Raw genomic sequence first — 137000 nt, forward strand, 5'->3', positions numbered from 1 at the left:
CCAGCAATGACAGCTGGGGTTGAGGAGTCCGTCCACCTCACTCCTTCACCCGGGTGGGACGGTTCCGGGGTGAGGGATCTACGCAAACACCAGGCGATTCCCCTGGGATGAAGCCCGTGGCCTGCAGGGGTGACTGGCTGGACGATGCCTTCTCTTTCCCGTGTCCCCTAGAGATGGCCCTTCGTGGCCTGAATGAGTCACTTGCTGTCCGATCCTCAGCTCAGGGGCTGCTTCTAGGGGAGCTCAAACCTGGCACCCTCGGTAGCCGGTCTGTGGTCGATCAACCAGCAGCCGTGGCAATGATAATGAGGACCTCAGTTGTCGCGGGAACCCTTGGGCAGGCTGCAGGCATCCGCACAGTAGACCAGACTTCCATCTGCGTCTGTGGTTTGATGTTCCCTGGGCTACTGAGTCCAGGAACACATTTCCAAGTGGTAGCTGAAGGGGATGTCTCCCCACCAAGGGAGCCCTGTCTCTGGCAGCGGCCGTGGGGAGGCAGGCCTGGGCCGAGAACCACAGGTGCTGGGCCAGAGTCTGGCTCCGCGTTGTAGCTGGGGCGGTGGAGGGGGTGGGGCGTGCGTGGCACCGAGGCTTAGAGCCTCGGTCTCCCGAGTTGGGTTTGGGGGCCTTCCTCCAGGCTGGCCCTGAGAGTCAGACAGGGGTAGAGTGCTCTGTTACCTGCAAAGCCCGGCCATCCTCCTAGACCCCTCGGAGCCCAGACGGTCCAGGAAAGGTGCGTCTACACAGGCATCGTGACCTCCGAGGAGGGTCGAAATGTGACAAAGATTGTGATCTCAGATGCCGTTAATTGGAAGGACCGATCCAAGGGTAAGGAGAGGGATTCTTAGGGAGGGGAGATGAGAGAGAAAGGGGGAAGAAGGGAGAGGCAGAGACAAGACAAAGAGAGACGCGGGGGCAGGGAGGGAGCCCCTCGGGGTGCGCGGGGAAGGTTCAGCAAGCAGCTCACCCACAAAACCGTGCGGCTGTATCTGGGCCTAAGTTTACTACCGGTTATACGCTCATGAAAGATACGTGGCGCACCAGTCACAGAGGAGAAGGAAATACACCGGACTCTCTGTGGGGCGTCCCACGCGGCCAGCAGACGCGTTTGCTCGCAGCCGAAGCGAGGCGCCCATTCTGCCTGGGCGGCTGACTGAGAGTTGTGTCCGTGTTGGAGAGGAAGAAGCACTTGCCTCCGCAGAGATGCCACCTGGGGGCTCCCGATCGCGGTTGTCAAACCCCCGGTCTTGGGCCACTCACAAGGCTGACGGCTACGATCGCTTCCGCGTGGGCAACGGTCTCTCTCATTTTCTGAAGTCCAAGCAATCGACAACACGATAAACCCAGACGCGACTCTGTCTCCTGCCAATTTCCGTCCGCCGAAGGGGTGCACAGCGAGCGGGGAAGGGGCGCACAGTAGCCCCGCCACGGCGCGTGTCTACCCTCGCCACTGGCTAGGAACAGCAGGCAGAGTGGGGAGAAGGGAAGAAAGGACGCGGAGAGAAAGCATTAAGTGGGAAAGTGAGGCCGGAGCAAAGGAAGGGAGAGGGGCTGTGCGGTGGGCTGGGCCCAGACCCAGAGCGGTCAGTGGAAAGGGCAGGCCGGGCAGGTGGCGCTGGGACCACACAGGGAGCCCAGGGCTGTTTGCACGCTGGGGCCCCCGACCAGAAGCCCCCCAAGCACATCACGGCTGCCGAGGCTGTAAATTAGAGAACATTTAAAATTCAGCTTCTCTGGGGCGCCTGGGTGGCTCAGTCGGTTAAGCGTCCGACTTCAGCTCAGGTCATGATCTCACAGTCCATGAGTTCGAGCCCCACGTCGGGCTCTGTGCTGACAGCTCAGAGACTGGAGCCTGCTTCGGATTCTGTGTCTCCCTCTCTCTCCCTGTCCCCCTGCTGCTCATGCTCTGTCTCTCTCTGTCTCAAAAATAAATAAAAAACATTAAAAAAGATAGTAAAATAAAATTCGGCTCCCTACCACACTCGCAGCCTCTTAAGCACTCAGCGGTCACCTAGGGTGAGGGACTGGTGGCATCTTAACCGGCCCCGCGTGGAGTGCAGTGCCCAGCAAAGTCTGAGCAGTGTGTCTTTGGATCACAAAAGTTTTCCTCGTCCCGTTTCCCCAACTCTACGCAAACCAACGTTATTTAGGTTATCTGGACTTCTCAGGGAAAGTGGTTCGTCTGCCTGACAACCAGACGTGTCTCATAAGTTCCACTTGTCTAAGTGGCCCCGTGGGGATGACCACAACCCCGTCTCTCTCCGTTTGCCATAGAGAAGAGCCCAGAGCCAGCCGTGAGGCTCTGACAGAGACAGGAGCCAGCACTGACCTGCCACAGAACGTTCTACCCGGTCCCGCCTGCTTTCTCTGCGCCTTCCGAAGCACTGCACGCACCTCCCGTGCACCTGATGAGACCAGGAGCTTCCCAGCAGGAGGGCACCGGAGCTGACCTAACCATGTCCTTTTTCTATAAAGTGTCCCGAAGAGAAGGGAGGTGTCTGACTTGGCTTTTACCCTTGTGGCAAGTTTGAAATACTCATTTGCCTGTGCTTTCATTTCCTTACCTGCAGGATGGGATGTGAGTCAGGGCTCCGTCGGTTAAGCGGCCGACTTCGGCTCGGGTCATGATTTCGCGGTCCGTGGGTTCGAGCCCGGCATCAGGCTCTGTGCCAACGGCTCGGAGCCTGGAGCCTGCTTCGGATCCCATGTCTCCCTCTCTCTCTGCCCCTCTCCCACTCCCACGCTGTCTCCCCCCCCCCTCAAAAATAAAAATAAACATTCAAAATAAAATTAAAAAAAAAAGATGGGGGCGTGAGTGAGGAATGAGAGCTCACCACATATCATTCTTTCCTTCGCTCATTCATTCATCATCATCATCACCTGCCACAGAGAAGCCGCTGCCTTCCCCCCCTCAGGGGTCCGCCGTAAGGGTTCCCCACAAAAAGCTCTGGGTTTTTCTGGATGGTGTGACAAAGCCTGTGCCGTTTGGGGGAGTATTATACACATGGAACGCTGTCGTATGAAAGGAGGCTTGACTTCTTCTCACTCAGCCTGATTCCCTCGGGTTTCGTTCAAGCTGTTGCCCGTGTCACTAGTTGGTCCCTTTGATTGCTGAGAAGTGTTCCACGGCGTGGACGGAGCACGGCCGGTGTCCGCGCTCGCCCACCCGAGGGCATCTAGGTTGTTTCCAGCCCTGACTGTTTTGTACGAGGCTGCAGGGGTGTTTGCACGGGCACATGTCTTCATCGCCGGGAGAAGCGCCCTCGAGCGACAGCTGGGCCATGCGGAGCTTGCGTGTTTGGCTTTAGAAGAAGCTGCCGGACCGTGTTCCTTTGTGACTGACCGCTCGACATCCTCGTCAGCCGCGTGTGGGCAGCCCGGTTTCTCTGCGTCCTCACCGGCATGTGGTGTGGTCTCTATTTTTTTATTGTGGCCTTTCTGACAGGTGACATCTCATTGTGACTAACGCTCAATTCGTATTTCCACTACGGACGGTGATGCTGAGCATCTTTTTTTTTTTTTAATGTTTATTCATTTTTGAGAGAGAGAGAGAGAAAGAGAGAGAGAGAGAGAGAGAGAGAGAGAGAGAGAGAGACAGCATGAGCGGGGGAGGGGCAGAGAGAGAGGGAGACACAGAATCCGAAGCAGGCTCCAGGCTCCGAGCTGTCGGCACAGTGCCCGATGCGGGGCTCGAACCCACAAGCCTTCGAGCCGTGAGATCATGACCTGAGCCAAAGTCGGACGCTCAACCAACTGAGCCACCCGGGCGCTCCCAGATGCCCCAGATGTTGAGCATCTCTGAATGCTTGTTGGTGAAGTGTCTGTTCGTGTGTTCTGGTCCATTTTCTAATTGCATTTTCGTCTTTCGAATGCAGAGTTTTGAGAGAGTTCTCTAGACTGTAGACGATACTTCTTTGTAGGATTCTGTGGCCTGCAGAGACGGCCTCCGCGTCTGTACATCTTCTCATCGTCTTCACAGCGTCTTCAGCAAAGCAAAACATTTTAATTGTGGGAAGTCCAATTTATCCATTGTTCCTGCCACGGGTTGTGCCATAGTGTCAGGCTGCGAGCACTTGGCCGGGGCCCTGGGTGGTATCTTCCCAAGTCTTTCTAATGTTTGTAGGATCAGTGGACATGCCATCGTTTTCATTCCCAATATGGACCGTGTGGGGCCGTGTGCTGACAGCTCGGAGCCTGGAGCCTGCCTCGGGTTCTGTGTCTCCCTCTGTCTCTGTCCCTCCCTTACTTGTGCACTCTCTCTCTCTCTCTCAAAAATAAATTAACATTAAAAACTTTTTTTAATTAAAAAAAAAAAGGAGGGCTTATTTGAGAATAGCAAAAAATTGCAACCCAGGACAAGCAAGCTAGGTCAAAAGCATTGGAAGGCTCTTTGATGGAGGAAAGGGGGAGCTGGAGAGGGGGGGCTCCCCAAAACAGAAGTCCATTGGACTAAACTGGATGCCTAGTGGCTGCTCATTGGCTGGGCCGTTCGTGAGGGAACTTTCTGTCTCGCCTGTCGGAGTGAAGCTATATCCGCCGGCAAGGTGTGGGTTCCTCTGCTGGAGAATCTGTAGTGGAGGAGGAGGGGGAGGTGGTGAGCGAGTACTCCAAGCTGGCCTCCCCCCCCACCCCCCTGCCCCCGCATTCTGAATAAAGTTTCCCTTTTTCCACTTTCACATAGTGTACACAATGAATTTAATATAAATATGTTCTAACTTCCATCGTGATTTCTTTCTTTCTTTCTTTCTTTCTTTCTTTCTTTCTTTCTTTTCTTTCTTTCTTTCTTTCTTTCTTTCATCTTAGGATATTTAGAAATTTACTGCTTCATTTCCAAAGACTTGGGGATATTTTGATTTTCGTTATTAGTTTTCTTTACTCAATTTCACTATGGTGGAAAACCCACTCAAGATGGTTTCAATCCACTGAAATTGTTGAGAATTGCTGAACACCCAACATAGGGGACAAAAACTTGGTAAACATTTCATGCCCACTTGAAAACCAAACTTTTCAGCTGTTGGATGCAGGGCTCTCTATGGCATTCCACTGAGATTGTTAATCCTGATGTTCAGAGGGTCTCTCTATTAATTTGCTGGCTTGTTTTATCATACACGGGGAGGAGCCCTGAAATCTACCACCGCATCTTTTCTTTCTGTTACTGTTCGCTTCAGAGATGTTGAGGCCATGTGAACAGATGCCTACAAATTTAGAGTTCTGGCGGAGTTGGGAAAAGCTCTCCATTATAGCAATGCTTCTTGGGTTGGCATCACCTCGGATACTAGAAGCTCTACCAGCCTTCCTTTGTTTACTGTTTGCACCGTGTGCCAATTACTAAAAACAGCTCAGCCCCACGAGCTCCCAAACGCGCCCCCCCCCCCCCCCCCCCCCCCGGCCCCCCGGCCCCCCGCACACCCGGCTTCCCCTCCCCGGTGCCGCCATGCGAGGCTCCGCCGCTAGGGGCGCCGGACGCGGCAGGCTCCTTCCGGTGCACTTCCGGCTTGCTCTTCGCGACTTCCGGTTCGGTGGCTTCCGGGTTGGGGGCGCTGTTTCGCTTGGTGGAGGCCTCTTCTCCACTGCCGTCCTGTTTTGCCGTTCTTCCGGCGTCGCGACTAGTGTAATCGCCCCCCCACCCCCACCCCCACCCCCGAGACCCCAGCCAGAGACACCCCTCACGGGGTGTGGGCCTGGCCCGGCCCCAGATTCCGCCCTTCTCCGGGAATCTTTGTAGGAGCTCCATAGGGCCACCCACTCCCTGGAGCTTTTAATTTGTATTCACCCCAACTTCACTGTAACTCCAGCGCTAGGAGTGGAAGCTCCCCCGCCTAATCGTGTTTCCCTCCTGCAGGGGTTGGCGGCCTGAAGGCCAATCTGGCAGCTTGTTTTAATAGGATCTTTTATATACTTAAACGTTGGCGGCGGGGGTCTTTTGTAAAAATTGTATGAACTTCGTCTAAATTCTATCGAGACCTCTGACCTGTTGGTAAATTATGCAAAAACCAAATTAAACACGTCAGCTTTTATCACTTCCCTCCCGCCGTTTATGCCATTTGTATCCAGTTGTCTCTGTCTTATTTTCTTTAACCTTCCAAAAAAGGAATTATTGCCGTGTCGTCTCATCAAAGGTTGCTCTGATTTATCCACGTGTTTTGGTCCTCTCTTGTTGCTGCAACAGAATGAAGACGGAGTGGCTCGAACAACAGAGATTTGTTTCTCACAGATCTGGAGGCTGGAGTCTGAAGTCACGGTGCCAGCAAATTCGAGTTCTGGTGGCAGGGAGACAGCGGTCTGCTGTCTTCTCTTCTAAGGATGCTAATGCTTTTGGCTCAGGGCCCCACCTCATGTAGCCTTAATTACTTCCTTAATCCAAGTAGAGTCACATTTGACATGAGGACGTCAATGTAGGAATTTTCCAGGCACGAACGTCAGTCCATAGCACCACATATTAATATCATTCTTTGTTGATGATTCTACCTTTGTGTCAGGTATTATTATCACACCACCACCACCCTGCCCCTTAAAGAATGTTTCTTGCTGGGGCGCCTGGGTGACTCAGTCGGTTGAGCGTCTGACTTCAGCTCAGGTCATGATCTCACAGTCTGTGAGTTCGAGCCCCATGTCAGGCTCTGTGCTGACAGATCAGAGCCTGGAGCCTGCTTCAGATTCTGTGTCTCCCTCTCTCTCTCTCTGCCCCTCCCCTGCTCACGCTCTGTCTCTCTCTGTCTCAAAAATAAATTAAAAAAAAAAAACATTAAAAAATTTTTAAAAAAAGAATGTTTCTTGGGAGTTCCTTTAGTAATGATTGATCAGTGGTGAACCATTTCAGGATTGTTGTTGTTGTCGTTGTTTTATCATAAAATATCTTTGGGGTGCCTGGATGGCTCAGTCGATTAAGCGTCCACCTTCGGCTCGGTCATGATCTCACAGTCAGTGAGTTCAAGCCCCGAGTCGGGCTCTGTGCTGATGGCTCAGAGCCTGGAGCCTGCTTCGGATTCTGTGTCTCCCTCACTCACTGCCCCTCCCTCAATCACGCTCTCTCTCTCTCTCTCAAAAAGGAATAAATGTTAAAAATTTTTTAAAAACCAGAAAATATCTTTAACTATTCAATTCCACACTAATTTCTAGTTATTTTCTTTCCTTCAAGGTAATAATGCCTCATCTTCCGTCTTCCATACTGAAGTTGGGGTTTACATAAGTGGAATTGCTCTTCTTTTTTGGGCCTATCTTTTCTCCCTGGCAGCTTTTAATACTTCACCTTGGCTTTGAAATCCTGAAATTTTACCCTGAATGTGTCTCAGTGCAGATCAGTTGGGATCGATTGCAGTATGTCTCTGTTACATCACTGTTGAAAACTCACCTGTTCCTCTTTCTTTGAATATTGCCGGCATCCCGTTCTCTATGACCCTCTCTTGAGATCTGCCTACTTCTGTATTAGACAGTCTCCTCTTTCCCACATCTTCTAGGCTTTTCTTTGTATCTTTGATCTCTTCATCTCTGGACTGCATTGTGATCATTTGTTAGCTGATTTCCACTGTTGATTCTGTCTTCATTATATGTGATCTGTTGTTGATCCCTCAAGGTTTTGTATTCTGTGGTTAGATTTCTCATTTCTAGAAGTTCTCTTTAGTTTCTTTCTTTCCTCCTTCCTTCTCTTTCTCATGTGTGTGTGAGGCCCACTGATGTTTTTTCCCTGTATCTTGTTCTTTCCTCATGTTTTTTAATGCTTTTATAGCTTTTTTTTAAATGCTCTTTTGTATCTTTAAGCAAATTTGTATTATAGTCTAGATTATACCCAGTGTTTGGTGGGCTACTTCTACCTATTGTTTCTTGTTTGTGTATGTTTTTGGTAACTTTTGATATTTTAGCAGATAATGCTAGGAGATTCTTTTTTTTTCTTTCATGTTTTATTATTTTTGAGAGAGAGAGAGAGAGTGTGTGTGTGTGTGTGAGCAGGGGAGGGGCAGAGAGAGATGGGGACAGAGGATCCAAAGCAGGCTCTGGACTGACAGCATTGAGCCAATGAGGGGCTTGAACTCACGAAATGCAACATCATGACCTGAGCCAAAGTCAGATGCTCAACCAATGCAGCCACCCAGGCACCCCCACCTAAGAGATTCTATGGCTCCTGAGTTGAGGGCTGTTGACCTTCAAAATAAAAGTTTAAAAATGGGCGTATTCGGAGTATTGCAACTCAAGATACAGCAAAACCACAGGCGAGTCCCATAAACGAAGGGGAAGGAATGTTATTTTATGGTGAAGAAGGAGGAAGTGGGTGGGTTGTTCTGAAGGAGGGTCCACTGGAGGACAGCAGGGATTCAGCATGACGGAGGATGCTCACGGGCTGAGTTGCAGGGATGGTGGGTTTCTTGTAGGAGCCGCAGTGGCCACCTTTCCCTGCCGGCCGGGAACTGATGATTCCCTCCCATCGAGGATGTTTCTGTCGGGACCGTAACTGAAACTTCTTCACCTGCAGTAGTGGGGCATAACTGCATATTAGCGAGGTTTCCTTGATTAATTCTCGGAGGGTATATGCCTTCGGGGAGCATCTTCCTTTGTTTTTCCAGCTCTCTACAGGGTAAAAACAATCTATTACTGCTGAACATTTCTTTCTTGTATTGGACTTTGCTGGAATAAACCAGTAGTGGAAATATAAACCCCAAAGTCGTAAGAGAGTCTCTAATTCTGAGGAGAAACTTCTCTTTATAGGTTTTTCTCCATGCAGACCCAATACTGACACACGCACGATTTCTTGTGCAGAGTGGATCTGTTTTCCTAGTTCTATAGTTCCTTTGGGGTATCTCTCTTCTGAAGCTCCTCCTTTGAGTCCTATCTTCCGGAGACCCAGTGCCTCGTCTCCTCCCTGACATGTGGCTCTAGGGTGACTCGAGAGAAGCGCGTAATCTGAAGGCAGCTGCCGGATTCAGGACTTGGTGATTATATATTTTCATGATCCAGATTCTTTTTCCTCTCCTCTTTCTTCCTTAATTTTGCCACTGAAATGTTCAGATTGGCAGGGCATACGCTTGAAAAGCATTTAAAATATTTCTGAGTCAACATTTTAAAGTGTCTTACAATGGGAGGGACAGGGGCATCTGGGTGGCACCGTCGGTTAAACGTACAACTTCAGCTCATGGTCTCAGGGCCTGTGGGTTCGAGCCCCGCCTCCAGCTCTGTGCTGGCAGCTCAGAACCTGGAGCCTGCTTCGAATTCTGTGTCTCCCTCTCTCTCTGCCCCTCCCCCAGTCATGCTCTGACTCTCTCTCTCTCTCTCAAACTAAAAAAAAACATTAAAATTTTTTTTATACTGGGAGAAATTTAACCTAAATACGGAGGCATAGTGCCAGGTAAAAACATTTCTATACTGCTTGTTTTTCTCCTTTTAGTACATGGCTAAGCCCTCTACTTCAACGTCTGATTCTGATCATGAGAGTGTAGTGTATGTGCTTACCGTGGATTTGAGTGTACATGGAAACACGTCCAATGTGCCACCATTAAGTATGATAATTGTATTAGGTTTGGGGGTAGGTTACTGTTATTAAATTTTTGAAATTTCATATTTTTTATGTTAAAAATACTAAGGGAGCGGTGATGACCATATGGCTATTACCGTTCATTCTCGAATTATAGCGATAGACATCTTTGCGTAAGATTGAACCATTCTTAATTTCTGGGGAAAACTGTACTTGCGCGGAACCTATCCTTACTTCATTCACTTGGGTTTAGCAGCTAGTGGTATTTTTTGTTCACCATTTGTTGGCCTCCAGCTTTCCCGGACCATTTTTGTCTCGTGGTCGTATCCATTCCGTAAAGGGAATGAGCTGGTAGGCGCTATCTAAGTGCTTGGGACAGAATGACATTTGAGACAGACGGACATGCTTGTTCAAACAGCAGAGGCCTCAGAGGCCCTGTGGGGTCAGGGATGTGCCAGCAGCTCCGTGGGCATCAGGGGAGGCGGCCCCGGCCGTGTCCGCAGCGCAAGTTCTGGAGTCCACACTCCCCAGCTCCTCCCGTGAGCCTCTGTGTGACCCGTGGCGTTCGGCCACCGGAGGACGCGGACTGGCAGCTTGTGGAGCTTCAGAGACTCGTTCCCCTTGGAAGAGCACTGCCTAGACTCCACGGGGATCCTCGACGTCGCCTTCGTGTGTGTTTGCAGAGCCTACGCACAGGTGCTGGATTTTCCACGCAGGCGCATCTGGGCGCGTATACATTTGCCAGCGGGACAGCGGGGGCATTGACGCACCGGCCCCCAGGCGCAGCCGCACTCAGCAGGGGGACCTGCGGGCCCAAGGGCTCTCGCAGAGCGCGCCTCCCTGTGACCACACAGTCTGGGCCGCGGACCTCTGCACGCCCTTCACGTGAACAAGAAACGACACCCGTCCCCCTCGTTGCAGCCACCGTGCTTGGGGGCTCCGTGTCGCCTACACCACACGCATTCTCGGGCCCGGCGGCCCCCGCAGCAGAGCCATTTGGTGAGCACCCGTCCCCTCCCCGTGATGTGAGCTGTCACCTCTTCCCCGTGCCCGTGGCCCCTTCCCCTCGTGCTCCGCCTCCGATCACGGCCAATACACGGCTCTGCGCCTGCACGGGGTCCCCACCGCCTGGCCCTGGGCCAGTCACTTTGCTTCGCCCTCCTCCTTTATACGGCGGGTGTCCACGGGGCATTACTCAGCCGCTCTCCCGAGACCACCCGCACTTCGCTCGGCCCGAGCCTTGGTGGATTAGCTCCCACCCAAGTGTCACCTGGCCACCCGCGCGCGGCCCTCCCTCCTCTAGGGGGAGGGCTCCCGGGGAAACCCACCAGCAGGCGCTTCCGGGTCTCAGCCACCACCCCGCGTGTTCCCGCCTCTTCAGGCCTCCCATCCGGGGCTCTGACGCCCTCATGTTTACCTTCTGACCCCGGCACCTGTGTTGACCCTCGACCTCTTTTTCTGAGCAACCTGTGCATCGCCTCCCTTCTGCACTTTCCCAGACGAGAATCTACCACACTGGTGACAATATATCCCCAACTCACCGTCCCCCCTCCCCCTCCCTCCTCCCCCTGTCCCCTCCTCTTCCTCTCCACTCCTCCCCCTCCTCCCCTCCCCCCCACCTCCTCCCCCTCCCCCCCACCTCCTCCTCCCCCTCCTCCTCCCCCACTTCCCTCTCCTCCCCCTCCTCCAAGAGCTTCATGCCTCACCCACCTGCACCATCAGGTCAGTGAAAGCTGTCCCCACCAGCTCACCAAACCCCCGCCAGTTGCAGAGGTAGGGCTTCTCCAGACGCCCACTTCTGGGCTCCCTGCTGTCTTACAAGGCATGTCCCTGGCCTGTCTCTGAAGACACTCCACCGTCAGGTGGCCGGGCCAGGTCCTGCGTGGGGGTGACATCCCGCCTCTCTTGCTCTTTGTGGGGAGGCGCCCACTTTTGCCTGCCCTTACAGAACAGGGGCCCCCCAGCTCCAGTCCCAGGCTGTGAGTTCGGGGCAGCTGGGGGACGCTGTTCCTGAGGACGAGTGTGAGCGGCAGGACGCGAGCACACAGCCTGTGCCGGGGAAAGGGACCTGCACACGGTAGGAGGTGACAGATGCTGTTTGAAATCCTCTCCACTCCTGGAGTTGCGGGTCAACCCTCGGGGGGCCCCCCTCTGCACCGGCCCCCAGGATGCATTTAGGCCTCTGCCGTGGAGGGTTCAGACGTGACAGAGACGGGCCTCGTCCGTGCCTCAGGGATGGCCCAGAAACCATCCACGGCCTGCACCATGCTGCCTCCTTCTGGGGCCACGGAGACTCATCCTGGAAGGTTCCCAGGGTGCCGCGCCCAGCCGTGTCCCTGGGTCAGCCCTGTCAGAGCAGGTGGGGAGGGGGCGAGGAGAGGAAGGTGCAGGAGGGAGGTGCTCAGTGCAGCCCCCACAGGGAGTCAACAGGGTCAGGAGAAGAAAGCCCTTGTCTTCTGCAGACGGGGAGTGTGACCCTCGCGCCTCTTGGCGGCTGCAGCTCAGCTGAGAAATGAAAGGAGGACCCTGCTCCCTCTCCCTGGCCGAGGCTCACGTGTTGGTCGAAGGCACGTGGGCGAACCTGTGAGCCCAGGCACCTGTGCCAGTCGCTGGGCGAAGTCCCGGTTCATCCACAGGATCCCTGATGTGGGAGGAGCTGAGGCAGAGCAGCCATGGTGCCGCCCCCGTCACAGGAGGGCCGTCCCTGGGACCACATCCCCGCACCCCGTGTCCTGCCCAGGAGCCCTTCCCTGCTGGCGTCTCCCGCCCACTGCATCCTGTCTTCCCACCGACCCTGATCCTGCAAAGGCCGGGAGCCTCCGAGCGCTTCCCTTGCCCGGTGACCCTCAGGCCCCCCAGCAGTGCTGAAACCCTCGGAGACGGACAGAAGGAGAGAGCGTCGGCCACGAAGTTACAAGGCTTGCGTTAAGAGACGAACACTAGTACTCGAGGCCTCCCCCCCCGCCAGGGCTGGACTTGCTCGAAAGGGAGCATCGGGCTGGGCCGACAGGATTTGGTCCCCCGCACCTGTTCTCCGGCCCCTCGAGAGGCAGACCACGCGTTAACCAGCGGAAAACAGGTTTAATGCTGAGGTTCCCAGCACCTGCGGCGAGTCCGGGTCATCGGTGCCGCGCTCCCAAGGCACCGCCCGAGGCCCCTCACACAGAGGACAGAGTCAGGAAGGCGGCCAGCCAGGCCCCGCTGCTCCTCAAGCGGCTTGCTCGTCCGCCTTCTCTGAATTCCGGCTCGCGGATGTTCGGCTCCTGCGTATTGCACAAGAACTCGGAACAGCAGTGCGCGTACAGGAAGGGCATAGGCTTGACGAGGACAAAGGACTTGAGTCCCGGAGCAAACGGAGCACTTACTGGACAATTCCTGGAGCACTGCTTCGAAACATAGAAGAAACGCGGATAGATTCCTGACAGGAAGTGAAGAAGAGAAAGGCACCACGTGAACTGAGAGCAGCGACACCAAAGCGCTTCGGGCCTGTGCCCGTCCCATCCCGACCTTCCGGTGCCCCTGCTCAGAGGCCACGGTTGAAGAGGCCCCTCGTCTACGGGGCGGTCGGGAGCCACCGGCCAGGACGGGGTCTGGCCTTTGTGTTCACGGCTGCCTCTGGGGGCGGGGGTGGCTTGCAAGCTGTGTGACCATGAGATGCTCCCCACCCCCCGCCCCGCCCCTCCCCGGCTGGCCTGTCCACATGCAGGGGGAGCCCGGGTCTGGGGCTCTCCGTCCGGGGATGTACAGGCTCCCAGGCCTCACCGCTCACCACCAGGTCGCTCTGGACTTTGTAACCACGGGACAGGCAGGGGAGCAAGGGGCTCTTGCCCATCCTGGCCGCTGCCCGGGGCTCAGCACCGGCCTCTCCTTGGGCCGGCACTGTCACCGCGAGCCTGCTGTACACGGCCCGGCTCCGCCCCGGCCGCGGGGTCACGCTTCTGGCTTCGTCTCATCTGTGGTTCACGGTGACAGTCGCTTTTCCCTACCAGGTGATGACGTTCACGCGGGGCTGGCGCGAGCCCCAAGCACCCCCTCGGCACCCCGCGTGTTTCCGGGAACGCGGACCCGCCGGAAGGGGCTGACACTCTGTCTCCCAGCGCTGGGCGCTGCTGGGCCTCCGCACTCCCCTTCGGGGGCTTCATGCGGCCTGGAGCTCCCAGGTGACATACGCGAGACAGAGAGGTGGTCTCCACCCGTCTTAAAGCACACGACACTCCTTCCAGAACATAGTGTAAGCCCCGCCCCTCATTACGTACACCTCTTGTAACAGCACTTCTGGTGGGGCGGCTGAAATGAAGGCTTTCGTCGTTCATTTAAAACGAATACAGATAACCCTAGTCTTTTCTTCCCGCACCCCAATATTCCATCGCGTCCAGTCCTGGCGCCCCGCCCTCCGTCGGCACCGCTCTCACACAAGCTGGCCTGTCACCTGCCTGTGTTCTGACGTCTCAGGACTTCCCTCCATTTCTCTTGAACGAACGTGATTACATTAGTTACTCTGTTGAGAAAACCCAGACAGACCCCAACTGCTGAAAGGATTGACCGACTTTCCTGTGAACCCGAGATGCACGGAGATACTCACTCACGGCAACGGAAGTACAAAAGTGAAAATCCCTAGGACAGTTGGATGGATTTGTGCAACCGAAACTATTCTCTATCTCGCAGACGTGACACTTCAGGGTTGCAGCTGCAAGGGGAAGAAAACCACAGTGAAATACCACCGCTCTCCAGGCCTATCGGATGAGCACCGCCCTTCCCCCATCTCTCCCTCCTCCAGGGAGCACAAAACCACGGGTCCGAGTCCTTGTTTTCTCCCCTGGGCTGCCCTCACCCTACCTCTCACACGCACACACTCACCCACACACACACGCATGCACGCACACACACGGGCGCACACACGGCACCTCAAGTTCAATGGCTCAAGAGATTTGCAATCTGCCTTCCAGGGCCCTTCCCACTCACCTTCCCCACTCCTCCCTCCCCCGCCCCAGGCCCTGCATCCCCTCCCCTGGGTGTGGCCCGCTGCCTGGTCTGCATTAGGGCAGGACTCGCTCCCCACTCCCTGGGGACAAGCCAGTCACCCTTCTGCGGCTGCTCCAGTTCTCTGACACAGCCCTGGATGGTCCTGTGAGGACCGGGCCACGTGTGGCGCCCAGCCTGATGTCTCCCAGGAAGGCAGGGACACTGAGGGGACAGCACGGTGCTGGAGAATAAGCCAGGGTTCCGGCCACTCTTGCCGGCCCTCGACAGGGGAGCCCCAAATCAAGAGGCTCCCCCGTCGGGTGTCCAAACACAGAGGCTGCCCTCCTGACGCTCTCTCGCTCCCTGACCCCTGTGCCTGCCACCGCCCTGGGGCCCCCGCGGGGTCCAGACATGGGTGGCCACCCCGTGTCTGCAGAGGCATTCTGGCCCGCTTCCTTCTCCCAGCCCAGGGGGTTGAGGGGCCCAGACTTACCTTGTTTTCCAGACACGGTGACGTTTGTCTCCACCCGCGACAGGCCCGTGACCAGGAGCAAAGCAAAGAGAATCATCGTTTCCGTGGTGCCTGGCCCTGGACACGGGGAGTGAGGCCACGCGGTCAGCTCTGTGGCTCCGGGATCAGACCTGGCCGCCTGGGAGGCCACCCCGTGGGCCCAGGGAAGGCAGGCCGCTCCCTTGAAGAGTGTGGACGCCTACTGGCCATTCCCTAGTCCTGTGACCCAGTTTAGGCCCAAGCATACACGCCCACCAGATCCCAGTTCTGGCACCGGCACCCTTTGCTCCCACCCCAGCCCTCCAGGACGGTCTCCAGAACCCACCCTGCGCGGGCCCCACCCCACCCTTGACAGCAAAACAGGCCAGGGGTGGCCCTCTAGGCCTTCCCAGCAGATGAGGAGTAACTGCAGCCATGGACGCTCACTGAAGGGACTGGTGTGTTTGGCTTCAACGCCCTCCGAGACGCTCTCTGCGCGACGATTATTAGGTATGTCGATCGTTATACACGCAGCTGGTCGTTTCTTTATGTGACGCGTCCGCGCTTCTTTTTAAGGTTTCTCTCGGTAGCCCCATTTTGTATGTTTGTTTGAGTTTTACCTTCATACTTACATCTCTCTCTTTCCCTTAACGTTTATTTATCTTTGATGGAGAGAGAGCGAGACAGGGCACGTGCGGGGAAGAGCAGAGAGAGAGGGAGACGCAGATTCCGAAGCAGGCTCCAGGCTCCGGGCTGTCAGCACAGAGTCTGACGTGGGGCCCGAACTCACAAACCGTGAGATCATGACCCGAGCCGAAGTCGGATGCTTAACCCACTGAGCCACCCTGGCGCCCCTATACTTACATCTCTTGAAACAACTTTCTTTCTCCAAGTTTTGTCGTGAATATTTGCTCCCCGGGTTGTCACTTTTCCACGGCACCCTATCCTTCCCACCCATCACCCTGCTTCACAACGGACCGCTTCCGACGCAGCGAGCCCGTGCCCCTGTCCTCTCCCTTCGTGGCCCGGTTTTAGTCGCATCATTTCTGCCTCATCAGATCAGACAGAGGAGAGCAGAAGTATTCAGTCCTATAGATAAAGAACCATCATTCCCCAAAGCAAACACCGGCCACGCCGACAATCGACAACACGTCTTGCGCCCGTCAGAGCACTGAGGTCACAGAACTGGCGCTTCCAAGTCTGGCGAGCAGGGGTGCCCCGCGAGGCAACCCTGAATATGCTCACCTGGAGCAGAAGCTGCGGGAACCACGAGCCGGTGGGAGCCCTTCACTGTGATTTTGACAGAGGGCTGGAGGCTGAGTGCCAGAGCGGGAAGAGCCGTCCCCGGGCGGGGGGGGGGGGGGGCGGGGCGCGGTCTCCCGAGCGCACAAGAGTCTCCGTCCAGCCCCCAGCACTCGTCTCCGAGCCCTTTCTTTCTCTGAGTGGGTAACAGCCGACAGTGCCACACAACACGCCCTCCCTCCAAGGAGCAACGCGTGAGAAAGATTCGAAGCTAAAGCGGGAGACGAGAACAAGGACACCGAGAGTGTACAACCTAAGGCGACGACAGCTACGGCAAACTGGGCACAGAGTCCAGGCCCCGGGGCCCGTCGCGTGAGTGCTCGCGCTCAGGGCCTACTTACCGCGCTTCCTCTCAACCCACAATACACGACCAACTGGCAGCCGGACACACAAGGCATGCCCGGAGCCAAGATAAACCGTCCCCAGAGGAAAAGCCAGCACGAGGATGTGATACAGGTGACGCACGCATCACCGTCCTCAGACAGGGGATGTGAAATGACAGCACCAGGACACTAAGAGCGCCGGTGGAGAAGGCAGACCACACGTGAGAACAGATACACAACGTGAGCTTAGGAAGGAAAACTCTGAGAGTCACATGGGAATGCCAGGAAGCAAAACCACGTGTTTTTAAAAAAAAAAAAATTTTTTTTTAACGTTTATTTATTTTTGAGACAGAGAGAGAGACAGAGCATGAAGGGGGAAGGGTCAGAGAGAGGGAGACACAGAATCCGAAACAGGCTCTGGGCTCTGAGGTGTCAGCACAGAGCCCGACGCAGGGCTCGAACTCAAAAAACACGTCTTTTTTGATGAAAATGAGGAATGTGTCGGGTGGGTCACCACTGCCCTCGACATAGCCGCAGAAAGACTCCGCGAACTGAAAGACGGGTCGGTAGAACTCTCCTTGCCTGAAACGCCAAGACAAACACGACGAGAAAACAGAACAGAACGTCCAAGAACCGTGGGACGAGCTTCTATTCGGTGACACCCAGCTCCCCGAAAGACCAAAAGGAGGAGGAGGGATGGCACGGAAGCATCCCTGAAACCATACTGGCTAAGGGCTTTCCAGCGGTCCCGACAGACATCGCTGTGGAGACTCGGGAAGCTTAGAGAACAGGACGGGCACAACCCCCGAAACAAACAAATACACACACACAAAACCACCCCTACCGAGGCGTGTTCAAAGCACAGAAAATCACAGAGAAAGCTTTCCGGAACCCGGAGGAAGAAACAACACACGTGATGTGCCAAGAAACAAGAAGAGGGCCTTCCGTGCCCTTCACATCGAACCACCCAAGCAAAAGCGCGTAAAAAGCATTTCAGGTGTCGGAAGACGACGTCTGCCAACCTAGAACCCGGCAGCGAGAGGAGCTCCCCTTCGAAGCACAGCAGACTGTGGTTTCTTAACGCCCGTGACACCCACCACACAGTGTGTCCACTGCTCCCTTCACTCTCTTCCGGTGTTGAGTCCACGATAAGATATAGCAATACGTTTGGAGTAGAAATCCCATCACCTTTCAAACATCGCAGTAAATGAAAACTAAAACACACACTAAAAAAAAAACCAAACTGTGAGGAAGCTCTCTTGACACATTTATCTTGACACATTTTCTGTACGTCCACACCTTTTCCGCCACATGCACTGAGCACAGAGGCTCGGTGCACATCAGCAGAGTGCAAGGCAGCTCCCGGAGGGTGGGCATCCAGCAGCCCCCTGCACAGGCCCCACCGCTCCCCTCCCCACCTGCACCTCCCCTCCAGGCTCCTATCCTGACTCTTCTACCCACCTAAGCCTCCCCTGCACCTCCCCTCCAGGCTCCTCTCCCCACCCACACCTCCCCTGCACCTCCCCTCCAGGCTCCTCTCCCCACCCGCTCCTCCCCTGCACCTCCCCTCCTGGCTCCTCTCCCCACCCACACCTCCCCTGCACCTCCCCTCCTGGCTCCTTTCCCCACCCGCTCCTCCCCTGCACCTCCCCTCCTAACTCCTCTACCCACCTAAGCCTCCCCTGCACCTCCCCTCCTGGCTCCTCTCCCCACCCGCACCTCCCCTGCATCTCCCCTCCTGGCTCCTCTCCCCACCCACCCCCCCCCCCCCACCCCGCACAGCAGCTACCAGGCTCCCCCACCAGGCACTGCCAGCAGCAGGCAGGCCTTTCCACACACCCCTCAGCCCTCCTCTTGCAGGAAGTCATCCACCTGGAGCTCAGCGGAGTTCCCCTGGTCGAACCCCCTCCACCCCCCCATCCCCCCACCCCCGCAGGACAATGCTTGTCCTGATGTACTCTCTGACCCCGACCTCAAGAGCAGCTTGGGAAAAGTGCTGGGACGTTTCCTGCTCCTACACGTGCGGGGCAAACGTGCCCCTCCGACACCCCCCCCCCCTCGGCGGCCCTGAACTCAGACCCTGGCCCTCTCCTCCAGGCTGGCCCCCCAGGCACCTGGCAGGGCCCGCTCCAGCTGCAGGGTCTGGCGGGGAGGCGGGGAGATTTCCGTCCCTGGAACTGGCAGGACCCAGCCAGAGACCTTTCCAGAGCACAGCGGCCCCAGCAGGGAGGCCCAGAAGGACAGGCAGGAAACGGTGGCCTTGCAGAGTCAGAAGGCTCTTCCAACCGGGACCCCGCCCCCACCGGTCCCCGCGGAAAAGACACGCGAGGGACAGCCACGCGAGGGACGAGGGACAAAACGAAGCCCGACGGGACCGGCCCCGGCGCCGGCAAGGAAGCGCACGCTCTGCGGGCGGAGGTCAGAGAAGGTTCCAGGAGGCTGAGGGTCGCGGTCAAGGACCCGCTTTTCCTTCTCGAAACTAAACACGCGACGTCAAACTGGGCCCCGCACAAAGGGCCTGGAAGAAGAAAGCGCAGAAACTGCGGGGAGAAGAGGTCCAGGCGGTGCGGGCGGGGCGGGGCCTCCAGGGGCCCAGGGACCCCCGGGCGGCGGCAGCGGCAGCGGCAGCGCCGTCGGTTGTGCCCGTGGGACTGAGGGGCGCCGGCAGGACCCCCGCCGTTGCAAGCACCCCCCACGCCAGCCCTGGGCCACGCCCCGAACCTCCTGGACCCTATGTCGCCCCCCCCTTCACCCTACTGAGACTAGCCAGGCCTTCTGGAACCTTCCAGGCCCCCCCAGGCGTCCAACCTTCTGCCAATTAACTTCCACGCTGCCCGCCTGTGAGGTGAGCCCCGAACCTTCCGGAACCTCTGGCGCCGCCGGACTCTCTGACAGTGGGGCCTTCAAGGCTCGTGGAACCTTGTGGAACCCGAGTGTGCGCGTGCGCATGCGTGGGCGCAGGGTCTGCCGGGAGTCGCGCGGGCGCGCGCAGCGACGGAGACCCCCTCCCTTGCGGACGCGCCCCGGCTGTGGGAAGCGCGGCTGCGGCCCGGAGAGTCTTCGCGCTCACCTGGCTGTGCCCGCCGCTTGGAGGCCTCGCCGTCCAGGGTTCCAGAAGGTTCTCTGCGGTCACCGTGGGGACGCGTGGGGACGCGTGGGGACGGAGGGCGCAGGGAGCCTGCGGGGCGGCGTTCGAAAGGGCGGTGGGGGGCGGAGGGCACCGTGGGCGCCTGTCCTGGGCCCTCAGCGGGGGGCTGCTGGGCTGCCCGGGTCCTCGCGGGGTGGGGACACGGTGGATGAGGCGGCACCGCCCACACGGGCGCCACCCCAAGCCCCAGTCAGGCGCTCCCCGAGACAGGCGTCCCCCCTCAGGCAGGTACTCCCCCAGAGAGGTGCTACCTCAGGCAGGTGTCCCCCCCCCCCCGCAGGCAGGTGCTCCCCCAGACAGGTGTCCTCTTCGGGCAGGTGCTCCCGCCCAGGTTGGGGGGGGGGGGCGGTGGGAAGCAGTTTTCCGTCAGGATCCCGGGCTCGCAGACTTGGGGGTACAGATGGGTCCCCGCGGGAACGCTGGGTGGAAGCAGGCACTGCCAGGTGCCGGGGGGATCCTGGAGCAGGGGCCAGGGTCAGGGCTCAGGTGTGGGGACCCCCGGGCCCTCCCCCGCCTGCGCTTCAGGGCCACCCGATTCTGCGGGAGGGGTGGGGTGCGGGGGTGGGGGGCAGCGGAACGTTCTGGCGCACACTGTGGCCACTGCGCACGGCAGGCTGCCGGCCTCCAAGGGAGCGGGGTGGTCACCGCGTGCCGCCCCGCATTTGTCCATCGCCTATAGGAGCGGGAAACATCTGCCTGGACAGTGTCCCAGCACTTTTCCCCAGCTGCTCTTGAGGTCGGGGTCAATGAGTACGTCAGGACAAGCATTGTTGGGGGGGGCATGGGGACCTCGGCTGAGCTCCCAGCGGAGGCAGCCCCAGGTGACTTCGTGCAAGAGGAGGCCTGAGGGGTGTGTGGAAAGGCCTGCCTGCTGCCTGTAGAGCCCGGTGGAGCGGGCAGAGCCCTGCCTGCTGAGCAGCGAGGTGCAGGTGGGGAGAAGAGCCAAGAGGGGAGGTGCAGGGGAGGTGTGGGTGGGGAGAGAAGCCAGGAGGGGAGGTGCAGGGGAGGCTTAGGTGGGTAGAAGAGTCAGGAGAGGAGGGCAGGGGAGGAGCGGGTGGGGAAAGGAGCCAGGAGGGGAGGGGAGGGGAAGTACGGGAGGGGAGAGGAGCCTGGAAGGGGGGATACAGGGGAGGTGTGGGTGGGGAGAGGAGCCAGGAGGGGAGGTGCAGGGGAGGTGCGGGTGGGGAGAGGAGCCAGGAGAGGAGGTGCAAGGGAGATGCGGGTGGGGAGAGAAGCCAGGAGGGGAGGTGCAGGGGAGGTGCGGGTGGGGAGAGGAGCCAGGAGGGGGGGTGCAGGGGAGGTGCGGGTGGGGAGAGGAGCCAGGAGGGGAGGTGCAGGGGAGGTGCGGGTGGAGAGAGGAGTCAGGAGGGGAGGGGAGGGGAAGTGCGGGTGGGGAGAGGAGCCAGGAGGGGAGGTGCAGGGGAGGTGCGGGTGGGGAGAGGAGCCAGGAGGGGAGGTGCAGGGGAGGTGCGGGTGGGGAGAGGAGCCAGGAGGGGAGGTGCAGGGGAGGTGCGGGTGGGGAGAGGAGCCAGGAGGGGAGGTGCAGGGGAGGTGCGGGTGGGGAGAGGAGCCAGGAGGGGAGGTGCAGGGGAGGTGCGGGTGGGGAGAGGAGCCAGGAGGGGAGGTGCAGGGGAGGTGCGGGTGGGGAGAGGAGCTGGGAGGGGCTGGTGGTCGCTGGTGGACCCCAAAGCCTCCCTCCGGGATCCCCGCACCCTGCTCACGTGGGTCCTGCAGAGACGCATCCTGTGAGGTGGCCTCTGTGACGTGCAGGCTGCTGACGTGTGTCCTGGTCTCCTCACCTATAGGTTCAAGTTCCTGTAGGAGATGATGCTTCTCTGGGCCTTTCTCCTTGTCATCTGGTTGCCTCAGGTCATGCTGGGAGGATATTGTAAGTATCGATTCCTCTCCCTGTCTTTCCGGTGATAAGACTTTACTGTTATCCAGGGTCAGAGAAAGGGTCTGGGTGGGATTCCGTCACCTTAGGCCGCCGGGACCCCTGATGTCAGTGCAGTTGGTGGGCACAGGGTGGGTTTGGAAGGGTCCCCGAGCTAGGTGAGGGTCGGGAGGGCGTTTCTAGCTCGGCCCTCCCTCACCTGGGAAGGGCAGCGTTGGAGAGTCCAGGGAAGTCTGGGAGGGCGCTGGCCTTTTCTGACTGCCAGGCTCTCTTGGGCACAGGGGCCGTCATCTGCGGGGCAGAGGGTCCCCTCAGCTGGCTCCCTGGCGGTGCTCGCCCGCGTCTGTCTCTGGGAACAGGAACAAGTCCCACGTGTACCCGGTCTCTGCCCGGAAGCTACCCTGGCCCGAGCGGAGCCTGTCGAGGGCCAGGCGGTGGAGGCCTCCAGAAGTCCTTCAAGGCAGGGGGAGGGCACAGCCAAGTGTAACGGTGGACGGTGCCCGGGGCACTGGAGCCAGATGCTGCTTACTGTTTCCTCAGGGACCTATAACCTGAAATGCTACGATTGTTGGACCATCAACAATTTTAAGTGTCCACAATTACGTTGTGTCCAACAGACCTCAGGCGCTGTATGACCATCTCTGTTCGTAAGTACCTGTTTGTCTTCCTTGCGCGTTGTGAATTAGGCACCCCACCTGAGCACTTTCAGGGAGCTGTCTGATCTGCTCTGTCTTGGACCCAGCCCCGTGGCCCTTGGCCTGCTCTGTCCCCATCCTGAGAGCCCACCCCAGCCTCTAGGCTCAGCCCCAGGAGAGGCCGGTGTGCACCATCCTGGAGAGCCAGGCACCCCGCAAGGTGGGGCTGTCAGGGTCCACGTGCACCATGGGGGGTTGCCAGACCCTAGGCCTCCGCTCCGTGTCAGTCCTTGGTGGCGGTGCTGGCGCCCCCGAGTCGCCCGGGCGGTCCCTCGTTGCCCATTTGATTCAGGCTGGTGGAGGGCTTCCAGCTAAGTAGGCCCGAAAAGCGGGCATCCTGCGGACTTCTCAGGACAAGGACTACTGCACACGGAGGGCAAGGCCAAGTGTGGGCTCAGGGCAGAGCGTGACCTTTCGGAGTGCTCTTGGCTCTTACTCAGAGGCTCAGGTGCCCTGAGAAAGGCGTCCCGCTCGCCAGGGCCCTAAGCTGAAGCACAGGGTCTGCCAGAGGCCAGTGACCATTCGATGAGCCTGGGAGGCTGCAGCCAGTGCACGGCCTGGCAGGGAGGCAGTGGCCCCGTGTGGGGCCCTGCCGGGGGCCTGTCCTCTGGCCCCTGGCCTTCCCCAGTGTCTCTTTGCACCTTAACGTGCCATTCTGTGTTCCAAGCCCCCTGCAACACAGTCTTCTTTCTGCCTCCTCTCGGTGGTACCAGCTGGCCTACCCTGTGGGCATCTGGGGCTTTGGAACTCAGGAAGGAGCTGGAATCTGTCCCGGGTTCCTGCAGCGGGCACCTGTTGTGTGCAGGTCTCGGCCTATCGACGTGCAACGATATGGCGGGACTGGCCCTCGTGGTTCTTGTGATGACTGAGGACGCCCTCGGCGCGGCCGTCAGGAACTGGGAACCCACAGAGCTGTGGCTCACGAGTCCTGGAGCTTCCAAGGCACACGGCCAAGTCGTGGTGGGACGAGAGATGCACGGGCTGGGAGTGTGCCTTTTCTGGGCTCAAGGGGGGCATCTGGGGTTTCCCGGGCCCGTCTTCATTGGTGAGTTTACAACACGAGGGCAGGACTCTAAAACGCGAGAAGAAGAGAAATCAGAGACCCGTGATCAGTTCTGGAGCCCCACCAAGAGCCCTGGAACGAAGGAGCCTCGGGCGGTAGCGGTGCGGCGGTGTGGGCTCTGTATCTAGTCCAGCGGCTGGTGGTGTTTCCCCCAGAGAGCCGTCCTTGAGGTGGGTGCCTTGGCAGCCAAAGCTCCTCAGGCACTTGCACCACAGGAGGAACAGAAGCCGCCATCAGAGCTCTGCTGCTGCCCCTCTGGGAGACCCTGGTGGGTGGCGGGTTGCCTTGCCGCGCTGGGAAGGCTGCTTCTGAAGGGGGCGTTGGGCTCTGTTTCCCAGCCTCTCGCCCTGTGTGGCTCTGCGCTATACTTGGCCCAGGGAGAGCCCTCGTGAGGTCTGCAGGGCTAAGGTGAAGCAGATGGTTGGTCTGGAAGGTCGTGATGGTTCTGCGGTGATGGACGCCAGGGGACCCCATCCAGCATCTCCACACTTCATCCTGCTTCACGTCCATCCCATCAGCCCCGTTGCCCACGAGCAGTTCCTAAGAAGGTAGCAGTTGCATGGCCGCTGGCCTGCACAGGTGACAGGTGTGTGGGTGAACACCTCAGACATCTTCACGAGAGTCTCCTGTGCGTGGGCCGAGACGGGGGGCGGGGGCAGAGAAGCATGGCATCCATATTTTCCTCCCAACTGGGCTCGTCCCCCCGGCCCCGCCCCGCCTCAGCATCAAATGGACCTGGTTTTGGACTGTCCCTCTGATCGCCAGCTCGCACCGATAAGCAGATAAGCCTCTAAGAGATGGTCGACATCTTTGGTCATTAGGGAAATTAAAATTGAAAACACGATTAGGTGTCTCTAATCAGAGTGACCAAGTCAAAAACAGTGGCCACACCAAAGGCTGGCCGGGACGGTAAAGAAACCAGATTTTCGTATGTGGCCAGTGACAGTGAAAAATGGGACCACAAATTATGGGGAACGCGGTCCAGTTTCTTAAAAACACAACATGCAGCTACCGTCGATCCCCGAATTGCATTTCTGGGGGATTTCCCAGAAGAGTTGAAACTTCGCCTGTGCGAAACCATGCGTGGATGTTTGTCCCAGAGTGGTTTGTAGCACCTCGATCCCCGAAGCAACCCAGACATCCTGGAGCACCTGAACGGTAAAGACACTGTGGTGAGTCCACCGTGGGCGTTACTCGGCAGTAAAGCAGGGCAGCTACTGCTCCGTTATCCTGAATGAGTGTGCTGGGAAACACGGGGAACGAGAAAGGGCCAGCTCCAGAGGTAACTGTCCATGTTTCCTCTTATAAAATGTTCTAGAAATGACCAACTTCTAGAAGCGGACCCCGGAATCGTTTTGTGGGAGTCAATGGCTGGGCATTTGGGTGTCAAAGAGGTGGGTGTGTCTATATGAGGGATGACTGTGGTGTAAGCCTGGTGTTCACCGTTACCACTTTGAGAGCCGGTGCCCTAGTCGCGCTGCCGCACTGAGGTCTGGCCACGTGGTACCGTTGGAAGTGACTGAGTCCAGGTGCACGGGAGCTTTCGTATTTCCTGAAAACGTTTTGAAGGTACAATTATCGGAAGCAAGACACTGAACATCAGAAAAGCAATTTAAGATCTAACGGATCGTTAATGACACTAATATTAAAATGGATACAAGTAGGAACCCATGACTTTCAGAACAAACTAAATGCATATGTTTTGCTTCATAGAGGCATGCTTTGAAATGAGAACATAAAAACTCTGAGAATAAAACACAGAACATGGTATACAACGTAAATACCGACCCCAAGCTCTTAAGCACGCACTGTGGCAAAGCTAACGTGAACTCAAGGGCGTTGCTTGTGTGAAGAGCAGAACAGCACTGGATGGAGATGAAAGGGTGAGACAACCGGGAAGACACCAGCATCGAAGTGCACACACGCCCGATGATGCAGGAGGAAGAGCCACACCGAAAAATGCTCCCCAGAGCTTAGGAACTGTAGGTGGGGGCATGGTCACAGTGTTGTCGTTAACATACCTCTGCCCATGGCTTCCAGGTGCTAGAGCAAGGGCCCCAAACTTACCAGAGCCATTCAGCTGGGGTGGACCAACTCTTTCTATAAAGGATCAGAAGCAACCCTGCTTACTAGTAGGCCACCTAGACTCGTAGCAAGTGCCCCGCACTGCCTGTGTGGGGGTAGGAGAAACCATGGAGCATGGGTAAACAGAGTGATCGTTCCTATGTCCCAACAGATCTTTACCCATAGACACAGCTGGTGGACTGGGGCTGCCCCGCAGGCTCTTGTTTGCCACCCTCTGCTACAGAAGGTCTGAAGGACGCTGGTTACGAAGGAGGAATACTCATGATGTGTGACAGCAGAGCTACCCATGACCCAATACACATTTTTTTACAAGGTCGCTAATGACGTTTGTGATACTGAGTTCATGCCAGGACCTAATGCAAGCATATACACGTGTCAAAGGAAGGCATTTCTGCAGAGTTCCTTCTCTGTTACAGTGGACTTAAGCTAGAAATCGTGACTCCAAAGAGAACTGGGAAAACCTCCACTCCTTATAATCACACAGAGCAGTTCTGAATAACCAAAGACCCAAAGAGAAGCCACATGGAAGTTAGGAAAGAAGAAGGACTCCATGATTCTAAAGCTAGGACGTGGGGAAAATGAGTGGAGTGCAGGGAAAGCAGAGTCGAGAGCGCAAATAGATACTCTCGGCCTCTCGTAGAAGAGAGAACGTGTGCCAAGGCCCCAACTTCCACTCAGGAAGACTGAAGAATAGGAAATCCACCCAAAGAAATGAGGTAGGGAATGTCATGAAGACAGCAGAAATCCTTGTAATGGGAATACGAAAACCCAGAAAGAATCCCCACAAAGCCAACAGTTGATTCTTTGGAGGGATTCATAGTATGGGTAAAATGGGGTAGGGGAGCTCAAAGGCAGAAACGTAAAATTCACACTTTTGTTATCAGAAATGCAAAGGGGGGGGGGCATCCATCAGAGGCCACTTTTTTCTTTCCCTTGTAAAGAAAACAAGAAGCCACTATGATAGCCTTCCTGTGACACATTGGAGAGTCGTGATGAAATGAATCACACCTTGAAAAACACAGTTGAATTGGCTCTGACCCACAATGAGATTGTAAAGCTGAAGTGCCCTGAATCTTTTCTGGAAAACCTAGAAATGGAAAACCTGGAAATCCTTTCTGGAAAACCAACTAGAGATAGCGTCTCTGGCAAAGTCCACTAGCTTCGTAGGAGAAATCACCCTACCATACACAAACTCTTCCAGATAATAAAGAGAATTGCTCCCCAACACATTCATGATGACAGTCTGACTCTAACACAAAGCCTAGGAAGGACGTTGGAAGGATGGAAACCACAGACGAACCTCTCCTGTGACTAGAGCTGCAGCGGTACTAGCCAGATCTGAACCAATAGAATCCTACTGTGGATAAGCTATACCGCACCCAACGGAATGTTGTATCCTGCATGGCATCCTGGAACAGGAAAAGAACATTAAGGGGAAAAGAATGAAATCTGAATAAAGTGTGGGAAAATGTGCCATAGGATGGCAAATGATGAGAGACAAGAGGAGCCTGGGTGTAGGTGTTTAGAACACACAGACACACACACACAGGCACATACACACACTGCAGTGTGGCTTACAATTGAAACCCACTAGTTCAGTTCACCATCTTAGCAAAGAAAATGGGAAACATCACAGCCATAGATGCTGAAAACTGATGAAATCCAGTATCCTTTCCAAATGAAACAAAAAAAACCTGAGGAAATGGAAGACAAGAGGTCATTTTCTGTCCCAAGGAAAATACTGGAACACTTTTCCCTTGAGGTGAAAGTGGGGTGAGATGCGTCTTGTCACGACCTCCACTCCCATGAAGCAGAATTATGGTTGGCACAGGAATTACTAGGTCACTGGAAGAAATGATACACACAGTGGCTGGGAAATAGGAAGCAAGCAGCTACTACTCACCAAAGATGATGAACTTTGGACATAAGCAGTACCTTGGGCAATGGCCCGAAATACAAGGTCAGTACTGAAAAATCAAATTAAAAAACCCATGGTGTATTTATACAACAACAATGAACACGTGGAAAATGAAATGTGCAAAAACACACATAGCGTTTGAAAACCACCACATACCTGGAAATAAACGCAAGCAGATTTCTGCAAGACTTCCATATCGAAGCTGTGAAACAGGTGAAATGGAAGGACTTAAACCAACGGGTGAGCCAGGCTTCTGGATGGAGCAACCCAGTAGAGGTAGGACAGCTGTTCTCCTCAAGTTCATCCTCAGATTCCATGAAATCCCAGTCAGAGTCTCACCAGGCTAGTGTGTGTGTGTGTGTGTGTGTGTGTGTGTGTGTGTGTGTTGGGGTGGGGGTGGGGGCAAGTTGATTCAAAATATTCAAATGTTTATGGAACTTTGGGGGCTAGGAATGTCCAAGGCAATCTCGTGGAAGAAGAGAGGAACAGAGAACCTGCACTCTTACGCAAGATTCTTTCGTCTCGTCAATGCACATGGTCTAGTGTTGGTGGTGGGATTGAAAAATAGACTGACAGTGGAGAAAAGAGGTCTCAGAAAAAGCCACATGCTTTCTGACAACGTTGACCCAGAAGGTTGTAGGGAAAGACACTCGTCGGCACTCACCAGTAGTGGATGCAGGAAATCTTGTACACATGATTTACACAACAGAAGCACTTTCAGATGCTTTCTAGATCTCCATGTAAATAGTAAAAGAACAAAACGTGGGCTTTATTTTTTTGGAAGGGAAATGTAGAAGAATGTATCCCTGGGATAATTAAGAATTTAAGACACCTGAACAATATAGTGCTGATCACAGATGAGGAAAAGCGGTAGTGGGATTACATAAAAATTCACAACTTCTGCCCCCGAGAGGATACTGGTAAGTGTAAAGATGCCACAGATGAAGAGAAGGCCCTTTAAAACACTGTCTGCCCAAGGGCTTATATTCCGTATATGGAATGAACTTCTTCTACGAATCACTACTTGAACAAGCAGATCATCCAATAGAAATTGGAGCCAAAGGCTTGGAGGCTGTTTACCAGAAAATGATATCCAAGTGGGTACTAAATATAAGAAAAGTCATCCAACGTGAACGTTTCTGGTGGAAATGAAACTCAGAACTATGGTATGGTAACACCAAAAGGAATGATTAAACATTCACAAACAGCTACTTGTGTGGTGGCAAGATGTTGAGGTGGACACGATCCTTTGGAGTATAAATAGGTTCACCCGCTCTGGAAACCTCTTCAGCAGCGTCTGCTAAAGCCATATGTATGCATCTTAAGGACTCAGCATTTACCACCATGTCAAGAACTCACACATGCTCACCTCAAGACGAGGATGAGAATACTCACTGCAGCACTCTTTGGGGGAGGTGACAGCCAGAAACAATGCTAATGCCCATCAGCAGTCAACCATGGAATGTTCATCAGTGGAAAAGTGTACAAAGGGGAGAGTAAACCATACACAGCACTGGGCCACATCAGGGATGGGTTTCCCAAACACAAAGCAGAGAAAAGAAGCCAGACCCCAAAACAGACAGTACAGGAGTTCATATTCACAAAGTGCAAAAACAGACAAAACTAACACATAGGCTTGGAAATCCAGACATTTCTTATCTTTAGCCTTGACTGCTTTTAGTGCCTGATGGAAGAACAGAGGCGGGAATTCGGTAGTTTTTATCCAGTTCTGTTTCTGGCGCTCGTGCGAGTTCCATGGTTATGAGCACTTCCTGAAATCCAGTCAGCTGTCGGCTGGCTTATGAGTGTGCACTCTTCCGTAGAACGTTGGACTTCCAGAAACCCTTCATGTGGCAAATAGAGACAAGCAAGTGACGGAAGCTTAGCTGGGTGTTCCTTCCTTTGATCTCAGAGCCATGAGTGGAAACGTCAACGGTGGCAAGTTACAGGGAGAAAGTATTGGGTAAACACTGAGGTCACAAGGGAGCAGAAGTGGTGAGTGAGCACCGAAGAATTTAACTCAGGGACTCTCTAAGGAGGCCTCAGATGGCTCCTTGCTCACATGGCCAAGATACACATGCTTGTGCATCTTAAGGACTCAGCCTTGGTGGTTGGCCAAAGCTGTTGGGCGAGCCCACCAGTGAAGGTAATCACAGTAGTTGTGGGACCCTGCTTGCGGTGGAGTACCCTGTCCGTGCTGGGGCGCAGGTTGGCATTAAGGGTGCATCGAGGTTTATATGTTGGGCCAGGAGCTGGGAATACCTGGCCGAGGGTCCCAGGTGGGAGCTCGTCCTAGAGGGGCCACACCGAGTCTCAGAAAATCAGGTGAGGGCCACATGGATGGGGCACTCCACTTCAGAGTCTATGTGATCCTGTGAGACCTGAGCGAAACATTTCTTTGGTCTCCGTTCTCTTTCTAGAGCCCTGAGATTCTTAGGACAAATAATGAACAGGACATTTCATCTGTGCAGCCATGTGCCAAGGCACCTTGATACTATTTAGAGACAGCCAGAGGCAGAGAAAAGATGGCCTTGTAGACAGAAAACCATCTCCAGGAGAAGTTGTCCAGGGAAGAAACAGACCCTCTGGTGGCCTTTCTTGAGCGTTCTTTATCTGTAAAAATTCTAGGCAACGTAGTCACATCTGGGGATGTATAACACTAGTTACTGGGTGAACTGTGCTTTGTTGTTTGCAAGCAGAAAACCTGAAATCAATGATTTTCATCTCTACTTTTTAAGGTTTGAACAGTCGGGAGCTACTTGTTTACAAGAACTGTACGAGCAACTGCACGTTTGTGTATCCAAGCGAAGTGCCTGATGAAGCCCCAAGAGTCTTAAGAACTAACAGCTTCTATTTCGTCCGTTGTTGTGGTGCAATGACTTGCAATGAAGGAGGGCCCACTAATATGGAGACGGAGATCACACAGGACCAGACTATTGAGGATGAGTTAGAAGGAACTGTATGCTTGGGGGAGTCAACACTTTCCCTGAGCATTGCCTCCATCCTGGTCAGCCATACACTGACATGAGAAGCCCTCTGGGAGGGTCTGATCTCTTCCCTCATTCCTCAGAGCAAGTTCACTCTCCTTTCCTCCCTTGTGAGCCAGGGATACTGACCCACAGGGCCCCAGGTGGACCAGTTACCCTTTCCCAGCTTATTTCAAGAGAGAAATAAAGAACATTATTGCTTGGGCACTGCTTACCTAGAGATTTGTTGGTGGTTTTAGCATTTGATCTGTTTCTTCCTCTTTAGACATCATCTTACAAATAGACCAAAACATCTTGTTGCTTTAGCATGCAGAGATGGAGTATTTTTTTAAGTTTATTTTTCAGAGAGAGAGAAACAGATAGAACATGCATAGGAACGTGAGCAGGAGAGGGGCAGAGAGAAGGAGACAGAGCCCCATGCTGGGCTCAAACTCAGGAACCATGAGATCACGACCTGAGCCTAAGTCAGACGCCCAACTGCTCAACCAACTGAGCCACTAGGATACCCCGAGAGACTAAGTATTTTAAATAAGGCAAAACAGTTACAGGGGAGAGTGTATGAGTTCGCTCAAAGAGAGGTCCCAGCTATGCTCGGACCACAGGCACCCGAGGCCACCTGAGACTCTGTGCTTTAGTTCTCAGGTGGGGATGATGGAAGCCGAGAGGGAGCTGGGCAAGAGGTGGCACGTGGATATCATGGCCTGATGTTAGAGACTGTGCCCGGTGCCCAGTGTGGGCCAATCAGACAAGTTGTGCACGAGCCACAGTCCTCCCTCAAAGTTGGGCCTATCCTCCCACCAGGGCTAGAAGGTCTCCCGGGTGCTGACATTTGAGCAGGGGGAGAGGCTGGGAGTCTGCTGGTGACCACCTTGAAATGGCATGGAGACTTCTGTGCTGAGGTTGTCATTCTTGCACATGTGGTGGTTTCAGAAAAGAGGTGTGAGGGGAACAGAAAAGGAAGATATTCTTAGCCCTCATCCTCTCCTCCTTTTTTAAATCAAACTTGAGTTTAAATTAGATGAAATTCATGTAACATAAAATGCATCATTTCAGAGGTATAATTCAGTGGGTTTAGTTTTTTTTTTTTTACTATATTCACAATCTTGTGCGGCCATCACCACTATTTAATTCCAGAATATTTCCCCCTCCCCCCAAAAGGAAACCTGCATCAGGTAAGTGGTTTGTCCTCATTCATCTGTAGGTCTTTGCAACCACTGATCTGCACTCAGTCTCTCTGGATTTGCCTCTGCTGGGTCTCTTGGACTTGGTTCAGGAGAGAAGCAGAATCAGTATGAGACATAAATATATGTGGCCAGAGAAGAAGGGAAGAAGAGAGGTATGGGAGAAAAGGGAGTGAGAAGAGAGACCTAACTTCCATCAGGAAAATTAAAAAGGGACTTCTACATACCCTTCATATAGTAGAGCCAAAGCCAAAGAACACAGAAGACCAAGAGTTGATCTTAAAAGAATCCAGAGATTAAATAAGGATCACAGTTAGGGATGTTAGTGCAACTCCTGGGCTACCTTTCGTTGTGAACAATACAAGCCAGATGATACTAGACCAGTGTGTTAGTTCATGTTTACCGCTGTGACAAAATACCAAATGGAGAGTATGGATCCAACACAGAAGAAACTTATTCCTTCCATAAAGTGTAAAATGAGAATTCCTAGAAGGCAAGTAGTTCTCCTGCTAGCAGTAAATTCAACGTGTACTGTCCAATGTTTCCAGGTCCAGCTGGTGGGAGAGGGCAAAACATGGAGAATTGTGTGGGACATTTCCATGGTCTAATGCCAGAGGAGGTGCACATGATATTTGTGGCAATTCCATTGACGAAAACTTAGACACATGACTACACCAACTGCAAGGTAAGCTGGGAAGTGTAGCCTGTGTATGTGTCTAGGAAGCAGAGGACGTGTGATTGATGGACAGTTAACATCATCTGCCCCCTTTAACATCTTCAGAAGGCTAAAATAAAAGCACTTCGTAACTGGAAAAAACACTCTACAAAATGATCATTGAAGACGGTGGCTAAAATAAACATTATCAGATCAACAATTTTGAGATTGACCTCTACCAGCAGAACCTTACTCAGAGAAATTTTAAAGAATGATCTTTAGGAAAAATGGAGTTTATCTACTAGGAACATTTTAAATACAGAAAAGAATGGTGAGCACAGAAAATAGTGAACATGTGAGTAAATGGAAACACAAACCCAATCACATCTTTATGGTGTTAAAGAAACAAAATAGAACTTTAGCTAAAAAGAGCTCTAGGGCACCAGGGTGGCTCGGCTGGTTGAACATCTGACTCTTGATTTCGACTCAGGTCATGATCGCACGGTTTGTGAGTCCGAGCCCCACATCAGGCTCTGCGCTGACAGTGTTGAGCCTGCTTGGGATTCCCTCTCTCCCTCTCTCTGTGTGCCTGCACTGCTCACATGAGCGCATGTGCACGTGCTCTCTTGCTCTCCTTTTCTCTGTATTTCTCTCAAAATAAACATAAAAAATGATTCTATAAAAAAAATCTCTAAAGTTAAAAAGATAAGCTCTAAAGTGTCTGCATTTTGTTTTGGGATGCCGTTGAATACTTTTGTATCTTAAGTTACAAAATTCTTTTCAGAATGTCTAAGATAACGACCAAGATGGTAGACATGGAATATATATCTTCCAAAATGGGAGAGAAAGGGGAACAGAGTTTAAAAATGGAGAACTTGGAGGAGGATTCTGGGAAGAAGTGGGAAGGGCACAGAACCTGTCTCACCACCTGGACAATGATTGCACTGGCAGAATCAATCTTATGTAACTATTTTGGAAATGTGGCATCTGTTTAAAGCTTGAAACTTCCAGGGAAAGGCTTGGACAGTAAGATGTAGTCAATTTGAGCTCTTAGCATGGTAGCAACTACCCATCTCCCACCTCATCTCACAGCGGACACATGCCCATATGCTCCTGGAGCATCTTGCACACAGCTGTGGGAGCTTGGGTGGGCAAAAAGCACCCTGTCTTCCAGATGTTGGGGATCCGTGCTCTGATTGCTGATTGCTGCTTCCAATCACAGAGGTTCCAAGAAGTTTAATGAACTCCAAGGAAGTTGAACTCAATGAGACCCCATCAAGACAGCTTAAAATGAAAATTTCAAGAAACAAAACAAAACAAAACAAAAATAGTATCTTAAATGCAGCAAAGAGTAGTGAATCATCCCATACAGAGGATCCTTGAGAAGATCATTAGCTGATATCTCATCATAAATGGAGGCCAGGACAAAGTGATAAAAGAAAAAAATTGTCAATCAAGGATCCTATATCTGGCAAAACTTTCCTTCAAAAGTGAGGGGGAAATTAAGACATTTCCTGATAAACAAAAGTTGAGTGAGTTTGTGCACTCTAGACCTGCTCTGCAAGAGATGTTCAAAAGAATCCTGATAGGTGAAATGGAAGAACACTAGACAGTAATCAAAGCTATGTGGAGAAATGATCTCAATATAGATAAATGCTTTGGCAATTATAAAAGCAAACATTATTGTAACAATAACTTGTATTAGTCCTTTAAGTTTAAACTGTACTTTAACTTTGCTTTCTACATGATTTAAGAGACTAATACATTTAAAGGAAAAAAAGTATAAAAATTACTATTACTGTAACTCAGATTTTAACTCTAAACTTTTTTGCTATGTAATTTAGAAGACTAACACATATAAAAGAATTTTTAGTTTATGTTTGGGGACACACGGTTTATAAAGATGTAAGTTTGTGATATCAACAACTAAGATGAGTAGGGATGGGTGTGTAAAGGAGCAGAGTTTTTGTATGCCACTGAAGTTAAATTGGTATAAATTCAAATTAGAGAGGTACAACTTTAGGATGTGAAAGGTCATTCTCATGGTCACCACAAAGAAACTCACTATAGAATACATACAAAGGGAAATGAGAAAGGAATATAAATTTCACTACAAAAAATCAACTAAACGCAAAAAAAGGAATGCAAGAAAGAATGTACAAAAAGCTGTCCAGATATAAGAAGCAGGGAGCACAATGACAGTAGGAAGTCCCTCTTTATCAGTAAGTACTTTAAATACAAGTGGATTAAGTTCTGGTCAAAAAACAAAGATTGGAAGAATGGATATAAACATATGACACATCCAATAATGGATAAACAAATATGTGATATATATACACATATGTATATTTAATGGAGTATATATATGGATTGTATATATATGGAATATTATATGTATATAACAGAGTATTACACATCCTTAAAAAAGAATGGGATCTCGCTATTTGTGAAAACATAGCTGGACCTAGAGGGTATTATACTAAGTGAAATAAGTCAGACATAGAAAGACAAACACCATATGATTTCACTTATATGGGGAATCTAAAAAACAAAGGAAATGAACAAACAAAACAAAACAAATCAAAACAGAAACAGACTCATAGATACAAAGAACAAACTGATGGTTGCCAGAGAGGAGAAGGTGGGGGAATGAGTAAAAGAGGCGAAGGCGATTAAGAAGTACAAACTTCCAGTATATAATAAATAAGACATGGGGATGAAAAGTACAGCATAGGAAATATAGTCAATGATATTGTGATAGCATTGTATGGTGACACATTGTAGGTATACTTGTGAGCATAGTGTAATGTATAGAATTCTCAAGTCACTATATTGTACATATGAAACTAATATAGCCTTGTATGTCAACTATACTTCAATTAAAAAAAAACAACAAAAATAACCACATGACCTAACTATATGCTGTCTACAAGTGACTCGCTTGAGATTGAAAGACACAAACAGTTTGTAAGAGAAAGGATACAAAATGATATTCCATGCATATAGTGACCAAAAGAGAACAGGGGTGGCTATACCAACATTAGACAAAATAGACTCGAGATTTAAAATAAAAAAGCTTAGACAAAGAAGGACATCATATATGAACAAAAAGTTTCAGTACAGCAAAAAGATGTAATAATTATAAACATTTGCACACATAACAGACCATCAAAATATATGAAGCAAAAAATGACAGAATTGAAGGAAGAAATAGACATTTCTACAGTAACAGTTGGAGAATTCAAGATCTCATACATGATAGGATGGAAAACCATAGAGAAGATTAGTGAGGAAATGGACAATAATCCAACTGGACCTAACAGACATATTCACAACACTCTTCCCGACAACATTCTTCTTAGGTGCACAGGATAGACCTGATAGACCTGGAGAGACCATATGGTAGGCCATGAATTAACTCTCAGTAGGTTTCAAAAAGATATTACACAAAGTATCTCCTCTGACAGGAACAGGACAAAGTTAGAAGTTAATAACAAAAGTAAAACTGGAAAAGCCACACAACTGTACACAAATGGATCAGGAAGAAGTCATACGGGTAATGAAGTAATAAAAAATCAAGACGAGAAAAATGGAATAGAGAATAGAAAGAAATAGATAATGAAACCAAAATTTGGTTCTTTGAAAAGATCAATGAAATTGACAAACCTTATCTAGATCAACTAAAGAAAAAGAGAGAGAGAGAGAAGGCTCAAATTATGAAAATCAGAAATGAAAGTGGGGACATAACATTGATTCCACAGAAATAAAAATGATTATAAAAAAATAAAAATAAAAATAACATGAACAACTGTACACCAAAAACTGGGATAACCTAGGTGAAATGGATATATTTCTAGGAAAAAAAACCCTACCAAGAGTAAGTCATAAAGAAATAGAAAATATGAACAGATCTATAACTAGCAAGGAGATTGACTCAGTAGTCACAAATCTCCCAACAACAAAAATCTTGGATCTGACAGCTTCACTGGTGATTCTACCAAACATTTAAAGAAGAACAAACACTACTCCTTCTCGAACCTTTCCAGAATTTTATAGAGATGGGAACACTTCCTACCTCATTCTATCAGGCCAGCAAGACCCTGAGAACAAAGCCAGACAGTCAGTACAAGAAAACTACAGACCAATATCCCTTATGAACATTGATGCAAAAATGCTCAACAAAATACTAAGGAACAGAATTCATCAGCATATTAAAAGGATAACACACCATGACCAAGTAGAATTTATTTCTTGGATTCAGAAAAGTTTCAAAATATGAAAATTGATCAATGTAATATGCCACATCCACAAAATGAAGGATAAAAACCACCACAAATCATCTCAAGTGATACAGAAAATCATCTGACAAACACTCTTTTGTGATAAAAACACTCAACAAAATAAGAAAGAAAATACTTTGACATAATAAAGGGCATGTATGAAAATCCCACAGCCAACATCATGCTTAATGGTGAAAGACTAAAATTTTCCCTCTAAGATCAGGAACAAGGCAAGGATACGTGCTTTCCTCACTTGTATTCAAAATAGTACTGGAAGTTCTAGCCAGAGCAGTTGGACAAGGAGAAATAAAAGACATTAGATTGGAAAGGAAGAAGTAAAATGATCTCTTTGCAAATGATGTGATCTTATATGTAGAAAACCCTAAAGATTGCAAAGAAGTGTTAAAAGTGATAAATGAATTTAGCAAACAAGCAGGATCCAAAGCCAACATATGAAAATCAGTTGCATTTCTATGCAAAAACGTGAACAATCTGAAAAGGAAATGACCACAACAATCCCATTTACAATAGCATGAAAAAGAATAAGACACTTTGGAGTTGACTTAACCAAAGAGGTGAAAGACTCATACAATGAAAACTACAAAACACTGCTGAAAGAGATTAGAGAAGGCATAAATAAATGGAAACACATGGATTAGAAGACAGTATTGTAAAAATGTCAAAATACCAGAAGGGATCTACAGATTCCATGCAATCCCCACCAAAATCCTAATGATGTGCATTGCAGAAATTTTTAAAAAATCCTAAAATTCATATGGAGTCTTAAGGGATATCTACTGGCCAAAACCATCTTGGAAAAGAACAACCGGGAAGACTCACACTCCCTCATTTCAAAACTTACCACAGAACTACAGTCATCAAAACAGGGTGGTACTGGCATAAAAACAGGCATATAAATTAATGGAATAAGTTAGTGAGCCTGGAAATATACCCTCACAAAATGGTCAAATAATTTTTTACATGGGTGTCAAGACCATGCAATGGGGAAAGGACAGTCTTTTCAATAAATGATGCTGGCAAAACTGGGTATCGATATGAAAAAGAAAGAAGATGAAGCCTTACTTCAAACCATGCATAAAAGTTCACTCAAAGTTGATCAAACACCCAAGGATAAGCCCTAAAACAACAAAACTCTAAGAAGAAAACAAAGGTGGAAATCTTCTCAACATTGGATTGGATAGTGATTTTTTTTTTTTTTTTTTGGTATGACAGTAAAGGCACAGGAGACAAAAAAAAAATTAGCCAAAATTGACTTCATAAAAATTAAAAAAAATTTTGTATCAAAAGATACTATTCACTGAGTAAAAGGCAACCCACAGAAAAAGAACATATTTATAAGTCATATATATGATAAGGTATTAATATCCAGAATACATACTCTTAAAATTCCACAACAACAAAAAACAAATAATCTAAATAAAAAATGGACCAAAGACAGGAATAGACATTTTCCCAAAGCAAATATGGAAATGGGCAATAAGCATACAAAAAGATGCTTAACATCACTAATCACTAGGGAAATGCAAATCAAAAATATGATATGACCTCACACCCATTAGGGTGGCTACTATCAGCAAAAACAGAAAACGATGAATTCTGGTGAGGATTTAGTGAAATTGGAAACTATGTGTACTGTTGGTGGAAATGTTAAATGTTATAACTGCTGTGGAAAAAGTATGGTGATTCCTCAAATTATGAAAAATAGAATTACCTTACAACCCAGCAATTCCATTTCTGGGTATATATACACAAAAGAATTGAGAGCAGGGACTCAAAGAGATATTTTTACACTCATGTTCATAGCAGCATTATTCACATTGGCTAAACACGGAAGTAACCCAAGTGTCCATTGACAGATGAATAGAAAAGCAAAATGTGTGTATATGTATACAATGGAATATGATTCAACCTTAAAAAGGAAGGAAATTCAGCAGCTTCGTGTGACTGTAGTCCCAGCAAGCAGGCTGAGGGCAGGCATCTGGTTTCACTGCTGACACCACCTAACTACAAGCCCACAGCAGCCCCAGACTGGCCCTTTAATAGCACAGGGCCCACCCCCTGTTGTGGGCCACTGCAGCCAATTAGACTGAAGACAAACACAGCTCAGCCACAACAGCAGAATGCATGCAGTCCACATAGAAGACACCACTAAAGTGCATGATTCTGGTGAACAAGGGGCATTGTGCTGCACGGCACCCCAAAACCTCTTCTTCATAAGGCCGCTACTTTCAAGATCGAGATGTAGCTGACCTCCCTAACACACAGAGATGAATAGAAAGCTACGCAAAATGAGGCAGAAGAATGTCTCCCAAATGAAAGAACAGGACAAAATCACAGCAAAAGAACTAAATGAAATAGAGATAAGAAATGCCTGATAAATAATTTAAGGTAATGGTCATAAAAATGTTCACTGGACTTGAGAAGAGTGAGGGGTCCCAGTGAGACCTTCAGCAAAGAGATAGAAAATATAAAAAAGAACGAATAAGAGATGAAAAACTTAATACTGAAGTTAGAAATACTCTAGAGGGAATTAATAGCAGATTAGAAGAGGCAGAAGAACAGATCAGCGACCTGGAGGACAGAGTAACGAAAAGTAACCAAGCTGAACAAAAAGAAAAAGGAACAATAAAAACTGAGAACTAAGTTTAAAGGAACTCCGCGACACCATCAAGTGTAATAACATTCACATTATAGGGGTCCCAGAAGGAGAGTAGAGAGTAAAAGGGGGCAGAAAACTTATTTAAAGAAATAATAGCTGAAAACTTCCGAAATCTGTGGAAGAAAACAGAAACCCAGATTCAAGAGGCACAGAGAGCCTCCAACCAAATCAACACAAGGAGGTCCACACCAAGGCACTTAATAATTAAATGCAAAAAGTGATAGAGAATTTTAAAAGCAGCAGAAGAAAAAACAGTTACATGTAAGGGACACCCCGTTAGGCTATCAGCAGATTTTTCAGCATAAACTTGGCAGGCCAGAAGGAAGTGGCATGATATATTCCAAGTGCTGAAAGGGGAAAGCCTGCAGCCAGGAATTCTCTATCCAGCAAGGCTGTCACTCAGAACAGAAGGAGGGGGAAAGAGTTTCCCAGACAAACAAAAGTTAAGGAATTCATCACCAATAAACCAGTCCTACAAGAAATGTTAAGGGGAATGCTGAGTGGAAAGAAAAGACCATAAGTAGAGTAAAAAACAAAAACAAAAAAAGGTAGGAAGCACAAAAGCAGCAAAATTAAGCATATCCCACTAAAATTCAGTCAAAGGATTCACAAAATAATATAGAAACAAAAATGAAAGGATGTAAAGTATGATGCCATATGCCTAAAACATGGCGGGGTGGGGAGGAGTAACGAATGTGTTCAAACTTAAGCGACCATCAACTTAACACAGACTGACTGCTATATGCAGAGGAGGTTGTATACAAACCTAATGGTAACCACAACTCAAAAACCTATAATGGACACACAAACAATACAGAGAAAGGAATCCAACCACTAAAGAAAGCCAGCAAGATGTGAGAGAAGAGAGCAAGAGAAGAAAGGAACAGAGAACTACAAAAACCACCGTAAAACAAGAACCAAAATGGCAGGAAGTACATCCTGTCAGTAATCACTTTGAATGGAAATGGACTAAACGCTCCAATCAAAAGACATAGGGTGATAGAATGGATAAAAAGGCAAGACACATCTTTATGCTGCCTACAAGAGACCTATTCCGGACCTAAGGATACCTGCAGATTGAAAGTGAAGGAATGGAAAAGCATTTATCATGCAAGTGGAAGTGAAAAGAAAGCCAGACTGCAATACTTATATCGACAGAATAGACATTAAAATAAAGCCTGCAACAAGAAACAAAGAAGGACACTACATAATCATACAAAGGACAATCCAACATGAAGATATAACAATTGAAACTCTTTATGGACCCAAGATGGGAGTACCCAAAACATAAAGCAGCTAATTACAAACATAAAGAAAGTAATCCATCATAACACCCCACTTGCATCAACGGACAGCTCATCCAAATAGAAAATCAACAAGGAAACAATGGCTTTGAATGACACACTGGACTAGATGGATCTAATAGGTATATTCAGAACATTCCATCCTAAAAGAGTGGAATACACATTCTTTTCAAGTGGACATGGAACATTCTCCAGAATGGAGCACATATGTTAGGCCACAAAACAAGTATCAACAAGTTTAAAAAGACTGAAGTCATATCATGCATCTTCCAAACACAATGCTAGGAAACTAGAAATCAACCACAAGGAAAAATCTGGAAAGAGCACAAACACATGGAGGCTAAATAACATCCTGCTAAACCAACAAATGGGCCAACTAAGAGATCAAAGAGGAAATAAAAAGACATATGGGGACAAATGAAAGTGAACACACAATGGTCCAAAATATTTGGGACACAGCAAAGCTGATCTAAGACAGACAGTTTTGCAGGTTAGGCCTACCTCGAGAAGCAAGAAAAATCTCAAACAAACAAACTAAACTTACACCTGAAAGAGCTAGAAACAGAAGAACAAAGGCCAAAGCCAGTACAAGGAAGAAAATAATAAAGATTAGAGCATGAATAAATCAAATAGAGACTAGAAAACAATTGAACAGATCAATGAAACCAGGAGCTGGTTTATGTTTTGAAAACATAAAATTGATCAACTGTTAGGCTGATGAAAAGAAAGAGAAAAAAATAAATGAAATCAGAAATGAAAGAGGAGAAATGACAGCTGACATCACAGAAAATAAAAAAGATTATAAGAGGATGTTATGAAAAATTACATGCTAACAAACTGGATAACCCGAAGATATGAGTACATTCCTAGAAACATATAACCTCCCCAAACAGAATCAGGATGAAATAGAAAATTTGAACAGACCAATTACTACCAATGAAATTGAACCAGTAATCAAAGAACTCTCAGCAAACAAAAGTCCAGGACCAGATGGCTTCACAGGCAAATTTTACCAAATATTTATTTATTTATTTATTTATTTGTTTGTTTGTTTATTTAATATTTTTAAAGTTTATTTATTTATTTTGAGAAACAGAGAGAGAGTGCACGAGCAGGGGAGGGGCAGAGAGAGGGGGAGAGAGAGAATCCCAAGCAGGCTCTGCACTGTCAGTGCAGAGCTCAATGTGGGGCTTGAACCCACGAACCGTGAAATCATGACCTGAGCCCAAGTCGGATGCCACTGAGGTGCCCCTCCACCAAATATTTAAAGCAGAGTTAATATTATTCTTCTCAAACTGTTCCAAAAAATAGAAGAGAAAGAAAATCTACCAAACTCATTCTATGAGGCCAGCATTACCCTGATTCCCAAACCAGATAAACACACCACTAAAAAATAAAACTACAGGCCAATAGCTCAGGCGAGCATAGACGTAAAAATCCTTAACAAAATATTAGCAAAGTGAATCCAACAGTACATTAAAAAAAATCATTCGTCACAATCAAGTGGGATTTATTCCAGGGTGCAAATGTGGTTCGATATTCGCAAATCAATGAATGTGATACATCATATCAACACGAGAAAGAATAAAAACCATATGATCATTTCAGTAGATGCAGGAAAGGCATTTGACAGAAGTACAACACTGATTTATGACAACAAACCCTCAACAAAGTAGGTTTACAAAAGGGAATATACCTCGACATAATAAAGGCCATATATGAAAAAACCCACAGCTAACATCACACTCAGTGAGGAAAACCTGAGAGATTTCCCCCTAAGGTCGGGAACAGCCAAGGATGTCCACTCTCACCACTGTTATTCGACATAGTCCTGGAAGTCCTAGCCATGGGATTCAGACAAGAAAAAGAAATAAAGGCTATCAATTGGTAAGGCAGAAGTAAAACTTTCCCTATTTCCAGATAACACAATACGATATACAGAAAGCCACAGAAAGCTGGAGAAAACAAGACACACTGGCGCTCCAGGGAGGAACGTCTCAGACACAAGTCACTGAAAGGTTTAAAGTCGCAGGATGGAAATTTACATCCCAGGCGACTATCGACCAAAAGGAAACAGCTGCACCCAGGATCCTGGGATGGGAGGTGCACTAGTGTCTTCAGTGGCCAGAGGAGGGCCCCTTGGGACCAAGAGCCAGCATGGGTCCCTTTTGCAACCTGCTCAGTAGGCACCTAGAAGGACGGAGGCCCCGGAGCCACAGGTGCAGACGAATGCACTGCATGAGTCCTTGGGCTTTCAGAGGCTTCTCCAGCAACCGCCCAGAATAGAGATGCATTGGGCTATGTCAAGGGCACTGCAAGAGACAGCTGCATAGGAGAAGCACCCGCCACAGAAGGTGTCAGGTCTAAACACCTGCCCGCCTTAGAGAGTGTGAGGACAGCTTAGGATGGCAAGATTCAGTGACACCCTTCTTTCTGTCTTCCACTCTGTTCCATCTCAAACTGGCTGGCATGTTGGGTGGCAGAGGGAGAGAACTAGGAGGAGGGCAACATGCACACACGTGAACACACACCCTCCTACTGCTGGCTGCAGACTCATGCAGACCCAAGTTCGAAGCAGTGAGCTCTGTGGTTTTTTTTTAAATTTTTTTTTTAATGTTTATTTATTTTTGAGACAGAGAGAGACAGAGCATGAACGGGGGAGGGTCAGAGAGAGAGGGAGACACAGAATCCGAAGCAGGCTCCAGGCTCTGAGCTGTCAGCACAGAGCCCAACGTGGGACTCGAACTCACGGACCGTGAGATCATGACCTGAGCCGAAGTCAGCCGCTTAACCAACTGAGCCACCCAGGCGCCCCGAGCTCTGTGTTTTTAAAAGTGTAGGACAGGGGAGCAGCATATGAATGATACAGACTCAGACTCAGGGGCCAGAGTTGATCCTGGGGAGGAAGCAGGAAGCACAAAGGTATGGAGCTTGGAGAAGCCCTGATCCCTACAAAGCCATTTGTGTTCTCCACGGCATCGGAGAACCCAGGGGCGAAGGGGACACCGCGCACCGGGCAGCGGCTGGTGTGTGCACACGAGGGCTGTATGTGCTCAGGCGTTTGTTCATTCAAGAAACACAGACTGAATCTTAAGCCATGGCACCCCTGCAGGCCATGAGGCCGGGTTGGGGAGATCAAGCTAGAAGGCCGGCATGCTGCGCGTGGAGTCCCTTGACCTCTCAGAGCTGCCCACAGGACCTCGGAGTCCTGACTGGATGCATAAGGTGCAAGACGCTGTGGGATCCATTCTCTGGTTTTCGGATTGCTGGTTTGTTTCCAGCCGGTTATTACACTGGAATGGGAGCTCCGAGCATCAGTCAGCTCGGAGCCCGGGGGCACCTCCCCTCCCTATGATGGCTGTGGGAGCACTCCCGGTGTTCACAGCTCTAGACCAGGCGGCTGGGGCCCTGCCCCCTACTGTCCTCAGCAGGCAGCAGGGGAGGGGCCGCTGTTGCCTTTGACCCTCAGCAACCTGGGGACTGTGTCCCACCCCCACTCCGGCCGAAGCAGCCTCTACGCACTGGTGGCCGGGGACCACCTGCAGGGGACCAGGGGCCTCGAGACCTATTGCCTTTTCCCAGACCCGATCTTTGGGGGTGGCCCGAGCACGGGACCCAACCCAAGTCCTAGAAGACAAGCAGCAACGCACGTCTAGCTGCACCTCCCCAGGGAACCCGCCTTCCTGTCCCCCAACACCAGGCCCCATCACTCAGTCCCTGTCTCTCCCAGGCCTTGGGGCCTGGTGGTAAACGGCCGTTATTTGGTGCACTGCATTGTCTGCACTTCAGCCGTGCTGGAAACCAGGCAAAGTGTGTCGCGCTGTCGTGAGCTTCTGAGACGTGTCTCTTGTCCCTCAGTGCCGTCCTGTCACCTGACCCTCCACGGCCGCGCGTCCTTCCCACGTGGGCCCTGGGACAGCGCTCCCCACTCGCGTTGGGAAGCCCGCTGTGTGCCCGGACACGATGACGCGCTTCTCCTGCGCCACGTCCCGTGGCGGCTCCTGCTCACTACAGCGCGGAAGGACGGGTGCACGCACTGGTTTCCAACCCTGCAAATTCAGCGGTGGGAACGCACCGCCTCAGAGACCCTGCTCCCCGACTGGGCCTTGGCCGGTGGTCCCCACTTCGGCCGGCTCTTCCTATCGCCCACACTCTTGTTGGCAGCGTAATGCAGTGCAAATACGTGCGTGGAAGCCGCGGGATCCCAGGGCCCCTTAAGAGCGGCGCTTCCAGAAGAGGGGCCGCCCGGACCGTCGGTGGGCAGAAGACGGGGGGCGGGGACAGTCCCCGCTGGGGGCGGGGCCCGAGGCGCGGTTGCAGTTGCCCCGCGGGCCTCGAGAGGGCGCCCACGACTTCCGCCGCCTGGGCCGCCTCTGGGGGTGGAGGGTGGGCGGCAGGCGGGGCCGGCTTGGCCTGGGCCGCTGTGGCTTCAGCCTGCTTCTCTGCCGAAGCGAGGCGTGCCCACCGTTCGGGGCTGAGGCACGCGCACGTGGCAGCTTGCTGAAGGGGCCTGGGCAGTCGTGACTCCTCGCCCCGCCGAAGACTCCCCGGGGCAACGACTGGAGCAGGGACAGGATCCCACTGAAGTACCCTTGAAGACACTCAGATCTTGGCCCTTCCCACCGACACCCGCACGCAGGCAGCCTCCATGCTGCCTCCAGAGCCCCAGCTGCGGCTACCCCATCGCCCCCTCCCCTCCCCAAATCACGGTCAGGGCTGAGGGCCCAGCAGGAGCCAGGGCCGCGGGGCCCCTGTGACACGTTGGGGGCCCTGGGGGTGGCAGGAACCCAGGGCTTGTGTCCCCTCATCTGAAAATGAGAACGATGATGGCCACAGCCACCTCGGGGGAACCCCGCCTGACGTGGGTGAGGTGCCCTGGGACCCCAAACCCGGGATCCACCCTCCAGAGGGTGGGAGCCCACGCCCACAGCCCCCATTGTGGACTTGGTCCTCCCGCCACTGGCCTGAGCTCTGGGTCCGCACCCCTGAGCGCAGGCTTCCGGGTGAGAAAGGAGGGCCTGGGCCCTGAGCGCCGCCCCTGCGGGGGGCCACACGGGGGCCAGGCAAGCGGTGCCTCATTTCCCCGCCTGAGGAGTGGCTTGCTCGTGTCCTGGGCATTCGCTGCCCCAGAGCTGAGGCAGCAGAGCCAGCGAGACGGGGTGCCGGCCACATCGGTGCCACCCACAGTTGGGTCGCTGGAGTCCCCTAAGTGCCCTGAAAGCCCTCCCGGGTGGGGACCCTGGTCGGCTCTCGTGGGCGTTCCCTGCACCCAGCCTATGATCTGGGAAGAGCGGACAGAAGGCACGTAGGTTTGTGGGACTCATGGCTGCCCACTGCTTCCTGCTCTGGTCCTTGTAGAAAGGAGAGGAGAAGGGCGCAGGCCCCTGCGTCTCTCGATTAGATAAGGGGCCCCATCCATCTTGCTCCCTTCCCCCACCGGGGAGGAGGGAAGTGCTCACACCCCCGCCGGCCCCACTCAGCCCCCGATCCAGACCCTGCCCTGCTCTCCGCATCCAGCAGCCAGCAGGCCTTGCGCAATCGTGGCACAAGGTGCCCATCCGTCTCTTCTGGAGGCCTCCAGCCCTGACCCCCGCTGCGGGTTTCCTGGCCTGGTCCAGGGACAACTTCTCCCATGACGCGATCAGGCCGCAGGCCCAGGCCTCCAGCGAGATAAAAGAATTGCGCTGACGGGGGGCGGAGGGAGCAGCACGATGGCATTCGGGGCAAAGGCACGAGTGTGGCTGGCAGGGCCCTGGCCGTCCCCGGGCAGGGCACGCGCACCGGGCGCCGGAGCCGCTCCGGCCCCCAAGGCGGTGCTGCCCTTCGAAGCCATACCGCGCTGTCCCGGCAACAAGTGGATGAGGTTGCTGCAGATCTGGAAGGAGCAGCGCCTGGAGAACCTTCACCTGGAGGTGCACCAGCTCTTCCAGGAGCTGGGGCCCATTTTAAGGTAAAGGCCTCCCCGCCCACCTCAGCCACAGCACCTGTGCGGCTCTCCCTCGCGGCTGCTGAGTCCGGGCCAGGCGCACTGCCGCCCGTGCTCTGCGTCCCCCGGGGAGGCGGGGTGGGTGCCGAGCGGCGGGGGTTCTGGGCCTGGCACCTGGAGACTGCGGCTCTTGGGGAGGAGGGAGCACTCCCTGGCCGCGGCTGAGAGGGCAGAGCGCGGACAGCAGAGCAGGAGAGGCTTGGGTCAGACCGCGGCGGGGACTGCCCGCTCCGGGAGAGCCCCAGTCCGGGAGAAGGGACAGGCCCACAGGAGACGGGCCGCCTTGGTCCTGCACGGTGAGGCCTGGGGGAGGGCACGGGTCCCCCAGCGGGGCTCTGAGCTTCGTCCCACAGGTATGACGTGGGAGGGACACGCATGGTGCTCCTGATGCTGCCCGAGGATGTGCAGAGGATACAGCAAGTGGACGGCCATCAACCGTGGCGGCCGCTCCTGGACCCCTGGCTGGCCTACCGACAGCATCGAGGGCACAAATGTGGCGTGTTCTTGCTGTGAGAGGGAGTCTGGGCGGGCAGGGGCGGGGAGGGGCGGGGCAGGGCTGATGGCAAGCGGGCCTCCCCAAGGCCCGTCCAGGTTGGGGCGGGACAGCGGCCGCCGGCTCCCGCTGGGTGCCCACCCCTTGGGGATCATATGTGTCCTGGGGCTGAGGAGGGGCAGCGGGGCCACGGCCTCAGAGAGGAGGACGGATGATCGCTGCCATCAGAGAGCCCCCAGGCTGCACAGGCCTCCGCGGACTCCCCGTGCGGGGTGGGCTTCTCCCTTCCTACAGGTCAGGGCGGGAAGCCCAGGGCAGCGGGAGGAGAGTCGGGGCTAGGGGCTCGGGAACGTGTCAGCATGTGCTGGGGCCTGAGGACCCACTGGCATTGACTAGAGCCCAGGTGGCTGAGGAGGAGAGAGGCCGGGGCTGGGGAGGGGGGGTTGGGGAGAAGGGGGACGGGGGAAGAAGGCACCTTTGCCCAGGAGCTAAGCTGTAGGTGGGTGTGTGTGTGAGCCCGTGTGTGTGTGCGTGTGTGTGTGTGTGTGCGCACGAGTGTGTGTGTGTGCGTGTGTGTGTGTGTGTGTATCCTCTTGGGTGGACAGGGGACGTGGGACCGGCCCAGAAGCATCATTCTCAGAGCAGGGAGGGTTGGAAGGAGAAGGTTGCCGGGGGCCCCTCACTCTGGAGCTGGCTGGCCCACCTCTCCCCTGCCTTCAGGGACAGGGAGAGCCCGGACAGCTGCTGACGTGCCAGCCAAGGGGCCTGCAGGTGTGCGTGAACAAACTCCACGAACCCAGGCGGCACTGCCAGGCAGAAGTTCTGGGCTCAGCCCCACCTTCCACGGGGGCACCCTGGGCCCAGCACACAAGGCCTCCCTGAGGGAAAGGGCTGGCGCTCACGCCCCCAGGCAGGCAGCCTGCCCCCTGGGACCAGCGGGCCGCTCCCTGCCTCGCCCCTTCCCCTTGGAGACGAGGAAGATGGGTCCAGGGCTGGCCCCAGGCTGCTGACTCGGGCTCCCCTGAAGCGCCTCTCTCTGCTCTACAGAAACGGGCCCGAATGGCGCATGAACCGACTGAAGCTGAACCCAGACTTGCTGTCGCCTCAGGCCGTCCAGAAGTACCTGCCCATGGTGGACTGCGTGGCCAGGGATTTCTCGAAGGCCCTGAAGTCGAGAGTGCTGCAGAATGCCCGGGGGAGTCTGACCGTGGACATCCAGCCCAGCATCCTCTACTACACCATAGAAGGTCCGCGGGGTCAGGGCGGGAGGGAAGGGGGGTCAGGGCTCGGGGAAGCCGGGACCGGCCGGGAACGGGGCTGAGGCCCCCGTGACGCTGTCGGCCACCCTGGGCTCAGCAACCGTTCCCTGTCCACAGCCAGCAATCTAGCCCTTTTTGGAGAGCGGCTGGGCCTCCTTGGCCACAGCCCAAGTCCTGCCAGCCTGAACTTTCTCCGGGCTTTGAAGGTCATGTTAAAGTCTACTGCGCAGCTCATGTTCATGCCCAGGGTCCTATCACGCTGGACAAGCACCCAGCTGTGGAAGGAGCACTTTGAGTCCTGGGACTACATCTTCCAGTATGGTGAGGGCCAGAGACCGGGCAAGCGCTGAATGCCAGGGACGCCAGGGTCCCCGGTTTCCTGTCACCACAGGCTGGGGGAGGGCCGAGGTCACCTCGGGGGCCTTTGTGGCCCCGAGGGGCTTGGCGGTGAGTCTGGGCCGGGCCGGTGCTGAGCACATGGCACGGGGCAGGCGGGCTGACGGGCAGGGGCATGAGGAGAAGTGCCCCGGCCCCTGTCTCTCCGTGCCCCACAGCCAACAATGCCATCCAGAAAATCTACCAGGAGGTGGCCCTCAGCCGCCCGGAGCACTACAGCGGCATCGTGGGGGAGCTGCTGACGCACGCGGACCTGAGCCTCGAGGCCATCCGGGCCAACTCCATCGAGCTCACCACCGGGAGCGTGGACACGGTCAGGACAGCAACCAGCCCTGCCCTGGGCCATGGAGCCTCCTGACCCCAGGCTGCGTGCCCCCCGTGCCCGTGTCTCCTTCAGGCTCCTGTTCTGAGCTGACGGAAGGCTCTGCCCTGGGGTGGGGGGCCCGGGAACTGACCCTCAAGGGAAGGGGTCTGCAGTCCCCCGAGTGGGATGCCACACTCTAGGCCCAGTGCAGGGTGGACGAGCCCAGAGACATGAGCAGCACAGACACCATTCAGTCGCCTGGGTCCTGGGAAGAGGGGAAGGGCCGCGATGCAGCTGGAGGGCTGCCTGCACCAGGAACCCTTCCCAGGCACAGAGTCCATTTGGCCCCAGGTCAGAGATGCTTTGGAGGTGACGGGCGGATGACAGAAAGGGGCGCACGGGGCTCCAGCTTGTGCACGAGAGAACAGATGGCATGCAGCCTGGGGGTGGGGGCAGGCCGCAGGGTGTGGAGTGCAGCCAGAGCCTCCTGGCCCTCCACCCCAGGTTCACGCACCAGCATCTGTGATGTCGTGCTCTGGGCCGGGCACCCGGGGCTCCGAGGAGAGGCACAGGCCTGCGGTGGAGAAACTCCCCAAATTTCCAGCCGACTCAGGGGCCGGGGCGGGCCGTCCGTGTTCCGACCACAAGGTCTGGGCTGACCTGCCTGCGGGTGTCCGGGCGACAATCCTACTGGGTGCCAACGGTTTGGGGCAGTAGAACCCCCCCCCCATACACAGCCCTGAGAGGAAGGACCCCAGAGGAGGGTGAGAACCAGGCCTCGAAGGGGCTGGAGAAGGCCTGATTCTTTACTGAGCCTGGGGACACCTTCCCTGAGGGAGTCAGGTGTTAGGTTTTAGATCCTGAGGTCCCAGATCCCTGGGAGGAGTCCTTCTCCGGGCGTCCACGTCACCGCGGATCTGAGGCGACCCACCCCCAAGGGAGGACCGTCTTCCGGGGTGGAGAGGCCCCGGGAGCTGAGGTGCGCGGCCTGGGCCAAGGTCTGAGCCCTGCACCCGTGGCTCCTGCAGACGGCCTACCCCCTGTTGATGACTCTCTTTGAGCTGGCTCGGAACCCTGATGTGCAGCAGGCCCTACGCCAGGAGAGCCTGGGGGCCGAGGCCAGGATCTCGCAGGATCCCCAGAGCGCAACCTCGGAGCTGCCCCTGCTGCGGGCGGCCCTCAAGGAGACCTTGAGGTGGGTGTGGCAGGCCCCGGCTGCCGCCTCTGTCCCGGCCCCACTGTCTGGACAGCAGTGCTCAGGGAGCCTGCGGCCAGGTCCTGGGGCTGAGAAGCGGCTTCGCCCAAGATGCAACCCTGTACCTCGTCCCGTTCTCCCGAAAGGGTTAGGAGCTCTTCTCCCCCCGGGATCCCACTTCAAAGCCCCGGGCCCCATCCTCGGCCGTGTCCGCCGTGTCCGGGGGCTGCTCAGGCTCAGGGAACTTTGTCTGACTCAGGAGGTGCAAGGAAGCAGCTCCTCGTGATCTAGGCTTCCCGCTGCCAGAGGCGACCCAGGAGGGTGGCTGGCAGCTCCCCCAGGCCGGCGCATCCTGGGATAGGAAGGTGGCCGAAGGGAAGCGAGGGTCCCAGGGACAGCTGAGGACCCTGTCGGGTGCCCCCATCCACAGGCTGTACCCCGTGGGGATGTCTGTGGACCGAAAGGTGGCCTCGGACGTGGTGCTGCAGAACTACCACATCCCGGCAGGGGTGAGTGAGGCCCCACAGCCCCTCCAGCAGACGCCAAGCCCGCGTGACCTTCCCACTCCTGGGGCCACCGACCCTGCCCCTCCCCGCCTCTCCGCAGACAGTGGTCAAGGTGCAACTCTACTCCCTGGGTCGAAACCCCTCTGTGTTTGAGAGGCCCGAGTGCTACCTTCCCCAGCGCTGGCTGGACAACAGGGGCTCTGGCACCAGATACCCACACCTGGCCTTCGGCTTTGGTCTGCGCCAGTGCCTGGGGCGGCGCCTGGCAGAGACAGAGATGCTGCTGTTGCTGCACCAGGTGAGCGGGCCTGGGTGGCCCGGGGGCGGAACGGGATGCGACCGGGCAGGGCGTGGCCTGCGGGTGGGCGGGGCCTGGGGGTGCCGGGTGGCCTGTCTGGGGACCACCGGCCTCTCCTTCTCCTCCGCTGCGCCTGACCCGAAAGGTAGGGTCCAGAAAGGCGAGGGAATGTGGACCCGGACATCGGGGTTGACCATTTGGCCAGGTGGAACCCGTGCCTCTGTCCTAGGTGCTGAAAAGCTTCCTGGTGGAGACGCTCAGGCAGGAGGATGTAAAGATGACCTACCAGTTCGTGTTCATGCCCTCCACCTACCCCCTCCTCACCTTCCGGGCCATCAACTAGTCACGTCACCGCGCCGTCGGGCCAGCGGTGCCGCCAGCCCCCTTCTGCCTGCCCCCGGCCACCCTTGTTTTCTCCCACGGACCCTGCTTCTGGAGCCACAGCGCTGTCCAGCCGGCGCCTCGCACCGAGGGGCAGGGGGATGAATCTGGCCGCAGGTCCTGCCTGTGAGCCCAGTGCCACCTGCGCCTTCTCCAGCGAGGAGCACCATCGGAGGGCCTTGGCCCACGTAGCCCCCAACACTAGCTCCAGGGGCTTCAGATCCGCCCCCACCCCCACCTGCCTGTCCAATCTCATATCCCCTCTGTACTCAACCCGCCCACACGCACAACAGACAGGTTGGCGCCCCTGTCCTGCTCACCGCCACTCCAAAGGCCAGACTCTTTGTCTGCATTGGTCTTGCCAGCCTAGACCTTGAAGCTGGGCCGTGAGTCGTCCCCCTACCTGCTCTGCTCAGTCCACTTGGGCTCCTCCCGGCCCTGCCAGTGCTCTGGGACTGTGACTGAAGCACCCAGCTGAGGGCCTGGGTAAGCAGGTCAGGAGTATTGTTTCTTACAATAGCCACCGAGGAGCTGAGGTGGACATCTGGGCCCATGAGACTCCTCTGAGAGCAGGGAGGATGGTGATCTCCTCTGGCGGGCTGCAGGGTGACCACAGAGAGGCCACCTCAGTCAGGCACAGCCACTCGCTCCCTTTAACGAAGCCGTCTGTGTGCCGTGCCCGGCTGGCCTCCCACGGTGGCCCTCAGGACAGGGGCCACCCCTGACCTCATGGGAGGAAGGGGTTTTGGACAGCTGTGAGGCGGCTGGGATCTCCTAGATGGCAGGAGCGAGCAGCCCGTCCCACGCTGCCTGCGGCCAGGTGACACCCCCGGCGTGGAAAGGGGCCGGGAGGCAAGGGTGAGTGGTGGGGTGGCTCTGCTCCCCCTCCTTCCCCACCCCCACCTCACTGGGGGAGAACTGGGCACTCAGCTCACAGCAAAGCAATGACGGAGGGGCCGCACATGTGCCTGGGCCAGCCCCGGGCGCCCGCCGAGTGGCCCGCTGGCGTGTGTTCCCTGTGCGGACTCCCTGGAGGAGGAAAGAGCGTGCGCCCTCCTTGCTGGGCCCAGTGCAGGAGGGCTGCTGCCGGGAGGAGGTCTTCTCCGTGCCCCAGCCAGGCGCAGCTGAAGGGCACATGGAGGCAGGAAGAGAGGGCCCTGGGGACCCTGGGGACACAGGGGCACAAGCTGGAGCCCGGGCTTGCCACGCCGGCCCAGCCCTTCTCCCGCCGAGCTGTGAGGTCTTCCCGTGGGCACTCTCTGCAGCCATTCCCCTTTCGCAGGCCCCAGGGAGGCAAGTGGGCCTTGGGAAAGGCAGCTGCTTCAATAGGCGCTCAGCAGGGGGATTGTGGCTCCTGCCACTGCCAAGTCTCCTTCCCTGAGGCCCTGCCCTGTGGGGACACCTGCTGGCTGCTGGTGGGCAGGCCCGGAATCCAAACTGCTCCCCCGGAGGCAGTGTGTGTGAGTCCCCCTGTGCAGCGGGGCACAGGCTCTCCTGATCTTCATGGCAGCCCTGGCAGGTGAGCACCGGGACTGTCCCCGTGTCGCCCGCGGCAAAGCCGAGGCCCAGAGAATTTGTGCAGCCGCACGGCCTCGCAGCTCATCCCTGGCAGAGATGCCAGCGGAACCCCCGCCGCCGGGCCCTCCTCTCGAGGCCTTGGTGCCTCCTCCGCCTCGAAGGACCTTGGATCGAGAGCGGCGTCACACATCTTGCAAACATCCTGCAGTGAAAGCGTCTCCGGGTCGTCTCCTGCTTCTCTGTGCTCCTCCAGCCGTGCTGTATGAGTGCTTCCTGGGGGTCCCTTTTCGTGTAACCTGCGTGCCATCTCCTGAGGCTTGGCTGGGGGTGTCCGTTGGGCTCTTTCTAAAAATCCTTCCTCTTACCTGGAGACACCGTGCTTAAGAATCATCATCTTATGCCTTGTCATTCTTTCCATACACAAATAGCCTTGCCTTTAAAATCCGTGACCTCCGAGCGCGGCTGGGTGGCTCAGTCGGTTGTCCATCCGACTTCAGCCCAGGTCATGATCTCATGGTTTGTGGGTTCGAGCCCCACACGGGGCTTTGCACTGACAGGGTGCAGCCTGCTTTGGATTCTCTGTCTCCCTCTCTGCCTGCCTCCCTCCCTCTCTCTCTCTCTTTCTCTCTCTCAAAAATAAACGTTAGAAAAATCCTCAAAAATAAAGTAAAATTCAAATGAAATAAAATGAAGTAAAATAACAAAAACCTGACGTCCACTCCCGGGACATCTGGTCCCCCGGCAGGTGGGGCCTGGGCCCAGGCTGTGCTCCGCCTGAGCCTTTAGGTGGCCTCTTCCTGTTACCCGAGCACGGTCCCTTGCCCAGGGCCACGTTTGTGTGAATTACTCAGCATGGGGGGGCCCCCCGAAGGCTCCACTGGTGCGAGAAGGATCCGCGTTCTCAGGCGGGAACATAGTCCTCCTCAGCCCCAGCCTCGTGGAGCTCAGCTTCCTTCTCTTCTCCCGATGCTGCTGGACAGAGTTTCTGCACCACGTCGTCCGTTCTCCGCAGTCCTGCCTTCCCGTGGGCTTCTGGTCCCATCTTCTGATCCTGCCTGGGCCTCTGCCTCGCATCCTTTCCCTCACAGAACCGGACCCACACCTGTCTCCGGGGGCTGCTGTGCGGGCTGCTCCCTAGTCTGTGATTCTTCTCATTTCGGGAATAAGGGGCCCTCTCTTTTTTTTTTCACGCAAGTTTTCTTGTATGAGTTTGTGATTATTTATAGTTGCTGGAAGGGGAGAGACTTTCAGAGCATCAGCCTCATGATTTCGCCAGAGTTTGCACACCCTTGCTGGGGCACAGAAGTGGAGGGTTGGCGTCGGACGCTCTCGTGGCTGCCCCGGGGGAGGACCGGGCTGACCGTGCGTGTGGCACCGCCTCACCGCTGCTGACCTGAAGTCTCACTTTCTTTGCAAATGTTTTTTCACTTTCCTGCAGAAATAACTGCCTACTTTGCAAGAGAGGTCCTGCGCTTCGTGGCTGTTGGCAACAACTGGAATGCCTGCCAACGTGCCAAACGGCCAAGTGCACATTTTCATCCCGTCTGTCGGCATATTTACTGGGAGCTTCTGCACAGCGGGCACTGTGCTGTGCAGATGTGTGAAAGATACATTCTTGGCCTCGGTGCACTCCGAGACCAAAGGGTAGAAATAGGTGTCATTGTATTTATTTTAATAATATTGGCATTCAGAAATACACACCACAAAATTGTCTTTCAATAAAAGGTTTGCTAATTTGTGGCATGTCCGTTTTGGGGATTGAATGTCTAGTTGTTGACTAGCCGACAGTCAACCAAAACCAGAGGTAAATATCTAAGTGTTCTTGTACGATGATGCTCACCGTGTGTTAACTAACAAGGGACAGTTACACTGGAGTGTCCCTGGGTTCACACATTCCTGCAGTTACACTCACCCATGCTCACACTCCTGTTCAACTCTACACAAACGTGTATTCTGTTGTAAGCAGAACATTAATAGTGAAGAGAAAAGTCTAAAAGCCTCTAGAAATCATAGACAAATGTCCGCTGAATTTGTCGTGACGACACAATTAGATGTCAGAAAACAAGAGAACAGTATGTTCAAAGTGCACACGGAAGACAAGTAACAACATAGGAGCCTAAACACAGTTTAATGCACATTTACCAACACCTGCTGAGGGAAGCAGGGGTGACAGACCCAGAGCCTCTCGGAAGGAACTAGTGAGAATTGGCTTTAAAGAGAAAAAAAAAGGAGGGGGCACCTGGGTGGCTCAGTCAGTTAAGCATCCGACTTCAGCTCCAATCATGATCTCACGGTTCCTGGATTCGAGTCCTGTGTCGGGCTCTGTGCCAACAGCTCAGAGCCTGGAACCTGCTCTGGATTCTGTCTCCCTCTCTCTCTGCCCCTCCCCTGTTCACACTCTGTCTCTTTCTCTCTCTGTTTCTCTCTCTCTCTCAAAAACAATCATTTAAAAAAATTCTTTTTAAAGAAAAAAAAAGGGGAAGTGGGGGCGGGGACACCTGGTTGGCTCAGTCAGTGTAGCACACAATTCTTGATCTCAGGGTTGAGTTCAAGCCCTACATTGGGCCTAGAGCTTACTTTAAAAAAAGAAAAAGAGGGGCACCTGGGTGGCTCAGTCGGTTACGCCGCCGACTTCGGCTCAGGTCATGATCTCGCGGTCCGTGAGTTTGAGCCCCGTGTCGGGCTCTGTGCTGACAGCTCAGAGCCTGGAGCCTGTTTCACATTCTGTGTCTCCCTCTCTCTGACCCTCCCCTGTTCATGCTCTGTCTCTCCCGGTCTCAAAAATAAATAAAATGTTAAAAAAAATTTTTTTAAATAAAAAAAAAAGAAAAAGAAAAAGAAAAAAGGAAAGCGAACTAATACGTGGATATAAAATGTGAGCATGACCACAGCAGCCACTGCAATTCTGTGGCTACACTAATCAGTCACTGACGGTGGAGAGCCTACGAGCCACGCCCCCACCGCACTGAACTTTGAAACCCCTGGAAGGTCCCGATGCCATCAGGTCCCGGCTCTGATGTGTCTTCATCAGTAATCAAGATCAGCCCGTCTTAAAATAAAATAATAATCAGCTGGTGTTGACCTTCAGTATATGCCAAGGACACTGTGTTGATGTTAAGCCTTTCATCTGCGCCATCAAGGGCTCCCGGACAGTGACGGATGCGGCCCCTGATGACAAGCTGCAAGCAACCCTGCGGGGGGGCCCAGGAAGTCTGAGCAGTTTTAGCTACAGCCCTGTGAGCCTGGACAGGCGGTTTCACCCCTTCTGGTGCTCCGGATGTTTCCTTAATCGGCAGAACAATACTGAAGGCGTAAGTAAGGGCAGCGGGTACAAGGATACAGCACTGGCGAGTTACCTGCTCCACACTTTGTAGGCTACGATGGAGAATCAGGCATTAATTAATCCACTTTATCCATCAGCTAATGGAGGCCCGAAATATGAAGATCTTTGCCTGAGGACACAAGACGAGCCCGTGAGACCCTGAGGACTGGAACGCTCGTCCCTGTGGCTGCCCGGGTTCCTCCTGGGCTTGTCCACAAAGCCAGGCAGAGGGAAGCGCTCCTGCCAGTGGGGGCGGGGAGGTCAGGGACCATGAGGAAGAGCAGCCCTGGGGAAGCAGACCCCAGGTACACCCCTGGGTCCGACTGGGACCGACTCTGGGGTTCAGTGGAGTCTGCATTCCCTCCAGCCCTTTCCACCTTCCCCCACATGTGGGTCATGCGAGGAACCTCTGAGCAGCCCTCGCCCCCAGCAAACTGCACTAACACGCCCCCTCCAGAGACTGACACCAACTTGTACCCACCCACCCAGGGACAGTGTGCGCACACGCACGGCTCAGTCCCCACGATCACCAGGCCAGGTGCTGGCTGCTCTACCGACCCCCAGCACCGTCAGGGCCTCTGTCCGAGGGGTCCTTCCGGTGCACCTGCGTCTTCCCACCCAGGTGGGGCTTCCAAAGGTCCGGGGTCCACTGCAAACCTCACAGTCCTCTTCCAGCAGCCCCTGGAGGAGACTTTGCTTTCCCGCATCTAAATAAGATTCTTATCTGTTTCTCCCAGAGAAAAGATAAGGCGGGAAACACCTGCTACAGAACAGCCACCTGGAACCGCTGTCCTTCCTTCCAGGTGAGATCTGGGAGGGGCGACGGCCGCCTGGAGGGAGGGACCCCGCACACCTCGGATGATTCAAGTCCCTGGGAGCGTGCGCACAATCTCTTGTGGCAGATGGGAAGACCCAGACGTGGGGAGCCACTGGCCTGGTGTCTGCTGGGGCGACGTGCCCTGGTCACCACCGGGGACCCCAGGAGGGGCAAGGCTGATTCCTGGGGCAAGAGGGGGTGGCACTCACGGATCGGTTGTCCATCTGGGGAGAACTGAGCCCAATCACAGGAAGCCCTGGGGTTCCAGAACGGTCCACACCAGGCCCTGGTCTCAGTCTGGGAGGAGGGCCAGATGTCCTGACAGTCCTCCAGGAAGTGACCCATGTCTGGACATGTTCCCACTGAGGCCAGTGGCCAGGCATGGCTACCGGAGTTCCACTGGGGACCCCACCCCTGCTGAACACCACTCTGTCTAGTTGGGGTTAGGATCCAGTGCAGCAAAGAAACCGAAAGTCCCAAGACATGTCCCTCCCCATCCCCCCAACACCAGGCACCCCCACGAGGCTTCCATGGCCGGATGTTAGCTTCTTAGCGACGCGTCAGAGATGCAGAGACAGTGCCCATCGCGCCAGGAAGGGCTCTGAGCCTGTGGCAGGTCCCGACTCAGCCAGTCCTCTCCACAAGCACCACTAGGGTGCCCGGTTTCGGAGAGGCAGCTGGGGCTCAGAGCCGACACAGGCAGTAACGGAGGGAACCTGGGATCCGGTCCCCGGCCACCGGAGGAAGCACTCCTCCTCTGTCCCAGACCAGGCCCGGGAGGCCACTCGCAGGGGCTGAGGTCTGACCGGGGCAGGGAGCGGCGTGCCATCTGGGAACGCGAACCCCGCCCTCTCAGGGGAGCTCCACTGTGAGAACGCCCCATAGGTGACTCCTGTGGATGGAGAAGGACTGGGGTCCCCGACCCGGCCTTCTTCGTGTCCCCCCGCCAACACCCCTACCTTGCTGCCACCCGCAAGGCCCACTCCGACCCCTCCTCCCTGTTCTCCACACCGGGACCTCTGACTGTCCTGCTCTTCTCCTGCTTATGGGGTCCAGCACCCCCGGGGCGACCTCTCCGTCAGGCAAAGGAGGCAGGGGGCCCATGCTCCGAGATACCTTTGGGGCCCAAGGAAATGTGTTCATTTAATTTTGTTAAACGGCAAAGAAAGAGTCATAATAATAATGTATATGTGATAATACATATAATAATGTCAGAATCCAACCTGGAGGGGTGTTGCCTCTGTACCGGGGCAGTCATAGAATTGTGACTTTTTCTTTATGAGACAAGAATCCATGGCCCTGGACCCATGAAATCTCTAATGCAGCCTGGGGCAGCCTCGACAGCTCACAGTCACCTTTTCCACTGAGACGCTTTAGTGACACGTCCCCGCACACAAGAGACACCGCATTTCTGGGTATCTCTGTCCCTGCCTCTCTCCCTCTGCCGGGCTCACCCACACACACGGGCACACCGTTCTCCAAAGGACATCGTGAATGGCTGCGTTTTAGAAGCTGCATTTGCACGACCAGCAGCTCATTGAGGCATTGAGCCCACGTTCACTGAGCTCCCACTACTCACCGAGTATGTTTGTGCATTTTGTATGAGTGTTTGGGATACAGAACAGATTCCAAAGCAGACCTTTTCTCCATGGAGGTTACGTTCTAGCGAGAGGGGCAGCTCAGAGGTGACAAGCCATGGGGTGTGTCCACAGTGCTGTGAGCTCTGAGGGTGGGGTGGGGGCCGGGGGTCGGGCGAGGACAGGTGCACCGGCTCAGCGGAGTTGAACAAGCCTCTCATGAGGTCACCATCTTTTCATCTTATTTCCAGCTTTTATTGGTTTTTTTTTTTTTCCTTAACAGGGAAGCGGGAGACTGAGATACCTCTTTGAGGAGACACATGAAGCCACAAGGCAGAGAGGCCACCCAGAAATTCCGTTACAAATCGTGAGTCTGCGAACCAAGGCGGGAGGGCAGCCCGAGGGGAAGGGTCTTCGGGAAGGCGGGTGGCACCGAGCGCTGGTGGTTGAGGAAGTACAGTGGGGACTGAAACTGAACCCTGGGTCTGCATCGTGGCGGCCCAGGCGACCGTGAGCAAAGCAGTATGGGGGGGGGGGGGCGGGGTGCAAATCTAGATCAGGTTCCAGAGGAGGAGGTGTAGAAACAGTACCTAGAGACGATCTTCTCGCATTTTTCTATAAAAGAAAGTAGAGAGGGGCGCCTGGGTGGCGCAGTCGGTTAAGCGTCCGACTTCAGCCAGGTCACGATCTCGCGGTCCGTGAGTTCGAGCCCCGCGTCGGGCTCTGGGCTGATGGCTCAGAGCGTGGAGCCTGCTTCCGATTCTGTGTCTCCCTCTCTCTCTGCCCCTCCCCCGTTCATGCTCTGTCTCTCTCTGTCCCAAAAATAAATAAACGTTGAAAAAAATTAAAAAAAAAGAAAAGAAAGTAGAGAGACGGTGGGGAGGACAGCTGGACAGGGCACTGAAGTTCAGGAGAAGAAGGGCGTCATCCCAGCGCATCGCTACACCGAAGGGGGCCAATGCGTTCCAGAGAGCGCCGGCAAGTGCTGGAGCCGTGTCCTTGAGCAGATGAGAGGGACGGGGGCCCACTGGGGCGACCGGAGGGACGAGCCGTGGGCACGGTGTGTGGCCTCCTCTGAGGACGGCCTCGGTGTCCTCAGTGAAATGAGAAGCAAGGCCACCGGCTGAGTGCAGAAAGGTGAGGACAGAGTGGGGCCTGCGGATTGTCTCATGGGGTGGAAGGGCAGCTGACGCGTGTTCTCCCGATGGGCAGGGCAGAGCAGGCACGAGGGGCAGGACACAAGGGAACAAGGACCCGGTCTCGCCGTCACAGTGTTTGGTCCAGTGGGGCTGGGGCGGTAGTCACTGCTCCTGAGGGGCTCCCGGCCCCCGGCACGGCCCCCCAGCGTATCCCACACAGGAAAGAGTGCCCTTGGGGGAACCCCTACAGCCTTGGACACAACTGTGAAGAAAATAAAGACACAGAGGCCACTGTAGCTGGCGGAGAACTGGCGGGCCCCCAAATCCCCACCTCATGTCACGTCCCGTCAGCACCCAGTGGAGAGAGGTCTGGTCAGAGCCAGGGGCGGGGGGAGGGGGGGTGGGTAGAGGCACCCCAGGCGCCCCGCATTTCCGTGAGGGGGGCTCTGGGTGGGTCAGGGAGGTGCATGGAGCAGAATATTGATCCCTTCTTAGGGGGAGCCAGGCCAGGCCAGGAGGCAGGAAGTGGAGGAGCCGGGTGGACGGAGACTGGTGCTCGCTGAGCACTGGTGAGCATCGGGGCGCAGACACGGCCATGGCCACGAGGTAACTCAGAGCACTAATGGCGCTCGGGGAAGACACCGGACAGGACTCAGATGCTCGTGAGAACGGCTGGCGGAGGGCCCCTGAGAAGGTGGCCTTTGACACGAGCGAGGGAAGGGAAGCCACACTCACCACCGTCCACTTCGAGCCAAAGCCAAGGCCTCAGGCCGGTCCAGAAACAACTCTCCTTTTTACTGAGCATTTCTCAGCCACTGCGTCATCCACCGGCCGTGCGGCCACCTCAGTGGCAGTGAGACCTCCTGGCTTCTCAGGCTGAGGGGAGCGGACTTGGGCGCACGCCCTCCAACCCCCCGAGCCCGAGAGCGGACAGCGGGGTGCTAGGCCTCCCGGGCGCTAGAAAAGCCTCCTCGGGGCCCTTCCCGAGGCAGCGACCCTCTGCCCTCCCTGGGCAGACCCCGCTGCCCCCTCCCCTGCAGGCCCCAGTAAGGACGAGGCCATGGTGTTGCTGTGATGCTGTCTCAAGAGCCTGTGGTTTTGCGGGTTCAGAGAACTCTTCCTTGGTCGCGGGCAAGCTGCGTGCAAAGGGGCTATGGGGTGGCAAGGACTTAGCGCAGGGGACCCAGCCAGGCCCCCTCTGACAGAGTGGCAGGTAGTGGTGTTGCGGGGCTCCAGGGGCGGGGAAACCAGGAAGAGCAGAGCTTCAGGAGCTCACTGGGCTTCTGGGTCTTTTTCAGGAGCCATCGGGCAAGTGGGGAGAGGGATGCCCTGGGACTGCCTGTGGGACCGCGCTCCCGTCCCACGCGGTAAGGCAGGGACCCAGGAGTCTTATGCCGCTCTCCGAGGAGGCGTCTGCATACATTTCTCAAGGGATGCCGTTGCCCCAAGGGTCCCGCGCTGCCCATCCCACTCAGGTGCCGTGCCTCATGCCTGATCTCTCTTTCTGTTCACAGAAGACCTTGGCCCCCAGCACCCAGTTCCTGACCTCATCTGATGGCCTCCAGCGACCCCGTCCCAGGACCTCATCTGGGCACCTGCCATCTGCCCATCGTCCACTCCCAGACCCCAGACCCCACTTGTCGAACAGGATCCCCCGACATTTCTCCTAGGACCTTCCCCCCACATCCACCCACGGCCGCGTTCAGCCTTCGGGCTCCTTGGCTTTGCCTTGTTTTATTGTTTTCTCCCTGCCTGAGGGTGCAGTCTTTCAGACCTTCCTGTTCTACCCCACCCAGATCTCATGGTCACGGATTTCTCCAGCAGGCTGTTCCTGCAGCCCTCACACCCTGAAGACCCCTGTTAAAACACTACAACTTAGTGGCCTGGTGAAGCGAATGAGTCAGCTATTGGCCGCAAGTTCGAGCCTTTGTCACCATCAGATTCATGATCTTGAGGAAGTCACTGGCCTCATCCACATCTACACCCTCGGGTACACGAGAACGCTGTAATGAAGCCCGAACTGGGCACCGTTTTACGGGTCGCACCTTGAAACTAGCCGGCATGGAATGAAAGCACTCAGTAGACGCCAGAGTCCCGAACGAAGCACACTCCATGCTCTGGCAGGAGCTCTGAAAGGGGGTGGGGGGGCGAAGCAGAGGCAGTGAGGGTTGCTCACCTGGTGCAACACACAGCCTTGCGTCCAGGTTCCTGCCAGACCACAGCCCTCCACCTCCGCAGCCTCTCCTACCCCCCTCCCCTTGACAGACAGCCCTGCGGAAAGGGGGAGCCACGCAGAGCTCCCTCCCTCAGATGCCAGCGCCACCCCACCCCCTTGCCTCTTGAGTGGCAGCCAGGAAGGGCAGGCAGCAGCAGGAAGAAGGAAGGTGGTCGGCAGAGAGAGGGATGCCGATCCGGTGAGCAGAGAGGTCTGAGCCAGAGCCAAGCTCTGTGACAAATGTGTGTAGACCAGGGGCTCCTGCACTGTGCGCAGGCCGACACAGGGGACCTCATGGGGTCTTGGTGTCCACGGGCCTTCCGCCATCAGCGCCAGCCCCGCCCTGGCGCGCAGGGAGCTGCCTCCCCAGCCGTGCACAGGAGTCTCCCGGATGGTCCACGGCGGCCAGGGCACAGCTCAGGAGCGTAGAGCCTGAGGCCTGACTTACACCCCAGAGCCCCCGGTCAGGCTGGGACGCTGCCTGCACTGGGCCCTTCCCGTGGTCCCTCTTGTCCCTGTCCAGCTGCCCCCCCTCGCTGCTCCCCCAGGGATGCTTCTGGAATAAAGTTCATGCATGTGAGTTCCGCCTCAGCATCAAGAGAGCCAGACCCCAGGGTCTCCAGGGGGACTCAGTCACTTAAGTGTCAGACTCTTGACCTTGGCTTAGGTCATGACCTCACGGGCCGTGGGTGGGAGCCCCGCGTCAGGCTCTGAGCGGACAGTGAGGGTTCTCTCTCCCTCTGCCCCTTCCGACTCGCACATGCGCTCCCCTGCGCATGTGCGGGCACTCTCTCTCTCTCTCTCTCTCTCTCAAATAAATAAATAAATAAAACCATTTTTTAAAAAGAAAGAAACTATAAGAGAACCAGACCCGAAATCCAGCTGCGTGCCCCGCGTGGCCATGGGGAACAGGTGGGGATGTGTTCTGTGTTGGGTTCCAAGCCTCTGGGGAAATGCCTCCTTCTGCCTTCTGAAACCACTAAAACCCGCAAAGTAGTGTAATGGCTGCAGCAGGCTGGACAGGAAGTGCTCAGGGTGCTGGGGGGGGGGGGGGAGGTGACTTGGGTGCCCTCTGGGGAGACGGTGACCACAGTCCCAGGTGCCAGGAGTTGGGCCAGCCAGGGCACCAGTGGCCTGGCCTCCTCCTCCCCCCTGGGCAACGGGGACCAGGGCGGCCAGAGGAGGGACCCCGGCGGGGCTGGCCAGGCTGCAGCAACCGAAACTCAGACCCCGACGGGGGCAAGGCCGAGGGTGCCGCAGGGGGCAGGAGCGTGCTCTTCATGGGCCCCTGGCACGGACCCCACCTGGGGTCCCCCTACACGGCTGGGAGGGGCGGGGCTTTCCACAAAGACAATACTAAACGCTGGGGGAGAAGTCGCTCAAGGTGCGGGCTCTCACTTCCTTTAGTCCCCAAACCGCTGGTGAGAACGGGCATCCAGGTCACCCTCCTCTGTATGGTAAAAGGACTCGAGAGGCTGGGTGCTAGTCTGCTCGGACCGCTGTAACAAAGTGCCCCCGGGCACAGCCAGGAGGCTGCGGCAGCTGGAAGTCTGCGACCCAGGAGCAGTCAGGGCTGGGTCCTCCTGAGCCCCACCCACCGCGCGTGCTTTCGTCTCCGCCCCCTTCCCGCTTCCCGTGTCCTCATGTGGGCGCCACCCGCCACCCTGGGGCGGGGTGGGGGTGTGTGTGTCTGTGTTCTAATTTCCCCTTCTTTTTTTTTTTTAATTTTTTTTCCAACGTTTTTATTTATTTTTGGGACAGAGAGAGACAGAGCATGAACGGGGGAGGGGCAGAGAGAGAGGAAGACACAGAATCGGAAACAGGCTCCAGGCTCTGAGCCATCAGCCCAGAGCCTGACGCGGGGCTCGAACTCACAGACCGCAAGATCGTGACCCGGCTGAAGTCGGACGCTTAACCGACTGCGCCACCCAGGCGCCCCTGTTTATTTATTTTTGGGACAGAGAGAGACAGAGCATGAACGGGGGAAGGGCAGAGAGAGAGAGGGAGACACAGAATCAGAAACAGGCTCCAGGCTCTGAGCCATCAGCCCAGAGCCCGACGCGGGGCTCGAACTCACGGACCGCAAGATCATGACCTGGCTGAAGTCGGACGCTTAACCGACTGCGCCACCCAGGCGCCCCTAATTTCCCCTTCTTATAAGACACCGACTATATTAGTTTAGGGTCACCCGTAGGACCCCATTTTTCCTTAATCACCTCTTTAAAGGCCCATCTCCAAACACAGTCACCTTCTGAGGTCCTGAGGGTTAGAGCTTCCACATCTGAACATGGGAGGGACACAGTTCAGGCCGTTACACGGGAGGAGTGGTAGTGCCTTTGAGCTCCAAGCCAGGAGTTGGCAAGGCCCCAGGGACACCTGTGCCAGGACAAGGAAGGGGGACCTGCTTGTACACCACGGGAGCAGGAAGGTGGCTCCTTGTGAGTAAAAGAAATTAATCTTACTCAAGGGAGGTCGGGCCTCTGGCCTTGGCTGCTGGGAGGTCACCGCCAAGCCTGGGGACATCCAGAGTCCAGCGTCCTTGTTTCCCCCGGGGCTCTGGGCCACACGGGATCAGCTCGGCCTCCCGAGGGGCCGGAGACTGAGGTCAGCCACGCGGGCAGTGAACCAGGTCTACGCGACGGAAGCCAGATAAAGGCCTCGCATGCCGGAGGCTGCCGGAAGGCTGCCGCACTGCCGGAAGCTGGGGGCTTCCCGGTTGGCGAAGCTGGTGCGTGCCATCACGTCGTTGCCAGGGGAACCAACGCTGCCAACGGCCCCGCGGGGAGGGGACGGTTTGCACCCTCCTGGGCCCTGCCCGGTGCGCGCCTCCCCCTGGCTGATGGTGGTATGTGTCCTTTCCCCGTGATAAACCGTGACTGCGAGCATGACGCCCCCCGGGGGTGCTGGGAGTCCTCCTGGCGGACGACCCAACCCGACGGGGTCCCAGGACCACTTCCCAACTTGACAGGGTCACGGCAACTGTCCACCACCTCCTAAAGTGGATGCGAAGTGAGTACGATCAGGAAGGCCTGTCACAACACACCTGACAAGGAAGGGAAACCCAACAATAAAGAAAGAAGAAAGGGGGCCTTCCCGCTCCAAAGCCCTGAGCCCACACGGACCCGCCATGGGAGACCTGTAAATTAATTACCCAACTGGCAGCTCTTAGCAATGAACTCGGAAGAGTTAAAAAATAACAAAAAAGAGTCCGAGAAATTACTCTCTGTAGGTGAGACGGAGGCACCGGAGTCCCGCGAACCCCTAACAATGCAGCACAGGTCCCATCTGGCCGCCAGGACTCAGCGGTGGTCCGGCTGCCGCGTGGCCTCCCAGGGTCTCCACAGCACCAAGCGCACCCCGCTCACACATTTGACCACGGCTTCTGGGCTGGAGAACTTCCACCGACTTGCAAACATGCCGAAGCCTCTCATCTTCAAACACACACAAGTATGCATGTACACGTCTGTGTGCATTCCTATGTACGTGTGTATGCACATCCGTACACACATACCTGTATAGATTCATCCATACACTTGACATTCAAGTAATAAGAACAGCAAACAAAAATCACAAACTTTCCTCTGTATCAGCAATAAGCCCTTAAACATCATGACTTTTAAAATCAGTCGCAATAAAGGCACCTGGGTGGCTCAGTCTGTTAAGCGTCCAACTCTTGATTTCCACTCTGGTCATAATCTCACGGTTTGTGGGCTGGAACCCCACATTGGAGTCTGTGCTGACGGTGCAGAACCTGCTTGGGACTCTCTCTTTCTCCCTCTCTCTCTGCCCCTCCCCCATGTGCACTCTCAAAAATAAATAAACATTAAAAAATTTAAAAAAAAAAACCCTGGGTATAGTTTGGGGCCCTGAAATGAAAGAATCTCTAAGACATGTTGTTGGATTTTAAAATCAAAGCACGAAAAAATCAAATCAAATCAAGGCATGTTACAACCCCATTGGCTCCACAAATTAACGTGAGGATGGAGAGAAGTAAGTGTGTGGTGGGTAAATGATCAGAAAGGGGCTGGAAGTCCATTCCCTAAACCACGACCATGGGCTGCACCCTCGCACTACCCCTCCTGGTAAAAAGGACCCGAGGAAAGACAGCCAAAGTGTGATGTCTCGGTACCCTCCCCACGAGTGATTTCTCACCAGGTTTTTCCCAGCACCTGTCACTGGGTTGGTGGCCCCTTGTGTGAGTGAGCTCCTTGGGGGCAGAGGCGTCATTCTCCCCCAGTGCTCTGGGCCAGGTGCGGGCAGGTGCACAGGGAATGCTAGTCAGGTAGAAGAAGTGCATGGTGTGGGGAGAGGCAGGACACAGCAGAGACCCCTGACACCGTCCCCTCCCTGCCTGCTCTCCCCAAGGGTGTCCTTTGGGTCTGACCTCTGATGAGGCCTGCGGGGGTCGGCTGCATCCAGGGCAGGAGGGAGGCTGGTTTGACGGCCAGGCCAGGGGCAGAAAGTGCAGATGAATCTTCAAGCCTCTATCTGCCCTTGTTCCCAAGGGCAGAACTGTCCTGTCCCTCCTGTCCACCAGCAGGTGGAGCCAGCGGTCAAGTTCCAGAAAGTAAAGTCGTTGTGGCTTGACCAGTGGTAAAAATCCAGCTTGCCAAATTTACAGCAATCATAATAGCTGAGGTCCATTCCAAGAGTGTGTGGTGTTAAGCTTTTACCCGTTTGTCCACTTTTGACCTTTCTGGGGCCATTGTAGCCTTTTATTCTAACGACTCGTCTTTCCAATTTCATGTCACACCCGTTTGTTGCAAGCTACTGATTGGAAAGCGGGGGCCAGCCTGAGCCTGTGAGCTGTCTGTGCCCCCACACCCAGCGTCAGGAGCATGGAGGAAGGAAGGAATTACAACCCGGAGACGTGCTGTCTCCAGCCGGGGAAGCACGGCACCCCACGCACCGTGGGCAGCGAGAGCGGGAGCCGGGAGGAGACTCCCTCACTTTGTCGAGACCCAGATGGATGGGAGTTCTGCGAAACCACTCGGCTGCAGACAAATCTGCTTTTGCTGTGGGAGGGACTTTCTGAGCATTTAAGGAAAGGCTTTGTACTTTCCATGATAAAAAAATGCCAATCTTATACATCAACAAAATTTACAAGTATATGGAAAACTGAGAGAAAAATATATGACAGAGGATTTTTATCTTTGATATATAAGCAATTGTTAAAATTGCCATGTAGGCAAATAATAGGAAGTAGGGGCAGGTGACTCATAAGCAAAGGCCCGAAAATGACCACGATGCTTTGAAGGGCTCAGCTCCCCCCGGCAATAAAAATTTCAAACAAGGAGTCACTGCTTCACCCAGCCCCTGCCTTCTGTTTTATTTGGTTTTCCGTCATAAAACCCCAGTGTTGTACAGAGTTAGGATTGCACACTGAGGAAAACTGCAGACAGCTGTGGATTCTTCTAGAAAGCAGTCGGCTAATCTGTGCCCAAAGCTTTAGACTGGTTCCCAGTCTCCGACCTAGTCATCCCAATTTGAGAAAGTTATTGAAAGGTAATAATCAAAAATGCAATGTGTACATATCTGAACAAACAAATGAAGTCAAGAGAGAGGGATGGGACAAAGGGAAGAAACAGTCATTTTTCAGAAGATTAAGAAACGGACAGGGGCGCCTGGGTGGCGCAGTCGGTTAAGTGTCCGACTTCAGCCAGGTCACGATCTCGCGGTCCCTGAGTTCGAGCCCCGCGTCAGGCTCTGGGCTGATGGCTCAGAGCCTGGAGCCTGTTTCCGATTCTGTGTCTTCCTCTCTCTCTGCCCCTCCCCCATTCATGCTCTGTCTCTCTCTGTCCCAAAAATAAATAAAAAACGTTGAAAAAAAATTATAAAAAAAAAAAAAAGAAACGGACAGAGGCTGTGGGCCTGGGCCTGGAGGCAGCGAGGGGAAGCAGGCGGGGGGGGGGGGGGGGGGGGCGGGGGGGCCTTGGAACAGGCTCGACGGGTGGTCGAGTCCCTGGGTCGCAGGAGAATTCAGCACCCTGGACAGCAGCAAGAACCCACCGCAGCACATCCGCCAGGGTCCTGTAGCGCCCCAGTTCTCTCCCGGCCTCTTTACGGCTAGAGGTCCCAACAGCCTGCGCAGAGCCTTCCAGAGTACTCTCCCATCCTACGGGGATGCACAAGAACGGGTAAGTGGGATCAGGGCTCTGCATGCTCCCAGGGTCAGGGCCCAGAATGTGAGCAGGGTCAAGTCTTATACCCACTACCCCACTCTTCTCCCTCTTCCTTTCCCTGCAGCCTATACCCTCTATTCAGTAATTACAGCCATCCTTGTTATAAACTGAGCATCTCCTTGCGGGAGTGGCCCGCAAGGACCCTCTCCTTCACTCATCTTAAGGACCTTGGGATGGCACAATGGTCTCATTCCCATTTTGGGAGGGGAAGACTGCGGACCAGGACAGTTACAGTGTGTGGCCGATGCAACTGTGTGTACCTGGATTTGAAACGGGGGCTTCTTGGGGCGCCTGGTGGGCTCAGTCAGTAGAGCATGTGACTCTTGATTTTGGGGTTGTGAGCTCGAGCCCCACACTGGGTGCAGAGATTACTTAAAAATAAAGTCTTTTTAGAAAAGGAAAGAAATGGGGTCTTGTCAGACTCTCCTGATGGCACCAGCTGCTCCGGACCCCACGCGCTCACTGTGAGCTGCCCCCGCCTATGTCCCTCCAGAGGGTAGTGCTCACCCCTCCCCGAGCTCTGGCAGAGCCCGTGTTCTCCCTGCAAGATGTGGGCTGTTAGTGCTGCCTCGGCTGGGGGAGACAGAGATGGCAGTCGGGAGCCGAGCCCGGGTCCTGCCCTGCCCTCCCACGCCACAGCCTCACAGTCCTGGGCCCGGCTCGACCCCCGGCAGTCTCGAAAGCCTGCCAGACGCCTCTCCCTCTACCTGTGAGGGGAAGCCCTGTGACCATCACCGCCCTGTGGGCGCATATGTGGGCTCAGACAAGGAAGCCACTCGAATGTAGAGCCTGTGGTCACTTTCTGGAGAGAGCACCACAAAGCCCCGAGGTGGGGGATGTAAGAGCCAGGGGAGGTCCTGGTCACAAGGAGCCCAGCCCCTCAGCCCTCACAGTATCTCTGGGGACGCCCACCAGCCAGATGGAGAGGCAACTCTCCGGGACTCAAAAGCAATAGTAGGTCCAGTGACACCTCTGGGTGAATCAGGAAAAGGCAGAGGGGTGTGGGCAGGTCGGGGCTGGAAGCAGAACTGGGTGCTGAGGGCTTCTGGCAAGCCTTTTCCTCTGTGCGCCCTGTCTTCCCCCTCTGGGCAGCAGGTCAGGTCACAGCCCTCAGGATGGCAGCTAGGGTTCTGGGGGACCGGGGGACCCAGAGCGAGGACATCCATTGGCTCAAGGGCCAAGCCAGCAGGAACAGAGGCGGCAGCCAGAGGAGGGGGTCCTCACCGCCAGCAAGGCAGGTGGGCAAGTCGTGTCCCCGCCCGCCCGGGGCAGGCTGTCTGTGGCCTGGATCAGGCCAGCTCGTCTTTGTAGGGCCTCCCTCCAGCTGGGACTGGGTGGGGCGGTCCCAGCCCTCACTCCCTCCTGACTCTCCATCCAAGCCTGAGGTGAGGTCAGAGCAAGAAACACTTCAGCCACAGCTGCCCAGGCCCTCCCTTCCCCGACCCCCTCACAGGCCTGCTCCTCCACCCCTCCCTTCACCCGGCAGGCATCCAAAACCAGAGCGGAGAGTGGGACCCCGCTCACCACCTGGGGTGTGATGTCTGCAGCATCACCATAACAAACAGCCCTGGACGGTCTGAGACACAGAGACCCAGGCTCGCAAGGCCGAGAAGCTGCAGGGGCAGGGCGGGGCGCAGACGCGCGCTGAGGCCTCTCCCTGGCGGGTGGACGGCGTCCCCTCCCCGTGTCCTCACGTGGTCACCCCCCCAACCCCCGTGCGTGTCTGTGTCCTGGCCTCCCCTTTTTGTGGGGACACCAGCCTGGATCAGGGCCCCCAGTGCCCTCCTGTACCTCAGTCACCTCCACAAAGGCCCACCTCCGAGCACAGTCACCCTGCGGCCCTGAGGGTGGGACTCGGGTGTGGCTCCGGGGACACGGTTCGTCCTGTGACACAGGAGACGGCAAACATGGGACACGGCTGTTTGATGGCAGCTCTGTTTGTAACGTCCCCCCAAGTGGAAACACTCCAGACGCCCTTCACCAGGTGGGGGTTAAACAGCATGCCGCGGACCCACATCGGGAAGCGGCTCCGCAGGAAAAGAACTGTGTCATGGGGGGCGGTTCTCCGGGGTGGCAGGCTGCGTGGAAAAAGCCACAGGCTCTGTGATTCCATTTCAGTAACACTGCCCTGCACCCCACGCTCACAGCAGTGTTATGCAATAGCCAAGACACGGGGGCCCCGGCGCGTCCCAGGATGGACGAATGAATAAAGAGCATGCGGTGTATGCTGGGGAGGCGGGGGGGTATTAACTGGGCCACGAAGAAGGGGAGCCTGCCATCGGTGAAGTGCGCGTGGGCCCGCTGACACAAGTCTGAGGACAGATGCTGTCACACACCGCGCGCTCTCACTTGTATGTGGAATTTGAACCAAGAGGAGGAAGAGAGACGAGAAAAACCAAACTCGTGGAAAAGGCGCTCGGCTCTGTGGTTCCCGAGGCGGGGCTGGGGGAGGCGAGCGCGGCCTCAGGAGCCGAAGGTCAGGTGCGCGGCCCCCTGGGGCGGGAGCGAGCCGACCGAGGGCAGAGGCGCGCCCGCCCCGCCAGGAGGAGACACTGGTTCCCGGGAGCCCGCGCGGCCGGCGCTCGGCGGCACTTGTGAGTCAGGCCCGCACACCTGACGCCCGCGCCGCCTGCGCGTCAACCGCGTCCCCATAAAGCGGCCGGGGATACGCGACACCGGAAAACACGCCAACCACCGCGCCCGAAGTGACCCGTTTGCGGGGACGACGAACCGCCGACAAGCTGCAGGGGCGGGGCGGGGCGCGCGCGCGCGCGCGCGCGCTGCACGGCGGCAGGGGCGAGGCCGGGCGGGTCACGCGGCGGGTCCTCGCGCACGAGGGCCTCTTCGGGCTCCGCAGCCTCCTGGGACTGCGGTCAAGTCAGAGTAAAACTTTCACAAGAAACAACAAAAATCCGAGCTTCCTGTGTTCTATTTTTCCTGGCAATGTTTTTTATTAGCTCTGGGTGAATGATTTACCTCTATCACTTTAAATGTTCAAATTTTTCTATTAAAGGTGAGAGCCAAATCCTTGTGTCATGTTTTAAACCTCTGTCGATACTGTCGTCGTCTGTTTGGGCTGCGGTAACAAAACACTACCGTTTGGGTGGCTTATGCACGCCCCCCCCCCCGGGACTCTGAGGTCAGGCCACCCCCAAGTTCAGGGCCGGGCCACCTTCCGGGCTCAGAGCCCCCCTCCTGGAGGCGTCGGCACCTGGCCAAGGGCTCAGGGGGCCCTCTGCAACCTCTTTAAAAAGGACAGGAGTCCCCTCCTTGTGTGTCTGTCACTCTTAGGGCTCAGGCGCCCCCCTCCCCTACCCCCCTGCAGACCCCGCCTCCTAACACTTTCGCTGGAGGGTCAGGCTCCGGACCCCTAGGGGATTGGAAGGAGACGCAGCCATTGAGACCACAGCCTGGCGGTTCTTCCCATTGCTGTATTGCCGTTTCCCCCTCTTTTTCCCCTGACCGGTCTCACCAGCGTTACACGCGTTGCCAGTGTTTCCCAATAAATAACTATTTTTGGTAAGCCCGCTTCCTGCATCCATAGCCTCTGTATCCTTCAGGTCTGCTCTTTATTTATTTTTCCTTCCTCTTTCCTATCTTCCTCCTTTCTTTCTCCTTTATTCTATTTTGGGGGATTTATTCTGCCTTCTTTCTATAACTTCTTTCGATGTATGCTTCATTCATTAATGCTGAATCTTTTCTTGTTTTTAATACATGAAGGTAAACCCATAAGTTCTAAGCGTGGATCAGCATTTCCATGGGTTCTGATATACAGTATATCTGTTACCATTTCGTTAAGGTGTGACATGATGCCCGTTTTGATTTCTTCTGTGACCCATGAGTTATTTAGAAGACATATCTTTCATTTTCAGACACAGAATTTTCTGTATTCTTGTTGATAGTTTAAAGCACAATTGCATTGTGATTGGAGAACCTACTTGGTATGATGTTTCGTCTTTTGATCATGTAATTATATAAGATGTATCGTTTTTTAAAAGATTTCATGAGTTGCCGTGATGCTCTGTTTTGCTCCAAACTATGTAGTCTCAGGTTCAAGTGTCTCTGTGGACAGCACATGCTGGGTAGTTTCAGAACGGCTCAGACAACCTCTGTGCTTTCATTGGATCATTAAATCCATTTACATTTAATAAAATTACGGAGACACACGTGGGTTTTAATCCGCCATATTACTGTGATTTTTTTAATGATCCCTCCTTGATGGACCTATGTTCCTTTCTTCTCTTTCTCTCCTTGCCTCTTTTCTTGGTGATTTGGGGTCTTTTTCAATTTTCCCTCTACTAGTTTGGAAGTTGAGGTTCTCTTTCCAAGCGTGCGGTGCTGTTCTGGAGGCGGCACGCATGGAGATGTCCCCGACAGGAGGGACCCTCTCTGCGCCCCCCGGGGCTCACTGTGCTGATGGGTTCTGCACAGCACTATGTCGTGACTTTCAATTCTCCCCGTATAGACCTGTCTCCCGTACGACACATTTATTAATCTTTTTACAAAATCAGTGTTCATTTAGACTTACCAGTGTCTTCCTCATTCCTGGGTCCAGGACTTGCAAGCGGTATTTTCCTTCTGGCCCAGGAACATTTCTTACACTTTCTTCTAGTGCAAGGTGAGGCACTCTTGGTTTCGTTTGTCTGGCAATGGCTTTCTTTCAACTTTATTCTGATATTTTTGCTGCCCAGAGAAATCTGGGTTACCATCTAGGTCCTTTATTCTGCTTCCATAGTTGCTGTCAAGAACTCAGCTGTTATTCTCAGTTATTCTCCTCAGTAGGTGATCTTTTTCTCCAGCCCACTGAGAGATGCCAAGGACGGGGTGCGGGGGAGGAGGTGCAGTGCCCCGCCAGCCTGGACCACGGGCACCCCTGGAGGAGCACAGTGGGAGGAAGCCAGAGGACAGGCAGGATCCCCTCCACCTCCCAGGCCAGCAGGTGCAGACCCAGCAGCCAGGGAGGGGCAGCCCAGGGGGCAGGGGCCAGGCACACCCATGCACTCCCCAGAGAGACCCCCTCTGTGGGTAGATGCAGGAAACCCGGGGTCAGAAGACAAAGCTGAATTTGGCTACCCAGAAACAGGGTGGGGAGGGGCATCCCCAGGCACCTGGGCGCTGAGATTGGGGAGCCTGGGCTCCTGGCCAGAGCGGTGCCTGGCCCGACAGCCCTCGCAGGGCTCCTCGCTGCAGCCTGCCTGGACAGATGCCAGGGCCCAGGAGAGTCTGGGGCAGGGCCACCCAGCAAGGTTCCTTTCCCCAGCCCCGCCCCTCCCCACCCTACCTACCTTCCCCCAGCCTGCAGGAAATAGAAACTCAAAGCCCCAGGCTCCTCCTCCCATCCCCTCTGCACCTCACCCAGCCCCACCCTGCCTCCCTCTGCTCCCACACTCAGCCTGCCCGCCACCAGCCTCCCATCTCCCCAGGCAGGGGCAGCAGGAACAAGGGGGGGCCACCATTCTCTGACCCCAGCCCTACAGGGACTTGGCCCTTCGACCCAGAGCAGAAGGAGTGCTGGGCCTGAGGGCTGTCCACCCAGGAGGGCAAGTGGCTCCAATACCCAGCCCAGGGTATAATACTCTTACCAGGAACAGAGCACAGGGCACACAGATATCCCACCACTGCCCCCAGCGTCCAGTCCTGACCACGGTTTTCAGGTTTCAAGTCCACTTGCCAGCTCCCTCTTGCCCACCCCACCACTGCCCACCTATCTCAACTCAGCGTCTAGCTACTCCAGCAAAGTGGCCTGATTTACTGTTGAGTGAGCAACCCAGCGAACAGATTCCACCTGGGGACTCAGAGCTCTGGGGAATCGTCATCTGTGACAACAGTTGCCAGTGTTTCTGGGGGACATTCTGATTTCAAGCTCCTTGAATTCTTTTCCTTGTTTTAAAATTTTTTATTTTTATTTAATTTTTTTAAACATTTATTCATTTTTTGAGAGACAGAGACAGAGAGCAAGTAGGGGAAGGGCAGAGAGACTGGGAGACACAGAATCCAAAGCAGACTCCAGGCTCTGAGCCATCAGCACAGAGCCCGATGCGAGGCTCGAACTCACAAACCATGATATCGTGACCTGAGCTGAAGTCAGACGCTTAACCGACTGAGCCACCCAAGAGCCCCTAATTTCTTATTTTTTAAGTAATGTCTACCCCCAACATGGGGCTCAAACTCACAACCCCGAGATCGAGGGTCACATGCTCTACCGGCAAAGCCAGCCAGGTGCCCCTTCTTTCATTTTTAATGCCAGTCTGACCCACTCAGGTGAATCACATACTCCCTGCCCACTGAATCTCAATCAGGCTGCCCTGATGGGCTTCTAGATCCTTCTGCAAGGCACTGGTTGGGACTGGGTCTTCTTCCTCTTGTTGCCCCACTGGGGCAGATCCCTCCTCCTGCCCTACTTGTCTGGGGCTATCCCTCCCTTGGGCGCAATCGTCGCATTACCACTTGGCTGTGCATGTAGGCTGGCTGTCCCTTTCGGTGGCCATGATGATGAGGACACATTTGTGCATTTCAGTGCCCACGGCCGATCTCAGGGATCCCTGGAGATGGGCCAGAATCCTGAGTCCCCACACTGACCACTGTCCCACCCTGCCGGACAGTGTTCCTTGGACTCTGGACACGGGCACACCAGGGTTCTGGCCAGCCTCGGGGCAACCTGGGTGGGGAGGCAGGTGTGGGACACGAAGTGAAGGGACTCCACGTTAGAAAGGCTCCATGTCCGGTTTCTTTTCGGCCCCAGTTACTCATGCATCTGAGTCAAAGAAGCCATTCCCACTCCAAGGGAGAAGCAAGAAAATTAATCATTCTGAGTTTCGTCCTAGCCCCCAAACACCTGATAACGTCTGAAAGAACAGGATCCCAAACACATTCCAGGACATTAGCTTGGAACAAACCTGGGCTGACACCAGCCGTCAATACCCCCACCTTCAGAACTCTTGGAATAACACCCGTCGCTCACCTGACACTGGCCTCTGATGGGACTCGACCCTGGATCCCTGAAGGAACACACACCCTGGACCCCTTTCCGATACGAACCCCTGACTCCCCGTGACAAGGCGACTCCCTCTCCTTCCCGAGTTCCTGAGCCCCCGGCCACTCCATCCCTCCGTTCCTCCCGGCTCCCGTTTGATTTCTATCCTGCATGAAACCTAGGACCCTCTCAGCTGGTCCCTCAGGGCCCCTCTGGGTCCTCAGACCCGGCCTGTCACATCGAGCGGACTCTGACCTGCCTGTCAGGGGCGTCCTGACCTAGCTTCAAGGAACCTTTGTCCTTATTTCCTCGCCAGCCACCCCCCTCCTCAGCCCCATCAAAGAAGCCCCAGGGGGTGACCATAGACTCTTCCCCAGGAGCAGACCCCGCAGACCCCAAACACATGGCCGGCAGAGAGTAAGTGAGCACGGGGCAGGGGTGGCCAGGGGCTTCAGGAACAGGTGTCTTGCTCACCGACTCACCAGGCCCCTGCCTGCCCAGCCAGGTTCTCCTGTGCCCACCTCGACCCGACCAGCCCTGGTATCCCATCCCCAAGTCCCAGAGACCCAGGTGCCGGTGCCCACCCCACGTGCCTGCTCCTACAGGCCCTCACCTTCCCTGTCCAGACCCATTCCTCCCTCTGGAGGGTGCTGCCTTCCTCCCAGAAGCAGACTGACCTCCCTCCCTGCTTCCTGTCCTAACCTGTCCTGACCTGTCCCGCCCGAGGATGAACTTCCCACACGGCCCTGCCTCGCCCAGCACAGGAAGAAGTGGAGGACGTGGGGTGGACGTTCCCTTCTCAGCCTGGAGGGCAGCCAGCTGTGAACTTGGGAGAGCCCTCTCCCTGCCGTGCACCTCAGGGTGGGGCCTTCCGGCAGGGAGCCCCCCCACACTAGGACCCTGCTGGGAGGGGGACTCCCAGACGAGCAGCCACAGGCTGTCACACCCAGGGCAGGAAGGGTTGGGAACACGCGTTTATTTGAGGCACCGAGGCAGCAGACAGACTCCAGTATGGGGTGGAGGGAGGGGGTGGGGGCTGCGGCTGGAGTTGGGGGTGGGAACCGATTCCTGGGACCAGCAGTCAAGCCCAGACGCACTGGAACCCCGTCTTCCAAACGGCTCCCCTTAAAGTGGGGCGTAGAAATGCCAGAGAAAAGAAGTTCTGGTGTGGACTCGGGGAGCTCGGCGGCTGCTAATGCCGGACCCCTGGCACTTATCCCGCACACACACGGGCCCGGACACGGCCACACACTCGCACACACGCCACAGGGGCACCCGGCACACGCGTCCACACAGCTGAGTTTACACAGTCACCTGTGGCAACAGCACGCTTGCCCTTCCGGGACACAGTGGCAGAGAGCACATCTTCCACACCACCTGGGGGCAGACACAGCCTGGACGGGGCAGGGCCTGGGGCTTACGTGTGCCTCCTAGAGTGTCCCCAGGACTCAGTTCTGACTCTGGGACCCTCAGGCTCCAGCCCTCATCCCTTCCCAGGTTCCCCGAGGAAGGTCACGTCACTGCCTGAGAAGTGAGGGCAGCCGGCCCCTCTTAGGGCAGGTGCAGGCCCGGGGGCCTGACCAGGGGGGGGACCGAGGGCGGGGAGGGCTGGGAGAACTGGGATCAAGCAGGGTGACGAGTCAAAGGAAGAGGGGCCGGGCCTTCCTTCCTGAGCTGGGGGAGTCTGGGCCGGCTGTAGGGCCCCGGCGGTCAGGGCCCAAGCCGCTGCAGGGCAGACAGCAGACTGAGCAGGAGCCCGAGGCCCAACACGGCGGCACTGGCCCTCAGCCCCCCGCCGGCCGTGCTGATGTTGCACAGGAAACTCTGGCAGCAATAGGTGCCCACAGACGCCACGCCGAGGTTGATGCTGGGGCTGGGGCAGATCGGGGAGCAGCCCTTGTTCAGGGTATGGCCGAAGTCCACCAGGTTCCCTAGGCGGGAAGACAAGGCTGTGAGGGTAAGGGCAGAGGGCAAAGGCCCAGGAAGCGGGGAGAGGCCGGCCGCCGGCACTCACGGATGCCGGCGGAGGCAGGCACCGGGGCTCACCGATGCCCAGATCCCGGCAGAAGCAGGTACCAGCACTCACCGATGCCGGCGGAGGCAGATACGGTCACGCAGTAGTTGTCCGAGTCCGAGCAGATGGTTGGTTTTAGGCAGTAGAAATTACTGTTCTGATTCGTGCAAGAGAAGCACACCAGGGAGTGAGCTGCAGAAGAAGGGGGGCATGCTCTAGGTGACACCTGTCTCAAGCCGGGAAACTTCCCTTCCAGTCCTGAGCCAACACCAACACCCAATCATTTGCACATGCTAACAGAGCAATTATCACATTCCAGACTCTGGCTGGAGACCCAAAAAGACAATGAATGACTGGGGACCCCGATCCTGAAGGGACTCCAGGGCCACCCAAGTGCACAGTGATAAGTGTGTTGGGGGCAGAACCCAGGCCTCCAGGGGGAGCAGGAAGCATGACCCCCCGCTTTGCTGGGGGAGAGGCTCTGCTAGGCCTCCTAGAACAGGTCCCACGGGAACTGGCCTGAAGGACCCCTGGGCACTGCTCAGGAGAGAAGGTGGAGAGAGAGTCCGGGAGGAAGGCCCAGCTCACCCACAGGCCTGGGGCCCCAAGGGCATCTCACCTTGCTCCACACCCAGAAGGGCAGCCAGCAGCACGGGCAGGAAGACCTTCATACTGGAGAAGACAGGTGTCCTCTCTGGGGTCTCACAAAGGCAAAGAAAGTGGCCCTGCCTGGAGAGACATCTGGTTGGAGGACCCGGGCTGCGTGCCCCACGCCTCCCTCCTCCCAGTGGAGCCAGAGCCCCTGGCCCTGGAGCCGGGCTGCCCCCATTGTGCAGATGGCAGGGGGGGCCTGCCAGCTTCCAGCAGCAGAGCCAGCACACAAAGGGTCTCTCTGTTCCACTCCTGACCCACCCCTCACTCGGTGCACAGTCCTCCTGGATGGGAAGCCCCCCCCCCCCAACCCTGTGCTGCTTGCGGATGGGGCCAGCCGAGGGAGCTCATTAGTCTCAGGACCAAACAGAAAGGGAGGCCAAAAGAGTGGCCCCCTGGTCGTGGTCCTGGGGGAGAGGACATAGTGACCAGCGATATTAGCCAGGCTGCATCCAGAACCTTCCATGAGCCAGCTCCATTCCTGACACGGGGTCTCAGGGGCTGGGTGGGTGCACGAGGCACACTTAGCTGAGCCCCCACCTCCAGCCGCTTCTGTGCTGAGGGCGCGGGGTGCTTTCCATTCTGTGTGTTATTCAGTGCCGAAGTCAGCGAGCCCACGAGTGTCTGCTCTTCGCCCATTCTGTGCCCAAAAAACAGGCTCAGGAGTCTGTGGGGGCTGCCCGGTGCCTACACCAGGACCCTCTTGTGGGCAGGGACCAGAGGCAGTGGGTGGAGAAAGCACTCGGAAGGCGACCAGCTGGCGTTCTGGCTCTCCGTTCTGCAGGAGGCATGGTGTGGGAGGAGCTGCCTGGTGCCTTCTGCTGGGGACAGCCATGGGCGGGGGATGGGCATTCTAGGCCTGGGAGCTGGTTCCCAGGCACTGGGAGGAAGGAGAATATCAGAGAGAGAACAGCACCCCCCCTCCCCCCAGCCTAGTCCTGGGTCTGGGCTGACATCTTGGGGTCAGGGACAGGAGCTGCAAATGCCCAGAAACGGTGTCATGCCCAGCAGGGGCTTGACCCCAGATCCAGACAGTTCAGGGAGGAAGGAGCCTCCCTCGTTTCCTCTTCTATAAAGTAGGGTTTGTGCATGGAGAAGCCCTGAGCTGTTCTCAAGGAAGCTCTGGAATGCCCGGCCACCGTCCCCACTGTCCACTGCCAGGCACCCAATCAAACAGGCCCCACTGGGCTGAGTCCAGGCACTGGCTGGAGTGGATGGACATTAGCAGGGTCCAGCAAAAGGAGCCCTGAGAGTGACCAGTGGGCTTCTGGGACAGCGCCATCTGGGACCCAGACAGCCTCCCCCAGGCTCATGGGCTGATTTCTGACAAAGCCAGGCATCCCGTGACTGGGGGCCAGCAGAGAAGTAAGAGCTAGTCCTCGCCCCCAGCGACGGGAAGGGGTCAGGTGGATCAGCGTGGGGGGCGGAGGCTCCCGGGCACCTCACACGCTTGCATAATCTTTGGCAGACAAGAAGCTTTCACGCCTCCCCTGGGTAGGCTCCAGTTCCAGGGGTCCCCCCCCCCCGGGGAGGCCAGTGCATTCTCCCCATCCCACCGGCCCGCCAAGATCCCAGCCCCCTTCCCGAGTCAGGAAGGCTGCCCCTCCCCAGTCCCCTCGGGAGCGAAGGTGGGGAACCTGGAGCTGGGTGACGGGCCCCACGCCCGCGCAGCTCTGGGTCACCCAGCCAGGAAGGGCGCCGGGTGGCGGTGTGCGCCGGCTCCAGCCCGGATCTCGGGGGATATTCGGGAGGACTGGGGGAGGGGAGTGGAGGCTCAGCCCCCTGGCACTGGGCCCACCCCTAAGCCCCGACTCCCGGCCTCCCCCGGACCCTCCGGCGTCTCCCCCGGCACCCTGCTCGCTCCCCCTACGCCCTGCCCGGCGCCGAAGGGGTCATCCCTGCTTCCCCGCCGGGATCCGGGCCCCGCCGACTCACACGGGGCAGACGCAGGTCCACGGCCTCGCCGAGCTGCCCGAGCCTGGCGCCCAATCGCACGACACTCCCGGACTCCCGGCAGCCGAGCGGGCGGGGAACGGCGGGCGGAGTCGGCGCTCCGGCGGGCGGGGGGCGCAGGGGCGGGCAGGGGGCGGAGTCGCCGCTCCTTCGGGCGGGGGGCGGAGTTATCTTTCCGGCGGGCTGGGGGCGCGCGGGGGGCGGAGTCGACGTTCCAGTGGGCGGGGCGGGGGCGGAGCCGGCGCTCGTGCGGGCGGGGGGAGCTCGGTCGGCGCGCGGGGGGCGCGGTCGGCGTTCCCGCGGGCTGGGGGTGGGCGCGGAGGCCGGTCGGGGTCGGCGTGCTTGCGGGAGGGGCGGGGGACGCGCGCGCAGCGGGAGAGTCAGAGTTCCCGCAACCGGGCGGGTCTGGCGCGCCCCCACCCGGACTCCGAGCCCTGGCCCAGGGAGGTGTCGCTGGCCCGCTGGACGCAGGCCGCTGGACATCGCGGGGCAGCCGGGCGACGCTCCGCGAGCGTGTGTGGGCGGGGGCGGCCCCTCTCCGGGAAGGCTCGCGTAGCTTCTGCCCAGTGCGGTGGGAGCGTTTCCGACCCTGGGGCCGGCTGAGGGCGGCGAGGAGGCAGGGACCTTGCCCCTGGCACGTCGCGCCCTCTGCTCCGGGCTGCCTGTGGTCCTCGGCTCCCGGCCTCGCCTCGGGGCTGAGCCGTGAGCTCTCCCGTGGGTGGGGGAGGGAGGTCGGAGGGGGGCAGTGGTGGCGGGCCACAGGGATCCCCGGCGACGGTCCATCTTTGCTCGTTCTGGACCCCTTTATCCTCTGGGCGCAGGGCCGCTTCTTATGTGGCTGCGCCACTGGGCCAAGACACTCCGCCAGGATGCTCTCAGGCCCCCAGCTCACTCTGCAGCCGGGGTGGGACGGGGGTGGGGGGTAGGGATCCGTTCCCAAAGCCAGCCTGATCTGACCTCCCGGCCAGAGCCTAGGGGGCCGTTAGAACAAAGCCAGCATCCTTAGCCTGATGGCAAAGCCTTTCATGGGTCCTCTCAATAGATAGTCCCTGGCTGGACCTGCACCACCCGCTCTGGGCAGCACCCCCCCCCCCCCCCGCCGTGTCCCTGCATCCTGCCTGCCATTGGCCAGGGAGGGAGACCACGCACAGCCCACGGGGAGCTGAAGATGCTGTGTTTTGCCCACAGGCCAGGGCTGCCTGGCCCTCCTCGCCTCCTCCCTTTGCCGGTCTCTTCCTCTTCTTGTAGAGACCTGCAGTTTGCTGAGTCTCTGCCACTTTCTTGTTTTTGAAATATACTTCACACATTCACAACACACTTCCGGTGGGGAGCTATGGCACCTGGCCTTGTCTCTCAGCCTTTCTCGGTGGCACCTGGGTGACAGTGGAGGAGGGCCCCAGAGGAAGAGGCTTCTTAACTTTATAGTTGGGGAGGGGAGGAGGAAGGAGCTGAGGGGAGGGGGAGGGGAGGGGGAGGGAGCTGAGACAGAATGGCAGAGTGGCTGGGATGGAGCTGGATGGGAAGAGGGACCCTATAATGGCACCGGACACGCGGGAAAGGTCTGGGGGTGCATTAGGCACCATGTGAGTGTGCAGGGCGGGGGTATGAGTGGATGTGTGGCTGGTGTGTATGAGTATGCATGTAAGTGTGTGTGTGTGTGTGTGTGTGTGTGTGTGTGTGTGTGTGTGTGTTTGTCTTCACAGTGTCAGGATCAGGGTCAGACCTTGCCTGGTTTTCTGTAACATCCAGATGACGTGGGAGAGATCAATTTGGGAAGACTTTGGGGGCTCTTTCCTTGGAGGCTGAAGGTGGGGCTCTGTGTGTGTCACAAAATGTCCCCAGCCAAGGAGTGGTGGCATCTGTGGGGTTTCACGTTCCCCAGGGACATGCAGTAGGTTCCTCTTCTGGATCTGACCTCTGGAGGGCAGGATGGGGGCCTTGGTGGCACTTTCTCATCCTTTCCCTGTGCAGCACCTTGCTGGTATCTTAGTCTCAGCTTTGGGCTTATCCTGGAAGGGGGAGTGTGAAGTTCCTTTGGCACACAGGGCCCGTTCCCACCTTCCTGGAAAGGAATTGGATGAATCTCGGTCCCCACAAGAGTCATACATGTTATCTTGGCCCTGCCCATCCGTTTGGGCATGGGCCACTTCCTTGTTGATTCCCTCCAGCAGGTCAGCCCTTGAGGACAGGGGAATCCGTGTGCCCAACACCCAGGCCACCTCTGGCCCATGGCGGGTGCTCACCCATGGTGAGTGAAAGCAAAAATAGGCTCTGCCTTGAGACAGGACCCTGTGATTCAGAGGGCTCTTGTGTGAACAACCGACTCACAAAATGTCCCCAAGGTCACTGCCACACGTCAGCCAGGAGACTCCAATGTCCTTTGAAAAATGCCAGACTCAAATCTGAACACACGTGGCCAAGCCAGGGGGTTTGTGCAATGCCGGATGATATAATCTGTGGGGTCCTTTGGGAAACCGGGGTGGGGAGGCCAGGCTGGCTCCCTCCAAGCTTGCTCTCAGTATGTAGTCAGTTGGGCAAGTCTGAACAGGTGGGGGTCGTGGCCATGCCCTGGAACCCATTCCTCCTGAAGGAGACCCCGCATCCAGGGGCTTGGCATACCCGGGAGCTACCGGCCAGAGGGGTTCCTTGGGCTCAAAGTGATGGCAGGAGGGTTCCTCTAATAGGCCTGCCCACCCCCCTCCCCGTGGCAGGCTGCTCACGCTCCCTCCTTCAATCCAGAACTGTGGGAGCCTGCTTCGTGTACGTTGGACACCCACCGGAGCGGTCGGGTGTGTATCCACCTGCCCGAGGGTCTGGCTGTGCCTGTGACACCCCTGCCTCTGCTTCCCTTTCTTGGGCTTGTCAAGAACTTTGAGTTTGCAAACTAACTGTACATTTCCTGGGTCAGCTTCCTCTCCCCTACCCCACCCCCAACCCCAGCACAGACTGCTTTTACTTTCCCTGTCCTAGTTCGCCCCACCTCTGATTGGGCAGACGCTGTCCTGAGGAGGGCCCAATGGGTAGAGGGAGGTGGGTGCAGCCCTGGCGAAATGGCCTCCCACATGGGCACTCCCTGTGAGCTGGTGCCTTCTCACCCTGCAAAGGGCCCGGGTCCCCACTGCAGCTGTGCCTGGCCCCGGCATCCAGCACCCCACCACAGGCCTGCCGGCTCCAGGGTCCCCACGCTGGCCGGGTTGGTCCAGAAGGCCCTGCTGTGACCCCTGAAGGAATGACCGAGTGAAGCGGTGGGAGAGTCCACACAGCACAGAGGCCCAGATGCTCCAGGACGGAGTGGCGTCCACGCAAGTGACCCAGCCCTCCCGCAGTCAGGTACATTTAGTTTTCCAGCCTTGGTTCCCGAAGTCCCTGGCTGAGCCCAGAGAGAAGGAAGGCCGGCACTGGTGAGTCCTTTGGAGGCCTCTGGTCACCGCTGCTGATGGAAACTTGGTCGGTGCCCTGGGAAGGTGGCATCCCCCAGCTGGGTAGGGGAGTAGGAAGGCCAGCAGGCAGGAGCAGCGGGTGTTGTGCCTCTCCCAGGGTGTCCGTGAACCTTTCCTACGTGCTCTTGGGGGAGTTTTCTCCTGGCCGGGACTGCTGAGGCTTGGGTTATGGGTTATGGGCCCTTTGAGTTTGGGGCGGGGGGGGGGGCGCACATTTGCTGCTGGATGTCTCCCGTCCTGTCCAGGGTCTGGACCCAAGTGTGAGCGTGGTTAGGCAGGTCCCGGTTGGGTCCCTGGCCCAGGAAGGCGGCGTCCTGAACTGGGAAAGAATGGTGCCCGCTGCCCTCACCAGTGCAGAAGAGGTATCCATAGGGCCACTCTCGGGACCTGAGCTAACAGGAACCTGGCTTGGGGTGCTGAGTCTGCAGAGGTGGCTGTGGGGTGCAGAGAGCGCGTAAGAGGTGCCATTTTCCGGCATTCTGCCATCTCATTGGAAGAGGGAAGCACCCATCCCCCGCCCCCGGCTGTGTCGGGCGGCCACGGCTGTCTGTCTGCGGGTGCTGTTCCGAGGCTGCTGGCAGGTGCTGTTGGCCTCCTTGGGCCCCAGCATCAGCCTCTCAGTGGCCCCGTGCTCCCACCTGGAGCTGCCCACCCTGCCCCGGGGCCTGGGGACTCCTACTGCTCAGGTCCCTGCTTAGGGGTCCCGTGGGAAAGTGTGCAGGCCCTGCACCCCCCTCCTGCCACCTTGTCTCATGTAGGGGCAAAACCCGGGCCGGGAGCCAGCCACAGAGTCTTGGGCTGGGCCCTGCAGGCCTCTACCACTCTGGGGTTCTAGCTGGGTCGGAGGCAAGGCCACGTGTGGCAGTGGGGCCTCAGCGCGTGAGGAGAGCAGCCCAAGGGACCGGCAACTGCTGTGTGGCTCTGTACCCCTGCCTTATCTCTGGGGGCCCAGCTCCGCATCTCCCAGTGGAGCCTCACACACCCCTCTCAGGCTGGCTCCCACTCGTCTCGGAGTCCAAAGCGCTACTGTGATTTCAGAGCATCTGCTCCAACCACAGGCTCCCACCTCAGTGCCTTTGCACATCTGTTCCCAGTCCCAGAACAGGAAGTCTGCTCCAGGCCTCCTTGGCCTGCACGCTTGCTTCTCTGCTCAAGTGCCCATATCGGGGCGCTCTCTCCCCTCCTGCCGGGGTGGTCCCTGCCTCTCCCCCCTGACATCCAGTACTGCCTGGGAAGTACTAGGTGCTCGGTGAATACCCAGATGAGTACATTTGAATGGAAACACAGCTTGAAAGCTGGTGCTGTGGTAGAAAGTCACACCTAGAATTTAGAAGTGTGATGTTTGCAAGAATAGCACTGCGGGGGTGGGGGGGGTTGGCAGGAGGGAGCGCTGCAGGAAGGGGTGTTGGGGCCACAGTCCGCGGCTGCTTCACACACAAGACTGCAGGCTTCCTGGAGGCACAAGCCAAGACCCTCCTCAAATGGCCTTGTGGCCAGCTGGGTGGAGCCTCCGTGACTGTGCCTGCCGAAGGCTGCACGGCAGCAGACTCAGAAGAGATGGTGCGTGGGAATCAGTCGCAGGATTTGTCACAGAGCACCGAGAAGACCCCTTACCTAGATGATGGCTGTCCCAGGACAAGTTAAGGATCTTCAGAGTGAAAACTTTCTTTTGTCTTTTAATTTCTCCAAGTTAAGGACATAGGGCAGTGGCCGATGGAGAAGCTGGGATCCGAGAGGCCCACGGGGGCTGGGGACCTGGAGGCTGATATTTGTTGACCGTTGATGGAGACACAGAGGGCAGGGGCCTCCCTTACAGCAATGCCTGGGGAGCTCCCCACCCGAGCGTACCTGGAAAGACACTACTGCCTATTTGGCTTTAAAAGGTCCTGGCCTGGTCTCGACTAGGCAGTGATCAGCCAGACCCCGCGTCCCACCAAGTTCTGGGCCCTCCAGTGGTGTTGCGTAGCCCCTGGTGGGGGCCTCCTGCACAAGGGGGGTGGCCTTGGGAGGCTCCCTCTGTCACCAGCCTTAGGGCCTTATCCCAGTCCCCGGTGCTAGACGGGAGCCAGGGTCACAGGGGGTCATCAGCATGGGTCAGAACATTGGCCCAGAGGACTGCCCGCCCCCCACACTGCCCCCCTTCTAGCCAGCTTCCCCCTCCCTCCGCCCGCCTGTTCTCCCAGCCCCAGGGGAGCCCTGCAGAACCCGAGAGCCTTCCTCCCCTCCCCATCTCCAGGAAGGCCCTGCCCAGAGGGACCACCTCCAGCACCGCCTCCTCCCTCAGCCCCCACCCCCACCCTTTCCCTTGCCTCTCCCTTCCCCCCTTCCCCCCCCCCCCCCCCCCCCCCCGGGGCCCCTTCCCTTTCCCTGACCCCTCCCTGTTTCCCTGCGGAAGGCTGTGGTCGGTCTGGTCCAGCTGGGTCTCCATTCTCCTGGACACTGTGGATTCACTCACATGGTCTGGGGACAAGCCAGCTTCATCCTTTCCCTGCTGTCCCTGCCCTGGGCCCCGGTCAGGACCCTTCAGGCTGGCCCAGCGGATCTCCCCAACTTGAGTGTTTGTGGTGTGGGAAACAAAGTCAAAGAAGTAAGTTCCCTTACTGCCTACAGCCCAGCGACAAGTCCTTGAAACAGGCAGAGTGGCATTCCTATAGGAGCTGGCTGCCTCCATGATGACACTTTGCTCAGGGCAAAAGACAATCTTATCCCGACCCCCCAGGGTCCTGTAAGTCTACTTTAACATATAAAAACTCCTTTGGAAACTTCCTCTATCTCTACCCCCCAAGATATATGCTGGCGATCATCCTCCCCGCTTATGGCCCCTCATATACATCTGAAGGACACTTACTCTGTCCCTAACCCCGGCCCTACCTGAGGGTATATAATCAGTCACCTGTCACAACCCCAGTGCAGCTCTTCCTGCCTACGGGTCCCGTCCCCGTGCTTTATTTATTTTTTTTTAATTTTTTTAAAGTTTTTATTTATTTTTGAGACAGAGACAGAGCATGAGCAGGGAAGGGACAGAGACAGAGGGAGACATAGAATCTGAAGCAGGCTCCAGGCTCCGAGCTGTCCCGCACAGAGCCTGACGCGGGGCTCGAACTCACGGACCGTGAGTTCATGACCTGAGCCGAAGACGGACGCTCAACAGACTGAGCCACCCAGGCGGCCCCCCCCCCCCCCCGGCTTTAATAAAATCATCTTTTTACACCAAAGACGTCTCAAGAGTTCTTTCTTGGCCGTCAGCCCTGGAACTCCCCCGCCCCCAACAGAAGCCCATCACTGGAGCGCCTCCCCTCTCACAGGAAATCTGCTTGGAGGTAGGCAAGGCGCCCTGGGGGGCTGGGAAGAGCCCTCCAGGGGGAGACCGGCTGCAGTCCGGCTGGGGGTGGGACCCTGTCCGCGGTCCCTGCAGCTCTGCCTGGTGGGTGCCAGGGGCCCACTTAGGTGGGAGAGTGTGTGTGGCTCTGAGTTTGTCCAACTCCAGCTGGCAGGCCGGGACTGACCCGCTGCCACCCCAGCTGAGGGGCAGGAACCAGCCATCCGTGGTCCCTGGGAGCCCAGGCAGCTGGGGGCTGGACGTGCCTCTCACACAGACAGAGCCTCACTCCAGACTTTGACTTCAACATGACCCTACAAACAGCCAGCGGGGTGGCCCATCAGAGGAGGCTTCCTCGGGCAGCGATGGCCTGGCTTCGGCGCCCTTCGGTGCCCTGTCTTCCCCCGAGCTGGCTCCAGAGCTCCGTCCGCCTTGTGCCCCTGGGCAGCAGCCACGCTTAGCCGGCAAGGGCAGCGGCTGTGGGCCCCGGGAAGCCTCTCTTACCTTTTGCAGACTGGCCTATTTGTCAAGTTTCTGCGAGGAAACGCAGAAAACTCACCCCGCGGCGTACCAAATGGGAAAGGAGGTGAGCTGGGCTGTCCCCCGGCCCAGGGGGTAAGGATAGAGTCCGCCCCACCAAGAGAGGGCGGGTTCCCGGAAGCCCAAAGATCCCGCCTCGGCCCCTCTCCTCACACCCTGCCACCAACCGCCCCTCCACCCCTCAGGCCAACTCCCTGTGCCAGAAGGGAAGTAAAGGGAAGGGGAGGGGAGGGGAGGGAAGGGAAGGGAAGGGAGAGGGGGGGAGGGGAGGGTGAGGAGGGCTGTCAATCTGGGTGCTTCGGAAACAGACCCCAGGGGAGAGTGAGAGGTTCTGGAGAGGGGTCCTCAGGGGCTCTACGAAGGATACAGGAGGAGGAAGCAGGGAGGCCCGGTGCGGGGAGGGCAGGAGGGAGGCCTGGGAGAGGGGCGCCGCTCTGGAGGGCAGCTGGGGAGCGCCGGTGGAGGAGCAGGTGGGTGTGGGGCAGGGTCCCCGAGGATCTTTGAGCCGTTCACACAGCTCATGACTTTGGGTCCTTGAGTTCCCCGACACCCCCGGAGCCAGGCGTCAGTCTGGGCCCGGGGAGGATTGTCTCTGGGCCAGGGGTGGGATTCAGGCCGTGGTGGAGGCCAGCCGCAGTCCTGCCCCTTCCCGGGGCGGGGGGGGGGGGGGGGGGGGGGGAAGGGGGGGGCACGAGCCTCCCCCACCCCTCCAGGAGGCTGGTGCCTTAGTGAGTACACCTTTCCACATTTGTGACCCAAATCCTAAAATCCTGTACATATATCTGCAATATATATATAAATCCTCCTATCCTTCCTGTGTCGGGGCACTCGGTATTTTCTATTCTACCCAGTTCTGTCTCGCTCCACTCTATTTTTGTATTTAAAAACATCTAATCAAAAGCCCCTATTACTGATGTCACATCAGCCTGGAAGGCACCACAAAAGCCCCTAGTTCACGACACTTATCTTTCAGAAGGCTTATGAGGCCCTTCTTAGAGGAAATCGAGTTGCCTAAGTAACTAATTTCCGTTCGTGAAAGAAACGGAATGTTCAGCGCAGATGAACTTGACCTGAGCTGTGGAAGCGGCGCCTGGCCCCGCTGTGAAGTGCGGGTGGCCTCCTGGAGTCCCACAGGCGCCCCCCACACCTGGGGACCCTCCGAGCAGAGCCGGCGGCGAGCAGGCGGCGAGCGGGCTGCAGGAAAGGAGCCCCGCGGGCGCGACCCGCTCCTCCGGCCTCGCAGGCTCCGTGTCAGCAGCGCCTCCCCTCGTACAGGAGCTCGGAGCCCGGGGACCGCTGACTCGGGTCCGCGGGTCCACCCGGAGATGGGCAGACGGGGGGTCAACTCGCGGTCTGGGGCAGGAGGAGGAGGGCGGTGAGAGCCTCTTGGGCGGGGGGAGGAAAGAGAAGCTGAGGGGTGGGGTGAGGCAAGGATGGGCAGACACAGACGGGGAGGAAGAGGAGCCCAGGCCTGGGGGTACCCGGACCACGTGCGCGGGTGGCGAGCCTGCGCTGAGTGCGCGCGCGCGCGTGCACGAGCGGATGAGCCGCAGTACCGGAACGTGCCTGTAGGGGGAGCCAGGTAAGAAGACTTAGCCCACCTGTAGACTCTTCGTCTGCCCTCCGAGGAAGGGGGTGCACCCGCTACCGGGTGCAGCAAAGGACAGGGTTCCCCACCTCCCCTCTCTTACAGCATTCGCTTGAAAAAACTTGTCCTTGTGAATTCTTCCGCTGCCCCTTGGAGATGCATTTCAGTCTCTCCAAGAGGGGACTTGAGGATGGGCTGTGAGAGCCGATGGTGGGTGCCGTCCCCCAGGGAGACTCCGAACCAGGGGGCTGGCCCTGCGTGGCAGGTGAAAGGTGAGGTTTCCAGGGCCCTTGCCATCCCTCCCATGAACCCACACTCCGGTTCAGTGCTGATTCAATAATGTAATTTGATGAAGTTTTGGGGTGATGGTGGAGTGGTCTGTAGCCGACGACCAAGAAAGAATTCTTGAGGACGTCTTGGTGCAAAAAAAGGTGATTTTATTAAAGCACGGGGGCAGGACCTGTGGGTAGGAAGAGCTGCACTGGGGTTGTGACAAGTAACTCATTATACACCCTCAGGTTGGGAGGGGATCAGGGATAGAGTCTCTAAGGTATTTTCGAAGCAAGGTTTCCAGGACCTTGAGGGGCTAACCGTTGCTACGGAAACACCATTTTATTACTGTTTCATAAACCTCACTCGTGAGGTTTCAGATGCATATCCAGGGCCATAAGCTTGGAGTATGATTGCCAGCATATATCCTGGGGCAGTTGAGACAAAGGAAGTTTCCCAAGGAATTTTTATATGTTAAAGTAGACTTACAGGATGGGGGATTGGAGGGGGTGCGAGGGGGTCAGGACAATGTTAAGCCAAGGTTCCCTTTTGTCCCCAGCAAAGTGTCATCATCGAGGCAGCTGAGCTCCCAGAGGAGGTCACCCTGCCTGTTCCAAGGACTTGTCAATGGGCCGTAGGCGGTAAGGGAACTTAGTTTTTATTTGCCTTAGTTTTCCACATCGCCATGGCAAGCACTTAAGCCCCTTTCCTTTGTTCTTGGGCGGCCAGGAGTGTCTGAGGAATATCCCACAGATCCCACCGGGGAGTGTGGGAGGTGCCAGCCTGTATTTTGCCCTCAGCGACCCCCCCCATGCTCCCTCATCATATCCCCCTGAACAATTTTGACCCTTAAATCTTTCAGGTTGCTGAAGGTGGAAGGTCTCATCGTCTGTAGCTTCTTGCTGCTGAGAAGGGGTGTAGAGACGTCCCTACCTACATGGGTCAGTATGGGTCGGGTGGGGAATGCATGAAGGAATCACGAAAAGCAGAGGCAGCTGAATCCAACATGGACAGTAAGTTCGTATCTCTGTGGGTAAGGATCGTCTGCCGTCGAGAAGCCATTGCAGCGATGGAATCTCTGCACCAAGCAAAAGGACACGGGAGAAAACAGCAAAACGTAACTAGAATAACTAGAAGGATTAGCTCGAATAAAAGTTCTTTGGTAGTTGACAAGAATCCTCCAGTCCAAGAGTTTAACCAATCGTCAACGGAAAGGGAGGGATTGCGTAAAACATCACTTGGAGTATTCGGGTCAGTTAGAAATCCCGAAATATTTGTGCGGTCGTCTGGAGCGCACACACAGCACTTTGTTTTTGTGAGAGTGTAAGTTCCACGTTGTGCAGCAGTTAGAACATCTAATGCCATTCTATTTTGTAGAACCGTTTCATGCATTTGAGTTATTTTAGTATTTAATACTATGATGTTAGCTTGAGAGCCATTTAAGGCCTTCACCGTGTAACAGACGGTGTATTACCATCGTATAGACTCTGTTTTGTTCAGTAAGCAATCAGATCATTAATAAGATGTATTGTTTTTAGAAACCAGAAAAGTAGAGGTTAATAGTTCGAGCAAACTACAAACCCAGGGCCTCCCTGTGCTGCCAGTGAGATTTTTAGATGTCTGGCTTGGAGCCTCCTCAGATGAGAGTGGGAACGGGGAGCAGGAAGCAGATGGGTCTTTCTGGTTTGTAACTCAAGTGCCTGTGGTGGTCCTTTTGAATGGCCCATTGTAAGAAGGAATTGTTAGTACAGATTGGGAGAGGAGAATGAAAAGGAAAGATACAACATCATAAGAGAAGTTTGAGGTCTTCCACAGGCTCGAAAGAATAAGAAGGCACATTAGTTTGCTCATTGACTTCCCGGGAAGGGGGCACAGGTTTTACTTAGATACGGGAGCCCATGAAGAGTGCCCCTCTAACTTACTGCAGTGGGAGGACATACTATGACCCAGTAAGGGCCTCCTCATTTTGGAGTTAAGTCCCCTGCTGTATTAGACTTTTAATCCTTTACATAAACCAGGGATGGGTTTCTAGTAACTGTCAGATCAGGTTTAGGGAGGACATGGTTTGCCTATTTAGAGATTTATAAATTAACCCAGCCTCAAGTGAATAATAAAGCACTGTGGTCTTTATCTATTGATAGGTCGACAGTGAGAAAAGTCTTTGCATACGGTTGTTCCAGGAGTCTATCCCACTTTCCAGTTGTTTAAATAATCCTATGCCCACGGGGTCTCATTATTACCCCCACAGAATAACAAGCACAGAAGATTTTCTATACATGAAATATTGTGACAATTTTTCTGAAGTTTACATCAAGCTGTCTAGTTTAGGCCAACAGCAAACATTTAAAGACAATCAGAGCTGGAATTTAACATCCATAAAGATGTGTTATTGAAACAGCGTTTCTCTCTAAAAACCCTCATTTCCAGAGACAGCCAAATCAAGCCTAATTTGTTTGCAAAACAAGTCCAGTTTTAACAAACTTGGCCTAATGATTTGCATAACCTCAGCAGGAATAGTCATTGATCATAGGGATCTTTTCAAGTTTGCTTTGCTGGAACCTTTTATGAGGAATCTCCAGGTTGAACTTTTAGTAGCCTCTCCAGGCCGGAAGCCAAGCCAAGTACTTCCATCGACAGTCCTGCAATACCCGTAGACGGGCAAATTGCTCTCCATGAGGTCCCCAATGTATCCTGAAGTCCCTGCACCTGCCAGGAAGGGACATTTTTTACCCACCTTGTGAGGGTGCTGGGAACTCTGTAAGCGGGTATCAGGCCAACATTTCCAAGGGGCTTTATGGCTCCACGTTTCACAAAGTCAACCTTAGATCCTTAGAGCTGTATGGTCATATCTGAGTCTATGCATGACTCTCATATATGACATTCCAGTCAAAGCCTTGGTAAAATAACCAGTATTTCCAATGGTGTCCTGTTACAAGGAGAATAGATTCTTATTGAACGTACGCAAACAATTGTAATTGCCATGAAAGAGAATACTCTGAGTTTTTGAGTTTCAGAGGGTTTAGGCAGAGAGAAAAGTTCAACGCTTCAGTTTACAAGTGAATATTTGATGACATTTTTTAGATATCTTAAAGAGAAAGTTTAAAGAAAGTTTTTTTTTTTAATTTTTTTAAATGTTTTATTTATTTTTGACAGAGAGAGAGACAGAGCATGAGCAGGGGAGGAGCAGAGAGAGAGGGAGACACAGAATCAGAAGCAGGCTCCAGGCTCTGAGCTGTCAGCACAGAGCCTGACGCGGGGCTCAAACTCACAGACCACGGGATCATGACCCGAACCGAAGTCGGATGCTCAATCAACTGAGCCACCCAGGCTCCCCAAGAGAAAGTTTCCTTAATCTGGAAGAGCAAACGTTAGAGAACCAGCAATATTTCAAACAAGGGTCAAAAAACTATAATCTTCTTCAGTTCATTTAGTCCCATGTTCCTAATTCTTGTTTAATTTGAATGCAGCTTTTTAGTTCTGCCCATTTTAGTATTAATCTTCAAGATGCCAAATACCTGTATTTGTCCTAAAAAAAAAAAAGTCCTTTTCGTGACTTTCCTTGAAGATGAAATATGTTTTGTGAGAGAATAAGAACAATTATAAATGACAAAATCTCAGAAATGGACATTGTTAAAGATCTGATAAGCGTTCATTATGACGCAGTTGACATGGGAATTCAGTTATTTCTGTGACACATAACACTTCAATAATCAGAATATCAAGTGAGGGCCTTACACCAAAACCTTAAAACTTTAGGAATTGCATATATATTTGGGCAGTTACAGCATTTACCTGTGCAATACAACCTAAGGTTTACCATTGTACAATGGTGCTTTTCCCAGTAACTCAGCACCCCAAATAAAATGCCTAATTGGTCGAAAAAAATTTCATTTACAATTTAAATCTTGGAAGTTTGTTAAAACCTTAGAAAGTTGTAAAGCACATCCTAAATAGGGTTACAGATCATTAAAATCTTAATTTATTTACCCAACATGGCAATAAGAGATCTTAAAGGCAAATATGTGTCCATTATATGTTGTTAGCAAAACCTAGCTACTTGAACATTGAGAAGTTTTAACTTTAACTAATCAAAGACCTGATAAAAAGGAAACCTAAAATTAAAAAAAAAAAAAAAAAAAAGGAGGAAACCTAAAGCTTTGGTTTTCCTGGCAGACAACAGACAAAAAAAAAAACAAAAAAACCTTTGTTTACATTGTCTTATCAAGAGCAGATCAACAGTCCAAGAAAACTTTGTCTTTTGAACAGAGAGACAAGCAGAATTTCCACCTTAGGCCAGTGTACTTTTAAAATTCCATTCCCCTCAACCTTAGACCACCCTGAGCACACATAGAATTCCTTTCCAAAGATTTCCCTTCATGAACCTTCTACAACTTTCCTTTGCCTTCAAATTTTGTCCCAAGCCATTTCTCTCCAAACAACCAGTCTCATTTAGGACAAAATTATTTTCTTTAACCTTCAACCAAAAAAAATGTATTTCCATTCATTTTATCTTTCTTACACATCTCCTACTTTCCCACACACAGGGTTGCTTTCCTTATTTCCATCCGTCTTAAGTATACTTAGCAGAATTTTAACTTAGAAACCTTAGTCCCCAAGGAAAACTTAGGAACCCATCATAAACTGTTACACCAGAATTCGTTAGATAGCAAATTCATGAATCAATTAAGCACAAAGCATGTTTTTCAATAGACCCAAATAGTCTCAGTTTCTCTGCAATAAGTCAAAAGCAGATAAACCTTATGTTTAGTAATCCATGCTTTAGCACTCCGTTCGGTTTGGAAAAGACCTAGATGTCCAAAGAATTTGCTCTCATTTGTCATGCAAACTTTAAAGCAAAATTTTAAAGTTTCAGGTTACCAAAGACTTTGAAAGCTATCTTAACAATCACCCATGAAAACTTTGAGAGAGAACAAAATTAACCATTATTTTAAGTCATCTTTTTTGCCAACACATTGCAACAGAGATAACATGAGCTTCTTTGACCTTTAGTAAACCTTGGTAGAATAAAAGTTTCGTATTTAATGCTGATAAATCTAAAGATAGGTCTATCTTAATTAAACCAGCAAACTTAAATTAGTTTCAACAAGTATGTTCAACTTGGGTCCACTTAAAAGACAATCTGATCCCCATTGTCCGTTTCTGCCTGGGACACCGGTGGGCAAATCTGAAGTGGGCGGTCCAAGGGTGCTCTTTGCTCCTTGACGTGGAGGGTGGGAGGAGGAGCCAGGGGTGCCTGAGACACTGAGGATGGTAAAGGAACCAGTCATGCGGGCCGCACCCAAGGTGGTGCAGAAACAGGAGGAGGGGTAGGGCGAGCAGAAGGCAGAGAGGGAAAACTTCCCAGTTCTAACCTTGTCAGCTCTGTCAGAGGCACAGATGCCACGGTTTTTGTTCTGCCAAGGTGGAAATAGACAGTCCATGTCAGGCTAGAGAATACAGGGAACTTCCCCGAAACAAATGGAGTTGCAGTGGTGGCTTGGGAATGTTCCTTAAAGTCCCCTTCCTGAGGTAGACTAATCACAGTTGGCTCCAATTATCGTAGTCATTAACCCAGGAGATGAATGAGGGAGAGGTCCTCACATCTATTAGGGGTAAGAATAGAGAGTCAGTGTTCCCTTTATCGGGATGGCCTGTGTTTCCTCCAGCGACCTGGATTTACTTGGACATCCAATATGTCTAAAGGGAGTCTATTAACCTGGTTGGTCCTTAGGCACATTCTGCAAGAGGCCCTCAGGTCCAGATCCTCATACCTCTGTCCATTTGCCCTGTGTGCTGAAGGAGAGATCTAACTGCTAGATCCTACTAAGGCCATGCAGGGTTACAGGGAATCAGTCCTTTCCTAAGTTTTGCAATCCAAATTGTTCCCAGTGGGTTAAAAAGGCATCCCAAGGGAGAGTCCTTGGGGACTGAGGAGAAGCTCCCATGCTCCTCCTAGAGAGAAAAGTAGAAAGAAAGAAGAAAGAAGGTCCATTACCCCTGAAACCGCCCCCCCCCCCGACTCTTGGGTGGCATCCCATGGACAGGATATGTCAGAATTTCCTGGTGTCAAAGTGACCCAAGGCGTCCCTCGAACAAAGCCACTATGACCACCGACCAGCTGACTGAGGGTCCCTGAGGGGATGCTAGGGTCCCCCCGCTTCCCCATTGCATTCTAGACTACAGATGGGTGCCTGGCGTATGGACCAAAATATTGTACCCTGAAGCCCGTGCCCTAAAAGGCAGTGCCTCAAAGAACATGCCCTGATTACCTAGTCTTTGAAGAGCATGCCGTGGGAGCCATGCTTTAGTTTCTTGAAGATCTGCTGTTTTTAACCCATGGAAAACACTAGAAAAGTTTTACAAGGGGGAATTACCCAATTTTGTAATTTAAGTGGTAGTTAGTAGGGGACATTGACCAAAAGCAGTAAAGGCAGAAATCCATCATGATCTAAGCGAATAAAAGCACTCGGGGCGCCTGGGTGGCGCAGTCGGTTGGGCGTCCGACTTCAGCCAGGTCACGATCTCGCGGTCCGTGAGTTCGAGCCCCGCATCAGGCTCTGGGCTGATGGCTCGGAGCCTGGAGCCTGTTTCCGATTCTGTGTCTCCCTCTCTCTCTGCCCCTCCCCCGTTCATGCTCTGTCTCTCTCTGTCCCAAAAATAAATAAACGTTGAAAAAAATATATATATAAAAGCACTAAATAAATAAAGGCAAGAATAAAGAGAGGGCATCAAGTTTCTGGGTCTTATTACCATTCTGGCCAGAGTACTAACTTCCAGCCCAAAGGCAGGCTTTCTCCTCCCTGTAGAATAACCATGGGCTAAAGGGTTGCAGCCTGAGCAATCAACATGAAAGCGTTCCAGAAAGACCATACTCCTCAGAAAGCTGCTGCAATGAGTGTAAAGGAGGGAAAAAGCAAGTATACTCGACGAGTTTGCACCAAAGGTCAAAGTCCAAATGAAAAGACTCATTGCCCCACGTTGGGCGCATACGATGAAGTTTTAAGGGAGGTGATGGGGTGGTCTGGAGCTGATGACCCAGAAAGAATTCTGTGTCATCAAGAATTCTTGAGGACATATTTTGTGCAAAAAAGGTGGTTTTATGAAAGTATGGGGACAGGACCCGTGGGCAGGAAGAGCTGCCCTGGGGTTGTGACAGGTGACTCATTATATACCCTCAGGTGGGGAGGGAGTCAGGGATAGAGTAAGTCTCTAAGGTATTTTGGAAGAAAGGTTTCCAGGACCTTGAGGGGCTAGGACAATGCCATTTATTACCGCTTCATAAAACCTCAATCATGAGACATTTCAGATGTATATCAGGGGTCATAAACCTGGAGTATGATTGCCAGCATATATCCTGGGGCAGTAGAGATAAAGGAAGTTGACTTACAGGGTCCTCGAGGTTGGGACAATGTTAAGCCAAGGTTCCCTTTTGCCCCAGCAAAGTGTCATCATGGAGGCAGCTGAGCTCCTAGAGGGAGGCCACTCTGCCTGTTTCAAGGACTTGCCAATGGGCTGTAGTCAGTAAGGGAACTTAATTTTTATTTGCCTTAGTTTCCCACATCGCCATGGCAAGCACTTAAGCCCCTTTCCTTTGTTCTTGGGCGGCCAAGAGTGTCTGAGGAATATCCCACCGATCCCACGGAGGGGGGTGGGGGGCAGCCTGTATTTTTCCCTCAGCTAATCCTACACTCCCTCATCATAATTCACATGGCACTGTTTTCTGGGTTGGCAGGTTTTCTTTTATTTTGCTTTATTACATTTTATTTAAGTAATCTGTATACCCAATGTGGGGCTCCAACTCACGACCCCCACGATCAAGGGTTGCAGGCCTCTCTGACTGCAGGCCAGCTGCCCCTTGGCACGAGATTTTAGTTTTAATTACGTTCCCCAACACGGCTGTTTTGCGTCGGGCATGAGTGAGTGTTCACAAAGGTCATCATGGCCCCACTGATGACGGGGCATAAGGCAGGCTGACACCCTGCAAACACCCCTCCCCAGGTGCTGTCCTTGTGACACTCCTCTGCACTCCCGGCTGCCCAAGAACAAAGGAAGGGAAAAAAACCAATGGCTAACCGATAGAGATCACAGTCCTGGAGGACCTGAGTCTCCATCAGTTTACAAACGTCTTAGTAAATTCCAAGAAGGCAGTCTTATCAATAGCCTCATCTCCAGAAAACTATATGATGTGGGAAACAAAGGCAGAAGGAAATGGCAGATAGAACTAACTCTCCTTAAAACCTGCAGCCCTTTGACAGATACTTAAGGCCAGCTGAGTGAAACATTTCTCCAGGAACTCCCTATGTCTTAATGCTAATGCTTTGCTAGAGGGAAGAACAACCTTAGCTTACCCATAGCTAGGCCTCCAGTACCTTCCGCCTCCTCTATAGCACAGGAGAGTCCTTCTACCTCCCCCAACCCCATAGTATGTAACCTGTCTCTCCTCACAGCCTCACTGCAGCTTTCTGCCCCCAGGTCCCCGCGGTTTAATAAAATCACCTTTTCGCAACAAAGACGTCTCGAGAACTCTTTCTTGGCCGTCAGCTCCGGACCCCCACCATCACTCCAAAACCCCACTAACACCAGTAAGGCACTGACTTCAGCTCCTGGTGATGTGGAAAATGTCGCTAAAGAGGACTCCCAAGGTACTGGAGGCCTGACTATTGTCAAGGTGAGGTTGTTTTCCCTCCAGTAAAGCATTAGCATTAAGACAGCAGGGAGTTCCTGGAGGACATTACACTCTGTATGCGCCTCAAGTATTTATTTGTCAGTGGGCTGCGGGTTATAAAGAAATTTAATGTAGGGGCACCTGGGTGGCTCCGTTGGTTAAGCATCGACTCAGGTCAGAATCTCCCCGGTTCGTGGGTCCAAGCCCCGCGTCGGGCTCTGTGCTGACACCTCAGAGCCTGGAGCCTGCTGCGGATTCTGTTTGTCTTTGTCTCTCTGTGTCCCTCCCCCACTCGAGCTCTGTCTCTCTCTCAAAAATAAACATTAAAAAAAGTTTTTTATAGAAATTTTATGTTATTTACGTTTCCTTCTTGCCTGTGTTCCCCATGTCACTATGAAGGAGAGGGTGGTGTTGGGGCTCCAGGAAACTGAGTCTCTAGGTTGCTGGAGATGAGGCTATTGACAAGACTGTCTTCTTCTTGTAACTTACTGGAGACTTAGGTCCCGCAGGACTGTGATCTCTATCAGTTAACCATTGGTTTTTTCCTTTCCTTTGTTCTTGGGCAGCTGGAGGTGCACAAGGAATGTCACACGGACCCCACCTGGGGGGAGGGTTGCTAGGTGGCAGCTTGCTTTATGCTCCCTCATCATTTGCACACCTAGTTCCTGCTCCGGAGCCCCCTCGTCCTGGCTGAGCCTGGAGGCCCCTTTCTGGGACAAGCTGGTCCCTTCCGCCCCCGGTCCCCTTCCTTTCCCCACCTGACCACTGATCTTGGCTCACTGAGTGCTGTCTGGCTGTCGGTGGGGAGGAAGGGTGAGGGGCTTCACCAGTCCCCCCAACCCCTACCTGGTGTGATTTGATGTGGAGTCCAGAGCTAATGGTCAAGAAAAAATTCTTGAGACGCTTATTGGTGCAAAAAAAAAGGTGGTTTTATTATAGCACAAGGACAGGAGCCCAAGACAGAAAGAGCTGCAGGGATTGTGAGGAGCGATTGGTTATATACTTTTAAGGGGGGATGGGGTAGAGACAAAGGAAGTTTCTGAAAGGATTTTGTTTATTTTTTTTTAATTTTTTTTCAACGTTTTTATTTATTTTTGGGACAGAGAGAGACAGAGCATGAACGGGGGAGGGGCAGAGAGAGAGGGAGACACAGAATCGGAAACAGGCTCCAGGCTCCGAGCCATCAGCCCAGAGCCCGACGCGGGGCTCGAACTCACGGACCGCGAGATCGTGACCTGGCTGAAGTCGGACGCTTAACCGACTGCGCCACCCAGGCGCCCCAAGGATTTTAAAGAAGACACAGGATCCTGGAGGCCTGGCTTTCATCAGGCTGAGCTTGTTTTTTCCTCTAGGGAAGCATGAACAGTAAGACAGTTGGGGAGTCCCTGGAGGAATGTCTTCCTCTGCCCCCCTCAAGTATCTGTCAGTGGGCTGCAGGTTCTAAAGCAGGTTAATTTTATCTACATTTCTTTTGCCTTTGTTCCCCACATCATTCCTCCCCTGAACAATTTTGACCCTTAAATCTTTAAGATTCCTGAGGGTGGAAGGTCTCTGAAACAGGGTGCTGTCGAAAAAACCACCAGACGCCGAATAGAAGCGAGGCAAGATTTTATTCACGGCCGGGCCAAACCTGATCTCCTGATCTTAAGGAGAAAAGTGCAGAGAATGGCCCCGAACAAAGGCAGCCGTGAGCTTATATGGATTTTAGCAAGTCAGAATACGTCATTATTTGGTTAACCAATTACAATTTACAGCATTTCATGGTAGCCAATTATATTGTGGCACACAGACGTTAGTTTTGGAGGGAACCTATCAATTTAAAAGTCTTTGTCCTAAGAGGGTTTAAAATGACCAATCATAGTTGGACACCTGAGATGCCGTAGGTGAGTACGTGACGTTTTACATGTTGGTCTTGCCTAGGCCAGATCTTGGTAGAGGGGGAGGGGAAGCGGTTTCCATCCTAAGTTATCTATTTAGCAAGCTGGCAAGGTCACAGAAGTGAGATAGGGCGGTTAGTAATTTCCGATCACCCTAATAGGGAACTACATAAGCCTTTTATCTCGACTATTCATGAAAGGTGAATTTAAGCCAAACTTATATACAATAAGCTTTCTGATATCTTATAAGTTGACCTATTACAGTCTCATCTTCTGTAGCTTCTTCCTATTGAATAAGGGTGTAGAGATGTCCCTACCTATGGGTCAACACTGGTCAGTTGGAAAATATGTGTCCTATCTCTATCTCTAAGAGTTACCAAAGGCAGAGGCAGCCATTCCAAGGTGGACAACATATGTGAACCTCCCTTGAGTAGAAAGATCATCTGTCGGCTGGAAGTTATGGCAGGGAAGGAGTCTTGACCCTAGGCAGAGAGATGCCAGAAAAGACAACAAAATATTATTTCAATATCATAATATTTTTATGAGAAATAGAAGCCCAATAAAAAAGGCCTTTGATAGTTGACAAAAACCTTCCTCCAGTACAGGGTTTTAGCCAATCACTGAAGGAAAGAGAGAGATCATTTAAAGTGCAGATTTGAGTATTTATATCTTTTAGTAATCCTGTCATGTTTTTGTGATATCAGGAATGCATACACAGCGTTCTGTTTTTGTGCTAGTAAGTACATGTTCCACCTTGTTAAAATATCTAATGCCACTTTGAGAGTCATTTAAGGCCTTAATTGTGTGGCAGGTGGTATTAGCCACGATATACTCGGTTTTGTTTTGTAAGCAATCGGGTAATGGATAAGAGGCACCTTTATGGAAACAAAAGAAAAATACAAGTTCATAGTTGGAGCAAATTACAAACAGTGTCTTGAGTTTTGAGTGCTTAAAATCTAGTTTCTACAAAGATGGGTTATTGGAACACATTTTCTCTCTATAATCACCTTCATTTTTAAACAGAGATAACCAAATCAAGACTAATTTGTTTATAAAACAAGTCCAGTTTTAACAGACTTGGCTTAATTATTTGCATACACTCAGCAAGAATCATGATTGACCACATAGATCTTTTAAAATCTGCTTTGCTGGAACTTTTTATGAGAAATCTAGATAGAACTTTTAGTAGTGTCTCTATTCAGAAGCCAAGCCAAATATTTGCCATCAGACATGCCTGAAATACCTGTAGATTTGGGGAAATTCCTCTTCATGAGGTCCCCAAACATCCTGAGGTTCTTGCACCTGCCAGGAAGGGACATTCTTTACTCACCTGGTAAGGCTACTGGGAACTCTGGAAGCAAGGTATCAGGCCAACATTTCCAAGGGACTTTATGGCTCCATGTTTCATAAAGTCAACCTTAGTTCCGTAAAGCTGTCTGGTCATATCTGAGTCTATGCATGTTGCTCTCAAATACGACACTTCAGTCAAAGACTTGGTAGGACAACCAGTGTTTCCAATGGTTTCTGGTTACAAGAAGAGGTTCTTATTGAACTTAATGCAAATAAATGTAATTGCCAAAGAAAGAAACTCACTGACACTTTGTCAGTTTCAGAGGGCTCAGGTACAGAAAAAAGTCAAACATCTCCATTTGTTCACAGAAGAATATTTTATCCTATTTCTGTGTATCATGGATAACTTAAGAGAAAGTTTTCTTAATCTGGAAGAGCAAACATTAGAGAACCAGAAATATTTCAAAAAAGAGTCACAAAACCATAATCTTCTTCCTCAGTTCATTTAGTCCCATGTTGCTGATTCTTGTTCAGCTTGAATGCAACTTTTTAGTTCTGGAAATTCATACCAAATTTATTTGTTGTTGTTGTTGTTGTTGTTGTTGTTGTTTTTCAACGTTTATTTATTTAAAAAAAATTTTTTTAACATTTATTTATTTTTGAGACAGAGAGAGACAGAGCATGAACGGGGGAGGGGCAGAGAGAGAAGGAGACACAGAATCGGAAGCAGGCTCCAGGCTCTGAGCCATCAGCCCAGAGCCTGACGCGGGGCTCGAACTCACAGACCGCAAGATCGTGACCCGGCTGAAGTCGGACGCTTAACCGACTGCGCCACCCAGGCGCCCCTGTTTATTTATTTTTGGGACAGAGAGAGACAGAGCATGAACGGGGGAAGGGCAGAGAGAGAGAGGGAGACACAGAATCAGAAACAGGCTCCAGGCTCTGAGCCATCAGCCCAGAGCCCGACGCGGGGCTCGAACTCACAGACCGCAAGATCGTGACCCGGCTGAAGTCAGACGCTTAACCGACTGTGCCACCCAGGCGCCCCTTGTTGTTGTTGTTTTTTTAAGTTTACTTATTTATTTTGAGAGAGAGAGCACGAGCACGGGAGGGACAGAGAGAGAATCCTAAGCAAGCTCCGCACTATAAGCGCAGAGCCCAATACTGGGCTCCATCTCATGAATCATATGATCGGGGCCTGAGCCAAAATCAAGAGTTGGATGCTCACTGACTGAGCCACCCAGGACCCTCCTTCCCTTTTTTTTTTTTTTAACCAGTTTTAAAGATAAAGAAAAACCTGATTTTGTCCAAAGCCCTTCTTTATGAATCTCCTTGAAGATGAAACACATTTTGCAAGAGAATAAGAATAATAACAATAAATGACAAAAGACTCAAAATGGACATGGTGATTTTGAGGTCATAATATAGCTGACAAGGAAATCTTGTTATTTCTGTGACACAGAACGTTTCAATAATCAGAATATCGAGTGATGGCCTCATACCAAAGCTATTTAAAGTTTAGGAATTGCATGTAATCTCAAGAATAGTTATACTATTTACCTAAATGCAATCTAAGCTTATTTGTTTAACAATGCTTCCAGAGTCACTTCCCATACCCAATAAAAAGACGGAATTAGTCAAAAAGACTTCATTTACACTTTACATCCGGGAAGTTTGTTTAAGAACCTCAGAAAGTTATGAAGCACATTTCTGAATAGGATTACAGATCTTTAGGAAACTTAAAAGTTAATTATTTATTTAACGGAAGTGGATTTATTTAATCCAAAGGGAAATATGTAGGGCTATATAGTTGTTAGCAAAACTTTAACTCCCTTAATATAGAGAGGTTTTGACCATCTTAAGTAATCAAAGACCTGCTAAAGGCAAAACATAGAAACTTGGGTTTTCCCAGCAGACAAAAGAGAAAAGAGAAATTTATTTACATTTTCTTATCAAGAGCAGACCAATCCAAGAAAACTTCGTCTTTTTAAGAGAAAGAAAACAGAATTTCAGTCTCACGCCAGTGTACTTTTATTTTTTTAAATGTTTACTTATTTTTGAGACAGAGAGAGAGCATGCGTGGCAGTGGGCAGAGAGAGGGGCGCAGAGCGTCTGAAGTGGACTCCGCACTGACAGCAACAAGCCCAGTGTGGGGCTTGAACTCACGAACCATGAGATCATGACCTGAGCCAAAGTTAGATGCTCAACCAACTGAGCCACCCAAGTGCCCCACCAATGTACTTTTAAAATCCCTCGATTTCAACCTCAGTCCTGATGATATATAAAATTTCTTTCCAAAGATTTCCCTCCATAAACCTTGTATCACTTTTTCATTCAGAGTTGTTTCCCTATCTCCAACAGTCTTAACTACAGTTAGCAGAATTTTAACTCTTAGGAAACTTAGTCTCAGTGAAAATGAAGTAGTAACCAGTTGTGAACTGTCAAAATAATTTTTTTTAATAAATCTGAAATTTATAAATACACGCCACAATTTTCAAAACACATTTTTTCCATAGTAAAATCTTTCAATAAAGCACAAAGCATCTTTACCAATAGACCCAAGTACCTCTGCAATTGGAAGCCAAAAGCACAAACCTGTGTTCAGTGATTGATGCTTTAGTATTTTATCTCATTTGGAAAAAACTTAGAGGTGTCTAATGAATTCATTCCAATTTATCATCCAATCAAAACTTCAAAGTTTCAGGTTCCCAAAGACTTTGAAAGCTTTGAGACAAAATTGACCTTCATTTGAAGTCACCTTTTGGGGAACAAATTGCAACAAAGATAACATGAGTTCATTTGACCTTCAACAAGCCTTGGTGGAATAAAAGTTTTGTATTTAATGCTGACTGATGTGGGGAACAAAGGCAGAAAGACATGTAGATAAAATTAGATTTCCTTATAACCTGCAGCCCTTTGGCAAATATTTGAGGCAGGCAGAGTACGATTTTCCTCCAGGAACTCCCAACTGTCTTGATGTTAATGCTTCGCTAGAGGGAAAACAACCTTAGCGTGACACTATCCAGGACTCCAGGATCCTGGGGGTCTTCTTTAGCATATGAAAGTTGCTTTGGACACTTCCCCTTGCCTTTACCTCCCCCAACTCCCAAGTATATAATCAGTCACTCCTCACAGTCCCGGGACAGCTCTTTCTGTCCTTTGCGGCCTGTTCCCGTGCTTTAATAAAACCACCTTTTTGCACCAAAGACGTCTCAAGAGTTCTTTCTTGGCTGTCAGTTCCAAAACCAAACACCCCAACATTTTCCACATTACTGATAACTCTAAAGTCATGTCTCTTTTAATTAAACCAACAAACTTAAATTAGTTTAAATACTGAATTTTGTTCCACCTGCGTCCACTTAAAAGTCAATTTGTTTCCCATTGCTAATTTTTACCTGGGACATCGGTGGGGAAATCTGAAGGGGGAAGTGTAAATCCAAGGGGGTGCTCTTTGTTCCTTGACAGCGAAGGGAGAGGAAGAAGCCAATGATGCCTGAGGCATGCAGGATGGCATAGGAGCCAGTTGTGCACGCCACACCCAAGTGATGAGGAAACGGGAAGATGGGGAGGCAGAAGAGGTGAGGTGCCACCAACAAGGCTGGAGCCAGATAAAACCCCAGAGGGCAGAGAAGGAGGACTCCTCGTCCTAAAGCTCATCAGCTTGGAGAAATGAAAAGACAGGTTTTCTTTCCACCAACAAGTGGAATTTAGCAGTCCACGTCAGGCCAGAGAAGACCAGGAACTTCTCTGAAACAAAGGGAGGTTCAGCAGCTGCTTGGGAATATTCCTTAAAGTCTTTGTCCTGAGGTAGACTAACCAGAGGCAGTTGTCCCCAATTACCATAGCCATTAAGTTGGGAAATGAATGAGGGAGAAGCCCCCACATACAAGAGTTTCCTGGGTCTAATAAGAAGGAGGAACAGTAAGAGAGAGTCAGTGTCCCCTTCATCAGGAATGGCCTGTGTTTCCTCCAGCAACTTGGGTTTATTTGGAAGAGGCCAGTTTAGACAGTTACCATCCAATATATCAGGAGAGAGCTTTCTAGCCTGGTTAGTAGCCAAACACATTCTGCAAGAGGCCTTTAGGTCAGGGTCCTCATCTAAAGCTATGAAGGCCTGGACCAAGGGTACCTCTGTCCATTTGCCCTGTTTCCTGCAGAAGAGATCTAACTGATCGATCATACTGAAGCTGAATGTCCCATTAATGGGCCATTTCCTTTCATCTCCTAAGGAATACTGAAGCCATGCATTCTGATTACAGAAAAATTAGGTTTTTTCCCTTAAATCTTGCAATCCAAATTGTTTCCAGGGGGTAAAAGGCATCCCAAGGGAGAGTCCTTGGGGCCTGAAGCAGAAGATCCTATGCTTCTAGAAAAATAGAAACCAGGTGGTGTCCCATGAAGGATAGGTCAGAGGTTCCTGGTGTCAAAGCGAACAAGGGGTCCTATGACCAAAATCGCTATGATCACCACCCTGCCCCAGAGGAGGGATGCTGGCATCCCCCTACTTCCCCATTGCATCCTAGGCTACAAATGACCGCTGGTGTATGGACGAGATACAGTGCCTTGAAGAACCTGCTGTTTTCAACCCATGGAAAACACTAGAAAAGTTTTACAAGGAGACATTACCCAATTCTGTAATTAGTAGGGAACAATGACAGAAAACAGTAAAGATAGAAATCCATCATGGTCTAAGTGACGGTCTAACACATGGAGTCTTTACAGCCAACTTCCTAGGAAATGGTCCCCAGTTGGGTTTTAATTCAATCTGGCACTGGTTTCGGCCAGCTCCCAGTGGAGGTCTCCCAGCCAGAAGAGACTGGACCACAGAAGTGGAGTGGATCACATTTGACCAACGAGGAGGAAACCTCACACGAGGGTCTTGAGATTGGCAGCCGTCCTGGTGACTTAGGTGGCTGTCCAGTGCCCAAGACAGCTTTGTATAAGGACAGGAATAAAGAGAGGGCATCAAGTTTCTGGGTCTTATTACCATTCCAGCCATGGTACTAGCTTCCAGCCAAAAGCATGCTTTCTCCTGCCCGTAGAGTAGTCACGGACTAGAGGATTACAACCTGAGCAATAGACATGAAAGTGTTCCAATGAGACCATACTTCTGGAAAAGCCCCTGAAATGAAAGTAAACAGAGAAGAGAGGAAGTACTCACCAAGTTTGCACTGAGGCTTGGAGTCCAGATGAGAAGACTCAGGCCCCACAGTGAGCGCCAAATGATGTGGTTTATGTTTGAACCCATGGGTGAAAGGCCAAGAAAGAATTCTTGAGACGTTTTGAACATGAAAGGTGGTTTTATTATAGCACAGGGACAGAAAGAGCTGCCGTGGGCAGAAAGAGCTGCAGAGATAGTGAGGAGTGACTGGTTATACACTGTTAAGTTGGGGGGGGGGAGCAGGTAGAGACAAAGGAAGTTTCCAAGAGGATTTTCTTATGTTGAGGAAAACTCACAGGATCCTGGAGGCCTGGCTATTGTCAAGCTAAGGTTGCTTCTCTCTCTAGTAAGGCGTTAACATTAAGACAGTAGGGGGTCCCTAGAGGAATGTCCTTATCTTCCGGTCTCAAGTGTTTGTCACTGGGCTGCAGGCTATAAGGAAGTTTAATTTTATCCATGTTTCTTTTGTCTTTATGAGGCACAGACCTTACATGTGAACCACCCGAACGGACCAGGGCAGCATCTCTGGCTCTTTGTCTTTGCCACAGACTGGCTGAGGCTCCCTGCGCCTCCCTCTCCTGGCCTCTGTCTCCACCCCTGGAAGTGCCGGGCAGCTCTCTCAGGAAGGGTAGGCTGTGGCCAGGCTCTCCGTGACCTTGAGGGCTGACTCCTGCATTGTTTCTGCATTGGCATTCCCTTTCTGGCGGAGATTTTATCTCCTCCCTAGGAAGCCTCCTCCCCCTTCAGGGAATGGTCGGGGAGGTGGGGGAGGCCGGGAGCTCGGATCCTCTGGCTCTGGGTGGGCTGGGGGCGGCCCCTCGCCACACTGGGTGCCCAGCCTCTTGGCCTGCTGCCTTCCAGGCTAAAGGATCCCAGATGTCTTGGGGCTCCTCACCATCCCTCTGCTGCTCAGGCTGGGCCAGGCCCTAGAGGGTGGGAGTATAGTTCTGAGGAAGAGGGTACCGGAGGGAGGCCGTGGCCTTGTTCTCGCCCAAGGCCCACCCAAGAGTTCCACTGGTGTAACATGCCCTCCCCAAACACGCACGTAGCACGCATAACACGCACGTGACACCCACCCACACCCTGCACACGACACACACAACACACAGGCATACAATACGCACGCACACCAGAACCATACACCGCTCATGTGCAGCATCGCACCCATGCACGCACCACACATACATGTGCACGCTGCCCCCCGACACCTGGCAGGCCAGGAGACCTTCCTGCCGAGTGTGACTGGCAGCTGGGCCGTGGAGGCAAGCGAGGCCATTCACCCATTGCACGGAAAGGAGAGCGGGGTGCGGGACAGGGGACACTTGTTCCTAACTGTGCAGAGGGTCCAGGCGGGATAGAACTGAATCCGGGACAGACGGAAAGAGCCACTCTGACTCAACTCGGTCAGCTTTCGCCAGGCCACTGCTATTCGAGCCCGTGCCCAGCGGCCTCCCTCAGATAGGAACACGTTCAGGGTGGGCTGGGGGCGATGGAGTCGGACCTGGGACCTCGCCCCTTGTGGCGCCTGGAGACCCTGGGTGAGGAGGCTGGGGACCGGGCCGGGGGTGTAGTGCCTGTTCCAGGACTGGGCTCTGGCCCCCAGGAACGTCTGGTGTGCAGCGGGGACCTTGGAACAGGGTCTGCGTGCAGCTCTGTGAGAGTCAGTGCTGATTTCCTGTTTTTGACCCCGGTTATGTAAGAAGTTAGTGTGCGGGGAAGCTGAGTGAAGGGGAGGTAGGAACTGTGTACTATTTTTGAAACTTCCTTGTGTGAACTGATTTCAGAATGAAAAGCTGAAACGTTTTAAAAGCAGACTGAGCCCTGCCCAGCCCTGGTCCAGATGGGACCCGGGGTTTGCTGGAGAAAACACTTCAGATGGATGAAAACTCAGGTTGCAAATGGAGAACTTAACAATTTTAAGAAAAACCATAGGAAAATCTCTTCATATAGTAACAGAAAATATTTTGAAGTAACCCACTAATACATTTAAGAATATTAATGGTAAAAAAGTTTACCTGTAATCATGATACAGCAGTAAAAAAAGACACATGCTAAAATACTTTCAATAATCAGTACTAGTTATCAAGATGGACCGATTAAAAAGCCCAAGGAAATTAACTGGCCGGGAGGCACGGACTAGCGGCTCTGGCTGTGGCTGCTGCAGGGGGATGGGACCCAGTGCGCCCCGGGGGGGGGGGGGCAGTCGCCAGAGAGAAGTCACAGGGGCAGGCCAGAGATGTGGGTCCAAGGTCACCCAGGGGACAGCGTGGCAAGGTCAGGAGTCTGGAGACTGGCCCACCAGCCGTGGTTCTCCTAACTCCTCTGCCCACAAGCACTCCTGTGCCCCACGTAGGCGCCCTGGCTCCGGAGCCCTCTCCCATCTCACTGTGGGTGGGGCGTGTAGGGTCAGGGTGTGTGGGTTGAGAAGGTGTGAAGGAGGGAAGGAACCAGCCCAGGCCCCCTCTTCCACCACCACCCCCTGCCTCTGCTGAGGATTCCCCCCGCACAGCGGCCACCAGAGGCCCTGGGAAGATGCCTCCCTGGGAAGTCCCGGGTAGGCCCCCGGCGGAGCTGGGGGCGTTGGGGTCAGGGAGGATGCACTGGACGCTTCATGGGGAGGAGAGGAAGCCACCACCCAGCGGTGCAGGGCTGACCCCAGGTCATAGCCCCTGGGCCACGGGCGCTTGCCTGGCTGAGGCAAAACCAAGCGGAAGCCGAGTGTGAGCCACCCACCCTGCCCCGGCGGGGCGAAGCAAGCAAAGAACGCTGGGGTGTGGAAAGCGTTTATTCTCTTTCGGTCTTGGCTGGCACACCATTAGCGGGCCCCGGGCTGCGCTGTGGGCTCCGCTTTCCTGGGGGCCCCCGTCCAGCCGGGGCTTAGCGGCCTCTGCATCTTGGGTCGGTGGTCAATCCATGGTGTTTGCAAAACGGGACAGACTTGTTGGTGCGGCAGGGCCCTGGGCGCCTGACGCCGGGGCTGGCCAGGTGGGCAGGCAGGAAAGCCTGTGTGTGGGCGAGCGTGCAGGGTGCAAATATGTGTGTGTGGGTGCATATGTACGCGTGCGTGTGCGAGGCCGCGAGCTTGCTTAACGCGCAGGCTGCAGGAACTCCGGCACGCCGGCCGGCCTGCGGGGTGCTCACGGCAGGGCCCGGAGGAAGGCGGGTCCTAGGCTAAGCAGGAGCCCTCCCGCCAGGGCCCAGGAGCTGCGCGCCATCCGGGCCACCCCGTTACAGAGGTCCTTTTCACAGCACGTCACCTCCTGCACTTCGAACTTAGTCAGGACCCCCTGGCTCAGGCTCTCAGGGCTGGTCATCTGTGAGACCTGCGTCATAATCTTCGTGGCCACCTCGCAGGAGGGGGCGCAGCCCTTGTGCTGGGACTTTACCTTCTTTCCTGGGTGCAAGGAGGGAGGAGTGTGGCAGGCGAGCCCCCTCAGGTGGCCCGGGTCACTCATCCCCTGGGGGCACGAGGCCCTCCTCTGCCCCCGGAGTCCCATCCGGTCCCACCAGGCCCCCACACGCTCCCCCGGAAAGCCTGGGGGAGGCCACCCCTCAGCTGGCAGATGGGGACACTGAGGGAGGCTGGAGGAGGTCCCCTGCCATAACCTGCGCCCATCCGAGAGAATGGGAGGCCTCAGGGCAGAGCTCCCTGAACCGCCCGCCGCATCCTCTGGGTGCTGGAGACTCACCACTGCCCAAGGTCACGGTCATGTCACTGTTGAAGCAGACGCCGGACATGGGACATTGGATGGGTTGGCACTGGCTCGTGGTCTCCAGTTCCAAACAGCTGTAACACTGCAGGCTGAGGACTAGGCCGGTGGGGAGGGCGGGAAGGCTGGGTTTAGAGCCCCTGAGGCCAGAACCATTGTGGGGGGGCCGGGACCGTGTCCTGGAGGACAGACCCCTCACATGCACAAAACCACACAGCCTCTCGTGGTGGCGGCGGGGTGGGGGGGGGGTGCCACCCACGGTCCCCCCCGCCACCCCCCACCTCCCGGCGCAGACCCCTCCGGTGCCCTGATGCTCACCACGCTCCCAGCACAGCAGGAAAACCAGCAAAACCAGCTGGAGGCCTCTCATGGCTCCTGGAAACAACACGTGTGGGTGGGACCCTGGGGGCACCCCAGGCTCAGCCTCCTACCTCCCAAGACCCTGGCCCTCCCTGGATGACCCCTCCCGTGCCTCCGCAGGGATTCAGACGGGGATACAGACGGGGCTCCTTCCCGCTTCACTCACCTACTAACGTCAGGCTCCCTTCGGGTGAGCGGGCATCTGGAGCCTCTTCCCTGGTGGCCAAAGAACTTGTTCTCCAATCTGTTGGTGCCCCACCCAGAGGAAGCCGGGGCGGGCTCTCCTGTCTCCACCTCTTCCGGGAGTTCTAGCTGTCGGACCCCAGGCAGGACCCTGAGTCCCAGACCAAGAGGGGGTGTCATCTAGCTGACAAGCAGTGACTTTGGGGAAATTCCAGAAGGAAGCTGGGCGCCCTTCCCTCCCCCCTGCCCCGTTTCTGGCTCCACCTTCAGAGGTCGTCTGTCTCCCTTCCTCCCCCAGTCCTCCCCACCCCCCCATCCCACAAGCCTGTCCTGTCCTGCATGCATCATCCCCAAAAAAGTACCCCCCAAAATCACAAAAGCAAAAAGAAAAAATTGTGAACGTTTCAATACATTGTTTTTCTTTTTCCTGCTGCACCTGACTTCCATGTAGTAATGGGTGTCGAGCAGCTCATCTTTATGGCCTCTTCACCTTGTACATTGATTCTTCGGTTGAACTTATCATTTATATAATCTTTTAAAAAATATTTATTAATTTATCTTGGGAAGAGCAGGGGAGGGCCAGAGAGAGCGGGGACAGAGGGTCCGAAGCAGGCTCTGTGCTGACAGGCTGACAGCAGTAAGCCCGATGTGGGGCTCGAACTCACGAACCCCGAGATCCTGACCCGAGCCGAGGTTGGACGCGCAGCCAACTGAGCCACCCAGGCACCCCTAAATTCACATGATCTTAAACATCCAGTAGACGTAACATTAGCTTATTTGACTGGCAAACTCAGATAGAATAAAATCAAAACGTATGCTTATGTTCTACTTAGTGATGCGAACTCAGGAGACATAGCTGTGTTTCCTAAACCAACGATATCCGATCTTATTTACCCAAGATTTACCCAAATCACATAAACTTGAACAGCATTTGGTTGGTTTCTAAAATTCATAAGAGTTTTAGGGATATTTTGTCTATGTGAGCACTCACTGACCTCTAAGCAAATTAGAGCAATCCTCTCTACAAGAGTTTATAAATTATTTCGATAGTCTTATCCAGAGGCAGGAGAAGATCATATATACACGGCACAGTGGACACAGAAACATCCCGGAAGACACAGATAGATGCGGTATAGCTTTATTCCAAAATATTAGCAGGTGAGGCATAAACAGAATAACAGAAAACTCCCTGGTTTATATAAGAGTTGGTTCTTACCTTCGCCCCACTTTCTAGTTTTCTCTGAACTGCGTTTCTGCAGAGGAGCCCGTGTGAGGTCACCCATCGGTGATTGTGGAACACCCCTCGAGGTTCTCTCCTGCCCCGATGTGTGGTCTCTCACGGGGGCTGCGGACTACACTTTGGTCGAGGTGCTGAGGGGTCGCCAAGCAGCCCTCCGGTGTCTCCAAAGCTCCTCTGGGCGGATAAAACTGTTTCCGATTAGCCTCTCGGCCTCAGTGGTCGTTGTCGGGGTCCCTGCGTCCCTGAGGGCCCCTGGGGGTGGCAGGTGGCCTCAAGTTGGAGCAACCGAAGAGGCTGAGTGTGGAGCGGAAGGGAGGTGGAGAGGAGGCCGGAGGAGGCGAAGCAGGACTCTCGGACGCTGGCGGGAGGCTGGTGGTGGTGAAAGGAGGCACGGGGACAGACAGGTCTTGCAGAAACTAATTTGGGGAGATCTTCCATTTCTTCAGGAGGTCACCGAAGGTCCAATTATCTTAGAAAAACTTGCCAACAGGGAGGAAGTGGACAGCTAGCCCCGTCGTGGCAAGTGTAGAAGTGTGCAGAAACCGGGGGCGGGGAGGGGCGTTCAACAAAGGAAAGTTCCAGCAGGGCCTCTGCCAAGAAAGAGCATCCTGAAAAGCAAGGGACTGAACTTCCATCAAGTTAGACTCCAGGGTCAAGCTCCCGTGTTCTGAACCGGGGGGGGGGGGGGGGGACTGTACTGTGACAGGCCCTGTGGTGGTGTCCCTCCCACCCTGCTCGCCCCACTCGATACCTTAGCCTTCAGTACAGGAGCCCCTTGTCCACAGACGCCAGCTCCAAGACCCCCAGGGATGCCTCAACACGGATAGTACTAACCCTTGTATGCACGACGTTTCTTCCTGTGTGTACATACCTATGAGAAAGTTTGATTTACAACCGGGCACAGGAAGAGATTGGGCCCCTAAGTGAGAAGAAAAGGCAGCGACGAGAAGTATACCGTCGTGGAAGTCGCAAGAACCTGTGCTCTCTCTAAAGCATCCTGCCTGCCCCGGCCCTTCCTCTCGTGAGCGGGTGAGATGATGGAGTGGCCACGTGGCCCGAGGGAGCGAGGCGAGGGGAGGACCATCCGCCCGCGAGCCACACGGGTGACGGAGACCGCGGGTGGTGGCGACTGGGCAGAGCGAGACCGCAGACAAGGGGACCGCTGCACCTCATCGTGTGACTGTCTGGAGACGGGGCCCTTCAAGAAGTCACTAAGTCATTAAGGGTACATGAGGTCCTATGGGTGAGCCCTAATCCGATGTGACTGATGCCTCATAAGAAGAAGACATTTGGACACACGTCGAATGCCAGCATTGGAGGAGGTCATCGAGAGGACGTGAGGGCTGGCCCTGTCCTTGGAACGGGCGCTCTGCCAGCCACTCCCGCGGCGGCTGCTGTTCCAAGGACACGCCCTTGACAGAGGAACCTGGCATTGAGACGGTCTGGACCAGTTATGGCCTTTACATAAACTGGGAAGGTGCGGCAGCCGGGCCCCGCCCAAGATCTAGGGGTCTTGTGGCTCCCAAGACAAGCCTGGTGTGTAAGTTCCCTCTGCTTACAAACCTGCTACCTACCAACCCGGCCTGCTTCTTTCTTCCGCTCTCCCTGCCCTCTATGTACCTGGGCCGGTTGGCAAACCAACAGCCAGAGATGAATGTTCACGGAAGACCACGCACACAAACAGCTGTCCCCGCCACACTTCTCGACTGGCACCCAGAGCACCGGCCCAGGGGGCGGACACAAGGCTTCAAAGATGTGCACCTGGGGCGGGCAGGGGGCACCTGATGATGCATCTGATCCTTCGGAGGGACGGCGCCGGGCTCTTAAAGAAGAATCACGCTGACACTTTCTCCAGTGGTAGCAAGATTTTATTCGAGACGCTCAACGTGCGGCAGTAGGAGCTGGGATGACTGCGGGAGGGGGGAGGGAGTGAGCCCAGCTCCCTGAGCGGAGAGAGAGGGGAGGGCCTGGGGCATCTCGGAGAGGAGTCCAGGCCAGGAGGCTCTGGCTCCTGCCGCAGAAGGGCTTATGGTGAGTCACGGTCACGGGTGGAGATAAGGGATCTGCCACAATCGAGTGCGGCAGGAGCCTCACCAAACTCCCTTAGCGGAGCACCCGCGGGGCTCAGTCACTGAGCGTCCGACTTCGGCTCAGCTCATAATCTCGTGGTTCGTGAGTTGGAGCCCCGCGTCGGGCTCTGTGCTGACAACTCAGAGCCTGGAGCCTGCTTCGGATTCTGTGTCTCCCTCTCTCTCTGCCCCTCCCCCGCTCATGCTGTCTCTCTCTCTCTCTCTCTTTCTCTCTCTCTCTCTCTCAAAAATAAATAAACATCAAAAAAAATTTTTTAATACATAAATAAACCCACTTAGCAGGATTCTTTGCTAAATGGGGGCGGTTCAGGCCAAAGAGAGGATGGGGGCAAGGTGCAGGCCTTGTCAAGAAGAGGGCTCAAAAGATCCTGACAGAATTTGGTTGAGGGTGGAGTCTTGGTCAGATGGTAGCTGAAAATAAGCCGGCTGGATATGACTAGAGCCCCGCTCTGTCATCAATAACGAGTCCAGTCCATCATAATCCGGCCGGAAAACATGCCCCTGAGCAAGTGACTCAGGCGACTTCACAGGCCCCCACTTGGCCCCAGAAAGCCCTTGCTGGACCGTGGACTCACCTTTTCTCTTTGCGGCCCTTAGGGGACAGGAATCCTGACGTTAGCATGTCCCAGCCAGGAGCAATTGGCCGTGCCAGGGGACATTTGGGCCATGTCCAGGGTGTGGAGACGTGGGAGGAGAGAAGAGGGCTGGGTTTGGAAGGATGCACCCGAAAGGTTCAGATGGCCACGCCTCGCCGCATCCAGGAGGCAGTGTGGACGAGGAGTGAGGTGGGAGGTAAGTTCTCAGCACCCAGCATGTGCCCCACCACCTCGAGGAGCCCCCCAAGCCTCGCGGTGGACGCTTTTCCACCATTTCCCAGCCAGGGCCTTGAGCAGACACAGCGCGGAGAGAGGGCTGGCGCTCAGAACTGCTGTCTGCCCAGGAGCTGAAGGAGCCTCCGACGAGCTCCCTCCTCCTGGTCTCTGGGGCTCTGTTCACCCCGCTTACCAGGCGAGCGTGGACTTGGGGGCGTCCACCCCGTGCAGTAGGCTGAGATCCGACTCTGTCTCTGTGCAGTGTGATGCTCAGATTACCCCAGATGTGGTGCTCCGAGCCTTAGAGCTGGTCTCTCTGTCCTGCCGTGTCCCCGTCCTGCAGGGGGGCATCCCGGCTTTCTGGAATCTGAAACGTTCCCAGCTCCTCTTGCTCTGTTCTGGAACCAGCCCTGGAGCAGCTCTTCTCCCAGGAGCCCTGCTTCTTCTTGGCAGAGAGCGGTTCCGGGGTCAAACTGTAGACACGCTTGTCCCTGCTGGGCGCCGCTGTGAGTGCACAGAGCCAGGAAACACAGGCCAGCGCTGTCTTTCACCTGGACACTTGTGGCACGTCCGTGCCCGGGGCCCATCGGAACCGCGAGTTCAAACCAGTGTCTGCATGTGATCCAACACGGGGCGGGGTGGGGGGGAGCTCATTCCGGGCCGCCTTTCCCACAGGCTCCGCCGCCCACAATGTTCAGTCTATTCACTCTGTCCCGCTGCAGGTGGCCAGTCTCCATCTCCCCTCTTCTGGGTTGGACTGTGTTCCCCAAACAATCTGTCCAAGTCCTACCCGCCCGTGAATTTGACCTAACTTTGCCGTAGGGTCGTTGCAGACAGAATTGGCGAAGACGAACCCCACCCGCCGCAGGGTGGGCCCTAAGTCCTATGTGACTAGTGTTCTTGTAAGGAGACAGGCGTGCAGGGAGAGGAGAGCCAAGTGACCACAGGGACAGAGACTGGAGAGATGCAGCCAGCAGCCAAGGACCGCGGAGGGCGGCAGGGGAGGTGAGGCGTGGGTCTGCCCCGCTGTCTTCAGAGGGGGCCCAGCCCAGCCTACACGTGGGTTTCGGATTCCCAGTGTCCAGCAGTGCCACAGAGGACAATTCCAGTGTTGGAAGCCACCTGCGGTGTCGGTCCTTTGTTGCGGCGCCCCTCCCCCACCCATGCGCGCCCCCCCATCGGATGCCTGTCCTCAGGCTGAGGCTGCGGGGAGTTTCCACCTGCTGAGCAACCACCACCCCCCCACCGCCCGCCATCTGGGGCCATCGAGGCAGAGAATGGGGCCGTAGGGGCCGGTGGACTGTCCCGGTGACTGAGGGATAAGAGCTTACAGCTTCACTGACGGAGCAAGAATGGCGAACTGGATGCCCTGGGGTCCCTCCCTCCTCCTTAGGCCCGACAGCCCCGGGCAACGGGAGAGCTGAGAGGGGGAGCCCCTGCACCTGCCAGCCTGCAGCCGCCTGCTCACATTGGTGGGGGAGCAGAAGCAGGGGCCCTCACCCCCCCCCCCCCGGGGGCTGCTCACGCCCACGCCCCCATCCGCCCACCACGGTGTCTCCCCAAACGCGGCGCAGGCCAGCTGCTGGCGGCTGGGGTCAGGGGACGGCGGAACAGGGGGCTGGAGAGAAGGGGGCACCGACCCGGCCTTCTGGCGACCCCCGGTCCTCGGGTGGGCTCTGCTGAGACTGGGACAATTAAAATGCACCGGGAGAGAGAGAGAGCTGTTTCAAGCCCGGTATAAAGGAAGAAAAGGAAGGAAGGGTGTGAAGGAGGAAGTGGGAAGGCCCCCCTCCCCACAGCCCCAGTAACGCGATCCAGGGACCTTAGCTCAGGCAGGTAACCCCTACCAGGCCCCATCACATGCCCGTGTCCACTTAGCACCTGTTGTTAACGAGCAGTGTGCCAGCAACTGGGGGCACATCGGGGGAAAAGGACACTTCTGTGCCGTAAAGAGACCTGGAAGGCAGCAAGTCGGGAGTGGCTCACGGGTAACTCCCTGTGCCCAGCCCCAGAGGTGCTCTGGAGCGTGGGGGGGAGGGAGGGGTTTGTGTGCAATTTTACATGTAATTTTGCAACTTCAAGGTGGAGAAGGGGATTTTTGAGCAAAGACGGAAAAGGGAGCGAGCGGTTAGTGCGCAGCGTGCATAGAAAGTTCCAGAAACAGCAGCGGGGGGGGGGGGGAGGAGGGGGGAAGGAGTGCAGGCCAGTGTCTGAGGGGGCCGCCAGCCGGAACAGAGGTCTATCTCTAGGGCTCTGAGGGCAATACCCACAGGATTTCCTTGTGAACAACCGATAAACTCGATAAACTCGGTGAAGAAAGACTGGGCCCTTGCTGAGGAAATTCTGATTGTTTTTGCGCAAACAATGGAATGTTCTATAGCCTGTAGCCACTAAATTAAGCCAGAGGTCCTTCCCCCTACCGGTGGGATGTGTGCGCGCCCTGCTCAGTAGGGCGGGACCTGTGTGCACACAATGTGTCTGTGTCTTAGGAGGTGACACCCTGCGGCTCCGTTCCCTCTGAGGTTCACTTTGGCTTTTTAACATTTTTATTTTCACGTAACCTCTATACCCAACGTGGGGCTCAAACTCATGACCTTGATGTCTAGAGGCGGCGCAGGCTCCACCAGCTGGGCCAGCCTCGGGAGGAGACTGTGAGGGTTACTTTTCTGAGCCCTGCCCCCCATTTCTAGCTCAGCTTGGGGCCTTTCACTAGCCTTGGTGATTGAGCCCCTTCCTGGGGGGGGGGGCACTGCCAGGTCGGGGAGGGGGGAGGGGAGGCCAGGCAGTGGCTGAGGTGGGTGGGCCACCTTGGGAGGGTATCGGCTCTGGCAGGCAGTGAGGACTACGGGCTTCCAAAGCCAGGGCCAGGAAATCATACTTGACCTGGAAAACACTGGGAGCCTCTGGACACAAACTGAACCAACCTTTCGGAATGTCTGACAGTGTTATTCCAGCCCAAGTTAGGAGAGCTGGTCCAGGAGCATGCTGTTCACAGGGAAGAAAGCGCCCCGGAGAATGAATGGTTGTTACAGGGTTACGCTCGTTTTTACGTCTTGTAGGAGCTCAACATGATACATTAGCATCTGGGCAGGAAGCACAAGTTCCGTGTCAAGGAGCACAGAGTGTGGGATTGGCGCACACGTTAGGGACAAGACGGTTTTCCTGTAGACTACTCATTCACAGCGTAGGTGCCATAAACCTGGCTTTTGGTTTAGACAAAGTTCACGCACGGTCACACTGATTTAGAAAGAAATCTAAAGTGGCGTCCCCCTATTATTTTATTGAGATAGAGTTCATTGTCAAGTTGGCTAACGCACAGTGGGCTCTCGGCTTCGGGAGTAGAGGCCCGTGATTCATCGCTTCCATAGGACGCCCGGTGCTCATCCCAACAAGCGCCCTCCTCGATGCCCATCACCCACTTTCCCTGCCCACCCGCCCCCCGCTTCAACCATCAGTTTGCTCTCAAGAGTTTCTTATGGTTTGCCTCCCTCCCTCTCTGTTTGAAACTTTTTGCCCTTCCCCTCCCCCATGGTCTTCTGTTAAGTTTCTCAGGATCCACATATGAGTGAAAACATTTATCTGTCTTTCTCTGCCTGACTTATTTCACTCAACATAATGCCTTCCAGTTCCATCCACATTGTCGCAAATGGCAGGATTTCATTCTTGTTCATGGCCAAGTAGTATTCCATTGTATATATAAACCACATCTTCTTTATCCATTCATCAGTTAATGAACATTTGGGCTCTTTCCATACTTTTGGTATTCGTTATTAGGTATTTTGGTTATAGCGCTGCTGTAAACATTGGGGTGCATTTGCCCCTTCGAAACAGCATACCTGTATCCCTTGGATAGATACCTAATAGTGCAATTGCTGAGTTGTAGAATAGTTCTATTTTTAACACTGGTTTCCAGAGTGGCTGCACCAGTTTGCATTCCCACCAGCAGCGCACAAGGGTTCCTCTTTCTTCGCATCCTCGCCAACATCTGTTGTTGCCTGAGTTGTTAACGTTAGCCATTCTGACAGGTGTGAGGTGGTATCTCAGTGTGGTTTTGCTTTGTATTTCCCTGATGATGAGTGACGTTGAGCATTTTTTTCATGTGCCTGTTGGCCATCTGGATGTCTTCTTTGGAGAAGTGTCTATTCATGTCTTCTGCCCATTTTTTCACTGGATCATTTGTTTTTCGGGTGTTGAGTTTGAGAAGTTCTTTATAGATTTTGGCTACTAACCCTTTATCTGATATGTCGTTTGCAAATCTCTTCTCCCATTCTGTCGGTTGACTTTTAGTTTTGCTGATTGTTTCCTTCGCTGTGCAGAAGGTTTTTATTTTGAAGAGGTCCCAGTAGTTCATTTCTGCTTTTGTTTCCCTTGCCTCCGGAGGCGTGTTGAGTAAGAAGTTGCTGCGGCCAAGATCAAAGAGGTTTTTGCCTGCTTTCCCCTCAAGGATTTTGATGGCTTCCTGTCTCACATTGAGGTCTTTCATCCATGTTGAGTTTATTTTTGTGTCTGGTGTAAGGAAGTGGTCCAGGTTCATTCTTCGCGCGTCACTGTCCAGTTTTCAAGCACCACTTGCTGAAGAGACTGTCTTTATTCCACTGGATGTAATCTTTCCTGCTTTGTCAAAGATTAGTTGGCCATATGTTTGTGGGTCCATTTCTGGGTTCTCTATTCTGTTCCATTGGTCTGTGTCTGTTTTTGTGTAAAGTGGCATCCCTTATATCTCAGGCCTTTAGAGAGGTTTTTCTCTTATCAGAGCACCAGGCAGAGGCAGTGGTGGGCTATCTGTGCTCCCTATCTGTGTTCCTGGTAAAAGTAACTTAAGCTTCCCTCTCTGGCACCTACTGTTCTGCAGGTGACATTAATCTGAATCACCCTGCCTGCACCTGCACTCACAGATCACCATGGGCATACCGTTTCCAGAAGTGGGGACTGAGGCTGGGTATTGGAGCCACTTGCCCTCCTGAGTGGACAGCCCTCAGGCCCAGCACTCCTTCTGCTCTGGGTCGAAGGCCAAGTCCCTGTAGGGCTGGGGTCAGAGAATGGTGGCCCCCCCTGGTTCCTGCTGCCCCTGCCTGGGGAGATGGGAGGTTGGTGGGGGGCAGGCTGAGTGTGGGAGCAGAGGGAGGCAGGGTGGGGCTGGGTGAGGTGCAGAGGGGATGGGAGGAGGAGCCTGGGGCTTTGAGTTTCTATTTCCTGCAGGCTGGGGGAAGGTAGGTAGGGTGGGGAGGGGCGGGGCTGGGGAAAGGAACCTTGCTGGGTGGCCCTGCCCCAGACTCTCCTGGGCCCTGGCATCTGTCCAGGCAGGCTGCAGCGAGGAGCCCTGCGAGGGCTGTCGGGCCAGGCTCCGCTCTGGCCAGGAGCCCAGGCTCCCCAATCTCAGCGCCCAGGTGCCTGGGGATGCCCCTCCCCACCCTGTTTCTGGGTAGCCAAATTCAGCTTTGTCTTCTGACCCCGGGTTTCCTGCATCTACCCACAGAGGGGGTCTCTCTGGGGAGTGCATGGGTGTGCCTGGCCCCTGCCCCCTGGGCTGCCCCTCCCTGGCTGCTGGGTCTGCACCTGCTGGCCTGGGAGGTGGAGGGGATCCTGCCTGTCCTCTGGCTTCCTCCCACTGTGCTCCTCCAGGGGTGCCCGTGGTCCAGGCCGGCGGGGCACTGCACCTCCTCCCCCACACCCCGTCCTTGACATCTGCCTGCACTAGACCCGCTCTGCTCTCTTATGGTTGATTTTCGAGGTCCCCCAGCCTGCTGGCCGGTGGGCCCAGGTGGGACCGAGGACATCTCCTGATAAGCGGGGAGAGCAGAGCTGCAGATGGGGACAAAACAAGACCCGGGAATGACAGGGCAGCTGTGGCCAGCGCTCAGGCCTGCTGAGACCTGACTGCCCCAGCCAGTCCCCCTGCAGCCCACGCAGGATGGGTGGCCTGAGGGGCCATGCCAGCAGGCCAGCCGTGCGGGGGCCACTGTGCTGTGCTCCAGCCTGTGGAGATGTCTCACATGGAAAGAGCGTGCCTAACGTCCCCAGGGAGGCACTCTGTGACATGCGAGGACACTCTCTCCTCACTTGGGGTCCCAGAGTATCTCCTGGTTCGGTTTTTCTGGAGTCCCTTTATCTGCCTTCGGTGTGAGAAGGTGCAGTGGAAACATCGGAGCCTCTAAGGAAAAGGCCTAAGAAATTGATTCGGGGTGTGGGGGGCGGGGAAGGCACAGAGAGGAGATGGGCTGGGGGGTGGCGGCAGGCAGGGGGGTGGGGAGGAGGGCAGGATGTGGGTGACAGCCGATACCACCTGACCTCGGCCCACTCGTCCTCCACAGCCACGAGGGGCTATAAGGTTGGGGGTGACCATCAGGAACCCAACAGAGACCAAGAGAAGGTTGACGTTGGGTGTTGACCCCATGGGCTCCCTCCTGCAGGCTTTCCTGGGACGCTCCTGTCACCTCTCCTGAGCAGCTCCCCCATCCCCTCCCTCTGCCAGCTTTCCAGCCTGGGCAGTAGACAGTGGACATCCCTGCAGCCAGCCCTGGAGGGGACACCACGTGGCTTCGCTAGGTCCTGCCCCGCCCCAGCACCTCAGGCCAGTCTCTTCCTATTCTTCTGATCTGGATGCAGCATCTGTTTCCTGCCGGGAGTTTGGCTGAGTCGGTGGCTTTGCTGAACTCTCACCGTGGGGGAGGGACTCAGCCTGGCAGCCTTTCATCCCCTCCCCAAGCAGAAGATAAACTGACCCCTCCTCGAAGGGTCTCTGGGGGAGTAGAGCAGAGCTGGGCCCCGCAAAGACAGTGACATGGCAGGTAGGGGTGCCGGCCTTCCCCAGCCGGCCTGGGTTCCAGGGGGGGCCACACTCAAGTAGCTGACCCAGGGCCTCGCCCTCTGGGGTTCTGGAAGCAGAGGTCTGAGCTTGGCCTAGTGTTGTCAGCCTGGCCTGGACTCAGGCTGTCCTCCATTCCTACCCAGTAAGTAACAGTGCCCCGGGGCCGACAGTGGGACTCTGAGGGGCCAGGGTCCTGCCCCCTGCTGCTCGCACCCTCTTGTGGCCCCTTCCCTTTGACAGCAGGCAGGACCTGAGACCTAAAGGCGGTGGGGGTGGCCGATGTCTGTGATTACATTGCACAGACTGAAGCCCCACCTTGAGGGCAGCCGTACGGTCTCACCCACTTTGCGGAAGGAAGTTACCCTATTGTGCCACAGACAGAATCCTGGGACAGGGGACGGCGGGTGCCCTCTGCTCGCTATAGTATCAACATCTCCTGTGGGTGAGGTTTCCCACCATGGTTTTGAACAAGGACCCGGGGAACGGCCTGGGTGTAAGTTACTTGTACGGAACCCCCTGCCCCCGCCCCCAGCCATGGAACGAAAGCTTCCTGCACCAGCCCCAGAAGGAGACCCTGCGTGGAGAACTATCTCCCCGTCTCCTTGCTTTCTGCAAGTAATAAACTGTTCGCTCAAACCAAGAGACTTGGGCTGCTGCACCCCAAGCGGTGGGCCCTTTGCCCCTGGTGACAGGAGGGGTGCTCACGCCCTGAGTACGAGCCCGCAGGACCCCCTGGAGACCCAGGCCCTTCCTTGCTTTGCCCAAAGGGTCCTGAGTTAGCCGAAATAAAGGCAACCCCTTCATGCTTTTGGGGGGAGCCAGTCGGTAGATGAAAACAGACAACCATAGTTCTTTGAGAACAATTTGGGCTCTGGGCCTCCTGGCACCAGGAGCCCACAGCAAGCACGGGAAGTGAGGTGCCTCCTCAAGACAGACTCCTCAGACTCCTGGGGGGCCGGGGTCGGGCAGGGAGGAGAGAGCGCGCAGCGCTCCCCCACCAGACGCCTCTTTCTTAATTAAGCTTGTGCTTGCTTGCCCGAAACCTTTGGCTGTCTTTCAGACTCCAAGAAAGTTGGCTCTGACGGTGTTTTGCCAGTCAGTCCCTGTGGGGGAGCAGGCCCGGGAGCCCCCACTCCACACTCGGCTCATCCATTTTAAAGGCTCTCGGGGCCCTTCTGAGTGTTGGCCCTTCCGCGGTCGGCATGTGGCAGATTCGGTCTCTCCGCGTGTCTGTCGGTGGCTTCCGATTTTGTTTACGGACAATTTTGGCTTTCAAAAGATTTTATTTTTAATTTAAGGCTACCGGTTTCATCGATGTGCTCTGTGGGTGGATTTTGACTCATGAGAAGTTCCTTCCTTCATCCCAGGCCTGCGTCCACACACGATTTCACATTTACATCTAGGACCCACTTGGAGTTTACTCCTACGACGCAATAGATCTAATTCTGCCATTTCGCAAATGTGAGGCGTAAGGGAGATGATTCGTTTTCAGAGATAATAAAAGCTGGGCTGTCCAGTTAACAGGAGGTTTACAACCGGCTGGAAATATGTACAACCTCCCCCCGCCCCCCCACACAATGGAGTCCCAAACCTTTAGACACTTCACTTCCTGGTTCTTCCTCCCCTCTCGGTTTAGCGGGCTTAGTTTCACGGTTTAGCTTCCCGGACTTGGCGATGAGCTTTTGCCATAGAATAACGGGAGGAGGGACTGAAAGTCTCTGGTCATCTCAGGCAAGGTACATTTGTTCCAATCAGACTACTGCTTACTTCCATGGGCATAGGCGGGTTTCGGGACAGGCTGTAACCTCTGCAGTATCCAGCCAAGGAGGAATCAGGGAAGCGACTTACCTCTGTAGTGCTCAGCCAATGAGGAACCAGGGGAGGGGCTTGCCCGCTAGGAGATAAATTGTCTGCTGTAACTGCCCTGAGTGTGCCTGTCCATCAGACACTGCTCCTGCAAGAACGTTCATTAAAGCTTCCCTTCACTGTGCTCCGAATCTCCACGTCCCTCCTTTGATTGGGTCCGTGGGCTTATTTCTTACACCAAACACCTGCCTGGTTGTCCCATTACAAATTCCATCCTTCCCCCAGGCATTAGAGATGAAATCCAGTGGGTAGAATTCTAAGATGGCCTCTGTGCTCACACCTGTGACTCCGTGCAAGCCCCTCCGTGTGAGTGTGAAACCGGGAACTTGTTTCCACAGAATACAGGAAAAGTGAAGGGACTGGACGGGTGCATGAAAGGTCCAGATGGGTCGACTCTATGATAATCCCAAAGGAGACAGCCTTGGTGGGCCTGATGTAATCAGGTGAGCCCTTCCCAGTCTGCCCCACTGTGCTGGCCTTGAAGAAACCCACCCACCTACCACGGGATCTGCAATTGCAAGCACACGAATTTTGCCTGTCCTGGCTTTTTAAATTCAGCATTATGTTTGTGAGGTTATTGTGCTGATAAGTGTAGCAGTAAATAATGCTTTTCAAGACCATGTAGTGTTCTATTTTGTGACTATGATGACACTTATTCACCTGTTCTGTTGTCAGTGGACATTCAGGTTGTTCATAGGTCTGAGTCTCTTGGAAAATACAGCTCCGAACGTCCTGGGCATTTATCTCACTGGACTTACTTCTCTTTGGCACACACCGGGAGTGGAACTATGGGTTCCAGGGTATGTGTGTCTCTAACTTTAATGGGTGATGCCAAACGTGTCTCAAAGTGCCATCGTTGTACCAGCGAAGCATGAGCCCCAGTTGTCCCTCGTTCTCAACAACACCGGGAATCTTCAGTGCCTGCAACATTAGCCATTCTGGTTTGCATTTCTTCCTTTCCAATACGTTTTATTTATTTTTATATATTTTTAATAATTTTCACTTATTTTTCTAGATTAATGGCATGGTTGAGCACATGACAGTTTTGGTCAGTTTTTAAGTAAAAATCTAAAGAAATGTGGATGCTGATGCTTGGTATCATGTTCTACATAGGTCTGTTAATTTTCCACATTTTTTTTTTTTTTACAGATTCGTGTATTCTAATTGGGTTTTGTCCACTTGTTCTATTACTTATTTAAAATTTTATATAAAATATCTAAACGTGATTGCGGACTTGCCTCAACTTTCAACCTGCTGTCTTTCCCTTAAACATCCTGAAGCTGGTGTTAGACGTGTGCACACGTGGGACTGATGTGTCTCTGTGCTGTGTTGACGCTTTATCACTATGAAGTCTCTCTTTCATGTCAGTCACAATGCTCGACTGCCAGTGTACTTTCTGTGGCATTGGCACGGCAGCAAATCTCCTGGGTGACTCTCATCGTGGCCCATCCATGTGCATTCTTTGTCTTTCTGCTGTTCTGTATCCTTATTTTTTAGGGTTTTTTTTAACGTTTATTTATTTTTGAGAAAGAGAGAGCGTGAGCAGAGGAGGAGCGGAGAGAGAGGGAGGCACAGAATCCGAAGCAGACTCCAGGCTCCTAGCCTTTCAGCACAGAGCCCGATGCAGGGCTCAAACCACAAGATCATGACCTAAGCCAAACTCGGGTGCTGAACCCACTGAGCCACCCAGGTGCCCCCCCCCACCATATCCATATTTTTATTTTTATTTTTATTTTTTATTTATTTTTTAAATTTTTTTTAACATTTATTTATTTTTGAGACAGAGAGAGACAGAGCATGAACGGGGGAGGGTCAGAGAGAGAGGGAGACACAGAATCTGAAACAGGCTCCAGGCTCTGAGCTGTCAGCACAGAGCCCGACGCGGGGCTCAAACTCACGGACCGCGAGATCATGACCTGAGCCGAAGTCGGCTGCTTATCCGACTGAGCCACCCAGGCGCCCCTCCATATTTTTAAAATGAGAGTTGTTGGGGCACCTGGCTGGTTCAGCCTGTGGAGCATGTGACTCTTGATACTTAAAAATAAAATCTTTTTAAATAAATAAATAAATAAATAAAATACCAAGTAAAATAACATGAGAGTTGTAAACAGTTTATTCTCTTCTATCTGGTCTGTCTGAACGTTTTCGCCTATACACGAGGGTGGTCAGCGCGCTCGCACTTGGTGTGAGAACTACACTCTTTTCTTTTTCCCAAGCATTTCTTTTCTGTTTCCTGCATTCTTTGGGGCTTAAGAAATGTTTTCCATATTTCATTTTCTCTTCTAGCGACAAATTTCTTATGATTCTTCAGGGGTTACCTTGGAGGTGACAGTACACATCCTTGCCCTGCCGTGACCGACCTTGGCTTAGCGTGGCCACCCCACTCGAGGAGTTCAGGACGAGACCACTTTGTCTATACCATTCCATGTGCTCCCACCGTCTTATCCTGCAGACATGTTATAAACACGTTATAAACTCGGCCATTGTTGCTGTCGTTGCTGTTTCACACCAGAAAGACTCTCTTCTATTTGTCCAAATAGCCATCAGTTCTGCTTCTCTGACCTTCCTAAAGCTTCCTCTTCCCACGTGTGGGCATTTTATTTATCTCGGAGAACTTCCTTCCTTATTCTTTGTAGTCTGAGTCCCCTGGCAATGAATGTGTCACCTTGTGTATGAAACCCTTTTGTTTTCTGTATCTCAATACTATCTTTACTTGTCCAGAGGTCAGGGGCGCCAGGGGCGTGTGGGTGACTCAGTCGGTTAAGCTCCCGACTTCGGTTCAGGTCATGATATCACAGGTCTCACGAGTTCGAGCCCCGCATCGGTCTCTGTGATGACAGCTCAGAGCCTGGAGCCTGCTTCGAATTCGGTGTCTCCCTCTCTCTGTGCCTCTCTCTCTCTCTCTCTTTCAAAATAAATAAACATTAAGGAAAGAAAAAGGAAGTCAGGGTCACCAGATTTTGTCATTCATCACTTTAAAGATGCAGTTCCATTTTCTTCCAGTCTTCACACTCGTTGTAAGGAGTCCGCTTTAGATCCTAATTGTCGATAGTGTTTCTCTTTCCTTGTGAACAACAGCAGTGCCGTCGGCTTGACGAGCGGGTCAGACGAGCTGCGGTGATATTGTTCCCACTTACTCTGCTTGGGGTTTTCTGGGATTGATGAATCCGTGCGTTATCCTTCATCAGTTGTGAAAACTTGTCTTTTCATGTGTCTCTTTACCTGCTGTCCATCACCCTTCCCCCCGCTGCTCCAGTCTTGTGAAGGTGGACCATTTGGCTGTGCCTCATGGACCCGCAGCTCTGACCTGTTCTTTCTACTGCTTTGTTCTCGCCAAGCATCACTTGGGCTATGAGTGTTGTCCTGCCCCTCCCTACTTTCCTACTGTCTTCTGCTCTTGAATTCACCCAAATGAGTTCTTAACATCAGATGCTTTATTTTTCAACTCCAGAATATACTGGTTAGTTTTATGTGTCACTTTTGCTGGGCCACAGTACCCTGATGCCGAGGTCCCGCCCCAGCAGGTCCGGGGGTTCCCGAAGGATGAACGGCGTCGGCGAAAATAACAAATGGACACGGACAACGGCAGTGGGTTCGACTGGCCGCTTTATTGTGGCAAGCGTGGCATCATAGTTGTTAGCAATTTTCTTGTGGCGTGCATTATCTATGTTTCTCGGCATTACCTAATTCTAAAAATGTTCTTTTGTGTAATCACCCATTAAGGAACAACATAGTTATTTTCTTGTAAGTTCCGTCCTGCCCTTTCAAGGTCATCCAGCTCTCAACACCTCAAGTGGAACGTTTACAGGGACGTGACTTCTTAATGGTTCCTTTGAACCATTTGCGGCACAAGGAACAAAAGCGTTCGCTTTGGTCTGGGTGCCGGGAGGGAGCCAGGAGGGCCCTGGAAACCCACGCCTTATGCGCTCCCAGAGAGACAATGTTTACCTGGGAACTAATGAGCCATTCTGTACCTTAACCCCCCAGGTCCGGTTATCATCTGGAATGCCTCCTGGGGGCCAAGCGGGCCTAGGGGTTGGAGCAACTTGTATCCATAGGTACATTCCTTTGTTGCCGGAGTGGGGATTTCGAACCCATTCGTCCCCCTCCTCGGCTGGGAAATATATGGGCCCATCCTTCCTTTGGGTAGAGGAGTCTTTCTAGGGGGTGGCAAGGGCTGGATGCAGGGCCGCCTGACTTCCCTGCGGAATCTTATGTCTTTCCCCAGTGGTTCTTCTCCCGGGGGGCCTGTCGTGGGCAACCCCAACCGACAAATCCCCAGGCACTTTCATTGGTCGGGGGGCTGCCCCGACCAACGCTAAGGCCAAATTACATAAAAGCAGAAGGACAAGAAGCTTCCCTTCTGGCGGGCCGCCACGCAGCCCCGATCCGTCCACCGCCCGGGCCCTGCCAGGCTCCTTGGATAGCTTGGCTTCCGGCACCCTGATATGTAGCCCAACACTATTCTGGATGTTTCTGGGAGGGTGTTCATAGATAAGATTGACCTTTCAGTTGGTGACATTCCAATAAAGCAGATTGCTCTCCGAAACGTGGGTGGGCCTCTCCCAATCAGTTGAAGATCTGAATCGCATAAAAGACTAACTTCCCCCGAGCGAGAGGCAATCCTGCAGCAAACAGCCTTCAGACTCAACTTGCAACATTGGCTCTTCCTGGTCCCCAGTCTGCCAGACCACCCTGAAGACTCTGGACATGCCAACCTCCGTGACTATGCAAGCCACTTCCTTCAAATAAGTCTTGTTTTGTATATATAAACATTCTATTGGTTCTGTTTCTTTGGGGAATCCTTCTTTTTTAAAGTTTATTTATTTTGAGAAAGAGACAGAGAGAGAGAGAGAGAGAGAGAGAGAGAGAGAGTGGGAGGGGCAGAGAAAGAGGGAGAGAGAGAGAATCCCAAGCAGGCTCACACTGTCAGCGCAGAGCCCCGTGCGGGACGTGACTTCACAAACCGTGAGATCTTGACGTGAGCTGAAATCAAGAGTCAGACACTTAACTCACTGAGACACCCAGGTGCCCCTATCCGGAGAATCCTAATACAGAATATCCGCTTGATTTGTTTTATGGAGTCTTGCTCTCCGTCAAAACTCCCAGTCTGTAAATCTCTTCTGTTCAACTTTTCCTCGATTTTATTGAACACAGTTGTCCTTGTTAAAGTCCTTTTCCGCTAACTCCATCACGTGGACCATCTGTCGGGGTGTGGATGGCTTTCCCGCTATTCTAACTGGTAACATCCCCTGCCTCTCGGAGATCCAAGAACTTTTTATTGCACGCTGCGCATTGTATAGATTAGAACGCTGGAGGCCACATACATGCGCACTCCCTCCTTCCCGGGTCCGTGAGCGCCAAGTACTAATCGCATAAACTCCATCACAAGTGGAGCTTGGTCGGGGCTGGGCTGCACTTGGAGAAAGACTCCCATAACCTCCCGTTTCTCCCTTTCCCCAGGCAGGCCCCCCACCCCAGCCTCTGGCCGAGATCCTTCTGGCAGGGTGAGCGCGAGAGACCCGGCTCTGCCCGCTCACTGTGTCTTCTGCTCTGCTGGTGAGTCTAGCGCGCGCAGCTTCCAAATCTGGCCCGTCTCTTCAGAACAGGATCACACAAGCAGGCTCCTTCCTGGGGTGGGGGTGGGGGTGCTTCCCAGAACCGGGAGGCTGTTGGCGGTGCCTGCAAGGGCGCCGTGTCCTGCGTCCCCACCTCTGCAGCCGCCCGCACAGAAGAATGTGTTTGCAGCTCTCCAAGTTTCTAGCTGGCTGGGAGATGGTCGCTGGTTTCCCCTGCCAAGCCGAGTCTCTGGGCCACACCCATCCCCTGGCGGCGCCCGGGGTTGGCAAACAGCCCCGGGGAAGGAAGGCGCACAGCGCCAGCCCACCTGGCGGGGTTCCCACCTCTGGTTCCCGGTCCCTCGGTCCCCCGGCTGTCGCTCCTGTCACGGCTCGCCAGCGTATTTTAGATACGACATTTGCAGTCTGGCTTCCCCCTGGCCCGGGGGAAGGTTTGTGACCACAAGGCCCACGTCACCCTCTCGCACGTGGAAGGCGAAGCCGCTCTGAGGGCTGCGGGGTTGTAGGCTCACTGCATCCCGGTTCATTGGGATCGTTTTCCACGTCTGCCCTTTTTATTACTCATTCTCTAGGATTTCCAAGTACACTATCATCTTGTCTGCAAATGGAGCTGACCCTACTTCCTTCCATTCGAGTGCCTGTCATTGTCCAATTTCCCAATTGCCTGGGTGAGTACTTTAATAGAATTCCAGATTATGCTGGGAGCGTTTCCGGTATTTTTCTTATAATGTAAGATGATAACTTCAGATTATATTCTTCTTGAATATTTATTTTTTTATCTTACGGACAGAGAGTACGTGCCAGTGGGAGAGAGGGGCAGAGAGAGAGAGAGAGAGAGAGAGAGACCATCTCAGCCAGGCTCCACACACAGCACAGAGCCCATCGTGGGGCTCGATTCCACGACCCTGGGATCATGACCTGAGCTGAAATCAAGAGTCGGACGCTCAACCGACTGAGCCACCCAGGTGCCCCCTGAATATATATGTTTTTAATGTTTATTTATTTTTGAGAGAGAGAGAGAGAGAGAGAGAGAGAGAGAGAGAGAGAGAGATAGGGCATGCGCGCACAAGTGGGGGAGGGGCAGAGAGAGAGAGGGAGAGAGAGGATCCGAAGTGGGTTCCAGCTCTGCCCTGACAGCAGAGAGCCTGATGCAGGGCTTGAACTCACAAACTGAGATCAAGACCTGAGTGAAAGTTGGACACTTAACTGAGGATCTAGGCACCTCGAGTATTTTTAATCAAGAAAGGATATTTAACTTATCAGAGGTGTTTTCAAAGCCTGTAGATTTACTCCTATAATATTTATTTTCACATCTATTAATATGAGGAATTGTAGTTTTTAAATATTTATTTTATTTTTGGGAGAGACAGAATGAGCAGGAGAGGTGCACAGAGAGAGAGAGAGAGAGAGAATCCAAAGTGGGCTCTGAGCTGTAAACACACACTTGATGTGGGGCTCGAACCCGCGAACCACGGAGATCATGACCTGAGCCAAAGTCGGCCGCTCAGCGGAGACACCCAGGTGCCCCGATATGAGGAACTATATTAACCAATTCCCTGACATTTAACTGTCACTGACTCCTGAGATATAACCTACTCTGTCATACTGTATTACTTTCTTAATGTGCTGGTGGATACTGCTCGTTAATATTTATTTAAGATTTTTGCATTGGCGTATCTAAGAGATATTGGGTCTGTGATTTTCTGTCTTTCCACAATGTTTATTAGGTCAGTTACCAATGCTTCGTTCTTGGTATTTATTATTTTGTGTATTTGTACTGTTTCTCTTTTATCGATTAGGTTAGTTGCTTGTCTAGTTATTTTAATTTTCCAGAGAACAGAAGTTTTAATTTATTGACGAAGGCCGGGGGCACTTGGGTGGCTCAGTTGGTTAAGCGTCCGACTTCAGCTCAGGTCACGATCTCGCAGTTTGTGAGTTCGAGCCCCGCGCCGGCTCTGGGCTGATGGCTCAGAGCCTGGAGCCTGCTTCCGATTCTGTGTCTCCCTCTCTCTCTGCCCCTCCCCCATTCATGCTCTGTCTCTCTCTGTCTCAAAAATAAATAAACATTAAAAAAAATTTTTTTATTAATGAAGGCCGTTATGCTGTCTACTCCGTTCCCTTCCACTGTGACCCTTAAACTTCCCTTCCCTGTTCTTTCTTCGGCTGCCTTGTTTTCCTTCTCCGGGTTGAGTTGGGGATCTGATTTGTGTCCTGTCACTCCTTTTCCTTTTCAATGAAACCAAAGTTCGGGCTTTAAAAGCTTTTTCTATAGCGTTCATACTTGAAGGACTTCTGACTGCACAGCGACTATTTGCTTCAAACGTGTTTTCTTGATTCTGTTCTTTTTATCATTTCTGCTTCGCTGTGTCTTGCTTGCGGCTGAGAAGTCCCATGTCAGGCTCTCTCTCCCCTACGTACACCTGGGGGCCCAGGCACTGAAGATTATTTCCGTACCTTCCAACCCACCGCTCCCACCGGCGCCCCCACCTCCCCTGCGTGCCCCCAGCCCTTGGCTCGCACCTGCGCCGGCCCCCCGCGGAGCGCCCACGCAGGTGTCTAAGCTGCCCTGGTGCTTCCTTCTCGCTCGGCTTCATCCGTCCTCGCTTCGCATGTCCCTTTCTGTTGTCCACCCGTGTCTCGCGGCTCCGAGCGTCTGTCGCAACGTGTCGCTTCCTGTCTCCAGGTGTCTTACGTCAGCTATTACACCTCCCGGCCGCGTCACAGCTGGTTTTCAGAGACGTGTTCAGCCGCGGGTTTCACGCTCCCTTGGGGTTGTGTGCGAACAAGGCTGCCCTCTCCCGGCGGCGCGGGGAAGTGCAGCGCCTGTGACTGCGGTGGGTCCGTCCGTAGGGTCTGTCGGTGGGAGGGTGGGAGGGTCCGCGCCTCCGAGATTGTGCTTCTTCCGGCGGCGGCGAGTGCTTTTCCCTTCTTATCTTTCTCCACATTTGCCACCAAGCCTGGAAGGGTCCGAGCCCCAGGAAGGGATGCGTTTGGCTGCCCCTGCGTCCCTGTCCACGGCGTGGGGGGCGGGGGGGGGGAGGGGCAGTCCTCGGGCTACCAGGTCTAAGTTCTCCAAAGTAGCCACGGAGGCGCCACCCCTCTCCTTCTGGGGCTGGCTTTTGCCTGTGGCCGTCGCCCTCAGACTCTCCCTTTCTTCCCTTTCCTCCCCCTCTCCCCCTCCCCCCCAACCTCGGTCTGCACAGCAGGTGCCCAGGACCAGACAACCCTCCCAGAACTCTGCGGCTGTTCCTCCCCAAGGACATTTGTGGCATCGCCCTCATCTCCGGGGCGCGCTGAGGTCATGAGAAAGGTGGGGTTCTGTTGCCTTTCCGTTGACCTGCGTTCCTTTCCTCACTAGGAAGAGGACGCAGGCTCGGGTATAGGCAGCTGAAATTGTCCTCGGGCATCCCACAATTCAACGTGGGTTTTTTAAATTTAAGATTCTCAATTTATTGTTAGTATATAGAAAAATGGTTGGGTTTTATATATTCATCCTCCAGCCAGTGACCTTTCTGAATTCATGTGTTCGTTCCAATAGTTGCTCTGTACCTCATACTGGACTGTCTAAATTCAAAATCATAGGGCGTCCAAGTGATGGCAGCTTGACCCCATCTTAAATAGCAGTGGTGACAACAGGGGAGAAACAGTGGTTCCCCACCATCACAGGTGCCCCTTATTAGATCGGAAAGGCCCCTTCATTCCTAGCTGGCTCAGAGAGTTATCGTAAATTGTGTTGAATTTAATCAAATTACTTTCTGCATATATTAGAAGAAAGTATGTTTTCTTTTGGGGGGGGGCACTGGTGATTTCCTGATATTATTCTTAGGATACATTTTCATTAAATTTTATGGGAGATTGCCCTGGAGTTTGCATTTCTTATAATACCTTGTCCATTTTTTAAAAATCTAGCTTATGCAGCTTCTGAAAATTAATTAGGGAGTGTTCATTTCTTGGTTTCCTCTGAAAGAGATTCTGGAAGATTGATGTTATCTTTCCTTTGATTGCTTGGAAGAATTAACCAGTGAGAGCATCTAAATCTGAAGTTTTTCTTTGTGGGAAGCTTATCTTCAATCAGCTTTTTGAAGTACCATTTGAATAAAATGCCACCGCCCACCACAAGCAACCTGTGGAACCTGTCCTCATGCCCAAAGGGGTCCCTGGCACCTCCCTGCAGTCAGCTCCCTCCTCCAAGCCCTCACCCCTGGCGATCACTGATTTGATTTCTGCCACCCTCTCATTTGTGCCTTCTAGAATTTCATATTAATGGAGTCGCACGACACGCGTGGTTTTTTGTCTTCCCTTTTTAACTTCGTGTGTTTTTGAGATTCACTCGTGTCATTGCATGTATCTGTTGTTTATCCCTTTACATTTGTTTAAAAACAAAATTCAACTGGGTAAATCTTAAAGAGTTTATTGGCTTTATTCGCCAATTCATGAATCGCACAGCCTCCGATCTAGCTGATAGAAAGGAGCCCTGAGGAGCGTCATGAAATAAGGCTTTTATAGGCAGAAGAGAGCAGGCCGGGCAAGTTACATGGCAAAATGCGGGTCGGTTGTGACAAAGTCGTCTTCCTTTAAGGGACAGCAGAGATCTGTCAGGCAGATCCCCTCACTAGCGCTGACCAGGTAATTCCAGATTGACTGGTTTGAGGTTCCATTCCCAGGAGAGCTGGGACTGTAATTAGGTCCCAGGTGCCTCGGGGCTCAGCCTCAGTGACTCTGGGGGCTGTTGTCTGGTATTTACCACCTTGTTAGGTAGTATTCTCTCTCGTGGATATACACACGTGTGAATAAAACTTCTATCCAGGTCTGTTTTCATTCCTTTGGGGTAAAAGCCCAGGAGGGTGACGGCTGGGTCGCAGGCGAAGAAGAGTATGTCTAACTCTATAAGAAACTGCCCAACATTTTCCCAAAGGGGTGCAGCTTTCTGTGTCTGCCCCTGGCACCTCCGGAGAGTTCCAGCACTAGGCATCATCTGTCTTCGACCGTAGCTGGTTTTGCAGGCGTCTAGGGGTATCCCGTTGTGGTTTTAATTTACATTTTCCTGGTGGCTAAAGATGCTGAACATCTTTTCGTGAGCTTTTTGCCCTCGGGATTTCTTCAATGGTGAAGTGTCTATCCAGATCTCTTGTCCATTTATCATACGGTTGTTTCCTTTTTATAAAATCGTACGCACCGTTTTAACGTACACAAATATTTTCTCCTGGCTTTGGGTTTCAGTTTTATTCCCTTAAACTATCTTAAGAGCAGAAGCTTTTAATTCTAATGAAGTCTAATTTATACTTTTTTTTCCCTTTAGAGATCATGCTGTTTGTGTCCTAAGAGACGTTTATCTAGCCAAAGTCACACAGATTATCTCCTGTACTTGTTTCTAGAAGACTGTGAGTGTTGGCTCTTATGCTCGCATATTAGACCCATTCCACAGATGAATGCTGGATGATTACATCCAGTACCTGAGGAGCCACATGTATGCTTAGAGATATGTGCTGAGATTTGCTCTCCTAGGGAAGCTTATTCCAACACCACTTACTGAAAAGACAAACCTTTCCCCGCTGAATTCGCTTGAGGGCTTTATAAAAACCAATTGAGTGGATAGGTGGGGTTTGTTTCTGAACCTGCTGTTCTGTTCCTCTGACCCACCTGTCCATCCTGATGCCCAAAATGATATTATTGTCTGAATTACTGTGGTCTTACAGTCAGGCTTAAAACCAGGTAATGTTGGGGGCGCCTGGGTGGCTCAGTCGGTTGAGCACCGGCTTCAGTTCAGGTCACGATCTCACTGTCCGTGAGTTCGAGCCCCGCGTCGGGCTCTGTGCTGACAGCTCAGAGCCTGGAGCTTGTTTCGGATTCTGTGTCTCCCTCTCCCTCTGCCCCTCCCCCATTCATGCTCTGTCTCTCTCTGTCTCAAAAATAAATAAACGTTAAAAAAAAATTAAAAAAAAAAACAAGTAATGTTGTACTTCCCGATTTGTTCTTCTCTTTCAAAAATGCTTTTGGGGACGCCTGGGTGGCCCAGTCCGTTGAGCGTCCAACTCGTGGTGTCGGCTCAGCTCACGATCTCACGGTCCATGAGTTCGAGCCCCGCGTCGGGCCCTGTGCTGACAGCTTGGAGCCTGGAGCCTGGAGTCTGCTTCCGATTCTGTGTCTCCCTCTCTCTCTCTGCCCCTCCCCCGCTCACATTCTGTCTCTCTCTCACTCGCAAAAATAAATATTTAAAAAAATGAAAAATAAATAACATGGGTTTTTGTGAGTGCTTGTAGCCACCTTCGATTTTGTCTGGTCTCCAGAAAGGGTAGAAGGGGGGTCCCACACGCAGACTGCGACTTGAATAACCACCAAGCAGCGAGCACGTCCGCAGGAAGGGTCAGGTGACAAGCGTCCTTCCAGGGACCTGGAGCACTGAGCCCCGGACCGCTGCTCCGGATGTGTGGTCCAGCGGAGGTTATCTTGTCCCTTCCGCTCAGCCGCCTCAGCCTGCCCCTAACTGTCCATCAGCGCTCAGTCACCATGGTCTGGGACAAAATGGAGTCCTGAGAGGTGAGGGGCGAGTGTCCCTAGCCCGCTGTAGGACTAAGCCTACGGGTGCACAGCCTGGGCTACCACCCAGGGCTGTTCCTGGAACCTGAGCGGGAACCAAGTGCAGTCATGGGGGGCCCAGAGAGCATGGCCAGGTCACTGGAACATACTGAGCTGAAGCTGGAGAGAGCGTCAATGCAGCCGGGATCCCAGGACCCTCTGGACGGGGCAAGATGCCCAGTGTGATCCCAGGAGCGCCCAGCTCTGCCCCTCAGCTCGGAGCCTTTCCGGGCAGCACCTGGCCTCAGTGGGTCTGCCGGGCCCACAGCCGTGCCTTGCTGTCTCCACTCTGGGGGCACAGCCAGCGCACAGGCCCAGCCTGGGATGGTGTTCGAATGGCCATCGTCTGGAGAAGTTGGAGCCGGCAGGCCGGGCACGTCCGTGCTCGGGGCGGAGCAGGATTTTTCTCTGTGCCGCTGACAAGGGAGGGTTCAGAGGGCCCTCTCTGCCGGGCAGCCACGTGGTCACAAAATGCTTCTTGGGAGAACGGAGTTTTATCCAAACCCCTGTCCCTACAGGGGCTTGTACATGCCAGTCTGGGACAGGCCTGCAGGCCCCCAAGGGTGGCCCTAACTGCAGCGATCTTTGTCAGGCCCTGGGGGCAGAGGCTGACAGTTGTGCAGGACAATACGCCAATACCCATGACACTCTGCGCAGGGGTTGGGGGGGGGGGAGAGAGCACTGGGACTAAACGGTTCTAGAACCAGAATTATCTTTTCCCTCGTTGAACCTGAGCCTCAGCACAACACAGGCCCCTCTGTCCCTCCTGGGGACCAAGGGACATAGGCCTCACTCAGGCTCTTGATTTCTGAAAGCCCAGAGATCTGGGCAATGGGGCCCTCCCCCTGCCCCTCCCCTACCAACAGGGCTCTCGGTGGAAAGTGACCAGCATTCCCTGCGGGGAAGCAAGGGCGACCAGTAACTGGGATATGGGCGCTGATGGCTGTGTGGCCCGAGCACGTCCCTCTCCACTGTGACCAGGACGGCATACAGTCAGCCCCGCTCCAGGGGTACTGGCCTCACTCCTCCTGGACCCCGCCACCCTCACCCCCCTGCCCAGGCTCCTTTCTTCCCATCTGGGTTTTGTGGATTTCACAGTCCCAAATTCACATTCAATTCCGTCCCAGCTTGGACAGACAAAAGAATAAACATAATGAATGGTTTCCTCCCCCCCACTTCTTCCGTCCTCTCTAGGCCCATCCCCAAGCCGGGCCCCCACCAGGAGAGACCTGACAGGCAGAAATGACAGGAGCATCGCCAGATAAAGGTCCTGAGGCTGCCCCACCGACCCCCCTCGACCCCCCTCACCGGGGCTGCACCTGGCCAGGTGGGGCCCTAGGATGTGCCCCAGGCGAGGCAGGGAGGGGACGGTCCTGGAGGGACCACTGCGTGGACTGGAGGGGAACTGACCCCAACGGGCTGCACACTCTCATTCCTAACCAGCACACTCTGCCTGCAGCCATCACTGGGCCACCTGGGGGCAGGGGGGCAGTGTGGTCTGAGGAGGGTACAGAGGCCCCAGGAGCCCAGTTCTGGGAAGGGGAGGCCCTTCTCCACCACCTTCCACATAGCCGCCACCCCTCTCACCTCCTGCTAGATTCCCGAGGGCAGGGAGGCTGGGCTTACACCATCCAGGCGGATCCAGACCCAGGGCCCACACCCTGCACGATGCTTAAAAGGATACGATTCAGGAAATCAAGGCAGGAAGGAAAAGAGAAAGGAAACACCAGGGGAGACTTTGCTGACAGGACGTGGTGAGGCCACCTGACATCCAGCTGTGGCCCCCCTGGGCATGAGGCACTGCCCCTCTGGGCGGCAGCCTCAGGAGACAGGGGGCAGGGGACTCAGAGGAGAGGGCAACATTCCTGAAGCTCCAGGCTGTCTGGTGATGAAGATTCTGTTTGAGCAACCTCTAGTCAGGCTCCAGAACCTTCTCCTGGGCCTATCTGCGTCCTCCTGTGACCTCCAGTTTTAGCAAAAGCAGCCCCCACCCTCCACATCCAATCACTCCCCACAG

At 53.9% G+C, this 137000-nt stretch overlaps 5 protein-coding genes and 6 long non-coding RNA genes across 21 annotated transcripts; 5 read left to right on the plus strand and 6 right to left on the minus strand.

Moving 5' to 3' along the window:
• Nucleotides 1-4309: 4309 nt before the first annotated feature.
• Nucleotides 4310-19730, minus strand: LY6K (lymphocyte antigen 6 family member K). 6 transcript variants are annotated; one of them, XM_023248310.2, is made up of 5 exons: nt 19399-19521; nt 14919-15014; nt 14046-14150; nt 12829-12881; nt 4310-4568 (listed from the first exon to the last, which is right to left on the minus strand). In XM_023248310.2, the coding sequence occupies exons 1-5, from the start codon at nt 19487-19489 to the stop codon at nt 4365-4367; spliced, it is 549 nt and encodes a 182-aa protein (XP_023104078.2). In that variant the 5' UTR covers nt 19490-19521; the 3' UTR covers nt 4310-4364. The 6 variants fall into 6 exon arrangements, with proteins under 6 accessions (XP_023104078.2, XP_023104079.2, XP_023104082.2 ...); XM_023248311.2 differs by lacking the exon at nt 4310-4568 and adding an exon at nt 12525-12726 and having other exon boundaries at nt 19399-19518; XM_023248314.2 differs by lacking the exons at nt 4310-4568; nt 19399-19521 and adding an exon at nt 19611-19730 and having other exon boundaries at nt 12525-12881.
• A 714-nt stretch (nt 19731-20444) lies between these two features.
• GML (glycosylphosphatidylinositol anchored molecule like) lies at nt 20445-30537 on the plus strand. Its single transcript, XM_023248315.2, is given in 5 exon segments — nt 20445-20617; nt 21494-21576; nt 22123-22185; nt 22188-22229; nt 30082-30537. Coding segments are annotated over 4 exon segments (459 nt in total). The 5' UTR covers nt 20445-20617; nt 21494-21512; the 3' UTR covers nt 30372-30537.
• Nucleotides 30538-44827: 14290 nt separating this feature from the next.
• On the plus strand, nt 44828-53341 carry CYP11B1 (cytochrome P450 family 11 subfamily B member 1). Its single transcript, XM_004000154.4, has 9 exons — nt 44828-46380; nt 46770-46925; nt 47957-48156; nt 48286-48489; nt 48723-48877; nt 49897-50063; nt 50494-50572; nt 50670-50867; nt 51097-53341. Exons 1-9 carry the CDS (start codon nt 46142-46144, stop codon nt 51208-51210), a joined length of 1512 nt encoding a protein of 503 aa, XP_004000203.1. The 5' UTR covers nt 44828-46141; the 3' UTR covers nt 51211-53341.
• A 5922-nt stretch (nt 53342-59263) lies between these two features.
• LOC123383160 lies at nt 59264-64844 on the minus strand. The gene is made up of 3 exons (XR_006592602.1): nt 64299-64844; nt 64053-64212; nt 59264-61750 (listed from the first exon to the last, which is right to left on the minus strand). It is a non-coding gene; the product is annotated as an uncharacterized LOC123383160 (long non-coding RNA).
• An 11103-nt stretch (nt 64845-75947) lies between these two features.
• LY6E (lymphocyte antigen 6 family member E) lies at nt 75948-79730 on the minus strand. 3 transcript variants are annotated; one of them, XM_019823222.3, is made up of 4 exons: nt 79592-79730; nt 77625-77734; nt 77078-77197; nt 75948-76940 (listed from the first exon to the last, which is right to left on the minus strand). In XM_019823222.3, exons 2-4 carry the CDS (start codon nt 77674-77676, stop codon nt 76702-76704), a joined length of 411 nt encoding a protein of 136 aa, XP_019678781.1. In that variant the 5' UTR covers nt 77677-77734; nt 79592-79730; the 3' UTR covers nt 75948-76701. The 3 variants fall into 3 exon arrangements, with proteins under 3 accessions (XP_019678781.1, XP_023104172.1, XP_023104171.1); XM_023248404.2 differs by lacking the exon at nt 79592-79730 and adding an exon at nt 78197-78302 and having other exon boundaries at nt 75948-76922; XM_023248403.2 differs by lacking the exon at nt 79592-79730 and adding an exon at nt 78197-78302.
• A 1359-nt stretch (nt 79731-81089) lies between these two features.
• LOC111558560 lies at nt 81090-86037 on the plus strand. Of its 2 annotated transcripts, none has more exons than XR_006592575.1 (3): nt 81090-82398; nt 82714-84932; nt 85660-86037. It is a non-coding gene; the product is annotated as an uncharacterized LOC111558560 (long non-coding RNA). The 2 variants fall into 2 exon arrangements; XR_002739569.2 differs by having other exon boundaries at nt 81090-81857; nt 82321-84932.
• Nucleotides 86038-87613: 1576 nt separating this feature from the next.
• On the plus strand, nt 87614-89942 carry LOC109495947. Of its 2 annotated transcripts, XR_006592631.1 has the most exons (4): nt 87614-88490; nt 88602-88768; nt 89326-89407; nt 89629-89942. It is a non-coding gene; the product is annotated as an uncharacterized LOC109495947 (long non-coding RNA). The 2 variants fall into 2 exon arrangements; XR_002151669.3 differs by having other exon boundaries at nt 87614-88768.
• A 9080-nt stretch (nt 89943-99022) lies between these two features.
• LOC102899648 lies at nt 99023-100646 on the minus strand. Its single transcript, XR_442436.3, has 2 exons — nt 100552-100646; nt 99023-99790 (listed from the first exon to the last, which is right to left on the minus strand). It is a non-coding gene; the product is annotated as an uncharacterized LOC102899648 (long non-coding RNA).
• Nucleotides 100647-108526: 7880 nt separating this feature from the next.
• Nucleotides 108527-110115, minus strand: LOC102899673 (lymphocyte antigen 6H-like). The gene is made up of 4 exons (XM_006943431.5): nt 109996-110115; nt 109788-109844; nt 109449-109568; nt 108527-109153 (listed from the first exon to the last, which is right to left on the minus strand). The coding sequence occupies exons 2-4, from the start codon at nt 109837-109839 to the stop codon at nt 108897-108899; spliced, it is 429 nt and encodes a 142-aa protein (XP_006943493.1). The 5' UTR covers nt 109840-109844; nt 109996-110115; the 3' UTR covers nt 108527-108896.
• A 20358-nt stretch (nt 110116-130473) lies between these two features.
• Nucleotides 130474-131067, minus strand: LOC111558565. The gene is made up of 2 exons (XR_002739584.2): nt 130928-131067; nt 130474-130827 (listed from the first exon to the last, which is right to left on the minus strand). It is a non-coding gene; the product is annotated as an uncharacterized LOC111558565 (long non-coding RNA).
• A 50-nt stretch (nt 131068-131117) lies between these two features.
• On the plus strand, nt 131118-134470 carry LOC111558566. 2 transcript variants are annotated; one of them, XR_006592673.1, is made up of 4 exons: nt 131118-131241; nt 131611-131717; nt 133707-133788; nt 134424-134470. It is a non-coding gene; the product is annotated as an uncharacterized LOC111558566 (long non-coding RNA). The 2 variants fall into 2 exon arrangements; XR_002739585.2 differs by lacking the exon at nt 134424-134470 and having other exon boundaries at nt 133707-134224.
• The last annotated feature ends 2530 nt before the right edge of the window (nt 134471-137000 follow it).

This window comes from Felis catus, chromosome F2 (assembly GCF_018350175.1).
Source record: "Felis catus isolate Fca126 chromosome F2, F.catus_Fca126_mat1.0, whole genome shotgun sequence".
Lineage (NCBI taxonomy): Eukaryota > Metazoa > Chordata > Mammalia > Carnivora > Felidae > Felis > Felis catus.

Bases quoted from the DNA above. Each gene is read 5' to 3' on its own strand.
- LY6K (XM_023248308.2), bottom strand. From the start codon at position 19,489: ATGCGCACGCGCACACTCGGGTTCCACAAGGTTCCACGAGCCTTGAAG. The intron at 15,015-19,398 runs GTTCGGGGCTCA...CCCCGTGTCCAG, and splicing joins GGCGCCAGAGGTTCCGGAAG to GGCCAGGCACCACGGAAACG. The intron at 14,151-14,918 runs GTAAGTCTGGGC...TTCCCCTTGCAG, and splicing joins CACCGTGTCTGGAAAACAAG to CTGCAACCCTGAAGTGTCAC.
- CYP11B1 (XM_004000154.4), top strand. From the start codon at position 46,142: ATGGCATTCGGGGCAAAGGCACGAGTGTGGCTGGCAGGGCCCTGGCCG. The intron at 48,878-49,896 runs GTCAGGACAGCA...TGGCTCCTGCAG, and splicing joins CCACCGGGAGCGTGGACACG to ACGGCCTACCCCCTGTTGAT. The intron at 50,868-51,096 runs GTGAGCGGGCCT...CCTCTGTCCTAG, and splicing joins TGCTGCTGTTGCTGCACCAG to GTGCTGAAAAGCTTCCTGGT.
- LY6E (XM_023248403.2), bottom strand. From the start codon at position 78,237: ATGGAAAGCACCCCGCGCCCTCAGCACAGAAGCGGCTGGAG. The intron at 77,735-78,196 runs GTGGGGGCTCAG...ATGTCTCTCCAG, and splicing joins CAGCACAGAAGCGGCTGGAG to GCAGGGCCACTTTCTTTGCC. The intron at 76,941-77,077 runs GTGAGTGCTGGT...TTACCCTCACAG, and splicing joins ATCTGCCTCCGCCGGCATCG to CCTTGTCTTCCCGCCTAGGG.
- LOC102899673 (XM_006943431.5), bottom strand. From the start codon at position 109,839: ATGAGAGGCCTCCAGCTGGTTTTGCTGGTTTTCCTGCTGTGCTGGGAG. The intron at 109,569-109,787 runs GTGAGCATCAGG...CCACCGGCCTAG, and splicing joins CCTGCTGTGCTGGGAGCGTG to TCCTCAGCCTGCAGTGTTAC. The intron at 109,154-109,448 runs GTGAGTCTCCAG...CCTTGCACCCAG, and splicing joins GACCGTGACCTTGGGCAGTG to GAAAGAAGGTAAAGTCCCAG.